Source organism: Urocitellus parryii, chromosome 4 (assembly GCF_045843805.1).
Source record: "Urocitellus parryii isolate mUroPar1 chromosome 4, mUroPar1.hap1, whole genome shotgun sequence".
NCBI classification, from domain to species: Eukaryota; Metazoa; Chordata; class Mammalia; order Rodentia; family Sciuridae; genus Urocitellus; species Urocitellus parryii.
Genome location: NC_135534.1, coordinates 105,352,286 through 105,458,269, shown reverse-complemented (window position 1 = coordinate 105,458,269; position 105,984 = coordinate 105,352,286). Strand labels below are relative to the sequence as shown.

General features: G+C 39.5%; 5 protein-coding genes and 1 long non-coding RNA gene across 6 annotated transcripts; 1 reads left to right on the top strand and 5 right to left on the bottom strand.

The window, feature by feature from the left end:
• Window positions 1-8,194: 8,194 nt before the first annotated feature.
• On the bottom strand, window positions 8,195-16,061 carry Atp5mg (ATP synthase membrane subunit g). Its single transcript, XM_026396372.2, has 3 exons — window positions 15,889-16,061; window positions 9,849-10,009; window positions 8,195-8,395 (listed from the first exon to the last, which is right to left on the bottom strand). Exons 1-3 carry the CDS (start codon window positions 15,938-15,940, stop codon window positions 8,297-8,299), a joined length of 312 nt encoding a protein of 103 aa, XP_026252157.1. The 5' UTR covers window positions 15,941-16,061; the 3' UTR covers window positions 8,195-8,296.
• A 2,676-nt stretch (window positions 16,062-18,737) lies between these two features.
• On the bottom strand, window positions 18,738-52,639 carry Ube4a (ubiquitination factor E4A). Its single transcript, XM_026396315.2, has 20 exons — window positions 52,560-52,639; window positions 47,825-47,986; window positions 43,814-43,987; window positions 43,015-43,127; window positions 41,565-41,717; window positions 40,725-40,884; window positions 39,986-40,188; window positions 39,590-39,781; window positions 38,317-38,650; window positions 37,161-37,281; window positions 35,044-35,348; window positions 33,437-33,569; window positions 32,128-32,315; window positions 29,988-30,088; window positions 29,777-29,890; window positions 28,108-28,282; window positions 26,769-26,949; window positions 26,032-26,179; window positions 23,430-23,587; window positions 18,738-21,708 (listed from the first exon to the last, which is right to left on the bottom strand). Exons 2-20 carry the CDS (start codon window positions 47,943-47,945, stop codon window positions 21,579-21,581), a joined length of 3,204 nt encoding a protein of 1,067 aa, XP_026252100.1. The 5' UTR covers window positions 47,946-47,986; window positions 52,560-52,639; the 3' UTR covers window positions 18,738-21,578.
• Window positions 52,640-57,600: 4,961 nt separating this feature from the next.
• Window positions 57,601-65,998, bottom strand: Cd3g (CD3 gamma subunit of T-cell receptor complex). Its single transcript, XM_026396316.2, has 7 exons — window positions 65,693-65,998; window positions 62,257-62,280; window positions 61,407-61,634; window positions 60,464-60,595; window positions 59,237-59,280; window positions 58,240-58,348; window positions 57,601-57,765 (listed from the first exon to the last, which is right to left on the bottom strand). The coding sequence occupies exons 1-6, from the start codon at window positions 65,745-65,747 to the stop codon at window positions 58,283-58,285; spliced, it is 549 nt and encodes a 182-aa protein (XP_026252101.2). The 5' UTR covers window positions 65,748-65,998; the 3' UTR covers window positions 57,601-57,765; window positions 58,240-58,282.
• A 1,222-nt stretch (window positions 65,999-67,220) lies between these two features.
• On the top strand, window positions 67,221-70,696 carry Cd3d (CD3 delta subunit of T-cell receptor complex). Its single transcript, XM_026396317.2, has 5 exons — window positions 67,221-67,330; window positions 69,331-69,546; window positions 69,955-70,086; window positions 70,345-70,388; window positions 70,562-70,696. The coding sequence occupies exons 1-5, from the start codon at window positions 67,276-67,278 to the stop codon at window positions 70,625-70,627; spliced, it is 513 nt and encodes a 170-aa protein (XP_026252102.2). The 5' UTR covers window positions 67,221-67,275; the 3' UTR covers window positions 70,628-70,696.
• Window positions 70,697-79,671: 8,975 nt separating this feature from the next.
• Window positions 79,672-84,255, bottom strand: Cd3e (CD3 epsilon subunit of T-cell receptor complex). The gene is made up of 6 exons (XM_026396341.2): window positions 84,228-84,255; window positions 83,848-83,865; window positions 82,994-83,224; window positions 82,087-82,254; window positions 81,506-81,552; window positions 79,672-80,529 (listed from the first exon to the last, which is right to left on the bottom strand). Exons 1-6 carry the CDS (start codon window positions 84,253-84,255, stop codon window positions 80,473-80,475), a joined length of 549 nt encoding a protein of 182 aa, XP_026252126.1. The 3' UTR covers window positions 79,672-80,472.
• A 3,654-nt stretch (window positions 84,256-87,909) lies between these two features.
• LOC144254494 (uncharacterized) lies at window positions 87,910-90,941 on the bottom strand. Its single transcript, XR_013343502.1, has 3 exons — window positions 90,856-90,941; window positions 90,639-90,743; window positions 87,910-87,935 (listed from the first exon to the last, which is right to left on the bottom strand). It is a non-coding gene; the product is annotated as an uncharacterized LOC144254494 (long non-coding RNA).
• Between the last annotated feature and the right edge of the window lie 15,043 nt (window positions 90,942-105,984).

The following is a 105,984-nucleotide window of genomic DNA, read 5'->3' as shown; positions in this document are numbered from 1 at the left end:
TTAAAGGAGTTCATGCTGACAGTTTGTATTCTCTTTAACATAGTAGTTACCTAATTTTTTGAAAGACACTGCACACCAATGAAGGTGCATAACAATTTCTTTGAATCTCAAATTTCATAACTTTAAAATTCTTGATTGTTTTCTCTCTCTCTCTCTCTCTCTCTCTCTCTCTCTCTCTCTCTCTCTCTCTCTCTCTCTCGCTTCCCTTCAGTACTGGGGACCAAACCCAGGACCTGGGACATGCTAGGCAAAAACTCTACTATCCCCAGCCCCTTGGTTGTACTGTCTAACTCATGTGCCTTAATCTCTTGAAAAGTTGTGAGAATCAAGAAAATTACATAGAATAGGGCTCAGTTAAAATCTGACTTTAAATTCATGCAGTTGAAAACTACTCCATTCCAAAGCCCCTCCCATTCTATCATTCCTTTTAATTTTTTCTTTGTATTGATCATGCTGCAGTTCCTGGAATTGGAAACATATTTTTCCCTCCAAATTACTCTTTTTTTTTTAAAGAGAGAAAGAGAGAGAGAGAGAGAGAGAGAGAGAGAGAGAGAGAGAATTTTTAAATATTTATTTTTTAGTTTTCGGCGAACACAACATTTTTGTATGTGGTGCTGAGAATCGAACCCGGGCCACACGCATGCCAGGTGAGCACGCTACTGCTTGAGCCACATCCCCATCCCTCCAAATTACTCTGATTCATTAGACCCTAGCATTACCAAGTGATGTCTGATATTTTTTATCATAGGGAGAAAAGGATAAAAGTTGGGGAATATTATCCCCCACTAAGATGTTTAGTAAGTTTGTGTAAGTCATGCTTAAATCTAACTGTATGACTTAAAATTGGTTTAAGATTCCTTTCAACCACCAATGCCAACTTATCTTAGGCTAACAGGACTAGAGTTCAGTTGATCTAATTTAGAACAAATTTTTATCCGTAGATGGGATGGAAAATCTAGGTGAAGATTAAGGTCATGGCCAAGGTACAAGAGGAGGAGGAAGTCTGAGTTAATTATAACCTAGGTTCTGCAGTCTTAATTCCAGGAAGCTGTCCCTTAGCTAGGTGGACAACTTGTTGATTGAGGGATATTCTTAGAGGAACTAGAAGCTACCAGTTCCTGAGTTGTGATATGACTTTCCACAAGTGTCAGTATTGAAAGATTAGAAATTCTAAAAGTATGTCACATGAAAAAAAAAACTTGAGTAAATGTTTGATTATTTTTTTCCCAATAATCATGACTGGCCTGAAAGATTTCCCAAAGGTTATCATTTTCAAGACCAGTTGGGTTAGGCTGTTTTGATGTTTTTGAATATACATTATAATGCATGCATTCTGTTTCATTGTTTATTCCTAGGCTTTAGAAAATATTAATATTAGCTGGGCACAGTGGTGCATACTTATAATCCCAGCTGCTTAGGAGGCTGAGGCAGAAAGATGACAAGTTTGAGGCCAGCCTGGTCAACTTGGTGAGACTCTGTCTCAAAATGAAAATAAAGTCAGTGACACATGCCTCTAATCCCAGTGACCTGGGAGGCTGAGGTAGGAGGATCACAAGTTTAAGGCCAGCCTCAGCAACTTAGTGAGATCCTGTCTCAAAACAAAAAGGACTGGAGATGTAACTCAGTGGTAGAGCACTTATCTAGCATGTGTAAAGCCCTGAGTTCAATCCAGTACCAAATAATAATAATATTACACAATGTATATGTGCATCTAAACATTATATAGTATTCCTTAAATATCTACAATTTTTATGTTTTTGTGTATTGATTAAGGATAAATTTTATTAAATAATACAGCAGGGGAAAAACTGTACAAAAAATAAGGTATATCTTTTAGTAGATAAAAAAGAAAACATACAAACAAAACCAAAAGAATAAGGTCATCATTGCACAAAGCAAAGACTTCATACTCTAGTATAAAAAATGTAAGACAAATAAAAAGCTAAATTTCTTATTGTCTTTCACATGCAAACTTATATGAGCTATCAAGTAGATTGGTAGTAAAGTGTTTGCTTAGCACATGCCAGACCCTGGGTTCAATCCCCAGCACCCCTAAAATAAATAAAAACAATTTAATCTGAAAATTCATAGAGACTGGGTAAATGATCAATGGCTAACTAGGCTTTTAAAATGTTTGAATTAGGCATTAACTTCCTCTCTTTTGCTTTATTCTTGTCTCTACTCAGAACACTCTCTATCAATATATAGCCAATCCATTACTTAAGACCCAGAAAGTCATGGTACCCAAAGCTCTGATACATACAACATGTGAGTCATCGTCTTCTCTCACTAAAGTTGAAATGGAGTGTTTTATACTTGGTTTAGAGTTTGGATGTAAGTTTCCAAATAGAAGCATAAAAGGAAACCATCCCCTTCCTCATTCCTGTCCCCGGTGTAATAACCAACTTACATATCCCAGAGTGGAGAGGATGTGGTTAGAAGTAGGGAATAAGGAATCAAGTCCTGCATTCCAGCCCTCTACCCTTGCCTCACTCACCGCAGGCAAATGGTTCCACTTCATTTTGTTTTGCACTGAAAATGAGGAGGGTAACATTTTGCTTTATTCTTTCTTAAATGAATAGCTTCTGCTAACCTGCAAGATGCCTTGGCTGTACTTGAGATAGGAAAATGAAGGAAACATGCAACTGTGAATGGTGTTTTAAAGTGTGTGGGGGTTTGTTGCTGATTTGTGTTCTTAGGCCTTTCTGCAAATAATTTTGAGAGATTTACTACTCAGTCCTTAGAGGCAACTTCCCTCTGGAATGGTGCTACTGGGCAGCGAGGTCAGATGGTGATGGCAGAGCAAACAAACTCAAGGATCCCAAATCAAGGACCATTTGGCTTCAGTGTTTACCTTTAGTGAGTGGGGGTGAAATGTGGATCCTAGGGGGAAGTGGAAATTAGTCCCATTGTAAGTTGTAGTGTAACTTGGGTATCATATAATATAGCAGCATATTCAAGGTAGATAAAATCATAAGAGGGTTCAAGATAAAGCAGTCATCACTGATTTCACTTTTCCGTTAGTCCTGGGCTTTACACTGATTTCTTTCCACTGCTCTACTGAAGGTCACTAAAATTGGTTCCCTCTCTTCTTCCACCATCACATTATCATTCACTACATCTGAGAACTATATTCATTCGTTTGAGTTCCCAACCCTGTTGAGACCCCAAAATGAGACGACAATGCACTAAACTGAGGTGGAAATGCAGGTTGTCCTTAGGGGATATGGGAGCTATTTTAACAAACAGGTTATAACTCAAAATTATATAACAATGCTTTAGTTGCTTTTGGATTTGATGGCAGTGGAATGCCTTAAAATTTGGAGCTTCTGAAGGTAACCTTTCTTACTTCATGCAAGAAGTTCAAGCCAGTTAGAATATAGATTGCAAGATCCCACTCCAGAGTCTCTGGGGTAAAATTGAGAATTCTCATTTCTAAGATCCCTGGTGATGCTGATGCTGCTCTGGTTCAGGGACCACAGAAACTATTGACCTATGTATATGTTGAAATTACCAAGGATTAAGATGGAGGGAGTATTATAGAGAGCAAACCAGGAGACAAAATTGTCAAGAAAAAGAGTGAGGATGGGAGTGGGGTGTGACCTGGTGATTGGTAGAAAACTACAACTATCAGGACCAGTGAGAATACAGTCTAATTACATGAAACTTTTTTTTTTTTTTAATGGGGACTGGTTAGAAATTATGTAGTTGAAACAATGTTTGGTAACAAAATGAGATTGAGGCCAAAGGCAGCCCATCAAGGGCCCTGCATCGCAGTGTTTTATGTACGGAGGACTTTTGTCTGATGAGTAGGTCTTGTGTACATTTTCTGCTAAGGTATTATCTCAGGTAGAGCTGTTACTGTACTCATCATAAGAGTGATCACAATCATATCAATTCATGTGCTGGGGAAAATTAAAACCACACTAATTAAGAAATAGTAGGAAGTTTCACAAAGCCATATATTATCTTACATAAGATTTCTATTGTCATATATATGTATGTCATACATATGTATATGTCATATGTAAGTATATTGTCACATACATGTATATGTCAAAAATATGCATATAAGGGAGGCTCCCACCACTACAAACAACTATACAACTATAATGCACCAATAAAAGAAGCTGAAAAAAATAGACAGGATGACATCTAAAGAGACAATACATCTTGGGCTGGAGATGTGGCTCAGTGATAGAGCTCTTGCTTAGTATGCACAAGGCCCTGTTTCAATCCTCAGTTCCACAAATGAAAACAACCTCACAAAACTTAAAGCAACTTGGTAGTAGAGCAAAACAGGACTGCAATATGAGAAAAAAATAATATAGGATGAACTGTACACAAAGTAGAGAGGTCAAATAATAGTCATGAGTAAAGAACACAATCAACAGGGGCTCATTATCTGGGCCCCACTTGTGCATCCACCACTTGTTAGTCACAGGGTTCTAGCCACATCATTAATATTTCTGTTGTTCAGTTCCTGACTTGTTAAATGGGTATACCATTTATGCCATGTGCTTCAGAGGAAATTTGACTAAATGAGATAGTGCATATGTCTTAAAAATGTAAAGAGCTATACAATATGAAATACTGAAAAAAACAAAACATATTGGACTAGAAATACAGGCCAAAAGAAAGAATCTGTTATCCAAGAAGAACAATGAGGAGATATATACAACAAAAGATTAAATATGCAATGTGAACAGTTTCACATTAACTTCTGCCCTATCATCTATATTTTTGATGCTGGTGATCAGACCCAGTCTCATGTGTGCTAGGCAAGCACTCTCACACTGAATTATACTCCCCAGGGTTTACTATTAAGTCTTGAAATGATGAAAGCCTCAACAAAAAGCCTTTGCTGTTTATTAACATTTATGTTGTTATTTTTATAGATAGTGGTTTCCTTAGGAATCATATTTCTGGATCATAGTGACTATTTGTAACTATAATCTTCTGTCTCCTCATGCCTACTATTGTAGTTTTATATACTGAGAAAAACACAGGACCATACACTCTTTTTTTTTTTTCTGTGTGTGTGGGGCGGTACCGAGGATTGAATGCAGGGGCACTTGACCCACATCTCCAGCCCTAGTTTGTATTTTACTTACAGATTTAGAGACAGGGTCTCACTGAGTTACTTAGTTCCTTGCTTTTACTAAGGCTGGCTTTGAACTTGCGATCCTCCCGCCTCAGCCTACTGAGCTGCTGAAATTACAGGCATGCACTGTCGCACCCAGGGGACCATACACTCTTACGTGCATCCCATGCTTTTTTTGTTTTTGAGACTATGCTAGGCTGGTCCCAGACTCATGGGCTTGAGTAATCTTCTTGCCTCAGTCTTCTGGGTAGCTAGGACTACAGGTATGCACCACCATGTAGTCCTGACTCACCCCATGCATTTTCTTTCCTAGGGTTAGGTGGAATTGAAATTGCCAGCTCATACTGCACATTTTAATGGCAGTACTTAAGATGTATATCTTAAGATATACACACACACATATTTATTGTATTTATTGTTTGCAGTGCTGAGGACTGAACCTGGGTTTCAGGAACACTAGCAAAGTGCTCTACCACTGAGCTACATCCGCGTCCTTTTATTGAGATGTTTCACTAAATTGCCCAGGCCTCCCAAGTAACTGGGATTACAAATGCATGCTGCCTGCCTGGCTGACTTAATATTTTATTTTTACAATTTTTGGGGCACCAGGGATTGAACACAGGGATGCTCAACCACTGAGCCGCATCCCCAGCCCTTTTTTATATTTTATGAGACAGGGTCTCACTGAATTGCTTAGTGCCTCACTGTTGCTGAGGCTGGCTTTAAACTTGTGATCTTCCTGCCTCAGCCACCCCAGCCACTGGAATTACAAGTGGGGCCACCGCACCAGCAATATTTTTTGTAAAGGTTGTTCTACCTGCCTAGTATACCTTGATCCATTTTTCTTGGCTCTTATTTTCCTGGTTTACTTTAGATACACATCTCCTCTACAACCCCCTTGAACCTTCTTCTCAAATCTGGGTTAGCCTATCCTTCACAGCATATCCTCCACAGCACCAGACTCAACTCTGCAAACAGGTAACAGTCTTATTCATGTTTCTAATATTTATATAGTGCCTGGAATTAGGAGGTGCACACTGAACATCCGAATTAAATAATATTTAAGTTGCCAGTGACAAACACTTGGCACCCACATCCAGTGAACGATTGCTTGAACAGTTCTCCACTAGGAGACAAGGTATGTGGAATTGATAAAGGCAAAAAGAAACAAGCTTGGTGAAGTCAAGTCCACTTTAAGGAGCCCGCTGCTATTTTAACCTCCTAAGAAAATTCTGTACATGCACTATTAGTCACAAGGGAGCTCAGAGGAGCTCTGTAGGGCAAAGGAGGAGGAAGTAGCAGTGAAGTGAATAGTAATGTTTACTTTGAGGACTTTCAGGTGTGAGTATGTGGTTTAAAAAAGTAACATTATATATCATGAATCAACTAGGCCTCTATAGGTTATAAGGAGAGCTAGCGGATTTCACACCTTTTTCTGTTTAATACTTTTGTACTACCAGAAACAGAGAAATACAGATCATCATCATGGTTGTATTTCTGTGATCTTTTGTTCTGCATATTTTAAGTTACTGAATACTTTTTAAAAGGTTAGTTTCAGTTTTGATCACCTGTGTTTATTGCAGAAGCAGTAAGTTGGGCATTACTTTCAGAAGAGTAGAAATCTCTATGGAAACTTTCTTTTTGAATTATTTTTTTAGTTGTAGATGGATCCTCAACACTATTAAAAGATTAATACTATACTGTGAACCACATTGCTTTCACAATAAATATGCAACAACTTTTTAGTTATCATTAGCTGGCACTGCATGTTTTGCTATGGCTGTTAAGAGCAGGAGAGGATTAGAAACATGCCAATGAGCCAACCAAGGACTTTAAGGTTCCCAGGCAAAGGCTATGGTCAGTTATCTACTATATATATCTCCTATATTCTTAATAAAATGGCTCAAGACAGACTGACACCAATTACTTCTATTTATTTCAAGACACAATATACTATTTAGACCCCATAGATGATGCTGTTATAAACTTGTTTAATTATCTGTGGGATCTTTTAAAACAAGTTCTAAAAATCATACAATCAGAAAGATTAACAATACAAGTGAAAATTATACTTAAAAATATAGGTCACGGTTCTTATTTACTCTGAACTTCTGTTAAAGATGTTACAAACATTCATATTCAAAATCACCACCACTGTTATTCTTTTTGGGAAAGTAAATACTTTAGTAGACAAGTATCCCAACATTTATAGACACAACTGTTGTCAAATGGGTCAATGATTACAGCAAAGACAAACAATCCAATTTTTCTCTTTGTTAACGTGTCTTCTTTTAAGACAGGGTCTCATCATGTTATCCAGGTTGGCTTCAAACTCTTGAGCTCAACTGACCCTCCTGCCTCAGGCTCTGAAGTTGCTGGAACTAAAGGTTAGAAACATGCCAATGAGCCAACCAAGGACTTTAAGGTTTAAAGTCCAGCTTTTACCAATATGATTTAACTACATCACTCTGGCACATGGTATTACTATATCTTTTGCTATAGCAAGTTCTAGTTTTCTCAAGACTTTTCCCCTCAAGTTTTCTGGAAAGCTTAAATATAATTTTTTTTTTCTGTTGGTATTGGGGATATAGCCCAGTGGGGCTTTACCACTGAGCTACATCCCCAATTCTTCTTAATTTTGAGACAGGGTCTCACTAAGTTGCTTAGGGCCTTGCTAAGTTACTGAGGCTGGTCTCAAACTTGTGATCCTCCTGCCTCAGCCTCCCAGACTGCTGGGATTAGAGGTGTGTGCCACTGTGCCCAACTTTAAATCAAACTTAATATCAAGAAAAATTGTCCTGGGTATCAGTGGTTCAGACCTGTAATCCTAGTGACTCAGGAGGTTGAGATAGGAGGATTACAAGTTTGAGGTCAGCTTCAGAAATTTAGCAAAATCCTGGTTCAAAAAATAAAAAGGATTGGGAATATAGCTCATTGGTAGGGTGCCTCCTGGGTTCAATGACCAGTACCACTCCCTTGACAAAAAACCCCAAAACCCAAATCCAAAACAAAAACAACCCCCAAAACAACAACAAAAACCTATGACCTTTTATACAGTATTTGACAGAAAAAACACTGATATCTGATACATCTTATTCTGATACATCTTTATTCAGATAGCAATCTGATCATATATGGTCCAAGAAAACTCAAATAATAAATCAAATATAATCAGATGTTAAAGATTGGTCTTCAAACATTATAGCCAACGATGCCACGCTTGCCTATGATCTCTCCGATATAAAACCACATCCACACTTCAGTAGCCACCAAACCATTCAGCACAGCTTCCTGGAAAAAAAAAAAAGGTAGTACAAAAATTTTTTTTTGCAGTTGTAGATGGACAGCATGCCTTTGTTTATTTGTTTATGTGGTGCTAAGGAATGAACCCAGTGCCTCACATGTGCTAGGCAAGCATTCTGCCACTGAGCTACAGCCTCAGCCCAAAAAGTAGTACCAATTTTAAGGTACCTTCTTTTCTTTATATATTTAAGACTATTATTTTCTAGGACTAAGTGACATAGAATATAAGGACACTATTCAAATTAGAGGGCAATTTAGTCAAAGCTAAGAGTTAATAATGTTAACTTTGCTTAACTGCTGAGGACCCCTGAAATTTCAAATTCTGTAAGTTAAGTAGTCCAGAGCTTATAAATTCTTTCAAAGCATTCTTTAAAGACCTGAACTGACTTAACCCTTTCATTATTAGTTTATGAGACACTTTATGGGCCCTAAAACCACCCACATCCTGGAAATAGCTGACACATTTAGATAGGGCATTGATATGAAAGGATGGCTAAAGGAAGGCCAAATCTCTGAAGACATTTCTGCCTGGCTGAAGATAATCTGCTTAAAGATGAAGGACTGTTTTCCCATTTGTATTTCCTTTTTATTCACATATTATTTGGTTTAACTCGAAATATTCAGTACTCAGTTTCACAAATCAACATTTTATTGCCCTAAAAAAAAAAATATATATATATATACACACACACACACACATATGGTTCCAGAAAGCAATGTTTCATACAAGTACAAATATGGACCTTGAAACTGGTTGAAAAAAATACCTTTATATGACAAAATTGAGCCTTTTCCTTTTAATACTTCTAGAAGTGAATTTTCCCCTACAAAATTAGACCAGAGGTTATTAGAATCTTCTGATAAATAACCATATCTTCCAGGATGTAGGTTCTAAAGTCAATAACTATTATTTAGGCTTTTTATACCCTGTGCTCATTTGACTTATGAACGGCAAATTTAAGTAAACATAAAATTTAAGTTCTAATTTTTATGATATTTAATATTCATGTTAATATGATAACCCAGATTTGGTTAGCTTGCTGACTAATATAGTTTAAAAGATATTTTGGCCGAATTGGGGACAATTCCAGGACTAAAGATGAATAAAAAAGTATAAATCAGGAAGTAAGCAATCATTTTAGTATAGGTACCAAAATTGGAAAGGAAGATGTTTTCCAGTTTTAAAAAAACGCTTACTTTTCTGTTATAGTATAAGACTATTAGGAAAACCAAGAAATAAAATAGCCAAATTATTTCTATGTAGATGACAAAATTAGAAAAGTAAATATCTTCCTTGGCAGTCAAAAAAAAAAGAGATTATCTCTCATTATGTTGGATTCAGTCTCATTGAAAACACACATATTAATCAAAACAATCAGAAAAATCCCAAGGGAAGACATTTGCTGTTATGTACATACGTTTTCACTTAGCCCATAGTTACCTTAACTGTAAGCTGTTTGAAGCTACCAGTTTGAGCACTATTGACTATTTTTTTCAGGCTCTGAATAGCTGTAGGGATCTCAGCAGGGGTTGGAGGAACGAGCTCAACCTTGGCATAATGCCAAAATGTGGCCAATCGAGGCTTGGAGTAAGTCACAGCAGCTGGAAAACAAAACAAAACAAAACAAAAAAACCAGGATGAACTCACTAGAGACCGAAAGAAGCAGATGTGTGGGTTGGACACAAATATTTATTCATGCATCACATTCATTCACTGCTTGTACCAAATGTGCACCCGGTGTGAAAAGTCAAAGCTGCTCCCTGGTAACAAGAGGCTTTTAAAGATGCAGAACACCTGTGTCACAGGGAAGTTCAATCAGGCAGGAAACTATAAGCACATTCAATTATGCTGGGATTTCACTAGTGGCCAGCTAGTATGCTACTTCACTTATGAATGGCAAATCTAATTAACTGTAAAGGTATCAGCATTTATATTCAAACAGAAGAAAACAGCAGAAATTTATTCATATTTTATTGGTAGAGAGATCAGAAAATCAAGGGAAGAGGTCCAGAAGGGGAACGGGGGGAGGAAGGACCTACACAGAATGGCACCCTTAAGAACAAGATTAAAATTTATCATAATATTGGTTACAAATCTAGACAGAATTATACCAATTAGTATCCATTTTTGGTATCCTCATCAACATGTGCTGGATTAAATCTTTCTCTAACAAAGGCACAGCTGTTCCCTTTCAAAAACACCACAAATAATAAAAGTAAAACCTACATGTATTGTTAAGAGCAGCCCAAACCAGACTCTATTATTAAGCTCAAATTCTTCAAGGCATTAATATTTCAAGAAGAGAGATTTTTTTTTTTTTAATTTGATACCAGGGATTGAACCCAAGGGCACTTTACCACTGAGCCATATCCCCAGCCCTTTTTATTTTTTATTATGAGACAGGATTTAAGTTGCTTAGGGCCTTGATAAATTGATGAGGCTGGCTTTGAACTGGTGGTCTTCCTGCCTCAGTCTCCTGAGTCATTGGGATTATAGGAGTGCACAACCATGCCTGGCAAGAAAATAGACCCTTAATAAACTGGGAAAATGTGAGACTAGTGACTTCAGCAAGGTGGAGGAAAAAAAAAAAAAAATCAAGCCAGATGTGGGTGGTGCATGCCTATAATTCCAGCAACTTGAGAGGTGAAGTAGAAGGATCACAAGTTCAAGGACAGCCATAGAAACTTAGTGAGATTTTAGCAACTTAGCCAAACCCTGTCTAAAATAAAAAGGGCCTGGGATATAGTTCAACTGTAAAACGCACCTGGGTTCTCAGTATGAATAAATAAAATAATAAAATCATAAGAGGAACATAAAAATAGCAAGAAGTTGGAGGTATAGCTCAAAGAGTACTTGCATGAAGCCCTGGGTTTGAGCCCCAATGAAAAACAAAAACACAAATCCATGAACGTTCATAAAATATCTATCATTATTATTTTTTAATTTATTTTTTTAGTTGTAGTTGGACACAATACCTTAATTTTATTTATTTTTTTAAATGTGGTGCTGAGGATTGAACCCAGGGCCTCGAACATGCTAGGCAAATGCTCTATCAACCCCAGCCCCCAAATGTCTATTATTTAAAGATGGGTTACCCACGGTTGTTGGAGTTTTTTCTATTAAATGCCTGTATTTGAGTATTTTACTATTTTTTCCCCCTTAACTGTAGATGGACACAACACCTTTATTTTATTTTTTTATGTAGTGCCAGGGTTCAAACCCCCAGTGCATGTTAGGCAAGCACTCTACCACTAAGCCACAACCCTGGCCCAGGATATTTTACTATTCTTAGAATCACTATCTCCCTGCTGGATGCAGTGGTACACACCTGTAATGCTAACGGTTTTGGAGGCTGAGGCAGGAGGATCACAAGTTCAAAGCCAGCTTCTGCAACTCAATGAGACCCTGTCTCAAAAAGGCTGGAGATGTAGACAATGCTTAAGCACCCTTGGGTTCAATACTTGGTACCAAAGAGAGGAAAAAAAAAAATAAGAACCACCATCTTACTTATCCTGTGCTTGGGGCCAGGTAGTAACACTAGGTAGACATAAAACACTAAGAGACTGTTCTAAAGAGAACTGCCAATACCTACCAAATGGGACAATTAAAAAGTACATGTCTTATGAAATAGTCAACAAACCATCTTTAAACTTACCTTCAACACAGATATTTGTCCTTTAAAAACGACAACAACAACAAAAAACCCCAAACAAACCTAACTAACTGGGGGCTGGGGATGTAGCTCAGTGGTAGAGTCCTTTGGTTAGTATGATTCCCTGGGTTTGATCCCAGCACTGCAAACCCCTCTCTTCAAAAAGAGGAGTACACTGTACATAAAATACTACTTGAGTTGGTAAATGTTTCTTAGGAGCACAAGTTAATATACAAGGGATGAACAAAACATAAGTAAATGAATGATGGATAGTATAAACCAGATTTCTCAGTGAAGAAAGGGAATTCAGAGATAAGCAAAAAAAGAAATAAGAATAGCTAGGGGCAGTAATGTGTGCCTGTAGTCCCAGCTACTCTGGAGGCTGAGATAGGAGGGCTGCTTGAACCCAAGAGTTCAGAGCAAGGGTAGGCAACAAAGTGAGACCCCTATCTCATATAAGAAAACAAAAAGTAAAAAACACAATAAAGTTGAGAGGTTATGGGGCTGGGGATGTGGCTCAAGCAGTAGCGCGCTCGCCTGGTATGCTTGCGGCCCGGGTTCGATCCTCAGCACCACATACAAACAAAGATGTTGTGTCTGCTGAAAACTAAAAATAAATATTAAAGATTCTCTCTCTCTCTTAAAAAAATAAATAAATCTTCTCTGTTAAAAAAAAAAAAAGTTGAGAGGTTATTTGGGGCTCGTGGCATATAGAGGTAGAGCATCATGTGCTCAGCATGTGTAAAGTCCTGGGTTCAAGCCCTAGCACAAAACAAACAAAACCAAAACTCGTGCTACTGGATTATAGTTGCAAACATACACGTGAACTCATGTTCACCTTAATACATGGGTTGGTATGCATGCCCCATATGGATTTGTATCCGTATCTCTGTCTACTGACATCCCCTAGAAGCTAATAGTCTAGTAGCAGGGAACTCAACACCACATCTTAGTTTCTAAATTCCATTATCAAAAACAAAACAAAACAAAACAAAAAGCTAGTGCTCCTTGGAGAAATGGCCAATACTAAGGCTGAGCAAGAAAAAAAACCAAGATGAGTCTGAAACACCAGATAAATCCTGAGGGTCAAGATCATGAAAGATGAGGAAAGACTGGAAACTTCAGAAAATAAGGGGGCACCATCAAAGGAACAGAAATGCCAACTTAAAACAGTTCTCAATGGCCAATTTGAGCAAAAAATAAAGAATATTGGATAGGCAAAGTGTGAAATAAATGTAATTGAACCAATACAGTAAGTGATTGAGTAAATAAACGAAGAAGAGACAAATCTTTCTTACAGAAGAATTCCATTTAATATTTGCAGATATTCCCCCCTACAGGAAATGGACCATCCAATCACCCTGGTTTCTGGCTGCAAACCCTCCTGCCCCAGGGGTCAGACATAGTTACTTGCTTCTAAACATCAGGTAGGAGTTAGTGCCAGGCATGGGGTAGCACATGCCTATAATTCCAGATACTCAGGAGGCTGAAGCAGGACATGGATCACAAGTTCAAAGCCAGCCTGGACTACTTAGTGAGACCTGCTTCAAATTAAAAAGTAAAAAGGGTTGGGGATGAAGCTCTGGGGAGACAACCCTGGGCTCAATTCCCAGTACTGAAAAACAAACAAAAACCCACTACCACCACAGGAAACCCCAAAGATATAGAAAGGGAAAATAATAACTCTATAGGGGAGGAATATATGAAATGCTACCTAAACCAAGGAATAAAAGCTATTACAAGTGATATAAATATACCTTTCTATAGATTGAGGGTATCTCATCTCTGTGGTATTCTTTTTCAAAATCCATAGTTCCAGACTAATCATGAGAGAAACAGCAGATAAATCCAGATTGAGGGATATTCTTCAGGATACATAGACAGACATCTCAAGACAGTCAAAGTCTTTTGAAAGATGAGGAAAATTGGAAATGTCACAAATCAGAGGAGACTAGGAAGGCATAACAACTAAATGTGATATCCTAAATTAGATCCTGGAATTACGTTTAACACACAGGGCTATTCTATAAAGCAAGATACATTTCCATTTCAACATTCAGAGCCTAGTGAATTCTTCCTTTCTGAGTACTTTTGGAAGAATAAGAAGTTATCTTTCAATTGTTCACAAAAACAGAGGAAAAGGATTTACACAACACACACACACACTCCTTTTTCTTTTGTGATACTGGGGATTGAACCCAGGGCACTCTATCACTGAGTTATATAGGGTTTTTGTAAGTTGCCAAAGCTGGCCTCAAACTTGTGATTCTCCAGCCTCAGCCTCCAAGTTGCTGGGATTACAGGTGTGCACACCATGCCCAGTAGGGATTATATATTTCATAACAAAAATTTATTTTGTTAATACTTTTCCTTTTGAATTTTATCACAGAAACTAGTTCATTTCCCAATATGTGAAAGCCACTAGGAAAAAAATCCATTTGAAATTATTAAAAGTTTTGCCTTATATTATCCACAAAGTCCAAAGATTGAAGAATTTTTCTTTTAATTTACACAAAAGTGCAGAGCTTTTTAAACAGATAATTCAAGGATCTCAGTAACATAAAATCTTCAAATAAAATGGGAAAATGTATAACGTGTCTCACCAATAGACTGTGGGGTTCCAAACTGTAGGAAGAGAGAATCAAGTATATACTATCGGGCACTGCAAGATTTTCATTGACTCATTGTTTGGTGATGAAGTGAAGAGAGAATGAATAAGAAAATCAGACAGCATAATAGGCTTAAAAACATTTGCACGTATTTTTCAGAATTCTGCTTTCTGGCCACAATTCAATTTTGATTAAATTTGAATAAAAACTATTTAGCAATCTGATCTTCAAACCACTTACTACAATATACCACAACTAATGAAGAAACGTCAATTTAGCTCATCTCACTCTAGGAATAAAACGAAGAACTTACAGAAAACAACTGAGGGTTTACCCACAGAACAGACTATTACTCAGGGCTGTGAATATTCGGGATTGTTCTGGTATATAGCGGGCTACAGTGAGGTTCTTCGAACTGAAAAAATTCCATGAATGTTAAGCTATAATAACAAAGATTATATTATTTATACGAAAACCTTTCAATGCTTATTGGGACGGGGACACTCATCCATAAAGTCCAATTTCGCCTACAATTTCCCTTGGGTTAAAGCAGGGAAGAAGGCAAAGGCACCGTTCAAAGCTCATCCCTGCTTCAACATTTCTACTGACTTTTTTTTTTTTTTAAAGAGAGAGTGAGAGAGGAGAGAGAGATAATTTTTAATATTTATTTTTTTTAGTTCTCGGCGGACACAACATTTTTGTTGGTATGTGGTGCTGAGGATCGAACCCGGGCCGCACGCATGCCAGGCGAGCATGGTACCGCTTGAGCCACATCCCCAGCAGCTCTACTGACTTTTCAATACTCTCCAATGAGAACAAGACTACCCGATGAGGTCAAATTTATGTACTTTCTCAAGTTTCTGCCCTTCCCCTTCCTATCTCTAACAGAGCCATCCCCTCTGCCTCCCTGTTCTGGGGGATCTAAAGGGGCGTAATGGCGCCGGCCGGGAGGTACTCAAGGCTTCCTTCCCCCTACCCCTCTTCACTGTCGTGGTTAGAATTCAGCTCCTTCTAGGTGGTAAAAAGAACCCAAGATGCAGAGCAAACGAGATGAGGGTCAGAGGGTCACAATCCTCCCACCCGCTCCCTGCACCGCCAGGCCGTCCCGCCCCGGTTCCTGCAGCTCCCTCAGGTCACCACAGCCCCCTTCTTCCCCTCGGGACCTCTGGGCCTCCCCGTAGCCCGTGTACCCGCCTCGGCAGCTTCACACCGCGCTCACCGTTCACCAGCGCCGGGGCTTTCTCCGCGAGGTTACGCACGAACTGGGCCATGGTTCTAGGGCAGAAGGTCTGATGCCCCAAAGGCCGGCTGAAAGTCACCCCCCGGAAGGACTCGCTGCAGGACCCTGTGCCACTTCCAATGTCAGGCCGCCCTTTTCCGCGCCGGTTCAAGATACTTAGGTGTCCTAGCGCCTTTGAGGAATCTAGTCAGTCAATTTATTTTTTTCAGCCGCGGACAGGAAGTGGATTTGAAAAGACGACACTAGAGGATAAATAGGAAATAATGGGATTCCTCAGAGAAAGAGGCATTTCTCGGGGCAGCCACTCGCGGAGGCCCGGAAGGCCGGCGAGGTGAGGAAGTGCGCATGCGTCCGTGCTTTTTTTTTTTTTTTTTTTTTTTTGGCGCTGACCTTCACAGTTTTGCTTGGGGTGCTCTGGGAGCTTCTCTGAGGTTGTCAAGGCTGGAAGGCATCGTTAAAATGCTCCTATATCTACACTGTTTTAGAGGCAGAGAGTCCAAGGCCAAACAAAAAGTGCAAAAAGTTGGGTGCCGAGCACACTACAAACCAAATCACTAGACTCAGCCCCCCGCTTCTTAACATTTTAGGTGGACACAATATCTTTATTACTATTATTTTTTTATGTGGTGCTAAGGATTGAACCGAGTGCATGCTAGGCGAGCACTCTACCACTGAGCCACAACCCCAGCCCATGGACTCGGCCCCTCTTTAATTGATGTTTTCTAATGTCAATGTCTTGTATCTAGATTGGAATCCAATTTCCTTAGTTCTTAACTAGTCACAAGGAGCAGTGCAGATAGGAGGGACAAAATCCCTTTGATTGAGGGCTCCTTTGTGCCAGGCATTTTTTTTTTTTTTTTTTTTTTGGTGCCTGGGATTGAACTCAGGGGCACTCGACCACCGAGCCACATCCCCAGCCCTATTTTGTATTTTATTTAGAGATAGGGTCTCATTGAATTGCTTGGTGCCTCGCTATTGCTGAGGCTGGCTTTGAACTTGAGATCCTCCTGCCTCAGCCTCCCAAGCCGCTGGGATTACAGGTGTCAGCCACCGCGGCCATATGCCCGGCTTTTCTGAAATTTAAGGAAAGCGTGGGTGTGTTAGGTATTACCTCCCGCAGTCTTGGCTGGGCACTGAATCACGAGCACCACACACCTTGTAGATTCAAACAGCAATTCTTTATTCCCGAACTCACACCGGCCTCTACACAAACACGTTCTGGGGAAATTCAAGTTCTGCCCGCACAATTCACGTCCCAAATGCTTTCTGAATTCCACGAGAACTCAACGGGAACTCAGGCAGCAGGAACGCCCCATTCCCAGCAGGAATAACCTTCAACCTGGAACTTCCCTAAAACCCAGATTGTCTTAAACCTGGAACGCCTTAAACCCAAATTATCCTAAACCGGGATACTTCCTAAAACCTGCAGGATACACCTTAAACCTGGATCCACCCTGGTCCTTGAGCAGGGTCACCTTTCTCAAAGACACATGCAATGTCACAGCAAATTTCCATTTAACATGGGGGTACGCTGGCAAGGAAATTTCGATGCGTCATTCCTACTTGGCAATGGCCCTCAGCAATTACCTTCACCTGGAATGAGATCGATAAATACCTAGGGAGTGCAGCGTTTGAAACGAAGAGGTAGCAGTGTAAACGCCGAGCGGGGGAACATCAGTATTAGATAGGCATGGTGTGGATCTTAGAGATCCTTGAGGGGTGGTTGAAACTACGTAGTTGAGTATGACTGGAAGAAAGGGCTGGAGTTGTAGCTCAGCGGTAGAGTGCTTACCTAGCATGCATGAGGCGCTGGGTTTGATCTTCAGCACCGCATTAAAAAAAAAAAAAAAGAATGAATGCAATAAAGATATCGTGTCCAACTACAACTAAAAAATAAATATATAAAAAAGAAATGATATTTGATGAGATGAACAGAAGTTATCCAGGCGAAACCTGAGCAAAAGTAAAACTCATGAAATGGTTAAGAGATAAAGAAAAGGTTAACTTAGCTATATGAAAATCTTTGACGTTAACTAGCCTTTCAAAAACAGGCTAGAAGCCAGAGTGATTGGGTGAAGAAATATGGCTTTAAGGGAATACAAGTCAGAAAATCAAAGCGGGATGTGGAACTCAAGAAAACAGAACACAGAGGAGGGGAATTCAAAAGATCCCTGAGGCAGGAAAGGAGGTGGAGGAATTAGCCTGGGAACAGTGGGACCTTTCCTACCAATTGGGGTGAAGGGAGAAGAGCTTCAAAGTGGAGACTCTGAAGTCTTATGTTCTCAGGGAAATAGAAAGCAGTGTCATCTGGTAACCGGTAGGGTGAGAGAATTTGAGGAAAGAGGTTTAAGTTAAGGACACACAGGTTTGTCAGGAAATGTTCAAGACCACAAGTTTGTGGTTACACCACTCTAAAAAAAATTGGGTTGGTTTTGATCCAACAGTGGTCTCTTTCTTGGATACTGGGCTGAGAGGAACGGCTGGATTAATCTAGGCTGAGGTCTTGTATGGATGGGTTATAGAACAAAAACGGGTCAATAAAGGAGAACATGGTGGAAAATAATTAAAATGAAAGACCTGAGGTTTAGGCCAGCTAAAGAAAATGGAGCCAAACAGGGGCTAATAGGGAAAAAATTATTTTGAGACTCATCTTCTGAGGTAACTCCAGGGTCCCCCCAGAGGCCTAATGAATTGGGTTAGGTCAGCTAGGTCACAAATTATTTGATAATACCTACCGAAAAACAGTGTAAGTTAGAGTCCTCTAGATTTTTGAGGTATTTCTGAAACTGCCACTAGCTTTTAATACTATAATAAAATGACAACAAAGGTTGTAAGTCAGGTGTTCATTTATTAAATACAAGTTTGAACAAACACCCCCAGGCAAGTATGACAAGAAGTAACCTTCCTGGAATGTTTCAAAATAGTTATGTTGATCAAGTTTTACTTTAGTCAACCATTTTGATGTTTTGCTCTTCATTTTGTTTCTAGGTTCCTTTCCTGTTTTGCTGTTAGAGCATGTACATTATTTCCTTGCATGACAACAGTGCAGCATCAGCCTCTGGCTTGTAAAGGCACCCAGTAGACTTATACCCCGTACAATGACTGCTTAGAAACCAGCATCAAATAAAGTCATGAAGCTTTTGTAGAGTGTGATCCCAAACAGCAACAGGTGCCTTCACCTGCACCATTAAAATACCTCTAATTTCCTTCAGCTTTCACATATTAAAAACTATACTAAAAAAAAAAACCTGCTTGATAAAACCTATTTAAATAATTTTCCATAGTATTAGCTTCTTGGTAAGTTATGAGCAATACCAGAGCTGATTAGAGTCTTCATTTTCCTATCATACTCCAGCAAAGCCAACACAAAACTATGTATGTCACATATCTACTCTTAAAGATTTAGAGCTGCTGCTGAGTTCTGGACAAAGCACCTCCTTACATATCCAAATGCATATATGCACCATGTTGTACCAAGATGATAACTTATTTAATGTCTCAATTTTTTTGACATCCTAAGTTACTTCACAGAAAGAAAGAAGGCACAGAGGACACTTGGTTTCCTTACCAACAGTGTCCTTAAGCTACACACTTTGCTTTTGTGATAAGTTTAAAGATATTCAGCAGCATTAATGGTGCCACAGCCATTCATAAAGAGGTTCAGGAAAAGAGTTTTATATATTACAAAAAAAAAAAAAAAAGCTTGCCAGAAAAGGCGTACAATCTGAAGGCAAAGTACAAAACAGATACTGGAGGCAGCATAGAGGTTGTTAGCTAGAAAGCTTCTGCAAACAGCTGCCTTCTAAGGTTTTGTGCCCATTTTCCTCTTTATTCTACAAAACTGTTTTTTCCTTCTTCTTAAAATGAAAACATCCTATTAGATTGGATTTGGAAGATAATGCAAGTACATATACATAGAAGTTTATTTTATACACAGGTCACTCTCAGAGAAAAAAAATAAAATAAATATGAAATGAAACTGACTTTATAAGTCCTATCAACCCACACCTTAAAAGGCCTGGGGAACACAATGAATTAATCTTACATTCTGGCATTTTGCAGGTGTCCCAGATTTCCTTTTCATTTATAAGTGCAGCAACAGACATCTATTTTCTATCATGGGTGGTAGGCCCAATCTGATTTGAGTTTTCCAGCTGATTATCAAAAACACATCAAGGACTCCTTATAGCAACTTGTGCTAGAATATTATAAAACTACTATCATATTTGGAAGAGGCCGTAGTTAACAATGATGTCCTCTAAAGAAAGCAATGATCCCTATTTCTAAATTGTATCACTTTTCCCTTATGTATCTCTGGGCTTAGATGAATACTAATATAAAGACAATCCATAGGGGAATGTCCCTCACTCGGCATGTTAAGCTACACAATTAAGTAGGGAACTCAGGCCCAACTTGTAAAAGTGGGGTACTTCCACTTACTAACTACTTGGGGCTAAGTGGATACTAAATGGCTTGTGGACAAGGTTTTGCTCAAATTCCTACTTTATTAATTGATGACCCAAGGCTATGTTAGAAGCAGCTCTTAGAGGCCAGGCCACAAGCCCAAACAAACATTAAATATATACATTTTATAGTCTCAGAATTTCACCTGTCTAGAATGAGTATCTGAGTAAACATGGCCACACACTGCATATATCTTACTGTGGAAGAGACAACAGAAAGTGGCACTCAATTTATATTATACCAATATAAAAAAGTACATGGTATGTATGTATGTGTGAGATATACTGTTGATATTAGTGTCTTATATGATGTTTTTCATGTTTACAATATTTGTTGCCTAACTTCTATTCAGGTCTAGTCTTTGTAACAATAGATTTTTATAAGAGAAAAAAGGTCTGACAGTTTATTAATCCCTTCACCCCATAATTTTTTGACTTAAGTGTCTAAAATGCAAGTTTGCCCAATCACTAATCCTCATAAAAAGGCTGCAGGGCTGAAGTTTTGGTGGTGACAACCCCATGAGAGAGTGTGTGTTTGTGGTAATATCTTGAGTTACAAGATAACACAAAATTAAGAGCTATCAACAGAAGTTGCAGAAGATTCCTTTTAAAAAAAAAATCTATCATCTTATTCAAAAGTCAACACAAACATCAAGGTATCTGCTTTTATGTGAAACGTTGTTTTGTAACATCATAGAGCTATAACAAGTATAAGGGCTTAAGTCCAGATCATGAGGACTAGTAAATTTGCAGGATAATGCAGGATTTTCTGGTTATATCAACTGACATTGAAATACGTGACACTGTAGACTTAAAAAGTACTGCTCACTAAAAATGTCTGGGCAGTACTTGGGGAGAAAAATAGTAAAAATGGAGGGAAGTTTTAGCAGTTGAACTAATAAGGTAGGAAAATAGGAATAGAGAAAAAAGGCTGAAAATTAGTGATTTATAATCACTGGTTGATTATAAGAAGTATAATTTCCTGCAAGCCAGGGGAGCACTGACAAATTTTCAGAAATCTTAATTATCATAATTTGAGCAAAAGCAGTTCTCAAATTTAATAAAGAAGATGAAAAAAAAAAAAAAAAGAAAAAAGAAAAGGAGGAAAGAAAGAAAGAAAAAGGAAAGGAACAGAACTAGAAAAAAAGAAACCAATTGTTTATCTACACTCTGGGGTTGGTTTTTGGTTTGCTTAGTTCACAGTATTTATTCAAGTTGCTCCTTTTGCTGTTGTTTCCTCTCTGCAAGCCACCGTTGGATTTTTTCTTTTAGTTCAGTGTTTGGCCGGATCTGGTCCATGGTGAGGGGACTGCGGTTAAAAGGATCTGTTTGGTCACTGGGACAGAGAGAGAGAGAAAGGGGGTTATTTTTATGAGTTCTAGCATCCTAAGCCAAAAATAAAGCATCTTACTTGGACTTTGACTGAAGCTAACCATTCATTGCAACTATGAGTCAAATATTGACCTGGGGATTAGAAAGAGTGAGATGAGAAAAAGAATGATTCAGGAGTTGTCTCTTTTCTTGTTAACAAATTATCTCAACACTGCTTGTTCAGATGACTTTTGATTCCAGTGGCTTAAAAAATGCTATTTTTTTGCATCTGTCACTAGACTTTAGCTTCTCTAAGACAGAGACCCTATACATTCATGTCAATGTAAAACACTATTTGTAGTTTTTTTTTTTTCCTTTTTGGAGATGGGGTCTCACTGTTGCTTAGGTTGGCCTCAAATGATCCTCTTGCCTTAACTTCCCTAACAGTTGGGTCTACAGATGCATACTACCATGCCCAGCTAACTATTTGTAGTTTTAGTGACAGATGCAAAAAATAAAAAACAAAAGATTCATGACATACATTAAGGGCTAATATATCTTCTGTTTATATTCTGAGATAACTACACAATAAAAATTTTCATTGACACTTTAGAAAAGACATACTACCTTATATAGCATCATGCATACAGGGAAAGCTTAATACCTAATACCATGAAGTATAAAATTCATTGTATCATTTTTTTTTCCTTTAGTGGTATTGGGGATTGAACTTAGTAATATTCTGTCTCTGAGATATATCCCCAGTCCTTTTTTCTTAAATCTTATTTTTGAGACAGGGTCTTGCTAAGTTGCTAAGGCTGGCCTTGAAACTTGTGATCTTTTGTCTCAACTTCTTTTTTAGTCAGACACAATATCTTCATTTATTTATTTTTGTGTGGTGCTGAGGATCGAATCCAGAGCCTCACATGTGCTAGGCGAGCGCTCTACCGCTGAGCCACAACCCCAGCACTCAACTTCTTAAGTAGCTGGAATTAAGAGTTGTGTGCCACCGTACCCAGTTACTTTTTGATATTTAAAAACTGCCTTAAATCTCGGTCAACTTACATAACTGTAAAACATGAATAGTCTTTCAATATCCATTTCTATTTAATGCTATACTTAAAAAAGTTAAGGGGTTGACAGGACAATGGAGTATACATGTAGTTCCAGCTACTCAGGAGGCTAAGGCAGGGCAGAACTCCTGCTTGAGGCCAGTTTGGGTGAAATGGTGAGACCCTGTCTCAAAAAGAAAAAAAAAAAAAAAAAAAAAAAGGAGGTGTTTGATAGCAAATAAGCTACCATTTATTTTTATTCTTGTCTTTTCTATAGATATTAGGAGGCAACTATCCAAATATTGCTACCATTTATCTTTATTCCTGTCTTTTCTATAGATTTTAGGAGGCAACTATCCAAATAACAAGTGAACTGGGGAAAATTCATAGCTACCCCATGGGTGGGTCCAAAGAGAGAAACAGAGTTAACTTACATAGTATAAAATCTGAATTAAAGCAAAAAACAAAAACCTTTGTCTTTTATATTTAAAAAAAAATTTTTTTTTAAGTTGTAGCTGAACACAATACCTTTATTTTATTTGTTTATTTTTATGTGGTACTGGAGATCTAACCCAGTGCCTCATGCATTCTAGGCAAGCGCTCTATCATTGAACCACAACCCCGGCCCTGTCTTTTTTACTTTTTATAATTTAAATAAGCTCTGCTTCTGGGGCTGCTTTTGGGAGTGACCTACCTGAGCAAATGTCTGGCAATGGTGGACCTATCCACAGTGACTCTGGAAGACGGCAGCACCACAGGGTCAGACATCAGTGTGCTCATGATAGGATCCAGGAACTCATCACAGGCATCTGCATAGGTCTCTTCTTCTTGTTGTTGGAGGTCTGCAAGAGACTGAGAACACAATACCTGTTAGTTAAAGTATGTTCACAGTACAGCTGAATTCATAATGCTAAAAGGCTATAACTTAATCTTGGTCATTAATAAATCTTGACAGCAATGACAAACCTTAACTTTATTATTTTTAATTATTATTATTTTTGGTACTGAAGATTGAGCCCAAGAGCGCTTTACTACTGAGTCATATCCCTAGCCCTTTTTATTTTTAATTTTGAGATAGGGTCTGGCTAAGTTGCCCATGCTGGCCTCAAAACTTGTAATCCTCCTGCCGTGGTCTCCCGAGTTACTGGGATTATAGATGTGCCACCATGCCCAGTTCTTAGTTTTAAATTCTTAGTTTTAAGGTATGTACCATCATGCCTGGGCTCTTACCTTGACTGTTATTTTTTTAAACCAGCCAAAATAGATATTTCAGAAGCAAATTTAATACTGCACCCCAACTCCGAACTTGCAAGTTGGGTCACCTGCTGGCAGTCATGACTAGAAACAGGTATAAGCATAAGCAGGAAAAGAACTACACCATATACAACATCTTTCTGGCAACAGTTCTATTATAAATGCCATAATCAAAAGGGGATGGGAAGGAGGGTTACTTTTTGAGTTAGTCACGCAGCCTGTGTGTGAAAAACAATTTATGGATTTTGATATAAACAGAAACAGGAATTTAAAAATAGCTGAAACATTTGATCCCTATACCTAAATCCTTAGAGATTCATCTGGCTAAGCTCTAGGCCAAGAATGAAATCTAACTCCATAAAAAAGAAACTCACATCAGTAAGAATATTGATTCTCTTTTCTTTTTCCCTCCCTCCCTTTCTTTTGAGTACTGGGGATTGAATGCAAAGGTGATCTACCACTAAGCTACATTCTCAGCCCTGTTTGAGACAGGGTCTTGCTAAGATGCCTAGACTTGACATCCTTCTGCCTCAGTCTTTGAAGTTACTCAGATTACAAGCATGTGCCACCATACCCAACTCAATAAGAAAGGTTTTTCTATTAGACTTCTGCACCATTTTTCCTTCTTAACCATTTCTGAAGGAGCTGTCATATTCCAACCAAAGGGACTAAGTGAATACAATGCAGTAGTTTAATCTTTAAATGTATGCCTATTTCAGTGTAAGTTACCTACCAACTATATATGTAGAGAACAGAGAAAGATAAAAATCAGTTACTGAAAACTATGCATCTTGAATTTCATCCTAAAATGTTCTTCTGCATTAACATTCTAAATTTTCAAGTCTACTAGTAACTCTGGGAAGTTTTCATAAAAAGCTTCCAAAAATATATATTCTTTTCTTTTAGAAGTTGTTTCTTTAATTTCTATTCTTGTTCTTAGGTGAAAAAAGAGTAATTTTTTTTGGATATATGTCATGTATATATATATATATGTTATATACACATGTTATAAATGTGTGTGTATACACACACACACACACATACGCACACACATATAAAAATATATAAATATATGTTACAGCCAGGCATGGTGGTGCATGCCTATCATCCCAGCAACTTGGGATGCTGAGGCAGGAGGATCTCTAGTTCAAAGCCAGCCTTAGCAACGTCAAAGCGCTAAGCAACTCAGTGAGACATGTCTCTAAATGAAATACACAACAGCGCTGGGATTTGTCTCAGTGGTCAAGTGCCCCCAAGTTTAATCCCAGTACCAAAAAAAAAAAAAAAAAAAAAGTATAATATATATACTATATATTGTTATATAATTTATATATACACACACACTATATATTGTTATATAAAAAATATATACAACAAATGTATATATTTTTGGTATTGGGGATTCAACCCAGGATGGCTTAACCACTAAGCCATATCCCTAACCCATTTTTTTTATTTTTTTGGGGACAGGGCCTCACTAAGTTGCTGAGGCTGGCTTTGAATGTGTGATCCTCCTGCCTCAGCCTACTGAATACATACTGGGCAAAATAAGAAGATGGAAGCTCCGGTTACTGACTGACAAAGAAGAATCACCTATTTCTAGTTTCTCAAGGCAAACTTTTTTCTCCCTGAAATAGGGCAAAATTAAGCACAGTTGAGTTGGCAATGTGATTTTTGCAATCAACATTTTGTTACAGTGCTGAGAACTGAACCTAGGGCTCACACATGCTAGGTAAGTGCTCTATTACTGAGGTAAAACCCCAGTCCCTGTCAAAGTGATCTTTTTTGAGTGTATGTATGGTACTAGAGATTAAACTCAGGGCCTCAAATGATCTAGGCAAGTGCTCTACCATGAAGCCACATCTTCAGTCCTTTTTATTTTATTTTGAGGCAGGGTCTCACTAAATTCCAAGGCTGGCCTGGAACTTGTGATCTTTATGCCTCAGCTTTGTATGTAGCTGGTTTTATAGGTGTTTAGCCCCATGCCAGTGACAATGTGATTTTTATTGAGCATATGAGGAAACAAATTCTCCTCTCCTCACCTTGATTTTCTCTGCCAGATTACTAAAAGCCACAATCATATTCCCAGGCTTATTTATTTTCTTCAGGACTCGAACTGTCTGTGCAAAGAGAGTTGGGGAATAGGAACGTCCATCCTTGGGCACAGTGGCACAGAAATTCTCCTCATCCCTGGAAAGTCAGCATCAGAAAGAAACTGAGCATCAGAGGGTAGGTTGATGGGAAGATAATAGATGGGCATGGAACAATCATGCTCATCACTTATCTTATAATGTACTTTTTTTCTTTTCTTTTTTCTTTTTTTTTGTGGTCCTGGGGATTGAATCCAGGGCCTCATGCTTTCAAGGCAAGCACTCTACCACAGAGCCACATCCCCACCCCTATAATATACATTTTTTAAAAAATGAGCTCTATCACTGAGCCACAACCCCAGCCTCCGTATAATATACTTTTAATGTAGAAAGACTTCTAATTTTCCACATAGGATATCTATCAGGTATTCCATGGTCATAAAGGAATACTATTTCCCAAACAATTGTACAATTAGCAAAGTTTATCTTAGTACAGATCAAGGCAGAATGTTGAAAATCCTCAACAATATCCCATGAATCATATAAAATCTCAGTTAATAATATAAAGATTCCTTCATCAACCAACTAGAAGTAACCATTCCTTTTCCATTTTCATGCAATAGCAACTAGTCCTTCTACTATCAAAACATCAGCATTCCTTCTGCTTGCCCAATTGCAATCTCAGGTACCCAAGATTTAAGTAGATAGTGCAGATATCTGATACAAGCTGCTGGGGTTTGAAGTCAAATTCACTGAAGTCCTTGACTTTTAAGGCACCCATCTTGGGCCCAACCAGGTGCTGCAGGAAGTAGTTCAGCATAGAGATGATGCGCTCAGCCAGAAAAGGATGCACAAAAAGTGATTTGATTTCTGGAAAAAAAGTCAAGAGTTTCTGAAAACTCAATCCATTTAATAATCTTTTACTTATGTCTTGTTTACTCTTTAGAGACCTGTGAGGGCTACTATTTTTTAAATTACATAAGTGATATGTTTTCACTACACAAAGTAGTAGGTAAGCCAAAATCAAAAACAAAAAAGAAAACAAAACTACCACATAGAGATACTGTTATCATTTTGCTAGATATCCTAGTTTACTTGTCCATATTTATACACATAACATACATCTTTAAGAGAATTTATACTATATATTGTATATATAGGATCAAACCCAGTGCCTCACACATGCTAGGCAAGTGCTCTGCCACTGAGCTATAGCCCCAGCCCTCTGTAACCTTTTTCAATAACTATTACAGAGATATCTTACCATTTTAGTAAAGAGAGGTTCCTGTAAATAGGGTACCAACTGGCCACATGTACTTTTATAATTGATTTATCTATTTTTAGTTATAGATGGACACAATCACTTTTGTTTATTTTTAATGTGGTGCTGAGGATCATACCTAATGCATCATGCATGCTAGGAAAGTGCTCTACCACTGAACAACCATTGCCACTTTTACAATTTAAATCAATTAAAATGAAATTAAAAGTTCAACTCCTCAGTCACATTAGCCAAATTTCAAGTGTTCAACAGTCATGTGTGGCTGCTATGTATAGACCTGGGCAGCCCAGAATTATAGATCATTTCCACCATCACAGAAAGTTTTATAGAATAACATTGATTTACACCATTTTCAAAGACTTCATAGTTTTTCAGTTTGTGATTACACCATGAGATATTATTTATTTTGCAGTGCTGGGGATGGACCAGGGGCTTTATACATGCTAGGCAAGCCCTCTATTGCTGAGCTACATCCCCAGCCCTTTTCATTGTTTATTGTGAGGCAGGATCTTGCTCAACTGAGTTGGCCTTAAACTTGTGATTCTTGTGCCCGAGACTCCTGAATAGACGGGATTAGAGGCTACTTTGCCCAGCTGGCATTGATCTTCTTTTTGAAGCTTTCCTAGTGATCTGTTTCCCTCTCAAACATAGAGGATACTATCCCAGAGTGCACATTCTTAGTTTCAAGTGGGCTGATCCCCCAAGTGAAGCAGATCTTGATGACTCCATTTTTTCTGTGTCCTTACCTGATGTTAGGAAGGCAAGTGTACCAATTGTTTCATTGGACATGATGTTATGAAAACGTGCCAACTGCCCAAACATCTGCAGGCCAGCCTCTTTCTCTCGGCGGGCTTCTGGGGTCAGACTATCCCATTCACCTCGGTCCTTCTCAATCTGCTGGATCTTTATCTTGCTCAAATACTAAAGAAACCAGAGGTGGGATATATTAGAGAAGAAAAGTGCAATTGAAGGAACATGACATTTAAGAGGTCTTGTTTAAAATCCACTCTTGGCTGGGAAAACCAGAGATCATATAAGAGATGAGTCTTTATTTGTCAGCAAAGACGGAAGCATAAAAGAACTTTTGATAGCTGGGTGCGGTAATCCTAGTGTCTGTAATCCCTGTGACTCAGGAGCTTGAGGCAGGAGGATTGCAAATTCAAGGCCAGCCTCAGCAACTAAACAAGATCTTAAGCAACTTAATTTACTGAGACCCTGTCTCAAAAAATAAAAAAGGGATGGGGATGTGGCTCAGTGGTAAAACATCTCTGGATTTAATCCCCAGTACCCAAAAACTAAAAGGAAGAAAAATGGCATAATACAAGAAACCCAGGCCCAAACACTAGGCTGCAAGGAAGAAACAATGAATCCTTCCTGAAAGATAAAAAATGTAAAACAAAAACCCCACAAATCAAAACCCATTTACCAAAAATGAAAGCTCTATCAAATATGCAAGAACCATAATTATTTAAAACTCTACCTCTCATCATCCTTACTGTTATAGCAAACAAGTCAAGTTATATAGTCTCATTGAAAAATGCCATCAGCTTCATTCTTTGGCTCTACTGTTCTTCCTTTTCAGGGTCTGTTTATAACAGAACCTATTCTCATTTTCTCAGAAAATCTATTTTAAGAGTGTAAGTTTATGAAAAGAGCAGGAACTTTTCTCATAAACCAAACCAATAAGAGGAGCTCATGACTGTCCAATAGGCTACCCTCAGGATTTACCTATCTCATCTTCCTTTAGGTCACTATTGTAGTTTATAGGGAAGGGAAGTTTTTCTGTCTGGGAACCCAGGTTTTTAGTGGAGTAATGAACAGTTTCATATGGATGGTTGAGGAAAAGATGCACTGCAGGAGCTAAGAGACACTCAGCTGTATCTTACATTTCAAGAAACACGTTTCATAATATAGCCAAGGATTTAGGAGGCAAAACAAACAAACAAACAAAACCCCAAAACACAAACACAAACCAGATAAGTTTTAAGTAGTGATAAAAAAATCTGGATCTTTTAGAACAGAGGACTAAAAATCATTGTCTAATGAACCACTGTTACTGATATCTTTGGATGGAAAAATAGTTGAAACTTACTGACCAAAAACAAGATCTTTTGATTATTTTTTTGGGTGATGCTGGCCTGATGACTTTTGCCAGTGTACCTTGGTTTGGTTTCATCAAACTATGTTTTTAACTCTGCCAAAGTACCCATCCTATGAGGCTTCAATGACCCTTGATCTTTTCTGTGATGGAACAATAACCTAGAAAGCTCCATAATGGTAAACTCATAAATTTTTGTGTTCAAGACTGGATACTCATGGCACAGGATTGTTCTACAATGATTAAAAAGATCAAAAATATGTACTGACAATGATTTGGTGATATAGTAGCAGTTAAATGTTTGGTTTTTTTTTTACCTGTATAGCTTCATCCAAAAGGAAGATGGCATCATTCATTAGCAGGTTAAGAAAGCGGAGGAAAAGTGGAGGGTTCATAGCTTCTAAATTCTTAGAGGCATAGTCAGCCAAATCCTGTAAGTTCCAGCCCAAGAGAAAACTGTGTCAGTAATAATGAATCACATCATTGGGATTCATCTGACGCAACTGATTTCACCAAAAATTCTCTTACCTTAATGCTCTCCCGATACGTATCTGTTCCCCACATGTATCTTAGAATGGGATACATGGGACGGCGGTAATTAAACTTCTGTTCAAATTGATGGGGGTCTCCTAAAGTTAAGCAAGAGCAAGAAATCAGCAAGGGTGGTCTATTTGTGAGTGGCTAGGAGTTTACGCCTATGTGTAGTCACTTTCTTCTATCTTGAACGTGTCAAGGCTACTGACAAAATCTTCTCTAGGAGTTTCAAAAAAACTAGAGTTGGACCAAGTGTTTGCTCATTTGCTTACCAACAAAACAAAAACAACAGGGAAATAGATGTAAAAGATATTTTACTCAACAAGGGTAACAGATGCTTCCTCACCCCAATGTGGAGCATGCAAATGAGGCCTCTGTGCTGACTGTGGTGTTGCTGAAAAGTCATGCGCAGAGTGGGACACTACATAATTCCTGCATTCTTCATAGACAATACCCCAACTGTGCAGCCAATTTGTTCTTGATTATTCTGAAATATCAGGTCAGGAGCTAATTTGAGCCTATACTGCATCTGAAGAACCAAAGTCTGGGTCATATAAATATAATAATGAAGAGTGTAAGATTTGGAGTTCAAAGACCCAAATTTTCGTTTTGATTCTACTAAATGCAAGTCTCCACTCCTTTGGGGAAAAAATAGAAATTGTAATATATTGTAATATATGACAAATCTTTGGTTATATAGTTATATAATGAGATAACCACAATGATTTATTGTGCAGTTCTTTAAGTACGATGAAGATTTACATGTACTATTTCACTGAATCATTGTTTTGACTCATTTTATATCTGGTTGTATTACTTAATAGTTACATGACATGGACAAATAATGTAATCTTTTGATCCAGAGGTGAGCAAGTAACAAAGCCAGAAACCAAACAGGGAAAGGTTACTGAGCACAGTGACTCATGCCTGTTATCTCAGCAACTGGGGAGGCTGAGGCAGGAGGATCACAAGTTCACTGCCAACCTCAGCAAATTGTCAAGACTTCCAGTAACTTAGTGAAACCATGTCTGAAAGTAAACAAAGGACTGGGGTATATCTCAGTGGCAAAGTGCCTCTGGATTCAATTTTCAATATCAAAACAAACAACAATAAAACCCCAAACAAACACAAGTATTGAAAGGTAGCCAGTAAAATATTAATAGTTTCTTTAAATGTTAGTTATATGTATCATTGGATGGCAGGACATTTCCTTGAAACTGGTCTTATACAATTGCTTAACATATCTTACCTACTAGCTGTAAGAGGGTACTGTCGAATCAAACAGAGAAGCTCAGGGAGAGAGAGAAGCGGAATGCTGCTTGCTGGTATTTTGTTTTGTTTTAGTAAAATAATTTATTTATTGTGCTCAGAATCAAACCCAGTGTCTCACACATGCTAGGCAAGTGCTCTACCACTGACTCCAACCCCAGCCCTGCTGGTATTCTTTTTTTTTTTTCTTTCTTTTTGGTACCGGGAACCCAAGGGCATTCAGCCACTGAACCACATCCCTAGCCTATTTTGTATTTTATTTAAAGACAGGGTCCCACTGAGTTGCTTAACATCTTGCCATTGCTGAGGATGGCTTTGAACTTATGATCTTACTGTCTCAGCCTCTGGAGCTACTGGGATTACAGGCGTGCACCAGGGGGCTCTGTGGTATTCTTAATCCAACAATCAGATTTTTAGAAAATTAGATGGTATGGTTAAAATAAAGAATCTCTCAAACATTATAGTCTCATTACAGTATTTTACCATCTTGGGACAGACACAAATAAGGAGTTAGGTTTTAATCAGATAGCCTAATTTGAATATAATTTGACTAGTAATATATGGTTGAAAAGAGTATATAGGATTTTTTTTTGGGGTGAGATGGACTTATCACTTATTAGTTACATGACATGGACAAATAATGTAATCTTTTAATCATTCATGTCTTCATGTGAAAAATGAGGATAATAAAGTCAAATGGTAACACATTAGTAATATAAAATAGCATTTAGCACCAAGCCTGGCACACAGAAGATATTTGGTAAATGATGGCTTTAAATTTATCTGATGTTCAATAAATGATCAAGCTATGGAACTCCACTGGTATCAACTCTGTAGTTCCCACCTGGCTGCATGATTGCTTTACCTGTAAACTCAATGTCCACAAAAACCTTGATTAGAGCTTCTGCAAGTTGGGGTGCATGTGGAAAGTTGCAGAACACACGCTTCCGGTGGAACACACTGGATACCAAGGGATTTGGGGTCTGATCCAGGTGGGGCATCACTGCTTCCAACACCTCAGCTAGTTTAGCCCTTAAGTGAGGATTCTTCATTCTGCAAAATAGGGCAGAAAGCAAGATGAGTATATAAACTTAACTCCCAAAGTTATTACTCTGTTCTCTCCACAAGAGGTGCCAATGCATGCTATACTCTCATTATAGGGGAGAAAAAAAAAAAAAAAGAGGCACTTCTACAGTTTTAAGTTTGTCAATATTGGGTGATTCAGGGTACACCACTTTTTTTTTTTTTTTTGTGGTGCCAGGGATTGAACCCAGGGACTTGTACATGGGACGCAAGCACTCAACCAACTGAGCTATATCCCCAGCCCACCATTTAACTTTTGAGATGACTGTTTAACAAGTATGAGGGTGAGTACTTAAGTTTCTATTTAATACTTAGCCACTCAACTTTCTTGTCTACAATAAGGCATTATTTAAAAAGTACTATTCTCTGACAGTTTCATCTTGGATAAACTTGCCTTGCCAGGCCTTCTAAGGGTAAAGATTAGGTTTTACTTATATTATCTACAATGCTGTAATGTTTTCCTAATCAATACTTTTTGGTTTATGACTAATTAGGTTTGCTCAGTACAGTGACGGACTGGATTCTACCTACTTTTCATTGATGTGCCTAGGGGAATTATGGGTCATTCTCTTTATTATGAAGCAATGTGCACTTCTGTACACATATCAGAAAATGAAGAAAGGAATCCTAGAAGTCATAGTATCTTCCTTTGGGAAAGAGAGCTGGAGGTTATGAGTGGGAAGACTAGAGATCAGAAATAACATTGAACTAAGTTTACTGCTCATCCAACTCCGAACAGCAAGAACAAACTTATGTATCATACAATTAGTAGAGGAACATTAGCACCTGACTGCCACTGGTAAGGTTTCTGGCAGTACGGTAACTATTTTAACCAGGGACTAGCAGTGGAATTCCCATCAGGTACCTTAAATGCAGGTTCAAATTCTCTGTGGGCAAAGTCCTTTGCTTATTGTGCCTCTCAACAGTGGGATTTCTGGCTACCCATAAGGATGCTCAGGTGGTTCATTAATGTTAACATAACTTCTGAAGGCAACCCCTTATGATTCAGGCTTGTTTATTTCTTGATTTAGAAGTCTTCTGAATGTTTTGCAGCTCTAAACAGTGACAGAGCCAAGCTTTCAGCACTTCACCTTTCTATGCTCCCAGTGAAAATGGTGATAAAGTGAAGGACATGCTCCAAGGAATCTGCTGATGTCTCCAAGATGTCATCGGCAAAGCGGCGGAGAAAAATGAGGAAATCACCGAGGTTATCTGCAAAAAATTCTGAAAAAAAATATTCACTAGAATTAGCCAAATATCTGTCTGCTGGTATTAAGTAACATTTATATTCCTCTCTTTCACGTTCCTTAATGAAGGGTTTTAAAAAAAAAAATCTAAGGTCTTATTGGTCTTAGGATCTTCTTTAAATGTATGTCATTTTAAATTTTTATCCAAGTAAATATATGAACAGTAGTATACAAAATATTATTAACATATTAACATGTGTTAACAGTACCAGGTTACAAGATTAATACAAGGTTAACCATAATTTAATTAATTCTTCAGGTATCTGAAGAATTGCTTATCAAGACTTTTACATTAGGTAACTATGGCAGCCAGCCTCTAGGATGATCCTCCAATGATCCTCATTTCCTGGTATTCATGCCCTTACACAGTCCCTTCCCACATTCTTCTAGAGTAGAAGCTTCACCCTGCAGTATCCAGTAGAAGTGATGGTATATCATTTCTAAGATTAGGTTATAAAAGCTTTTAGTTTTCACCGTGGTCACTCACTCTGGGGGAAACCAGTTACCTCATCATGAATGGTACTAAAGAGAGATGTGTGGGGCCTGGAGAAGAGGCTGTTGGCCAAATGTGCAAGAAAATGAGGTCAGTCAACAGCCACATGATGGGGGCTTGTAAGTAGATCCTCCAGCTGTAGTTGGATCCTCAAATTCCTATGGCTCTGAATGACAGCTTGGATGCAATCTCAGGGGGTACTCTTGAGCCAGAACCATGCAGCCTAGTGTGCCTGAATTCCTTACCCATGGTAAATGAAATAATATTTGTTGTTTTAAGCTGATATGTTTTGGGGTAATTTGTGATACAGCAATATTTGTCCAATACAGTGATCAAGATAATTTAACCTGATTTGATGCATGTCTGCTAACCCCTCACTGACATATAAATACAATCTCCCTTCTGGGTTAACTGATAGAAGAATTTTTTTTTCTTTCTAAAAAGAGTACAGGAGAGTTAGAAATTTGTAAGTTGAATGACAAACCATATAAATGACAGAAACTAACAGCTATGAGAATCCTGGCTTCATTTAATCTTTTTTTTTTTTGGTATTGGGAATTGAACCCAGGGGTGCTTTATCACTGAGCTCCATCCTCAATCCTATTTTTTATTTTGAGACAGGGTCTCACTAAGTTACTGAGACTGGCCTTGAACTTGCAATCCTCCTGTCTCAGCTTTCTGAGTTGCTGGGATTACAGGCATGCATGTGCTACTGTGCCCGGCTTCGTTTTAATCTTTTGAAGACTGTTTTCTGATATGCACAGCAGTAGGGTCATAAGGCCAGAGAACATACTGTTAGTAACTTCATACTTTGATCAGTAGATATTTATAAGTTTGAGTTGTTTCTCCAAAAACAAATGATAACTAAGGAAAGGTATCTTGAGGACTAAACTTCCAAAGTGACCCAGTTAAACTTAGATGGCTAAAAATAGGAAGTTCCCAAGGGAGAACTGCTTACCTGGCACATAAGCCAAAGAGCTGTAGCCATCTGGCAAAGGAAAAGTTAGCTCTATTGGCTGTGAGCCCTCATTGCCTATGGCCAGTTGAACCAGCAGAACAGCCATGGACACCTGCAAATTTAGGCAGTTTTGTAGCATCTGTGGCTCAGTCATGGCAGTCTTGGTTGAAAGATAGATGGTCATCAGTCGTTCAAACTGTTCACGGAGGTTGTCAGCAGCAGGGCTAGAACTCTGCTGAGCATCCCTCCAGGCAACCTGTAGCCGATGCAGATTTTGGTTGATTTTTACCATCTGATCATGCAACCTGCCCCCAAGAAAGCAGAAGAGACTGGGTCAGGAAGGCTCATAGGGAGATAGACTAGTTTAGATCATTCTAGAAAAATAAATTCTCATTTATTTATTCTAGCATTCCCTTTAAAGATGTAGGGAGACGCAGTCTTAATGACACAGAAGGCACTCACAAGTTACTGACAGGACAGAGGCAAGGTGCAACGCACTGGGGAAATGTTACCAAGTATTCAACACAATTGAAGCTAATTACAAATAGTTAGCAGCCTTCAACTGAAGTGCACAATTCAAACAGCTGCAACTTAGGAGAGCAGGGTATAAAGTGAGATATTATGTAAAATAAAAATTATTAGGCAAAGTACAAGAAGCCCAGCAGGATAGTTTTACACAACAAAAGTGCAACGATAGTGCTTTGAGGGATTATGAGGATGTCTTACAGTTAGTCTTCAGCTCTCTGTTTAAAATAAAATTAAACCGTTCTTCATGAACTTCACCCAAATATTCTCTACTGAAAGGAAGACCTATAATTTAAAGCTAAGGATAACTGATTCTATGTGTATAATCCAAAACTATTTCCTTTGATCCTATAGGTAATGTCTAAGGCCAGCAAAGAAACTAGATGACATTCATTTTTGTTTGAATCTAGACAGTTAAGTAGATTAAGCACATGCTGAACATTGTCTTATTTAAAATGTCTTATTAGAGAATTACAAGGTTTCTTTGCCCAAACCTCAAAGAAGTTAAAAACGCTTTATTAGAGAGTTTTCTATATCCACCATTTTTCGGTAATTTGCTGGTTTTTGAAAAATGCCTTTTATTAATTTAAGTATCCTGAGAAGGCATTAAAAACTGCTATTCCTTATACCACTTCCAAGATCAAGTTGCTACCTCCCACCCTTATTTATACTGAAAGTCACACTTAGTTAAAAAGGGGGAAAAATTATAGTGACGTAAGGCTAGTCAGAACTAGATCCCTTTGGAAAATTTTAAACTACAGTTCTCAAACCTTCACATTTCTAGAATCTTCTTTTTTTTTTTTTTTTTTTTTTTTTTTAAAGAGAGAGTGAGAGTGAGAGAGAGAGAGAGAGAGAGAATTTTTAATATTTATTTTTTTTTTTTTTTAGTTCTCGGCAGACACAACATCTTTGTTGGTATGTGGTGCTGAGGATCGAACCCGGGCCGCACGCATGCCAGGCGAGCGCGCTACCGCTTGAGCCACATCCCCAGCCCCTAGAATCTTCTTTATCTTAGATACATAGATGGTCTCACTGGAATCCTTTATTAACATTTTCTTAATTTTTGCCAATTCTGTTTCTTGGCTTTTTCATCAGAAGTAGTAAGTAGCAAAATTTTCAAGAGTAGAAAATGAAACAGAAAATAAAAATAATTCCATTTCCTAAATGACAACAGGAAGACAATGATCTAAAATTTTGAAAATGTAGAAAAAAAAATAGTGTATCTTTAATTTAAAAAAGTTAACAGGTCAAAAATCGAAAATAAATTTACCTGGACAAAGCTGATTCATGTAAACAAAAATAAATTCAAATAATTCTCTTTTGCTGCTAGATTTTCTAATGCTAGCCTTGAGAATTAAACTCTCTCTCTCTTTTTTTAAAGAATTTAACCTTTATTTTACTTATTAGTTTGTATGTTGTTCTGAGGCTTGAACCCAGTGCCTCACCTGTGCTAAGCAAGTACTCTACCACTAAGCTCCAGTTCCAGCCCCTAGAATAATTCTCTTAAGACTCACTTTCAACCTTCTGGTTTTAGACACAACTAAATAGTTCATTCCCAAATAGTTCTTTTCTAGTGACAGCAAAAGAATTACCTGTGAAATCCCAAGTACAAGGTATACTCTGTCAGTGCAAGGTTCTCTGTTACAAGGTTGTAGTTCTGGGGAAACTTTGGCTCCTGCACAGCTGGGATCAAACAGGTTTCTTTGTCCAAACCTCAAAGAAGTTAAAAGCAATGGTAAATGGCTTGCCACAGACATGAATCTTGGTCTCAAATCTCCCCTTATTCTTGTTCAGCTTCCATACTATACCAGTGACAACTTCTTAAAACAAATCTCATCACATTACTTTCTCTAAAAATATCTTGTCTACAGAAATAGTTAAACCTCTTGCTTAATCAATGAAATCACCAAAAATTAAAAATAATTTTCGTACTGTAATTTTTCCAAGTGATAGGCAATGGACCAATTGTATTTATTTTATGCTTTTCTATATTTAATATTATTTGCTTTTGAGAAGTATCATTTTTATAATTGCAAGAATCACAAAACTGGAAGAAATATATCAAAATTAAGAAGGGATTTGTTCTGCATGGCAGAATCATGAGTCCTTTATTTTCTTTTTTTCATTTCTCTGAATTGCTCAAGTTTTTCCAATCCGGCCTTAACCTTCTTTTTCCTCAGACCCATTTTCTCCACTTCCAGCCACCCACTTCTCATCCTCCTCTGCTCTAAGATACCTGGAACGTCTCATCATTCCTTACTCATGACTTTCCACAGCTTTTACTTCTATGCTTGCTATTCCCTTTGTATAGACTCTTGCTCCTTTGCCTGGTAAAACCCAACTTATCTTTCAAGCTCAGCTATGAAGACCTCTGACTCCTGCAGAATTGATTACTCACTCTTTCTGGGTTCTCAGAGCTTAGTTCTATGGCACATTAAAATTACCTGACTTTTTCTGGAGCCTCTGAGTTCAAAGAGGATAGCAGCTGTATTTTATTCATTTTTGTAAAGGATGAATGAATGAATACTGAAGGCTACCATATCCAGAGAGGTTTCACTAAAGCACAACATTTAAAAGCTAAATTGTTGATTTTAGAAAACTGCTTTTAAAAAAATTAAACCTTTTTTACACCTTGTTTTTTTTTTTTTTTTTTTTGAGAAAGAGCTACTTTATAAAAAAGGATAAGGGAATGAATGCCTTAGAAATTACACGCACACACACAGTTCTGAGAAGGCCAGTTGCCCCTACCTCTCATGTGTACATTTTTTATTTTTCGTTCTTCATCATTCAACTCCTTCAGAGCACAGTAAGTAGGATTAAAGGTGAGCAGCCGAGAGGACTTGGGTTTGCAAAATGGCTGGCATAGCTTCAGGAGAGCAGCACCCAGATTCAGAAAGAAGGCATCCGAGGCATACATCTGGAAGAAGATTTCTGGCATCTGATTGGCCCAAATCTTGGTGCGGCCTGCATTTGCATGCAAACAGTTTCCCAGCCAGGATAAGATACAGTGTTTGGTTTCTGGAGAGAGCTGGAGTAAGTTCTTCAGCATCTGGTAGATCTTTTCATGGAACTGAGCCATGAACTGTTTGACCAGAAAACACAACCACAGAATATTCCAATTTCACATTTAATTATTTTCTTACTCTCAAACCTTAGCAACTGGCAGTTTCCAAAAATATGCTAATCCTAATCTTTCCCCTAATTCTCCTTGAGCCCCATTCCCTGATTTTAATTTTTAAAAATGTTTCTGGGTATTTAGGAGAAATTTTCTGATCAGCTGCCAAATTGCACACAGCATTACTTAGTTTCATAGCAGTATTTGCTAAACTTTTTCAGCAAAGCACTAGATTATAGTTTTGGCTTTGCTTGTCATATGGCCCTTCAGGCAGTTATTCAACTTTACCATGGTAGCATAAAATCAAGCCACAAACAATACATATATGAATGGACGTGGCCGTGTCCAATAAAATGTTATTTAAAAAAAAAAAAAACAGGTGACAGATTGGGTTTGACCACTGCTATAGTTTGCCAACATCTGTTTTACAAAGCTGTGAAGATTAAATGGTGAATGGGAGACTTAAACTATTCCCACTTCAACCATTAAAATGTCTCATGTTGGCCAGATCTCTACTATAATTTATGTCAAGAGGCCCAATAAGAAAGGGCATAGGTCGAGGAAAAGAAAGGGGGATGGAGAAAGGGAGTTATATAAGCTGAGGTTCAGTCAAGATTTTAGGAGCTAAGTGGTAAGAAATAGTTCGGTGACAAGAGCAAGAGTTGAGGGGAAGTGGAAGTGCTACCACATAGGGCAAGAGTCACAACAGCTTATTCTCACCCTAAATGGTTTTACTCCTGCTCTTAGCCCATGCTAAAAGAGGGTAATTTCTTCACATCATTATGGAGAAAGTCATCCATACCAATTTGCTTTCCTAAAGAGGCTCAAGCAGCCTTATGTATATGTGGTTCTTGAGGACACTAATCTAAGACCAGGGGGCTAGGATATCCCAGGAAACAGTTCGACCTGATGGATGTTGGCCTCCTGTACTTTGATCTCCTGAGGACTGGACCGAGATGGATTCAAGAAGTAGCCATGATTTTCTACCACACCCGGAGTCTTTAATAAGCAGGAGATATTCAGAATGACTCCCAGCAAGGTCTTCTGGTACATCTGCCCATTGCTAGGGTCCTTAGGTTGAATGTACTCTACAAAAACCTGTAGGAGAAGATAAGTACTATTTGTCTGCATGGTAAGATAAAGACAATAAAGTGAGAGGGTCTCAAAGAGTTTTGTCTATACAACCACCAAACCAATTTTCTCTTATTCTATAAATAATAATATAGAGTCCTCAGGACAAGGAAGCATCAAGTATTAATTAAATCTCCAATACAATGAATACATACCATCTTTCAGACCTACCTTTGCCATATCCTTTTGCCTAGTGAAATAGAGAAGAATATCTAGATATGCATACAACAGGATCTGGCACAGCTCCAGATCTTTTATTCGGCCCAATAAAATATCAAACACTGGAATCATGACTTCAGGAAATGTTCGAACTTCCTCATCTAGTATCAAGGCTTCAATGACCTCTTCTAGAAATTCAGTTACATCTTCAAAATCTAACAGAAGACATGAAAGAGAAAGGAGGCCATTGGAATTTTTATATGATTTACACGCTGGTACTCTTTCTCTCCTTCTTTGAGGTGCTGGGAACTAAACCCAGGGCTTTGCACATGCTTGGCAAAACTAAACCATATCCCTATCTTCACAAACTGGCTCTTTTTTTCTTTTATTTTTATACTGTGGATTGAACCCACGACCACTGAGCTACATTCTCAGCCCATTTACTTTTATTTTTGAGAAAGGGTCTTGATAAGTTGCTGAGGCTGACCTTGAATTTAAGAGCTTCTTGCTTCAGCTACCCAAGTTGCTGGGATTACAGGCCTGTGTTACCACATCGGCTACACAATGGCTCTTTACTCTTCTCAAACTCTTTGATAATTCTATTGTTATCAAATCCAAAGATCAAAGTGTGAGGTCTCTTCCTTAATTTATACCAGAACCATAATGGTGCTGAGGCTTTCTAATGAAATTAGACAAATTTTAAATTTGGAAATCAAAATGTAGAAGCTCAAAGATCTTCTTATATACTCACGGGCTCCTTGGATGGCTTCCAACATCAAATCTACCAATTGTTCATGGATGTTTTGGTCAACATAGATCTCTGGGGTGAGGAGAACTGTTCGGGTATTTGACACAGTGAGGTTCCTGCACTGTACTGCAAAGGGTAGCAGGTTCTCTGGAACTTTGGTAATCTGCAAACATAAGGAAGAAAGGGAAGAGTAGAGCTTTAGGACCTGGAAAAAGGGTAGATATAAATAGAATGGAAAAGACACCGTGTCCCAAAACAATATTGGTCTCTTATGGATGTCTGCAAATTCATGACAGACTTGTTCTTTGGCTTAAAAATCACCTACCTATTAAAATTCCAATCTGGAAGTGTCAAGTTCCTATTCTAATGCTTACACCTCAATGGAAATGAATTTATCACTTTATTTATTTATTTATTTTTTTTAGAGAGAGAGAGAGAGAGAGAGAGAGAGGGAGGGAGGGAGAGACAGAGAATTTTTTAATATTTATTTATTTTTTTTAGTTTTCGGCGGACACAACATCTTTGTTTGTATGTGGTGCTGAGGATCGAACCCGGGCCGCATGCATGCCAGGCGAGCGCACTACCACTTGAGCCACATCCCCAGCCCATTTATTTTTATTTTTTAAGGGTGTGATATGTAAAGAAGTTTGTAGAGAGAATGGGAGGTATTGGTTAACTGGGGAAAGAGATGAACTCCAATCCACAGAAAGGAGATTAAATTAGAAGACAAAGATACTATAATGTATATAAATCAATATGAAAGACACTGATTCAACTCTGACTTATATGCTAAAATCATACCCAAGAGGATAATAAAGCATTAAATAGGAATTATTCTTTTACCTCTTCCTTGGCTCTTTGGAAGCAGGAATAAAGGTAACAAAAAATGTGCCTCTCTCCTGCATCTCGATCAGCAGACAGATTTAATGTTGTAGAAGAAGTCATGTTAATCAAGTGGTTTCCTGGATCTTGAAGTAATAAGCGAGCAAAGATGGCCTGTTAAGAAAGATAAACGAATTAAATAAATTCAAAGTTAATCTTAGAACATAAAGAGGTAAAATAATTTTGACAATAGGTTATTACAAGAATCACAAGGTTTAGAGTGAAAAGGAAAAAAGGACCCAATATCTTATTACTTTAGAAATGTTAGAAAATAATCATATATATAAAGTTATTCTAAATAAAGCCTAAAGTGTTTGGCATAGAACCAGTATAGAACAGGCATTAAAAGACTATTTGTTGGATGGTATTAAGAATCAGTGATTAAACTTACATGTGAAATCTATTACTCTATGTGATTTCTGGCTTCACTCAAAGATACTCAAAATGTGTAAAGTTAAACTGCAAGTTGTTAAGTGTCTTTCCAATCAAACTTTTATCTCTTTAATATTAATCAGTTATTTGAAAGGTACAATGCACTTGCCATGGCTTGGATTCCCCCAAAGATTTATATGTTAAAGACTTGGTCCCTAGGTTAGTGCTGTTGGGAGATGGTGGAACCTTTTAGGAAGTGGAGCCTACTGAGAGGTCCTTAGATCATTGCCCTGCATGTTGAATGGGACTGTCATATCCTAGTCTCTTTCTCTTTGCTCAAAGGTCCATAATAAAAGCAGTTTTGCTTTACCACAGGCTCCCACCATAATGTACTGCCTTATCACAGGCCCAAAACAAGGGGGCCAATGGATCATGGACAGGAATCTTCAAACGGGTAAAATAAACTTTCTCTTTATAAGTTACTTCTCTTTGTATTACATCAGAGTGATGGAAAGCTAACAGCATTCTGGATTTTGCTAGGATATAAAGAAGAAAGAGGGCTATAGATACTGCACAGTGGTAGAGCACTTGCCTATCATGGGTAAGGCCATGGATTGGATCCTTAGCATCTCAAAACCACCCCCACCAAAACACAACAAAACAACAAGAACAAAAAACCCTAAGAAGATAGAGATGAGTTTTGTACTAACGAACTGAACAGTCTGACAGGTGAGATCAGACAGGTGCCTAAAAAAACACAACATGAAACAGAAAGTGACAATTCTCATTAAGATACATGGATAGATTAGGAGGATGTAACTCCTATTTGGCAAGCTTTGTAAATAAAATGGCATTTTAACTGTTTGTAAATAATGGGGTATATTTGGATATGTGGCCATAGTAGTAAGAAGATTCCAAAGAAACCAAAAACAACATGAGAGATGGAGGTAAGCAATGTCACAGTTAGAGAATGGTGAGTACAATTTGACAGTATGTTAATTTTTACTGAGGGCACCTGTTAAGAACATAAGAATGGTACCTGCTCAATGTTGCTCATATCAAGCCAGTCTTGATCTTCCAGTTCTACCGCCATTTCTTCCAAATACACACAACGGCTGGGGATGCCATTCCCACTTTTCAAGCTAGGATCACCTGGGAAGTAGTTTTAATCTGATAGGTTAAGGACACTGGGGCAATGTTCCTGGTCTTATACAGATCACTATTTTTTTTGGGGGGGGGGAGGATGTCTTTTTTTGAAACAGGACCTTGCTTTGGTGCAAAGAATGGCCTTGAATTCCTGGGACCTTAGGTGCATGTAATTATACCCAGTTCCAGATAGTTAATCTTGATAGCCTTTCTCTTAAATCCAGGTTTGATCCAGGTAATACCACAGTGATCTTGATACACAAAGCAGTATCTAAAGATTTAAATCCTCCCTCCCTAGCTACAGAGCACCAGTTTTGTTATAAACCTATTGTCATGACATTTAAAGAGTAAATCCCAGACATTGTACTAACTTTGGGGTTTAACTACAGATATAGGACAGTGGGAAATCACTGTCTAATGTCCCTGAGGGTTCCATGTGAGAAGAAAATGGGTTTGATTACTATTTCCATTTTCCTCTAAAGGTAGTTAATGCAAGTAGTTACATGGCCTAATCATTATAAAAAAGGGAACAAAAATTATATCTGTCTAAATACTGCTTTTAGGTCATACCAAAAGCTTTATAGAAATATAAACACCATGCTCCAGGGAGTACTGTGAAATAATTTAACCACTAGATGATATAGCTGGAAAGACAGAAGAATGAACAGATTGGCCATAAGTCTATAACTCACTGTTATCCAGAGTAATGAGGAAGATCCTTTGGATCATGTGATTGATGTTGAGTTGCTCACATATCTCTTGCTGTGACCGGAATGAGCGGCTGATCTCAGCCACAGAGTAATCAAATTCATCCAGGCTCTCTGACACACTATTATCCGAATCATCTGGGCTAGCTGGGAGTTCATCTGTCAGAACATGTAAGCTGTTAAACATCCATCTCCCTTTCTTTTAGAGAGAACCAAGGCTACTACCAAAATAATGAAGAATAGGATAATTTCAGATGTGAAACAAGTCAATCATCTAATTAGTGAATATCTCAAGTCAGGCAAGTTAAGTGCAGGATTCTGAAATCCCTGGCTATAAATCTTACCATATTTTTCAAAGCAAAAGTTTTATTACTTCTACCCATAATTGTACTCCACACTGCCAGAAAAAAAAAAAAAAAAAAAAAAAAACAACCCAGCTTTACTTTCCATATAAAATCCTAGTGAAGAAAGAATTACCTAATAGATTAAAGTGCCTATAATTATTTTAAATGTCTGGCTTTTTCCAGGAGACACATTTGTTTTAATAACTCAAAACTGTACAGGAGGAGCTGGGGTTGTGCCTCAGTGGTAGAACGCTTGCCTAGCATGTGTAAGGCACTGGGTTCGAGCCTCAGCACCATATTAAAAATAAATAAAATAAAGGTATTATGTCCATCTATAACTAAAAAACAAAACAAACAAACACAAAAAACCGCACAAAATGGTACAGGAAAATATAGTATAGAAAGTCTCCTCTGAAACACTTCCCTACAGTCAAACCACTCAACTTAGCTGTGTTCCAGACTCTTTTATTTTTCTCTTTTTGTGTTCATTACTGTGGTTTTTCTTTTTTCTAAAAAATGGGATCACATAATACATAATGCTCTTTAGCTAGCCTTTTAACATGTCTTCCCCACCCCCACTGAGGCAGGATCTCCCTATGTTGCCCAGATTGGTCTTGAACTTGAGATCCTTCTGCCTCAGCCTCTCAGTAGCTAAGATTTTACAGGGATGTGTCACTGTGCCCAGCTCTCATTCCTTTCAGTAGCTGCACTATATTGCATTTATTTTACATGCACTGTAACTAATGTAGCTGCTGAAACTCTAGGTTTATTCATTGCCTGATTTGGTTGTTTCCAAATTTTTTATAATTTCAAATAATACTGCACTTAATGTAACTCTTTGTTCACTTGTATATTTCTATATGATAAATTCATAGAAGCAGAACTGCTGGCTCAAAGGACTTGAACACGTTTTTTTTTTTTTGCAGTGTAAGGGATCAAACCCAGGGTCTCACCCATGCTAAGTAAGCACTTTATCAATTGAGCTACATCTCTAGCCTGAGCCTGGCCACTTAAAAAGTTTAACATATACAAGTAAATTGCCCTCAAAGATGCACTGATTTATATGCCTACCCACTAGTATATGAGGGAATGTCTGGGGCTGGGAAAGTAGCTCAGTGGTAAGAGCCCCTGAGCTTCACTTCCCAGCACTGGGGGAAAAAAAAAAAAAAAAACCGAGAATATCTGTTCGAATCTCATAAATTTCTTTTTTATTTTCTTTCTTCCTTTTCTTCTTCTTCTCCCCGCCCCCCCCAACCCCCCAGTGCTAGGGATTGAACCTGAGGGCTCTATCACTGAGCTACACAGCCAGCCTTTTTCATTTTTTATTTTTAGATAAGGTCTTGCTAAGTTGCCCAGACTGACCTAGAACTTGCAATCCTCTTGCCCAGTTTCCTGAGTTGCTGAGATTATAGGCATGAGCCACTGTGCCCATTAAATCTTCATAAATTTCACAGGTAAAAAAATGACCTAATTCAAGCCACATGCGGTGGTATATGCCTATAATCCCAACAACTCAGGAGGCTGAAACAAGAGTATCACAAGTTTGAGGCCAGTCTCAGCAACTTAGCAAGGCCTTAAGAAACTTAGATTCTGTCTCAAAATAACAAAATAAAAAGAACTGGGGATGTACCTCAGTGGTTAAGTACCCCTGGCTTAAATCCCCAGTACCAAAAAATAAAATAAAATAAAAATGTCATAATTGTTGTTTTAGTAGGCTCAGCTGGGCATGGTGGGCACACATATGGCTCATGCCTATAATCCTAGAAATTTGTGAGGCTGAGATAGGAGGAGGGAGGAATTTAAATTTGAGATTGGCCTGGGCAACTTAGTAAGATCCTGTCTCAAAACAAAACAAAACAGCATTAAAAAGTGAGACTGGTGCACACCTGTAATCCCAGTAACTCAAAGAGGCTTAGGCAGGAGGATCACAAGTTCAAAGTCAGCCTCAGCAACTTAGTGAGGCCCTAAGTAACTTAGTGAGACCCTGTCTCAAAATAAAAACTAAAAAAGCCTGGGGATATTGCTCAGGGTTCAATTCCCTGTACTAAAAAAAAAAAAAAAAAAAGTGAGATTGGATTTTTTCATCATTTGATTATTGTATATAATATATAAGTTGTTTGTTACAGCTTTTTTTTTTTTTTCCTCCCTGGTTTCACTTTTTCCTTATTGACTGAGTCCCTTAAATTTGTTTATAAAGACCACCTCTTAGAATGCACTCATGTTGAATGATTATAACAGTCAGTACTATAAAAGCCAGATGAACTCATATTTCTTTTCTCTTGATAGGATGGGTATTCTGAAAGTCCAGACAAAACTCTCAGAACTAAGAGTTGCTTCAGTATTTTGAGTTCTGAGTTTAGTAAAAGCGAACTTCAATTTTGGAGGTCAAAGGTTTTGGCAAAGTACTAACTGGTGGTGGCAAACAGTTTGGACCTAGTGGCACAATAAAATCAGCGTAAACAAACTAAAATGATGAGTTGCCAAAATAGTAACAGAAGGGCATGTGCCTCTGCCTCATTCCCACGGTTTGCCATTTGCAATGCTCTCCACTCGCCAGCCTTACGTCTATTTACTGCTGGTTAAGAAGTTAGCATTGCACTTGTTTCTTGCTTCAACTATCACTCTGTCTACTAGAGATCTGTCTTGCCTTTACCTCCTTTTTCTTCAACCCTAATCACAAAGCAAGGACAACTCTGCTATGCATCTGACATTTTTAAAAAATAAAAAAAGGCAAAATATAAACATTCTCCTTTTCTCAAAAGAGAAACACTATTATTCTTTTTGGACAGAGGAGAAAGGACAAATTTGTAGTTTAAAGATTGTGAATGTCCTCAAGACACTATTATATTTAAGAGATACCATAGTAATTATTTTAGTCTATGTCTCCTCATAGGAGAAGGAAATGAACTTGACCTTAAATTTGATTTAAAATGAGGTAAGCCATTTTTCTGGTGAGAGATTATTCTGATTTTGTTTCAAAACAGTCTGTTTTAACAGTACTAAGCTACAAAAGAGAGGCAGAAGAACAGAAGAAGTACTTTGCTGGGCTGGGGATGTGGCTCAAGCGGTAGCGCGCTCGCCTGGCATGCGTGCGGCCCGGGTTCGATCCTCAGCACCACATACCAACAAAGATGTTGTGTCCGCCGAGAACTAAAAAATAAATATTTAAAAAAAAAAAAAAAAAAAAAGAAGTACTTTGCTTGAGAAAGCCTCTTAAGTACCAGGTAAAATGCTTTCATAAATTTTCCTTTTATATCTGCTGTCTACAGCTGCTTGTGACTTGTTTTCATACCAACCACCTTGGTTTCCTATGTTAAAAAAAATTTATTTAAAAAACTTTTACTAGGCTCTTTTTTTTAATGAAGCAGCTTGACAGCTTTAGGATACAACTGGCATCTGTTCCTGTGTAACCAACAGTTATCTGATTTCTTTCTAAAAAAGAAGGAAAGGGGAAGGGAAGGCCTCCCAAACAAAAAATCAACAGCAAAAAAACAACAACAACAACAACAAAAAACTTCTGTCCTAAATAGACAGACAAAAACAAAAACAACTTCTGCCCCAAACTTAAATTCTAATTATAAATTAAGTGTAAAAATTTGGGAAGACTCCATTCTAGGTCATCTCATCCGCTGCTACTGACTCCTTCACTTACCAGATTGCTGCTTCAGCTGCTCTTTTTGGATTGCTGCAAACTGCTTGGCATCAGCCAGGGAGCCAAAAAGAGCAGCAAAGGGATTACTTGAGATGTTGTTGTTATTCTCCTGGTCTGTCATTTCACTTTAAGGTATCCTCCATCCAGACCTAGGGGGAGGGGCTATGCAAAGAACAGGTATTAGACTCAGAAGGGCAGACAACATAACAGCTATAACTTACTATTTCCTCCCCACCGCCACCCCCCCATTTAAAAAATACAATTAAAAAGGCATTGGCTCAAGATTTGTCAATTCCCATTTCAAAACTCAAGATGTTTCTGGCAAGATGGTTACAAACCCGTCAATTGAACATGATGGTCTGATCTGGGGACAGCTAAAACCACAAAGTCTAAAAAAATGTTCAGCTGGAATGCATTTATCTGTCCACATGTTTCTATCTGCTATACCTTTAAGAAAATAGGTTAAACAGAATTATTGAAGTGGTAGAGACTTAGAAATAATGAGACCTATGGATTTCTAGTAAGTCTCTATGCTGGCAGACAAGTTTTCATTCACCATGGGAGGACAAGGTGGAACCCGCTCAGACTTGTATGACTTAAGGTTGAAGCTGGGAATTCCTTAGCTACAAACTCTGGGATTTGGAATGGCAAATCAGGATTGGAACTAGATGAGTCTTTAATATATATTAAGGAATTGCTCTCTCTTAGTGGGCCTAAAACTGATATTTATTCAATTAAAATCTAAAGAGTCTTTGCTTAATTTTATTTCTACATTTCACTGTTTATCTGATTTTTTACAATACCATAGAAATAAAAATTTCAACTGTCAGGTGTACTGTGGAATATGAAATTGTTAGATACCTCAAAGGTGTTTAGAGGGGCTGACTTAGCCTGCATTTGTACTCTTCTGGTTACATATCCTCATTCGAGATCAAGTGGACTCAGTGGTTCAATGGGATGTACAGAGCTCTCTGAAAGGCTTTTCCCCATAAAAATACAACACTGAAAAGGGTGGGAAGAGACATAGGGCATGAATATTCTGCTTATAAGGATGTTGCTACAAGGACAGAGCCTTAGAAAGAATGTGGGCAGGGGTATAGGAAAAAAAAAAAAAAGAACGTTTGATCTACTCTTAGTTTATTGAGGAGAGACTCCTTATAGAATCATATTAACAAAAGCTAATGCAAATCATAAAGTTACCCTTAATTACTAGAGGAAAAGAGTTTATAACATTTCTGAACAATTCCTCACATCTTTCTGCTATTTTTCTGCATAAGAGCTAATGGTTAATTAGCTGTTATAACAGGCAGAATGTCTAGCCTCCTTGCAGTATGATGTAGGACCCTACTGCCTCAAGGAATTGAAATGTCAGCTACTGCTCTCTATGTATTTTATTTTTTGCCATGTATATTTAAATTAATTAATTATTTTTTGTGCTATTGGGGATTAAACCTAGGGGCCCTCTCCCACTGAGCTACATCCCCAGTTCTTTTTACTTTGAGACAGGACTTGCTAAGTTGCCTGGACTGGCCTTGAATTTGTGATCCTCCTGCTTCATTCTCCTGAGTTGCTGGGATTAAAGATGTGCACCACTACATCCGATTTACCATGCATATTTTATTTGAGGTAAATATGAAAAAGGATGCCTATTTAGTGTTGGAATTAACAATAGTCCTCAAGATGGCTTTCCCCTATGTAACCACTGCATAAGCTTAATTATCACTTCTAATTTAAGTGGAGGTACCATAAATTGTCTCACTGTTAGTTGGCTAATATCAGAGATACCGTGCATTCCAAGGTAAGGTAGTAAGTAGCAAAAAGTGAAGTAAGCTTCTGGTTTTTTTTTTTGGTCTCCAAAACAATGTCCCGTTTTTTCAACATGATACCCTCAAAATTTTCTCTGGATATTCATTCCACTCAGTTCATGGGTTCCAAATGGGTTGTGTATAGGATGTGTATAGGAGTCTGGTCTTCTTAAAGAATATGGCCAAAGTGACTGATCTAAGAGTTGGCATAACACCTTATCAAGGCCTGTGTCAGTGAGCACCAGCTTCAGGCCTTTAACTGAACCTATAGAAAAGGGAACTCTTTCTTTCCTGTTTGGTTGCTAGACTTGTAAGATAAAACTTAGAGTTGCCATCTTTACAATATCTAAAAAGGCTAATCTTACTAAATGAACAAAGAGAAAAACAGTTGAGAGATGGAAAGAGAAAGTTTTCCACACTTTTCAGTTATAAAATTCAATAAATTCCTCTAAATTGCATAAGCCAGTTTGAACATTAAAAAAAAAGAAAAAACAAAACAAAACAAAACAAAAAAACCCGCTGAAGAGTCCAGATCATTGCAAAGAAGATGCACCATCATGCAGAAAGGAATCTGAAAGCCAGGAATATAGAACATATGGCACAGGCTCTCAAGACCACACACAGAAATAGAGCATTTATCACCATAAATGGCATTATGTCCTTCTTTCTCAACACTTCTCTGCCCCATTATATAGAACTTTTCCATTACAACTTTATCTATATTTTTTCCTGAGAGTTTCAACTTTCTATATTGTATCCCTAAGCAGATTTTCTGCTGTACTAAACTGTAAACTCTTGGAGTACAGGTTCATATATGATTAATTTTTCTTCATGTTGGAATTATACTTCACAATCACAAAACCCTAAGTAGATATTTATTGAATGACTCAATCTGACATGTAATTATTCCTGAACCCCTTGTCATCAATAGCATTACTCATGATCCTACTTCAAGGATAATGGCTTTACTACTTGTCTTGGGAATGCAGTGGAAGGCAAGTTACAGACCAGGCACTGTGGCTCTTTTGTTTCTAAAGATGTGTAGAATTAAGAATGAAAATATATCTGTTATCTCAAATGTCTGTTGAAAACAAAAAAGGTTTATGCCTACCTCTCTGTGCAACTTACTTCCTCCCTTCCTCTTTCTTTCTTTTGGTGGTGGTGGGGTGGTGGTAGCTGGGGATTTAACCCAGAGGCACTTCACCACTGAGTTACATCCCCCAGCTCTTGTTATTTTTATTTGGCAACAGGATCTCACTAAATTGCTTAGGGCCTCATTAAGTTGCTGAGGCTGGCCTTGAACTTGCACTCCTCCTCTCTCAGCATCCTAAGTTGGTGGGATTACAAGTGTGTGCCACGGCACCTGGATAAGCTCATCTTTTTCATATGTACTTAATATCTATGCAAACTCTTCATAGAAAAAAGGCTAAACTGCATTAACTGCTTACAGGAAAAAGGAGGACTGATCGCTTGAGGAGAACCTTTGTGGAGATACTGGCTTAGATTTATTCAATGAACTTACAAAGTAAATAAGAGTACCTAGATATCACCCACTCCAAAAGAAAGGTCTTTTAAAATGGAACCTTGATATTTTGTTTTAGTATTCAATAATGCCCTATTTTAATCCTCTTATTTTCAATTTCCATACAGAGATACAACACTACCCTGTTGTCAGTCTTTGGCATGGTACAACTAATAATCTTCAGAAGCTTTTGAATTTGATTTTGAATATTTCTGAATAAGTCCTCCTTGAAAACAAATTTTACAATGTATACCCACTGAAAGGGTCTACATCTATATATATATATCTACCTCTGGTTCTACAGAATTCTTTCACCCTCCCCAGAATCAAGTTTGTTTATAAGTAGTGCTAATAATCCTTTAATGGCCACTGTCAGCTCTTGTGAGCACCAAAATGTTTTAAAACCCGAGTTGACACTATTTTTAAACAGAAATATTTGAAACACTTTGTAAAACTTGAATTGTTAAAATCAAGGCTTGTGAGCGTAGGTGTAACTCAGAGGTACAGTGTTTGCCTAGCAAGTGTGAGACCTGGGTTCAATCCTCAACACCACAAAATACACACATACATACATAAACAAACAAATCACACTCTTTTTAAGTCAATCCTGTAAAGTCTCGGTTCTTACAAAGAATAAACAATACATCAAATAAAAATAGGTATAAAAAATGCTACCAGTGTAACATATTCTACCCAATAATACTTTCAGGTGATGCTAATGTAGCAACAAATCCTTTCAACACATCTGTATGCAAGCTAGAAAGACCTTATCAAGTAAGAACTGTGGTACCCAAACAGTTAATGATGGTGAAGCTAAAGACATTTCTGCTTTGGACGTAAAAAACTGATCCCAAAGGGAATACCCATTAAACATTAGCTCCTGAGCTGTGATCAATTTTAGGACTGTCCTCTGAACCCAAGAAAACATGAAGCAGAGTGCCAGGAGCCCATCACTTGCCTTAAGAACTGTCAATATCTTGCCATAAGTACTCAACTGGTTTGATCACTATGTCTGGTGCTTAATTTAACCCTCTTGGCATATGGCTATCTATTGTTTATTCTATATTTTATCCCTCCGTATTCCATAAGGGATTCACTGGGAGGAGGGAGACCCACCCTCAGGGAGCATGTTTTAGAGAAAGGAAATCAAAAGATATACAAGGACAATATTCTGGCCTTTTCCAGGAGCGGTGTTGCAAAGGGGGACAGAAATGTGCTGAGAAATTAGAAGTTGGAGCAATGTAAGGGTTTCCGATTCGGGGTCAAAGTTCACGAAGGGGAGAGGGTCTCTGGTTAGAAATGCACAGGAGAAGGAATTTGGAAGAGGCCTGTGCTGGCATTCGACTGGGAGAAAAGCTGCCACTGAAGACTCAACGGTCCCCTACCCTCAAGCTAATTTCTCTCTTACCAGAGCCTGAAGGGCCAGCAGCGACGACACGACAGTCTCAGGGGCCAAAGGGTTCCCACTTCCGACTCAGCATGGCAACCGGAGCTGACATCATCACTAAGCGCCTGGGCGTGTGTACTCTCACCTCCGCGCCGGAAGCGGGATGCGTCCGCCCTTTCAGACAAATGGCACGCAAACACCCGCACTGCGCACGCGCTAGCTTGTTCGAAGCCTGCTGTGGCGGGGCGGAAGTGGCGGAAAATGGCCCTGGGATCGTGTTGGGATTGGAGGTGGGGTCTGTTGGGCGAAGTGGTTTGGAAGTTAGTGGTATATGAGGGTGGTCTTTGGAAATCGTAGCATCTAGCGCAGATATAACTTTGTGATCTCTGGTTCTGGTCGTAAACTCTGTAGGGATTTTCCCACTGGTACCATACCTTTCCGAAGCAGCTTCTGTAACTTTTCGTAGATTATTATTTGTGAAGCAGTAAAAATGACAGCAATAACAACTAAGATTTGAGCATGTGTAGGTGCCAGATAATGTGCGATTTTTTAAAAAATTGGATTTTACAGTGCCAACAGCATACAATCCACAGGTTCGTTTTGAAATATGCAAGAGTAATGGGAGCTGCATAGTTTTAAAAATAGAAGCACTGTGCAAAAAAAGACAATTCATAGAATGAGAAAAATTTTGTAAGCCATATATGTGATAAAGGATTAATATCAAGAATATATAAAGAACTCCTACAATACATTGACAAAATACCAAACAATCTAATTCACAGATGGTTGAAACACTTGATTAGATATTGCTACAAAGAAGATACTCAACATCAGTAGTCATTGGGGAAATGATGATCAAAACTGTAATAAGATACTGCTGCTTCACTACTACTATTGATGGGTTTTATCAAAAAAATAGAAGACAGATGTTGGTGAAGATGTTAAGTTGGAAGCTTATGCAATTCCGATGGGGATGGAAAAAAAATGCACCACTTGGAAAACAGTTTGATGGTTTCTCAAAAAGTTAAACATAGTATTATCATATGACCCAGCAATTCCACTTCAAAACCTATGCTCAAAAGAATTGAAAGCAGGGACTTAACTGGCACTTGGACACCCGTGTTCATACTAGCATTATTCATAATAACCAAAAGAGAAAAAAAAAAAAAACCCTGAATGTCTACCTACAAATAAATGATGGACAAAATATATAAATACTGCAGACTATCATTTGACCTTTAAAAGGAATAAATGCATGCCACCACATGGATGGACTTTGAAAACATCATGCTATGTGAAATTAGCCATATATGACAATTCTATATGATTCAACTTACATGTAGTACCCATAATAGACAAAGTCATAGAGTTAGTAGAATAAAGATTACCAAGGGATGGTGGAGAAAGGAGTGGGTAATTGTTTTCTAATGAATACAGGATTTTTGTTCAGGATGATGAAAAAGTTCTGGAAACGTATATTGGTGATAGCTGGTGAAGGTATTTAATGTCATTGAATAGTACACTTAAGACTTGTTAAAATGATAAGTTTTATATTATGCATATTTTAACCACATACACACAAAAAGCATTATGCAGTCTTTAGAATGCCTACACTGTTCTGGTTCCTTGAGATAACATAGTGAAATAAAAAACCCAGGTTTTTTTTTTCCTTCCTGAAACTTATAATCCTTTGAGAGTGGAGTTGTAACATAGTATTTAACTGGGGATGTTGCAGTAGTAGAGCCCTTGTCTAATGTACACAAGACTTTGGGTTCAATCACCAACACTGCAAAATAAAATAAATTAATGGGTGCAAGATAGATTATTCAATAAATATTTCTGGAATATCTAGGCAGCCATCTATCTGGCTTAAAAGTGGGTGCTATGGGACATGCCTGTAATCTAGCTACTAGGATTGCAAGTTCTAGGCTAGCCTCGTCAATTTTGTGAGACTGCATCAAAATTAAAAATAAAAAAGAGCTGGGGATTGCTGGTCGTGGTAGCACACGCATGTAATCCCAGCAGCTCAGGAGGTTGAGGAAGGGGGATCATGAGTTCAAAGCTTCAGCAATCTAGTGAGGTCCTCAGTAACTCAGCGAGACCCTGTCTGGCACAGTTCAAATATTTTAACAATATATGATGTGTGAAGTAACAAGCACTTTTGTTTATTGTTATTGATAGTGTATATTAGTATAACCTCTATGAGGTACACTTTGTCAACATTTAATAAAACTACAATGCAAATGCATGATGGTTCAACAATTTCATTTATTTGTTCTTGTTATAAATAATCTTTAAGCTTGTTCAAAATGACATTTATCATTAGAGCTAAAACAATAAAACACTAAAAATTATAAAAATAAGGCAGGAGAAAAATCTTAGTGATCATGGATTTGGCAAAAATTTCTTAGAGATGACATCACAAATATAATCATTAGAGCTGGGGTCTAGCTCAGTGGTAGAGTGCTTGCCCAGCTGGCACAAGGTCCTGGATTCAATCCTCAGTACCTGGGGTCAGGGAGCGTGGAAATGCAACATAGCTAGGTGCAGTGACACACGCCAGTAATCTCAGTTTCTTGGGTCTTTGAAGCAGGAAGATTGCAAGTTCAAGGTCGGTCTACGAAATTTAGACCCTTTAAAAAGGGGGATGGGGAAGGCTGAGGGGTATAATTCAGAGTGTTGGCTTGTACCAATAAGTGTGAGGCCTTGAATTTGATACCATGGAGGTAAGTGAAAAGTACTGGATTTGGTGGTACACTCCTGTAGTCCCAGATACTTGGAAGACTGAAAAGGAAGATTGTAAAATTTCCTGGGCAATTTTGACAGACTCCCATCTCAAAAATTTTTAAAAAGTGCTGGGGATGTAGCTCAGTGGTAGAGTCCCTGGGTTCAATTTCCAGTACCAAAAAAAAAAAAAAAAAAAGTGGAAAAAACTGCAGAAAATATTTCCAAATTATGTATTTGATAAAGAATTTGTATTAAAAATATGTAAAGAACTTTTTCAACTGAATGGTAAGAAGATAAACAAACCAATTAAAAATGGGCAAAAGATCTGAACAGACATTTCACTAAAGACATATGAACAGCTAATAAATTCATGAATAGATGTTCATTAGCCATTAAGGAAATGCATATTAAGACTATGTTATTGCTGAGTGTGGTGGTGCATGCCTGTAATTCCAGCGGCTCAGGAGGCTGAGGCAGGAGGATGGCAAGTTCAAAGCCAGCCTCAGCAAAAGTGAGCTGCTAAGCAACTCAGGGAGACCTGTCTCTAAATAAAATACAAAACACGGCTGGGGATGTGGCTCAGTGGTTTACTACCCCTGAGTTCAATCCCTGGTACCTACCCCCAAAGGCTATGTTATTATTTTATATCCACTAAAATAACTATTTTAAAATGCACAGTGATATGGGCTGGGGTCATGGCTCAGTGGTAGAGCACTTGCCTAGCATGTGTGAGGCAGAGGGTTCAATTCTGAGTACCACATATAAATAAATAAAGATCCATTGACAATTAAAAATATTTTTAAAAAATGGACAGTGATAAATATTGGTGAGGATACAGAAAAACGTGGCCCTCATACATTGTTGATGGGAATGTAAGATAGTTTGGCCAGTTTGGGAAAAAAATTGGCAGTTTCTTAAAATGTTAATCGTGAATTTGACATGTAATCTAGAAATTCTTCACTTCTAGTTATCTAATCCAGAAAATTGAAAACATATTTACACAAAGAATTGCTTGAGAATGTTCATATTAGCATTATTTATAGTAGGCAAAAATGGAAACAACCCAAATGTCCATTTATTGGTGAATGGATAAACAAAATGTGGAGTATCCATAAAATGAATTTCAGCAACAATGAAACAAAATTCTGAAACATGTTACAACATGGATGAACCCTGAAAAAATACTAAAGGATATAAAGATTCATGCTGTCTGATTCCATTTATATGAAATGTTCAGAAAAGGCAAGCCTAAGAGACAGAAAAGCTGGGTGTGGTGGTGCACATTGCAATCTCAGCAACTCAGGAGGCTGAGAAAAGAGGATGGCAAGTTTGAGGCCAGCCTCAGCAATTTAAGTGAGGCCTAAGCAACTTATTGAGATCTTGTCTCAAAATAATAAACAAAAATGGCTTGGGGTGTTCAGTGGTTAAGCGCCCCTGGGTTCAGTACCTGGTAACAAACAAACAAAAAACAAGACAAAACAAAACAAAAATCAGAAAAGATTTGTGGTTACCTGGGGCTGAGGGTGAGAACAGAGAGATGGCAAAACAGCACATCTTAAGAGAATGATGTTATAAGGAAATGTTCTAAGACTGAATTATGGTAATGGTGAAGGGTAAATTTGCTAAAAATTCTGAGAACAGGTGAATCACTTAAAAATAGGTGAATTTTGTGGCACACAAATTTCAATTCAATGCAATTATTTTAAAATGACAGTAATATGTTAGCCATTGTAGCACTGTTTTAAGAGAAAGATTAGAACCAACTTAAATGTCCATCAATAAATGACTAAAATCAATCTATACAATGTGTCTGCATTTTATAGTTATTTTTATTTGGAATATATAATCTTCAGGTTTTATTAGGGGAAGTGAAATATATCTAGTATGGTATCATCTATGTGAAAAATAGGGGAAGGGAAAAATGTGTATTTGAGAATTTTCTCTTTAATGCCCAGAAGATACACACACACACACACACACACACACACACACACACCCCTTTGGGAAGCTATATAAGAAACTGGTTTACCTATGGAGAAGGCAACTGGTAGATAGGAATGCAAGTGAACACTGCATGTTTGAGCCACATGAACTATGACCTATACAAAAACAGTAAAAATTAAAACTTTAAAAAAAAAAATCTGTTCTAATAGAGGGGTTATTTTTTACTTTCAATTTACATTTTTACCAATAGGTGGCACTCTTGAAACACCACATTGTACTTATTTTTACCCCCCTACCCCCCCCCCCCACCCGGTTTGAACCCAGGGCCTCACAGAGTTCATACATGCTAGACAGATAAACAAGTGCTCATTATTGAACCATATCTCCAGCCTTGACTTTTATTTTGAGAAAAACCCAAATTTGCTCTGGTGGCCCCTCCTCTTGGTTTGTCATCTCTACAATCCTGGAGTTTAGAATTAGGGCTCAAAATCTCTCTGCTGAGAGCTCTCCAAAATGTATTGCTTTGATTCTGAGAACTCAGTAGAAGGGAGAACACCTGGATTAAAAAAAAAGAAAAATTGCAATTAGTTGGGAAATCAAATAACGCTTTCAGTAAGCCCCAAATAATAATGGGGCTACTACTGGCATCTGCACAGGACAACCCAAAGAATCAACTAGCCCAAAATGCTAATAGGATGTGGAGAGACACTAATAAGGTTAATATTTAGCATCTCTGTGGCTTGAGGCCCTGCTCTAAGAGGATTTAGCTACACACAGCATTCATATTTTCTTAGGTCAAGGTAACCAGTACTGATCCCAGTATTTGTAGATAAGGGACTCCACAGTCAACTGCTTCTCATGCATCTCTCTCTCTCTCTCTCTCTCTCTCTCTCTCTCTCTCTCTCTCTCTCTCTCTCACACACACACACACACACACACACACACACACACACACACATCTTTGTAGCTGCTTGGGGAAGAGAGTTATACTTGGCTGCAGTTGGGGGAGAGGAGATGTAAAGGCACTTACTCTGAACTGGTGTTGAAGAACCACCTACTCTTGAGTCCTGAGGTCACTTCTTCCTTTGGTGGTTTCCTTGAAGACGGCTGTACTGGTCATCTTCCCGATCCTTGAGAGGCTGAAGAGGACAGCAAAGTAGTAAACCTATCTTTCCTACCCACTCTTAATTAATATGGTGCATATTGATTGAATTATTTTTCCTTCCTCTTCTCTCCTCCTCCTCCTCCTCCTCTTCTTTTGGTATCGGGGATTTAATCCAGGGGTGCTCAACCACTGAGCCACATCTCCAGCATTTTTATTTTTTTAATTTTTTTTTCTCCAGCATTTTTAATTTAAATTTTTTTTAAAGACAGCCTTTGAGTTGCTTCATGTCTTTCTAAGTTGCGGAGGCTGGCTTTGAACTTGAAATCCTTTTGCCTCAGTCTCCTGAGCTGCTGGGATTACAGGTGTGTGCCATTGTGCCTGGCTTGTCTGTTTTCTTCCTTTCTTTCTTTCTTTCTTTCCCTTCCTTCCTTCCTTTCCTTTTTTCTGGTTTGAATCCAGTGGTGCTCTATCTCTGAGCTACATCCCATCCCTTTTTGTTTTTTTATTTTGAAATACAGTTTTGCTAAATTGCTGAGGCTGGCCTCAAACTGGGATCCTCAGCCTCCCAAGTCTCTGGGATTACAGGTGGGTGTCACCATGCCTGGTTAACTGAATGCTTTTTATGTGCAAGGATATGGAGTGGGTGCTTTATGTTCCTAGGGGCCAAAAGAAGATGAGGAGAGGGAGGCTCTGTGTATAGCTTCTTTATGTGTCCCTCTCAGTATATTCTTCAACTTTTCCTCAGTCTCTTTCAGTCCTTCTCTTTATTTTTCCCATTCTGCTCAAAAGGACAATCATCTTATTATTTGCTATGCTGTAAGTGGTTCATTCTCTGTATAGTAGTTTCTAAATGATTTGCTTCTCTCCCCAAATTTCCTCCCAACTAATGATGGCATTGTGTCTTTCATTCCTTATCCCTTACCTGGTAAAGCTGGTCATTGGGTAACAGAGTCTGCTTGTCTGAAGCTGCACAAAAAATAAAATATACATACATAAGAATGATAAATTGACATTGGTATTTTGATAAAATTTTCAATCTCATATTATTTTTTTTATTTCTTGGAAGGATAAAAACAAAAGGCATATTTGTGTTTAGTATTAAAAATATGGTCCATTTGGGCATGGCAGTGCATGGCTAAAATCCCAGTGGCTTAGGAGACAGGCAGGAAGATCATGAGTTCAAAGTCAGCCTCAGCAACTTAGCAAGGCCCTTAGTAACTCAGGGAGACTCTGTCTCTAAATATAAAAAAGGGCTGGGATGTGGCTCCATGGTTAAGTGCCCCTGAACAAAAAAAAAAAAAAAAAAAAAAAAAAAGACCATATTCACTCAATGGAATACTAAATAGTATAAGAATCAACAATATACAAGAACATGGATAAATCTCATAAGTGTATTTTTGAGTGAGAGAAGCCATGCACAAGAATTCTTATTGCATGAGTTCATTTGCCTAAAGAACAACCACAATGAAATAGGATACATTGATCTCTGTTGTTAGAAGTCAGGATAGTAGTGGGGTAGTGGGATGGGTAGTGGTTGAAAATGATCCTAAGAGGAGCTTCTATGATGTTGGTGATATTTTCTTTCTTTCTTTATATATTTTTTTAAAATTTTAGTTGTTGATGGACCTTTATTTTACTCATTTATTGGTATATGGTACTGAGAATCAAACCCAGTGTCTCACACATGCTAGGCAAGCACTCTACCACTGAGCCACAACCCCAGGCCAATACTTTCTTTCTTAAACTGGGTGCTGGATGCATGGATGTTTTGTTGAATGTTTTCAGCTGTAAGCTTGTGATTCACTTTTCTATATGTAAGTTTTACTTCAGTAAAGAGTTTTCAAAAAACACAGAGAACAAATCAGAGGAGGTTGGGTCTTGGGACAGGTAAATATACTGGGGTAACACCAAATGTCTCTTTCCTGCCTTACCCAAGTCTGCACATTAGCAACATGTGCCAGCATGGTCTCTGTTATTGGGTCTATTTTGGTAGGAAGGAAAGGTAAGTTCTCGGGTGGTTCCACATCTCAGGTAAGAACATTTTTTTACCTCCTCATTTTGTTTTTGTGGCGCAGGGGATCTAATCCAGGGACTTATGCATGCTAGCCAGGTGCTCTACCACTAGGCCATACCCTCAGCCCTCTTTTACCTCTTGACTGGCGAACTCCGTCCTGTCCAGCAATAAAGTAGACTCCAACAGCAAGGAAGAAAATGCTGATGATTTCAGCGAAGATGAAGCCAGATACGGTGGCTGCATTTAGCTCAATGCAGTTCTGACACACTGGGGGAAACCAGGCACAGTGAGGCATGAGCCTCCCATAGGGTGTGAGTGTTGTTCTTCCTGGATCTTTTTCTCCTGCCTACCAGCAACAACACTTCTGTCTGGGGCTGCAGGCTTCTCCCTCTGTTAGAGGTATGGTTAGGGAAGATCCTTGGACCAAGAACTCAGTGCTTCTCAATGTTCCTCACTGAGAAGTCCTAGGGAAGCCCAGGAACTATGTGGAATAGAAGAAAACCCAGGTCCTGTTCTCCCCACCCCTGTATCCCTCTCTTCACTGCTGCTCACCTTGTAATCTTCCTTACATTCCCACTCCTCCACCCAACTCAGTTTACCAGTGTTGCTAAACTTCTCCAATTCATGGGGCCCAACCAAAAGTAAGCCAGCGTTTACAGGACTAATTATGCTTTTTCAAAAAGATGAGAAAACTGTCTTATTAAAAAAGCAGCGCCTGTAATCCCAGTGGCTTGGGAGGCTGAGACAGCAGGATTGCAAGTTCAAAGCCAGCCCCTCAAAAAGCGAGGTGCTAAAAGTAACTCAGAGAGACCCTGTCTCTAAATGAAATACAAAATAGGGCTGGGGATGTGGCTCAGTGGTGGAGTGCCCCTGAGTTCAATCCCCAGTACCTACCTCCCAGCAAAAAAAAAAAAAAAAAAAAAAAAAAAAAAAAAGAAGCAAACTGAGATGAAGAGAAATGGCTATTACTGTAGTCACTGTTCAGTATCTATTTCTACCTTCATCCTAGACAGTAATCTCACCAGAAGAGTAAGCACCACTTAATTTCACAACAAACAAACCAAAGGGGATTACATACTTCTATAATAAACTTGGAATGGCCTTGAAATGGACTCTGATCCTCCACACCAATATATCCCTTGAGGGTCTTTGGCATTACTTCCTATATTGAATGTTTTTTCACTTGTATTTTGGACAAGTGTATTTGGAGAATCTTTAAACCATTGTATGTATTTGTCGGTCAAGTTACAAGTCAGAAGTACTGAACCATCTTCTCGATCGTCATTCACTTTTATCAGATGTTCTTCTGAAAAGGAAAAGCCCGATATTCTGTTAAGGGTCTTGCCTCTGAAATTCCCTCTACCTCAGGGTACCAGGAGAAGACCTTTAGTGTAGTAATAAAGTTGTGCCTCAAACTTCAATGTGTAGTCCTAGTGAGGAGAGATTCTGCATTATAAACATACTCCTAGGTGTTGCCAATGCTAATGGCTCACAGGTCACAGTTACATGTGACCTGTCTATTTACCAGGTTCCTCTTTCTCCTGCAAGGACCAGACATTGCTTATCTATAGGAAAGCTGCCCAGAACAGGTTGCAGCAGGGCTGATTTTGTTGATAATGGAGATAGCAGCTATCTATCACCCTTCACCTCATCCTTTCTAAAACTGTTTCCTTCTGAGGGACTTTTTATTTTCAGTATTGGGCATTAAATCCAGGTGTGCTTTACCACTGAGCCACATCCCTTTTTATTTTTTATTTTGAGACAGGGTCTCACTAATTGCTAAGGGTCTTGCTAAGTTGCTGAAGCTGGTCTGGAACTTGTAATACTCCAAGGAGTTGAGTTTAGAGGTGTGCACTACTTCTGTAGCAAGTCACATTTCTATGAATTTCCTCAGAGATTAGGGACAGAAAGAAGTCTTTTTTTCCTACCTTTCTTTGACTGGGCCACAGCACCTGTAGACAACAGAGAGAGGATCAGGTGGGCATGGAGTTATTGTGACGCCCTGAAGTATTCTCATGGTCATTTGAGGTCAAGATCAAGAGGGATTCTAACCCATGGGAATGACAGAATCTGTTCCCACATTCCTGGATGTAGCCTAAATTACTGAATTGAAGTCAACATTATAATGAAGAATTTGTTTGGTTTTTGTCCCAGCTTCCTGGATGGGAGTTTCTAGCCCTTGGAATTCATGAGTGATGCAGTGCATCTGCTATTCTTGGTACCCACTTGGGCTGTACTTGAGCTCATGCTAAGGCAATGACTCAGGATGGGCCTGGTCAAGACCAACCATATGGGGCTTTGAAGTCACTGCTGCCAATCCTGGGAGGGGAGTGGCTGAGATGGAATTCAGTTAACTGGCCAATGATTCAATCAACTGTAACACTGTGGTGGCACCTCCATAATAATGTAATGGAGCTTCATGGTTGCTGGGAAGGTGATGGGTTCTGATTCCCCAGGGAGAGGCCATAGACACTTTGTGTTCAGAACTCCCCAAGGCCTTGCCCTCTCTGTTTCTTTCAAATATATATATATATATATATATATATATATATATATATATATTTTTTTTTTTTTTTTTTTTTTGCTGTAACAGTAAGTAAAATACTTTCCTGAGTTCTGTGAGTCATTCTAGTACATGTTCAAACATGAGGAGTCATGGGAACTCTCTGGATATACAGCTAGTTTGTCAGTTAGTGAGGTCTGGGGACTCCTGCATTTGTGGGAATACCTTTGCAGTAAGGGCAATTTTGTTGGCGGCTGTGCTCTTGTGAGATCTGCCATTAACTCTGGGGGGTTAGCATCCAAATTGTATTGCAGTATATGTAAAGGTATTGACTATACAGCCCAGAATGTTCTATTCTGTTAGCAACTAAAACCCTATCAAAGGGTAAGTGTGGCCAAAGCCTTTGAAGTTGACTTATTTCTAAAATCTTGGCAATCTTTTTCTTATAGAAACCCTAAAAAGTGAGTTTATTATAGAAACCCTGAAAAATGAGTCCCAGGAAATTGAGCTATTCAATTAGCCCTCAAATCTCTCTCCATAACAGGTTGCATGGTAGAGTAGTACAGAGAAATAGCTCTGGAATTAATTCAATTTGATTTAATTCAAACATTTACCGAGCATTATGATGACCTAACATGATTAAGTATTGTGAAGTAAAAGGGTGGTGATGTCAAGAACCAGTTGCTCTTCTAAAGAATTTAAGATGAAGTGGAAAAAATAAGCATATGTAATTAATGTAATGGAACTCGTAACTTATCTTTTAGTACTAATATGAATGCATTTGAAAAGAAATAGAAGCTGTTGTGAGAAATTTGGCTGAACCCTGAAGAATGAAACTGTAAGAATTCATTAGACAGAGAAAGACATTTTGGATAGAAAAAAAACAGGTGAGTGAAGATATAGATTTGGTAAAGGACAAGAGAAGCAGTGTGGCTGGAGTTAGAATGTATGATGAAGAGAGCTGGTCAGGAGTCAAAGTATGATAGAAATTGCTGGAAGGAGTCAACTGTCTTAGAATTTTGTGCAGGGCTGAACTGCTTATGAATAGTCTCCAACACAATGCCTACACATAGTAGGAGCTTCGTATTGTTGGACAAATGCCTGAATGCATTTAAAGGAGTAAATGCAGAAGAAAGGCATAACAGTTAAACAGATTTCTCAGCAGCTCTTCTCCCTAAGAATTGATCACCAAAGAGTCCCTTGCTTCAAACTCAGATTCCAAAGGAAGGAAATGGAACTATTGCTGATGTTTGTTACATCTGAGTGTTGCTTCCTTTCAGAACTTGAGAGCTCCCATAGCAAAATTTCTGGATTGATTGTTAAGAGAACTGAGCCCAGAGGGTTGGAGGCCTTGTTCCAGAGTACACACACAGCTCATTGGTGTCTGAGCTGGACCCAGAGCTCACATTTCTATTGCTTGATCCAAAGCTCTTTTCACTATATGCAGCTAGCTCCCTCCAGCTCCAGGGCTGCCCTGTAACCTGTGTTACCTCTTTATCCCTTTTCTCTCAGAAATAATCCCACACTCTCCCTGTCTTCTTAAGTTTCCCACTTGGCTATCATCAGCTCAGTTTCAGCGGGTGATATTGCCTTCCACTTAGTTTTTTTGAGAACACAGGTCCTGTTAGCCTTTTCTCCAGCTTCTTTCTCTTTACAAGTCTCCCAATGGCCAAGCCATCTGTATTTCCTTTCTGCTAGTCCCAGCAGGTAACATTGCCTTACCCTCTGTGCCCTTGACTCCCTTCCTAGCTCTGTACTTCCGACATCAACAAATGTGCTCAAGTTTCTCTTACCCTCAAAAATATTTCTTCTTAGACTGTACTTTTACCTCTGCCTCCTGCTCCATCTCTCCTGCCTTTCATTCGGTTTCTTTCAAGAGTAGCCTATACTCACTGCCCTTTATCACCTGCCTTCGTCCATTAGGTTTTCACTCACACTATTCCACCAAAACTGTTCTTATGTAATTACTCATGAATTTTATTTTGCCAGATCCCACAAACCTAAATTTTAAATATGTTCTTATGTGGTTGGACTCTCGCTAACATTTCATACTCTTGGTAATTCTCTCCTCTGGAAGCTGTCTATTCCATGCTTTGTACTCTTCTGATTATTTCAGGTCCTTGACCATTCTTTCATTGCTTTCTTGAGTTTTTTTTTTTCTCCCGTCTAATTATCCCATAAGAGTTGGTGTCTTACAGTTCCATCCTGACATATCACATGGTACTTGTGCAATATCAATAACTGTAGTGGTTTTGGCTTCCCTCCATGTGTTCAGACTCCAGATGACCATTGGATATTTTAAACTGGACATTCATTAAGGCAACCCTGATTGCACCTTATGCTCAGTATGGCAACATTGAAATTTAACTCTCTAATTACACCATAAGCTCTTTAGAGCAGAAACTTTTTATTTATCTTTTTATCCTTCTGCACTATCTGCCCATTTGGATCTTACCCATTCTTGTGGACCAGTTGGCCAACTGACCAAGTGAGTGAGTGAGTGAATGCTTCACAGGTCTACTGCTAAGCCCATCTCTGAATCAGAGAACACGTACCTTTCCCTTTCAGTTTTCTTGCCTGTGCCCTTTTGGGCTACATTCAAGCCTAAGATGGCGGCAGCAGGGTCTTCTCAGTTAAGCCCTCTATTTTGATTTCTCAGAGATAAGAACCCCTTTGAGACATTACTTCTCTCTAGTTGAGAACAGTAAGAAGTTTCATTTTGCCTTTCCTTCTTTATTCAAAGAATAAAGATGACTGCTGAGGTAGGTTCAAGGTTAGGATTCCAGCAGCCCTGTCTTTCTGGTGATGGCCTCTACCAGTGAGCCCTTCCCCAGGTTGCCAGACCCCCTAGCAGCTCTTACCTTGAAGAAGAATGGTAGCCAGGATGAAGCGAGTCAGACCCTTCCCCTGCTCCATGTCAGTTTCTACTCTTCTTGGCAGAAGTGTGGAGCAAGCCTTAGCAGCCAGCCAGCCTGAGCAGCAACTGATTTGGCTCCGCCCAGCACCTAGGGCCCCTGCACAAAGGCAAGAACCCAGCGCCTCCACCCTCTGCTTCAAGTGTGGGCAGCAGGGGCTTTCTCAGGGTTGCAGGTCCAGATAGATGCCTCTTGTTTTTCTGTTAAGGAGTACAGAGGAGGTGGTAAGGAGGGAGAGGGAGAGAGAACTGAATTTCCACTCAGAGACTTGGCTTGCCCTGAGAACCCCTTTGGATGCTAGGTTGCGGGTATGATCCTGACCTCTTTTCTTCATGAGAGAGATAAACATCCTGTTTCCTGTTGTTGCTAGGATTGCAGCCAGTTGTCACTTGATGCTGTAACTAATGACTTTAGGCAAGATTCTCAGGTGCTTGGAGCTGGAACTCCATGTGCAAAAGCTGACTAGGCCTTTATTCAGGAATTTTTTGTCACTATTTTTTTAAGATCATCAAAGTGGTGCCTGCCTGGAAGAGAGTAGATGGGAGAATTTCAACAGGACTGCCAGCACATTTCCAGGGATAAGGCCTGGATTGAGTTTCCAGAATCTGAGGTCCCTGTCTCCCTCATCCAGTCAATCAGTGACCAACAGAAATTCACAGAGCTCTGTTATGTGCCTGTCACAAAATCCCAGCAGTGAGCAGGACAGACATGGCTCAGTCCTATTGTAGAAGTATGGAGTTTCAGATCCCTACGGGTCACAAGGGGAAAAAGTACATTGTCTCCTGGGAAGGCTTAATTTTGCCAGGGAGTTGATTATATTGTTATTAATGACTTCCTCTTATGGAGCACATCTGATATGGCAGACACTATACAAACACCTTTTTTCAAATCCTTATAATGATACTGAGAATGAGGCTCTGGAGAATTCCATGCCTGGCTCTTGTAGTGGAGCTGGGATTCAAGTCTCTGGCTGGCAATGCTCTGAAGTCCAATTTCCCAGTGGCTAGAAGCTGTTCCATCTGGTGTCTCAGTCTGCCCAGGGAAGGGTCCTGAGAAATACCAGAAATGGGAGGAACCTAGCTGATAGGATTGTGCAATGGGGGTCATACCTTCTCTCAAGGGGCTATGAGAGGTGGCAGTTTTTAACTAGTAAGTAAATTTGTAGTTAGGTTGTCAACAGGGACTGTGAAGTTCTCATTTTTCACCAATGACTCAGGAAAGGCTGTCCTAAATCTCCATTCACCTCCTAGAAGTCCAGGCAACCTTCTCCATATTCTCTACTTTGACTTCCGTCCCAACCCCAAGCTCCCTGCTCAGAGAAAGAACAATTTGCAACTGCTTCCTTCCTACCCCACCCCTGACCTACTCCTTTCATCAAAGGCAGAGAGCAGAGAGGCAGACATCTTACAGCTCCTCCCCCACTCTTTACTTTTTCCGCATACCCATGAATCATTTGGGGGAAGGTATCTTTCACTCTGGCTGGTAGTTCCTTGACCTGGCCCTATCTGCTGGGTGAATTCTACCAAAAAATGGAACTCAGCAGGTTTCTGTCCCATCTGATACTGTCTGCCATTCTCCATCAAGGTAAGTAAGGCTTCTCCAAGCAGGTGGCGGAAGGTCCCTGCAAAGGACATTACTACTGGGAGAGAGGTCCACTGGAAAGTGCTTCTCAATGTTGTTCCATTGAGAACAACACCCTAGGTGTCAGGAGGGCAAGGTTGAGAGGTAGAAAAGAGGTGCTTAGCTTCAACTTATTCTAGCCAGGGCACGTGTTGGCCCTGAATGTCTCTCTTTAAAGAGCTTAGGCCAGAGATCTATAGGAAATTGATCAGTATGTGTGTGCCTTAGTGGAACTATGTGCACTCCTTCCAGTATTTTCAGGGCTCTTATTCATTTGTCCATCATTATGTGACCATCTGGAGTCATGTTCCAGGACTCAGGGGAATGCTTTAAGAGAAAAATTAATTTTAGGTTGTGAAAGCAAAAGGGCAGATTGGTGTGTGGAGATCATTACATGGTCAATAGTATACCAATACACCCCTGTTTGTTATGGTTTGGGGGATTGAACCCAGAGGTGATCTAACAGAGCTACACCCACAGCCCTTTTTTTATTTTTATTTTTATTTATCTTAAGAGAGGATCCTGTTAAATTGTAGAGGCTGACCTTGAACTTGCTGTCCTTCTGTCTCAGTCTCCTAGCAGCTGGGATTACTGGTGTGCTTCACTGCACCCAGCTCTTGTCTTAGGTTGTTTTTAAAACAGAATCACAGCTGCTTAGGAAGGTGAAGTAGGAGAATTCCTTGAAGTAGGAGAATTTCAAAACCAGCCTTGGCAACATACTGAGACACTGTCTCAAAAAAGAGAAAAGAAAAAGAAAAAAAGTAAACTGAAATGGAGCTGGGGATGTAGCTTAGTGACAGAGCACTAGACTAGCATGTGTGAGGCCCTGGGTTTAATCTCCAGTACCACAAAACAAAAGAAAATAAAACAAGAGAACTCTGAAAATTCCATGTCCCAGAATCCTCTTACTCTCAGGAAAATTGGGTTAAATAGTCATCCTAATTCACAGCAACCCTGGAACACCCAGCAATTCTGCTAGAAACAATTCCAAAGACATGGCTCTAGGAAGTAAAGTACTTGAAATACATATGTCTCCCTGAGTGTGCACACATATACTCCTGATTTGCTTCAGATGCAGGAGAAATAACTATTTTTTAAGAATGTTTTTATATCCAAATCCCTGAATATGAAGCTCAGGGAGAACATAAGTTTCACTTTTCCCTGGGATGAGTATTAGAGATTCCAGAGCCCTTGTGGAGATGCTCTCAGGCTGTCAAAGAAATTCAGTGGCTCTAGAAAGAATCTGGCTCACCTCTGGCCTTAAACTCCCCACAAGATTTGTGTGTGAAGCCTCAATAATAAATTTGATAAATATTTTTTTTCTGTCCTTCTTCTCATAAGCAAGTGTGAAACAACTGAAAATCTTTACATGGGATTTGCTCTCGTAAATCTGGATCGTTGGGCTGGTGGTTTATAGCAGCAACTCCCCACTCCAGCCATCATCTAAAGCCTGGGGAAGGCTTGAGGAGTGAGTGCCCCATTCCTCTGGTGGATATTGGGGAAGAGACAAGGGGGAGGAAAGAGGATGAGTCATTGAAGTGGTAGTGTTATAGGGGATTGATTGGGGAGTAGAATTAGAAGACTTCTAGTAGAATAATTGCAGACCTCTCCAACCTGGGAACATTCTTGAGCCTTTCCAAGTTTCCTGGGAACTGCAGCAGTCTATTCTCCCCTCCTTCTTCTAATCAGTGGTCTGAATGCATTTTCAGGAAGGTTCTTGGATCAACCCAGCTTCACAGCTTCTTCTTTTGCCCCAAGTCCCTCAGGGCCTGCTCTCTACTTCTACTACGGCTTCATAACCTTCCTGATCTGCAGTTCACTTCCTGAACTCTTTCTCTTATCACTTCTGCCTCTCTCATTAGAAACCATGACTATCCTGTACTCCCAAAGTGATCCTCAGCAGAATAGGGGTCTTGTGTAGACCAAACAGCTCTCTCTGATTATGGTATTTTTCTTTCTCTTAGTGAGCCCCTCGAGTGTGAGCCCCTCTGTGTTGGAAATTGAGGACAAGGTGCTTTTGCAATGCGATTCCAATGTCATATGGCTAGAAGGCACAGTGGGAACAGAGTTAGCAGTCAATAAAAATCTGGACTTGGGAAAACGCATCCTGGACCCACGAGGAACGTATATGTGTAAAGGGAATGACACGAAGAAGTCCACTGTGCAAATATATTATCGAAGTATGTGCCTCCTGGACCCATTGGATTGGAATGGCGGGCCTCTGAAATGAAACAATCTGTTCTCTAAATAAACTGGGGTTACTCTTGTAATGTCATGAATCAAATCTGGAGGTCTTCAGAGAGGGAGGGAGAGCTTGACCCAGCAAGGCAGAGTGGTAGGGGCCTTGTTACCACAGGCTTGGTTGGCAGAGGGATTTAGCCCATTACCTAGTTTAAGGTTCCATCAAGCTGAGATTACTTCTGGGGTCTCTTCGGGAATTCCTTGGGATAGGGGAGAGATGGATATAGCAAGGCCATCAGTAGGATCTTAATGAAGTTTGGGTCTTAGTATGAGAGATCCTAGGGATGCCACAGGAGGCAGATATGGTTCCCTGATCTTGGAAACTCTCTACTCCTCCTCTTCCCCAGTGTGCCAGAACTGTGTGGAGCTGCACCCAGGCACCCTGGCTGGCATCATCGTTGCTGACATTATTGCCACTCTGCTCCTTGCTTTGGGAGTCTACTGCTTTACAGGCCATGAGACTGGAAGGCTCTCTGGAGGTTAGTAGAGAATATGAATCAACAAACTCATGCTCCTTCTGAAGAATGGGGCTGATGGTAGATTTGGTCTCATCTGGGGGTCATTCTTGCCATGTTCTACCACTGGATATTGAAAAAACTTGTGCACCCATATTGCTCATGTAGACTTTTGAGGGTGTGGGAGGGTATGACCAGCTGCAGACCCCTCTGTAGCTTTCATGGGTATCATTATCCCTTCCCCCCTCACCCCTAATGATACTCCTTCCCTTGTTCTTCTAGCTGTGGACACTCAAACTCTACTGAGGAACGAGCAGCTCTATCAGGTGAGCCCTGAGAGGAGGGAGACAAGATCAGAAGGAGGAGTGAGTGGGAATGGAGAAGCTGACACTATGTGTCATGTGCATTTGTGGAGCATTCTAGAAGCCATCATTGAGGGTGTCTGGAGAGGGCAGAAGAGCTTTGATCCTGTCTCACTGTCGACCTTTTCACCTCTTAGCCTCTCCGAGATCATGATGATGGTCAGTACAGCCGTCTTGGAGGAAACTGGGCTTCGAACAAGTGACCCTGAGACCCAGTGGCTTCTAGAAGCATCACTATCAACTGTGCCTTCTCTCTTTGCTCAGCCAATAAAGATGTCCCCTTTAACCCAGCAGGTGCCTGCACTTTTTAAGGCACTGGGGCAGGGGATGGGAGTTGTCCTGACTTGGCTGGGATTTGGCCCTCCCTGCCTTCCTTCATCTTTTCCCTTCCTCTGTCACTCATGGACACTGTGAGGGGCCATCTCCCACCCTGGAACCCATCTTGTTTCTAGTCCAGTGGGCTTCCAGGGTGAAGGGGTCTGTCCTACTATCCTCCTCTGCCACTTGTTGACTCCAGTCCCTTATCACAAGCCTGTCACACTTTTAGCTGCCTCACCACGGATGAGGGCTGGCTGGTGTGTTTGGGAGCCAGTCACAAAGAAGTTTCCATGATGTCACAAGTGGGGGTGGCAAAGACATCAAGGGACTCATTTTTCTCCAAAACTCACAGAGTGTTGTGTGTGACAAAGTCCCAGTGCTACTAAGGGTCTGACCTTGGCGTTAGGACCCTGTTGAGTAGTGGCCAGAACTGTGAGGAGGTCTCAGCCTAGGTTCCTTCAGTCCCCCTTTTCCCAGCATACCTATCTTTCCTTCCTCAAGACCTGTCTTTACTTGCAGACATTCATTTCATAGGAGACAGAATAAAGTTTCAATGTACACATGCTTCATTCACAGGCATGCTTTTTTCCTAGTTTTTAAATTCCAACAACTATAATTCTCTCTAGATCCTCCTTTCCCATTGAACTACTCTACTGTGGGCATCCCTTTCTCGGCCTGTATTTCCCCTACACTTTGGATCCTTTTCATGCCCTGCATGCTTCCTTATACCTTGCATTCCTCAAATTTGCTTATATCCCACATCTACCAGTTCTCAACACTGGCTACATGTTGGAATCTCTGAGGGAGTTAAAAAAATATGGATGCCTGGATGCCACCTTCTAAATTTACAGATTTGGGTTGCAGATGGGCCCTAGGACTTAAAAAATTAAGTTGGGGTTGTGGCTTAGTGGTAGAGCACTTGCCTAGCATGTGTGAGGCATTGGGTTCCATCCTCAGCATCACATAAAAAGAAATACATATAAAAAAAGAAATACATAAAATAAAGGTACTAAAAATTTTTAATTGCTACATAATAATTGTAAAATTTGGGGGATATTGCACGATGTTTCAATGCATGTATACAGTGCGTGCTGATCAGATGAGGGTAACTGGTTTACTTATTGCCTCAAACATTTGTCGTTTCTTTGTGTTATGAATATTCAAAATCCTATTAGCTATTTTAAAATATATAATTAAGTATTTGTCAACTCTAGTTATCCTACTATGCTATAGGACATTAGAAATGATTCCTCCTATCCAACTGCACCCATTAACCATTCTTGTTCCATACCTGCCCCCACTGCCACATGGGCCCCAGGGTTTTAAAGCTACCTACAGTGATTCTGATGTGAAACTGAGGTTTAGAAACACTTACTACCCTCCATCTGAGCTTTTTGGAAAATTGTGTCCCTTCTGGGCTTTCTCTTTCTCTCCTCTTTCTCCTCTCTCTCTTTTTGTGTGTGTCCCTCTCTCTTTCTTTTAAACAACAGGAACAAGAATAAATTGTCCATGGGGCTGTGGCTGTGGCTCAGTGGTATCGCACTTGCTTGGCATGTGTGAGGCACTGGGTTCAATTCTCAGCACCACATATAAATAAATAAAATAAAGGTAATCAGCAACTAAAAAATAAAAAAGAATAAATTGTCCATACTTCAAATATGAAATGCATTTTTTTGTGTGTGTGCTGGGTATTCAACCCAGGGCCTCATATATGGTAAGAATGAGCTCTACCACTGATCAATTTTGCAAGTTTTCAAGTACATATGTATGTACTTGCGAAATATCAACAATCAAGATAATGAAAAATATTCGTCACCCTGAAGAGATCCTTCTCTTCATTTCTCTTTCCCCAGGCACCACTGATCTGCTTTCAGTCACCGTAGTTTTCATTTTCCTAGAGTTTTATATAACTGAAATAGTATATGTACCCTTTTTGTCTGGCTTCTTACACTCAGCATAATTATTTAGAGAACCATGCATTGTGTTGCATAGTTCATTCCTTTTTATTGTTCAAGGGTACTCACTGTATGGATATATCACAGTTTGTTTATCTTTGTACCTATTGATGTTTTTTTAGTTGTTTATTGGTTTAGGCTATGCAAATAAAGCTGCTATGAACTCTCAGATGCTAGTCAATATGCAAAATATATGCTTTTTTTGTGTAAATGATGGGGTTATTCTTTTTCTTTTTGGTACCAAGACTGAACTCAGGGGTACTCGACCACTTAGTCACATTCCCAGCTCTTTTTGTATTTTATTTAGAGACAGGGTCTAACTGAATTGCTTAGCACCTCACTTTTGGTGAGGATGGCTTTAGTGAGGATGGCTTTGAACTCACGATCCTCCTGCCTCAGCCTCCTGAGCAGCTGGGATTACAGGGGTGTACCACCCCGCCCAGCAGGACATTCTTTTTTAAAGAAAGTTGTTTTGACTGCTCTAGATTCTCAGCTCTTGCATTTGAATTGGCTTTTCAATTACTACAAAAATGCCTATCTGGATTTTGATCAGGATTGCATTGAATTTACAAATTGATTTGGGGAAAGTCAACATCCTAACAATATTGAGTCTTCTAATCCATATTCATGTTTTTTGTCAAGATTTATTCCTATTTTATATTTTTCATGCTGTTGTATGTGGTATTTTAAAAATTTCAATTTCTAATTGTTCATTGCTAGAGTTTAGAACTAAATTGATTTTTGTGTATTGATCTTGAACCTTGAAAACTTGCAAAGCTCACTCATTAATTCTAGTCGCTTTTCCTGTGGATTCTTTTCCAATGTCCTTGTCATCTGTTAATAAAGATGGTCGAACTTTTCCCTTTGTGACTGCATGTGATTTATGTCTGTGTCTTAGCTTACTGGGTTGGCTACACACTCCAGTAACATTGCAACAATGGTGGAGAGGAAGACATCCTTGCCTTGTTGACCAACTTAGTGGAAAGCAGTGTCCTTCATCATTAAGCATATTAGCTTAAGGTTTTTCTGAGATATCCTTTAACAGACTGAGGAAGTTTTTTTTTTTTCTCTCTTTCTACTTTGCTGAGAATTTTTATCAAAAATAGATGTGAGGAGGGGCTGGGGTTGTGGCTCAGTGGTAGGATGCTCACCTGGCACATGTGAGGCCCTGGGTTCAATCCTCAGTACCACATAAAAATAAATAAAGGTATTGTGTCCAACAACAACTAAAAAATAAATATTTTAATAAAAAACAAACAAACAAACAAAAAACCACAAATGGGATATTGTCAAGTGTGTGTAATGCGGCCATAGGGATAATTATATGATTTTACTTTTTTTAGTCTGTTCATATGATAAATTAAATCAATCTTGCTTTCCTGAAAAAGTTCTTCTTGGTCATTATGTATTAATCTTGCTTATAATATTGAATTAAATTTGCTAAAGTTGTGATAAGAAATTTTGTTAAGCTCCTGGGACCAGCAGGGTACAGTGGCAAGTGTCTGTAATCCCAGCAATTCAGGAGGATGAGGTAGGATGATAGTGAGTTCAAGGCTAGGCTCAGCAATTTAGCAAAGCCCTAGGAAATTTAATGAGACTCTGTATCAGAATACAAATTAAAAAGGGCTGGGACTGGGCAGCTCGGTGATAAGAGTGCCATAGAGTCAGTCCCTGGTATTGTGGGGCGGCGAGGGAGGGAAGATTTGGGATTGCCTGGTGGTTTCCTCTTGCCAGCTCCTCTCTCCTGCTCGAAGACTGTATATACTGCCTGGGCCAAAGGCAGCAGAGCTGAGCCTCTGAGAGAAAGAGAGCTGATTTCCTGGTGTAAGCATTTTGATGAGGAGATAAGGCAGCTTTCCCATTTTGGTAATGGAGAATGTTCACCACATTTGCATTTGCTTCACGTCTTGGATACAGATTGCACCAAGATAATGTGAAAATTGGTGAAGATCAAGAGGGAAAATGCAAACTTCACCTATAGCCAAATTGACAGCATATTTTTTCAGAATTAAGACTCAACACTGGGTTCCTTCTTAGTTAATCCATGAAAGCCCACTTGGAAGCTGCAGCAGGGGAGCACAGCCATCTGCACACTTGGACACGAAAGATTATCTTCCATTAAAGAGGTCTCCCTTTTCAGCCAAACCATCGAAAGTGGTGAGAAGGGATCCTTTCCACTTGAACTCATCCAGATGAATCAAGCTAGTCCTTTGGAGCAAGAAAAGGAGCTGCACCAGGATAGCTAGGTCACCATCTTCTGCCCACACCACTACTGAGCACCGCCCTCCAGGACTACCACTGCCTGCAGGTTATGCCCTATATGATGGCACCTGGAGTCGGAGCTCTGATCCTTCCCAGGTGCCACTCATAGAGCAGTATGAATTGATGTGTGGCTGTGTCTACCCAGATGATGTAACTCCTTTAATGTGCACCAAAACTCTTTTATGGGCTAGTGCTGACCCAGACCATCCCGTTCCCAGATCAAGGGCAGGGATTGCACGTCCTTCTTTGGTCATCCTGGTAAGTCTAGTTTTCATGAAACAGTGATCAGCTTAACTCAAATGCTGCTGACTGGCAAAGAAAAAAACATGGAAGGAGGATCTATATTCAAGAGGGATTTTGGTCTGTGGTTTTCTTATGTCTTTGGTTTAGATCTCAGGGTATATTAGGGTTCTCCAAAGAACAAGCAACCACATATATTCATCTCTTATTGGTTCTGTTTCCCTGGAGAAGTTGGATGATGTATTTGTAGAGTCTGGCATGTCCACAATCTGCAGTGTATGCTGGCAGGCTGGAGATCCAGAAAAGAGTTGATGGCCTAGCTGTCCAAAGAGAGACTAGAGGCAGAATCCGCTCTTCTTTAGAGGACCTCAGTCTGTTTTCTCCAAAGGCTTTTGACCAATTGGATGAGGTCCATTTATATTGTGGAGGGCCATTCTGCTTTAGTCAAAATTTGCTGATTAGAATTGTCATAGCAACATCCAGATATGTATTTTTTTCTTTTTTTCCTCTACTTCTTTTTATTGGTGCATTATTATACATCCTGATGGGATTTGTTGTAACGTATTTGAACGTGCATACAATATACAATATAACAACATAATTTGGCCAGTGTCACTCTCTAGCACTTACCCCTCCCTCCCCATCTTCCACTTTCTCTACTGATCTCCCTTTGATTTTCATTAGCTCCACCCCATCTTTCTTTTTCTTTTTTCTCTCTAGCTTCCACATATGAGGAAACATGTAACTCTTAACCTTCTGAATTTGACTTATTTCACTTAACATAATGATCTCTAGTTCATTTGTTTGCCTGCAAATGACACAATTTCATTTTTTCTTTATTGCTGAATAAAACTCCATTGTGTGTATATCTTCCATTTTCTTTATCCATTCATTCATTGATGAACATCTAGGCTGGTTCCGTAGTTGGCTATAGTGAATTGTGCTGCTATAAACATGGGTATGCATTGATCACCGTAATATGATGACTTTAATTCTTCAGGATAAATACTGAGAAGTGGTATAGCTGGATCCTATGGTAGAGAAATTTTTGAGGAACCCCCATATGATTTCCTTAGTAGTTGAACAAATTTACAATCTCAACAATGTAAAAGTCTTCCTTTTTTTTCCACACCCTCTCCAGCACTTATTATTATTTGTATTCTTCTTTTTTTAATATATATTTTTTAGTTGTTGATGGACCTTTATTTACTTATATGCGATGCTGAGAACTGAACCCAGTGCCCCACACATGCTAGGCAAGCACTCTACCACTGAACCACAACCCCGACCCTTATTATTTGTAATCTTGATGGCTGCCACTCTGACTGGTGTGAGATGAAATCTCAGTGTAGTTTTGATTTGCATTTCCTTAATTGCTAATGATGTTGAACATTTTTTCATAAATTTGTTGGCCATTTGTATTTCTTCTTTTGAGAAACTATTTAATTCATTTATTAATTGAGTTATTTGATGTTGGGGCTAAAGTTTTTTGAATTCTTTATATATTCTAGATATTAATCCTCTGTCAGAAGAGTAGCTAGCAAAGATGTTCTGCCATTCTGCAGGTTTTCTCTTCACATTCTTAATTGTTTCCTATGCTGGGCAGAAACTTTTTAATTTGATGCCTTCTTATTTATTGACACTTGGCATTATTCCCTGAGGTTTGGGGATCCTATTGAGAAAGTTATTGCCTACACTCAAGTATATTTGGTCAAATATCTGGGCACTGTGGCCTGCCCAAGTTGACATATAAAATCAACTAGACTAATCAATACAAGTAAGTCTGGTTTCCATAGGATAAGTCTTCAATTTTCTGCATGAGTTTGCATAGAATTGGTATTATTTTTTCCTTAAAGTTTTGATAGATTTCTCTAGATAACCATTTGGACTGGGGATTTTCTTTTTGAAAAGGTTTTTAACTACAAATTCAATTTATTTAATAAATAAAGTGCTATTCAGGATATCTATTTCATCTTCAATGAGCTTTCTCAAGGAGTGTATCCTTTCCATCTAAGTTGTTTAATTTATTGGCATAAAATTGTTCATAACTGTATGGCCTGGATGTCGTATCACCCCCTCCCCCTGCAATTTGTTGAAGTCCTGAGCACTGGGGTGATAGTGTTAGGAGGTGGGGCCTTTGGAAGGTGAGCAGGTCAGGAACATGATTATTGGCCTTATGGAAGAAACTCTAGAGAGATCACTTGCTTCTTCTGCCATGTGGGCACACAGTTTTTCCTAACCTCCCTTGAATTATGAGGTCATAGCAGTTATTTCTAGTGCTATGTGAGACCCTTCCTCTAATTCTTTCAAGTGGTTCTTGGACCTCTTGCAGTTTCCTCTCTGGCGTATATTGATCACTATTCAGCTGAAGACTGCAGGGCTCCTCTTCAGATCTCTGGTGTCCTTATTAAGAATTTTCTTCTCTTACACTCTCTCCTGCAAACTCTCCTCAAAGACTCCTTGGCCTCACATCTTCCTTGCCTGCCCTCAGGGAGATCTCTGGGCTCTCCTTAGGTTCTTCCTCCTTGAGCCACACAGATGGAAATTATTTCTAGATCATAAACCGGAGAAATCCTAGGATTCACCGTGCTTCCCATTTCTCAGGAATCATTGTCCACAGTTGCCTGTTGTCTGATGTCTTTAAAATTGTTTTAACTTTTTTTTTTTGTCTCATGTTTTAATTGTTTAGGCAGAAGGGTAAATTCAATTCTTGTTACTCCATCTTGGCCAGTGTCAGAAATTGATCTTCTCTCTTTTAAATCTTTCCTTTATTCTCCATTACCCCTCTCCACTGTGCCCACTTTTACTGTAATCCTACTGCAATCTGTTCTTCTAAAAAGTATAACCCTCCTACTTTCTGCATCCCTGGCATCCTGCTTATCTTCCTCACCTTTATCCTGTTTCTGCCCCAAGTAGGAAGCCTGCTCTCTATTTTAACTCCACATTCAACCTGTCCATCTATTTTTCCAAGGACATTTGACAGGATGGAGAGCAGTTCTTAGATTGCAATCAGTAGGGTAGATGTTGAGACCATTGTAGTTGGATAACCCTGGCTACTGATTCCAGCCCTGCCCTTCACTAACTGTGACTTGAGCAAAAGACCTAACTTCTCTGAGCCTCACTATCCTCATTTGTAAAGCAAGAGCAACACATCTATCTTGTGGAGTCATTCTAAAGATTAAATCAGATAACAACTGTGAAGGGCCAAGCACAGTTTCTGGAGCATAGTAAATGCTCAATAAGTGTGAGCTGTTATTATTGTCTTTATCATGCTGAGCTATGTCTTCCCTTGACTGTGCATAATCAAATATACCTGGGACAACACCTACCATCCCTGGGCCAGCCTACTGATCAACAGTTAGTGATGGGCAAAATCACTGAGGCTCTGAGCTTAAGTGCTGATGCTTACAGGGAAAGAAATGACCCTTCAACAGGGGCCAACAATCAGAATCTGTAGCCATAGCCCAATCTGAGCATGTGCAGGATGCTCACACTTTTGTGCTATTCACAAAAGGTAATTTTAGCTGTGGTCACACTTGTAATTAGCTCTTTGGTCAAGGGAGATTTCAGAGTGCAGAGAGAGCATGCTGGTTTGAGCTGGACTAGCACAGTTTGCTCATGCTCTGGCTTCCTCTCTCAGCAAGCTGAGTGTGAGCCAGGGGAGACTGAGAATGAAGCCTTCCCACACTGGCCTGCCCCCCCCCCCACTGCTGCACCCCCCCCATCCCAGTGCAGCCCACATCCTGTGCCGCTTACCCGCAGTGCTTCTAGCTGCAGGCAGCTGCCTCTAGAGCAGGAGGGAGGGGTACCTCCTTCCTCCACTGCCCCCAGCCCAGCTCAGCAGCTCTTCCTGGCAGCTTGCAGAAACCTGTGTCCCATCCCCAAGGCCCCCCTTATACCTCGGCACTGTTCATTTCTGTTACCTTGATCTACCTTTTTATGGGCTTTTTTTTTTGGTACGGGGGATTTAACCCAGGGGCGCCTAACCACTGAGCCACATCCCCAGTCTTTTTAAATATTTTATTTAGACACAGGGTCTCACTGAGTTGCTTAGGGCCTCGCTAAGTTGCCGAGGCTGACTTTGAACTCATGATCTTCCTGCCTCAGCCTCCCGAGCTGCTGGGATTACTTCTATCTTGCCCATTTTATGACCTGATTTCTCCATGAGGGACCCATCAGTCACTCTCTGCTACCTTTGGCGTTTTCCTCCAAGAGGAATTAAACTTTCTGTATCTGCACCTCCCCATCCCTGCCTCCATTTCCCTCTTTAAAGAGAGCTTCAGATAATACCTCTACCAGCTGGAAAAACAGGTAGTACTTGCAGTACTAAATGGAATATTAAATATGAGTACTAAATGGAACCAAAGGTGAGGAACACCTGAGTTATCTTGTGAAGCAAGGTAGCCTCTGAGGACATGCCAGAAAAGAGGGACAGCAATTCTTTCAGCTAAACACACTTTATTTGTTTTCTCTGTCAGTGGAGAGGAGCTTACATGCATTCATTGAGTTGCGAATGACCATCCAGTAGCCTGCAGTAAGAACCAGGGAAGGGGGCTCAGGGCTAACTCTGGGCCAGGATCTGTGAATGGGACAGGGCCTCTGCCAACATTTACCCAGTCCCCCACAAAGAAGGCTGCAGAGAGAGAGAGAGAGAGAGAGAGAGAGAGAGAGAGAGAGAGAGAGCTGGGAAAATGGAAAGTTAAATGAAATTGTTAGTAATGAGGGAACATTTTTTTTTTTTTTGGTACTGGGAATTGAACCCAGAGGCACTTAAATACTGAGCCACATCCCCGCCCTTTTATATATTTTATTTAAAGACAAGGTCTCACTGAGTTGTTTAGGGCCTCACTAAGTTGCTGAGGCTGCTCCGAACTTGAGATCCTCCTGCCTCAGCCTCCCAAGCCACTGTGATTACAGAATGAGGGACAATTTATATGCAGAGAAAGGAGGGATTTGAAGGCAGAAATATTTGTGTGGGGGAAGGGAAGAATTGGCCAGGAGTGAATCACAGAAATAAATATCCTGACAGGCAGGCTGGGTGTAAGGGGCTGAATAGCCATGATGTTTCAAAGGACAATGAAGCAGAAAAATCCTAGAACTGGGCGGCAGGTAGAGATGGCAGGAAGGAGCGAGCCAAAGAAAATTCTGCAGGATGTTGTGAGTTCACTGTGAGACTGAAGAACAATTCTCTTGTAGGGTCCAAAACTTGTCCAGGGAACAAGGAATTGCAGGGTGCCTAGGGAGAGGCAGACGTAGGCGATCCTCCAGAGCTGTCAGATTCCTCTCTGATTCAGGCCAGAATACAGGTCCCGCTGGCCTTTCCGGATGGGCTGGGGGTAGAACAGAGAGGGGTGGCTAGAAGGGTGGAGGAAGTAGCTCGTGGGGGAGAATGGCTCTGGAGATCTAGCTGTAGTGCAGTGGAAAGATGCTGGGCTTGGAGTCAGGAGGCACCTGGGAATTCCAAGTTGGTCCTTACAGGTAGTAGACTTGCATGGATTCTGTACTTCTGTGAGCCTCAACTTTCCTATTTTAAAAATGGGAGTCTAAAGACTCACCTCTCAGGTGTGTGTGTGTGTGTGTGTGTGTGTGAGAGAGAGAGAGAGAGAGAGAGAGAGAGAGAGAGAGAGAGAGAGAGAAATACTGGGTTTTGAACCTAGGCCCTTTCTTATGCTAGGCAAGTGCTCAGGGCTTTTGTCAGGATTAAATTAAGTCACTCATTGGAAAGTAAATATCACATGCTTAAATATTTGTAGAGTGGGTCCAGGTGTGACAATAAAAATATGTGATAACTATTAGTGCACACCCACCAACCAATGAGAACAATTCTGGTGGTGCTCCCCTAGGCCAGGCATTAGCTGCTTAGTCACCAGATCAAGAGGCAGAGGGATGGGCTGTGATGTCTGAGAGTGTATGTGTGGGTGCCATGGCGGGAGGCTTGGGGCTACTTACCAATGAAGCATTATCATATTTTAATAACTGTTTGACTACATTAGTATATGCTAGTGCAACATCAGTCCTGAATTTATCATATTAGACCTCACATATGTGATGTTTCCACTGCTATATCCCAGCCAGTGAATGAATCAGAGAGAGGGGTATATTCCCACCCTCGGGCCACACAACCTCTTAGCCTGTTCTGCCATGAAAGAGGCAGAAGTGGTCCCATGGTGAGTTTTCCTAGGAACCCTGAGTGAGGGCTTTCAAAGTATCTGGCAGGTGAGAGAGGGACAGTCCTACCTGTTCCCTCCCCCCTAGAAGGGCATGCTCCTCCTCCCCACCTCTCCCTGTCCACTCCATCCCTGTTACCTCATAGTCCGGGTTGGGAACAGGTGGTGGTCTCTCCTTCTTTTGTCCTGCAGAGGAGGGAAGGGAGAAGTATTCATTTCCAGGGGGGAACCCCAATGTTGCAGTGCTGAGTGCCCCAGTGAGACCCAGCTCAAGGTTGACAGTCCCCTTTGTCTCTCCTTCACATCTCCCATTTTCCATCCCAGTGCCCTTTTCATTTTCTTTCTTCAATCCCATCCCTAAGGACCCCCACACTGTTCTTCTCATTTTGTGACTTTCCTTAGCCCAAGTCCTCCCATCATTTCTTTCCATGGGGGAACAGAAAGGAAAAGGCAGGAACACCCCGATGTCTCTCTTCTCACAGCCTGAGGGTGGGATCTGATTACTGCAGAGCACTGATAAGCATTTGAGGAAGCCCTTCATTTTCCTAAGTGTGGTCACACTTTTCTAGGGTGGGAAGGAGAGGAGTGGTCTTGGAGAAGGAGACCTTGGTAGAACAGTAAATGTTCTAAGGAAGCAGTTTCAACTTTCCTGGGGACTTGCCCACCCTGTCCCAGGCTGGACGCCACCTTGATGGGAATGTTCTCTGACACAGCTCTTACCCCTGGGCCTGCCACCAGCGCCTGCTCCACGTGTCACAGGTTTGGACTTGGCCTTTCTATTCTTGCTCCAGTAATAAACCAGCATCAGCAAGCCCAGAGTGACAATGATGTCGACTACGATGACTGTGGCCACAGCCGTCAGATCCACCTCTACGCAGTTCTCACACACTACCCGGACCAGGGGCAGAGAGAAGAGAAATGACAGAGAAGGGAAGATATCAGGGCACTGGAGAAGAGGGAGGAACAGATGAAGGCGATTTTCCCCTCAATACTCACACACTTGCCACAGGCCCTTCCCTTCAATATGTTTATAACAACGATAACAATTAGCAAGCTATAGTCCAACGGTCTTGGGTTCAAGTCCTAGCTTCATTACTCACTAGTTATGGGAATTGTGCAATGTATTTTTGACTCACAAAATCTCTGTTTCTTCATCTACGAAATGGTAATAAAGTAGTACTTAACTCATATGGCTTTTGAGAAGAATACATGGAAAAAAAAATCCCTGGCAAGTTCAGTGCTTGAAATTTTATAAGCACTCGATAAATGTTAGCTCTCCTTGTGATTTCATTATTATACTCTAGTTTAGACAGTTTAAAAACAGTGGCTTTGGCTTCCTTTGCAAGTCCCTCTAAAGAATGTATCTCTGGATAAAGCATCAGATAAACTCATATTGTAATTCTGGGTATGACACAATCCAAATGACCCAAGCCTGTCTCTTGGGAAGTTGCTATTTTAGACCAAGAGCTAACTGAGATTATCCAGACAGCCCCATATTGGTTTTTAATCTGTTCTAGAAAATACTGATGCTGTGTGGCCTTGGACACTCCCAGGGTTGAGTATAGAAGGAAGCCCTGGGACATCAGAGGACTGTGAGTTGGGTTGGAGAAGTCATGGAGAATGTTACCTCTAGCTCTCAGGTACAGATAATTCCGTGTACTTTTATCTTTTTGTTCTGAGGGTGTGTAGCAGGCGTAATAACCACTGTCATCCATTTCTGAAAAATTCTTCAGTAACAGTTGTTCGTCATTTTCGCCTTCTAGTTTTTTTTCATTTCTTTCCCAATTTATTGTGCCCTGCAGAATTTTTTGAGGGCACGTCAGAATCACATCAGTTCCTGAGATGGAGACTTTGTATTCTGAGGAATGAGAGAAAAGAGAAAGGAAATTGGAGGGAGAAACCAGAAAAATTCCCCAAAGGTCAAACTAATGACAAAAGAATCAATAAAATGTAAGAATTCACATCCTGGTTTTACCTGCTACTGGCTAGAGAGTGTGTGAGGAAGGGATCACCCTCTGAAAGTTGGCTTCAGTTATAGGCAGGAACATTGGAACTTGGGGAGGGAAGGATGGAAGTAAAGAAAACCCCACATAGGTCCCTATTTGAAACTTTTCTAAAATGGGAATTGGGCACATAATGTTGAGGGGCCCTCAGTTCTTTGGTTTTTTGTTTGTATACATAATATACTCATGCAATTTGTGTCTTCATACATGTACTTTGGATAGTAATGATCATCACATTCCACCATCATTAATTACCCCATGTCCCCTCCCTTCCCCTCCCACCCCTCTGCCCTTTCTAGAGTTCGTCTATTCCTCCCATGCTCCGGCTCTCTATCCCACTATGAATCAAAGAAAACATCCAGCATTTGGTTTTTGGGGGGGCCCTCAGTTTTTGAGGTTAATCTTTCTCGATTACTTTCTTTACAATCCACCAATTTGCATCTTTAGACAAAGCATAATTAAAGGGCCATAAACTCACGTATCTGTGTTAGGTCATCTGCAAATAGAAAAAAAGAAAGATTAGAAAGAAAAAGTCCTGGTTTAAATTTTTTTTTTTTTTGTACTGGCACTTGAACCCAGGGGTGTTCTCAGTGAGCCACACTCCAAGTCCTTTTCATTTTTTACTCTGAGACAGGGTCTCCCTAAGTTGCTAAGACTGGTTTTGAATTTGTGATCCTCCTGCCTCAGCCTCCTGAATTACAGGCGTGTTCCATCATGCCCAGCTTAAGTTTAAATTTGAGGTAAAATTTTTCTAATGGGTCTAAACACTTTCCCTATCAGTCCCCAGAGAGGGGAGCCCCAGTCTTGAAAATGATGTGTGCACTTAGCCTCTGAGATACACTTATTGACATGACTCACGTACAGCAAATTGCAAGCGTGGCAGCATGTGCTCTTAGGCCCAGGACTGCAACTCAGAAAGTCTAAAAATCTTCAGGTTTATCTTCTTGCATTAGCTAGATTATCTTTCAGATAAATATCAAAGGATCTTCTCAGAGATAAAAAAATCTTTCACATGTTTGGGTCATTGATTCTTGGCCTTACCTATGTCTCTTTATTCAGGAATTCCCTCCCACACACACTTTTTTTTTTTTTTTTTGCAGTACTGAGGATGGAACCCAGGGCCTTGCTCATGTTAGTCAAGTGCTCTATCATTGAGCTGCAGCCCCAACCCCAGAAATTCTTTCCTTTTTTTTTTTTGTACTGGGAATTAAACCCAGGGTGCTTAACCATGGAGCCACATCCCCAGCCCTTTTTTATATTTTACTTAGAGATAGGGGCTTGTTGAGTCACTTAGGATCTTGCTAAGTTACTGAAGCTGGCATTGAACTCATGATCTTCCTGTCTCAGCCTCCAGAGCCACTGGGATTATAAGGATGTGCCTCTGTGCCCAGCTAGAAATTCTTTCTTATAACCAACAAAGTCTTTTGTAATAGAAATCAAATACCTTTCTTTTTATTCCATGTACTTTTCTCTGTTATTGCCTTTAAATGATGTGAATCACTCTACACATTTTAAGGAAATTATTCTCCCAATAAAAAGTGGCTTTATATTATCTCAGAGACACTGTGGTACTGGATAAAGAGCACTGGACTCTGAGACATAAATCTTGTGTCTGTATCTCGGATCTGCCCTACTCTATGTGTGCAATGGAAAGTCATTTAACATCTCTGAACCTCAGTTTCTTCATCAGGGAAATCTCCATTTGTAAGAATTAAATGGATTCTGGGGTCTGAGGTTGTAGCTCAGTGGTAGAGCACTTGCCTGGCACATATAAGACACTGGGTTTGATCCTTAGCACCACATAAAAATAAACAAATAAAATGAATGTATTGTGTCCATCTACAACTAAAAAAAATTTTAAAAAACTTAAAAAAAAAGAAAAATATTAGTTTCTTTTCTCCTTTCTTTCTTGGGGTCCTGATACCATAGAGAACAGAATTGAGCTTTGACTCTGCCACCCAGATAGTCATTTGGCTGAGACTGTACACAACATAAACAAATCCTTCTCCATCTGGTGATAAATTGGAAGTTGAATATAATGCCAATAGATGGTATTATTTTGATTTAATAATTTTTCAGCACTAATTTTTTTAGAAATATTATGTGAATCAGAAATCACAAATAAGTTAAAAGTAAATAGACAATATGCTTGGCTTGGTAGGTTTGTTTGAAAAACAAATGTAAAAAAAATTGCTTACAACCCTTATTCGCACAAATTCAGTAGCAGAGCTTAGATTTACATGTGCTCATACAAGGGTCTAGATGTGTCTGTGTCTACAAATAGGTATGTTCACAAAGATTGTAAACACATGCATGGTATTTCATAATGGTTAAGAAAATGAACTTCAGTATCTTATAGATTTACACTTATGCCTTATGATTGGGCTTTCTATCCATTTTCTAAGTCTTTGTTTTCTTATCTGTAGAGTAGGAATGTTAGAAGAACTGAATGAGGAAATCTGGGTAAGATATTTAAGGCAATATCTAGAACACACATATCTAATAAAACTTTAATGCTTATTATCTAGATTCAGTGTGCTTTCTATATAATAATAGCTAAAATTCACATACTGCCTTCTATAGGTCAGGTAATTCAAAAGAATTACTCTTTCAACACTTATAATAACATAAAATGGGTATCATTATTATTTCCATTTTATACATGATGATGTACAAAGAGAAGTTAACTGTACAGACATATAGCAACTAGGGTGTTGGACCAGGATTCAAACATGGCCATCCAGCTTCAGAGTTAGACCTTTAACCTCACACTGTATGCCCTTCTCTCTTCTGCCTAAAGTCTCTCTCTTCTTCAAAATACCAGTTCATCCTTTAAAACTCAGCTCAAGAATTGCCACCCCCAGGGAGCCTTCTTCAATTACATTCTGCAGAGTTGACCATTCCTCTCTTTATACTTCATTTTACTCTGTATCTACCCATATCATGGCATACAACACACTTTAATATAATTTTTTTGGTCTTCCATATAAGACATGTGGATCCCCGAGGAGAAGGAATTAGCAAAGCATTTATATTTTTGTTCATTTACTCATTCAAAAAATATTCACTGAGCACCTTCTGTGGACTAGACATTGGACCAGGTAAACAAACTCATGGATAAATTTTTGTACAAAAATCCATGGATGCTCCAACCCACGCCCAGATGTGTGTTTTTCTGTAGCAGTAAGTTCAGGGACGGATATATACATGCATAGCTATTATAGTCCAGCATGACAGCTAGCAACAAAGACAGGCATATCTCATACAGATCCCATCGAAAGGTGATTATATTTTTCCTGCTACTGGTTCTGGCTCTTACTGTTTACTACTGAGGGTGTTCTCTATGACCATGTTGTTTCACATTTGAAAACAGGTTGTACAGAAGAAAAATGCCCTTACCATTTTCTTCCTCAGCTGAAAAAGAAATGATAAGAAACCATGAGTGACATTCCTATCAGCAACTAAGATAAGCCCTGACCTCAAGGGTTAGGACTCTTCCCTCAATTGCCAGAAAGCAAAGGATCTTCAAGTCTCTCAGCTATGTATCACAAGCTGTCTTGGATCTTACTTCTACCTTAAATACCTAATGACCATTTGTAAAAATGACTGCCAAGGACACCACAAGTCAGGCAGCCCAGTGGAAAGTAGACTGGCACAATTTCTGCTTTTGAACACAGTAGCTGTTCCCTCAGTTTGGAGGAGCTATTGAACAGACTTTTCCAGTATTGGGACACTATGGACTCTATTGCTGTGGTTGAGAAAGTAAGTCCAGGCCCGGTACACTTGTATGCATGTGCACACAAAGACACACCTGGCACACACATTCAGAGTATTCAGATGTGATTCTGAATGTGCAGCAAAATGCTGCCCTGAGATTGATCCAGGCAACCATGGGCATGCATTCTGGCCAGCCACACATTCTTTACAAAATCGCACATCAAATAGGAGAGGCTAGCAAAAGAAAACTGTGGGTATTTTCAACTTATTTTAACAGTCTCAATTCTTTTTTGGAATCAAGACTGGCTTCTTACGATAATCTCTGATTCCCTATTCTGGGCTAGCTTCATCAGCAAAAGGCAAAAGAGAATAGTAGAAAACCCTTTCACTGGTCTCTGAGGAAGCTCTGTGGGAGGCCAAGAGGAAGCTCTCCACTCACAAATACAGTTGGTTTCTGAGAATATGATGTTAGATGATTTTGTCATTATATGAATGTCGTAGAGTGTCACACAAACCTTGATGGTACAGCTATTATACATTTTAGGTTATAAAGTGTAGCTTATTGCTTGTAGGCTACAAACCAGTATAGCATGTTACTCTACTGAATACTATAGGCAGCTACAACACAGTGGTATTTGTGTATCTAAACACATCTAAACAGAAAGTGTATAGTAAAAATACTAGGTGATAGGGAATTTTCAGAGTCATTACAATCTTATGGGGCCTCTATTGTATATACTGTTAGTTGTTGACTGAAACATTGTTTGTCAGCAGACAATTGTACTAAGAATCCTGGATTGATTTCATAGTGAAGAGAGCATATCTTACCTTCCTGCCCCCAAGCACCAACTGGAAAATAAATAGTTACAAAAATGAGTTAGAAAATATTGTGAGTGCATGCAATTCCAAATAATGGAATTATATTAATGACCATCTAAAGTTCTTTCCAGCCACTGTATGATCTCAGTGGCGTCTACACTTTAGAAAAGTGCCTTTTACTGCTGGGGATTGATCCAGTCAATTTGGGAAGAAAGAGAAAGGAACCGTCCAGCATTAAACATGACAACACAATATTCAACAAACAGAAGTTAGAATAAGTTGAGGCTGCTTTTTGTCTGACAAGAGAAATAGCAAAAGAATTTTGCAACTAAGCCTCCATTTTGATACTGGTCTCTGACTGTGGGAAAAAAAAATGAGCTTTTGTTTGGCTACAAACGTCGGGATTCTTGTTCCATTTCTGGCTTCTGCTTGTTGGATGGCTCAGTTTTTCCATTTGTTTTCTGCTAGAGACAAGTGGAAATATTTGAAACCCCAGTCACTCATAACCTAGAGCCTATGCATTGAAGAGCCTGATCACATTTCCTCTGGACTCTCCCAAATCCCGTCACTTAACCATGACTTAGATTCATTACAGTGACCAGTTTCCCTGGCACTGCCTGAGAGTTTTCTGTTCACCAATAGCCTCTACGTTGGGTGAGATACTCTTTAATCCCCAGAGAATAACGGGTACTTAGTTAGATAGGTTGCCTTTGCTAAAAAGTACTGACTTTTCACTTGGGCCTATGGGTAACTAAAAGTTACCTTCATTTAGTATCCAGTATTTTTTTTTTTTGTTGTTGTTGTTGTTTTTTGTTTTTTGGCACCAGGGACTGAACTCAGGGGCACTCGACCACTGAGCTACATCCCTAACCCTATTTTGTATTTTATTTAGGGTCTCACTGAATTGCTTAGTGCCTTGTTTTGCTGAGGCTGACTTTGAACTTGTGATCCTCCTACCTCAGCCTCGTGAGCTGCTAGGATTACAGGCATGTGCCACTGTGCCCAGCTCCAGTTTTATTTATTAACTTTTGTGTTAGAATCCTGCTCAATTTTGCACATAGGTATGTTAATCATTTAAGGAGTGTTCATCTCAAGCTGGCATTCTCTCCCCTTCAAGAGTGAAGACACCAAAATAAAGGTAAGTAAGGTATTTTTAAGATTTTCAGGGACATTCAACTGCTGGCTTTTAAAAAGCTCCTGTTCCAGACTCCCTGGAGCAATGAGTAGAAGTCTCCAGTCATTCTCCTAGACATTCCAGGAATAGTGAAAAATTGAAGGCAGATAATTTCCTGATGAGACTGTCCCCCTACCCTGAAGCAAGAGCAATCATCTCCTGGGAGCTGAATTGTCCCCACCCCTATCCAGGATCATGGTCTGATAAACATCCTGTGAAGCAAAGGGAGATTGTCTCTTCAAGAGACAAGGACTTCTCTGGAGCCACCTTGTAGAACCAGAACTGAGATAATAATCAACCAGGACACAGTTTAACCAAGATTATTTAATTCTGCATACTACTTGTCCACTGCCTCAGTTTTTCTTCTGTTTAAACCTAACACTCATGTATCCCAAAGACAGGACTGGGAAGCTTGATCCCATTTGCCTCCCCAATATGGCCATATTGATTACAGTTCCTTTTCTACTTTTCATCATTACTTTTTCCATTTGTTTTTTGGGGCAGGTGGCCAGATCTGATTTGTTGGGACCCCCAGAGTTGGGCCTATGGCCCAGCAGTCCGGTAACAAGAACATTTTGGGCACATTCTCATAATGCCCACATTCTCAGTCTCCACTCCAGGCCTCTTGAAATAGAAGTTGCATTTTAACAGGGTTCCCAGGTGATTTTTGTGTTCAACCTTAAGAAAACAACCCAAGATGAAGCAGGAAGTGAAGATACTATGGCTGTGGCTCTGAGTTAGGAGCCCCAGCTGAGACAGTATTTCCTAGGCTTTCGAAATAAAACTATCAGGAGCCATTTTGCCTCATACAATGCGGCCATTCTGAGCACAGGCCTTGTGGACAGATAGTCCTGATTTCTTGGATCAGCTTCTGCAATTACTAACAGTATGGTTTTAAATGTTATTTAACTTCTTTGAGTATTAATTTCTTCATAAAATAGAGGGTATAACATCTTTCCTCCAAGGTGGAGGTAAGGATTAAATCAGTTAATGCGTATAATGGAGTTTTCTTTGTATGGTACAGACACTCAATAAATGGCAACTTTTTTTGTATTATTTATCTCATGAGATATGCAAATGCTCTCGGTTATTTATCAATTCATGTCCTGCCTTGTTTCAAAACAGACTAAACTAATTCAAAGCTCTTGGGCATCCAAAAAGGACTGAAAATTGTGAGGTGTTTGTTTCAAAGGTACTAAATTTGTTCTACTATGTGCAGAGTTTGGGTTTCACTGTCTGATTTCCCCAAAACAAAGGCTGGGGCTTAGCTCTTCTAATGTCTTGTGTTAGTTCTTAAGGGCTTAGTAAGAACTGGGGTGGGCTTCTTCTTGCTGGCAGAGAGACCTTTTTGCTCTCAACTGATATGATCTTGTCAACTGCTTCTCCCTGGCTATTCCCTGAATGATGCCCTAGGCACCTGCACATTTCTTTTCGATGGCACAGTCCCTTACATCTTCTGGTAAATGAGGCTCTTTGGTATGACTGGGCTGCACGAGTAAGTCTCTGAGGCTTCCAGTGGACTGGAGAAACACCACCCTTCTTTATTCTAATCTACTTACCTGATAGGAGGCAGAGTCCCAGAACTCCCCAGAGAGTGCTTGACTGCATCCTTCTCTCACTGGACACTCACTCTACTGAGACGGTGAAGAGTCAGCTTATTACTTCTGAAAAGGAAACCAGAGGATGTCTTCAAAACATCTGCTGGATATAAGGGCCCTAGAGTCATTGTTCTCAATGCCGGGATGAAAAAGGGAGGCACTATATGAGGAGACTCACCATTTTCTGAAGCAAGCACCTGAGGCTGAGAGGGGAGGCGGGCTTCTGAACACCACACAGGAAGTGCAGAGGGGCCTCTGGGTCTGTGGTTCTACGTCACTTGGAAATGTTGGAGGCAGAGGCCTCCACCTGGACTGGCCAAGGAAAGCTGGGCCTCATAGACTTCTCCTAAGGTTGAGCAAGAGGACTTGAGACAAATCCTGAAGGAGCTGTGAGAAACCCTGCCATTTAGTTGCCTGGGCCACGTGTGGAGTACCTCCACCTTCAGGGTGCCTTTCTCAGATATCCGCCCCACCCACCCACCAACTGTTACAGGAAGCGAGAGAAGCACCGAACATTTGCTTTCTTTGTGGTGTCCCTGGCATGGAGTTGCAGGATGGAGCCATCCATTATAACAAGAGCTTTTGGCTTGAAAATACGTGTTGGTGTGAAATCATGATAAACCCTGTTTCCTTGTGTTACCTTTACAACAATAAAACATAATACTCAATATTAGAAAGAGTAAAGAGTAGCAGCCTCAAAATCTGCTTGTCTAAGTGTGAGTTGTTTACTATATCCTGGCACTATGCTCAGGGCTTTACTGATACATCTCATTTAATCCTCAAAATGACCCTCCAGCTGGGTGCAGTGGCACACATCTGTAACCCCAGTGATTTGGGAGGCTGAAACAGGAGTATTGCAAGTTTGAGTCTAGCCTGGGAAACTTAGCAAGACCTTCAGAACTTAGTGAGAACTTGTCTCAAACCAAAAAGGGCTGAGGATGTACTCAGTGATAAAGTGCCCATGCATTCAATCCCTAACACCAAGAACAAAAACAAAAACCCTCCAAGGAAGGTATTATTATTATTATTATTATTATTATTATTAGGCACTGGAGACTGAACTCAGGGGCACTCAACCACTGAGTCACATCCCCAGCCCTATTTTTGTATTTTATTTAGAGACAGGGTCTCACTGAGTTGCTTAGCACCTTACCATTGCTGAGGCTGGCTTTGAACTTGTGAGGCTCCTGCCTCAGCCTCCTAAGTGGCTGGGATTACAAGCATGTGACACCATGCCCAGCAGTAGGTATTATTTTTATTCCCATTTCAAACTTGAAGGAACCTAGTCTCAAGCAGATCATCTAACTTGTTGCAGATTACAGAGCTAGGACACTAGAAAACATTTTGGCAAAATTCACTTGGTAAATATTTAGTGCCTTCTGTGCTGTTGTTTTGTGCTTGGTGATGGTAAGACAGCAGGAATGAGATCTGTAGTCCTTGTGGACGAAGAAAGTAAGGTGATCAGGAATCAGATCACTTCAGGAGAATGATACTAAGAAAGAGGACACACTAGTGCTGTGGGGGTGACAGGGGGCACCCAAGAGGGTCTGGGGGAGGAGGTCTCTCTGAGCAGGTGACATATAAGCTGAAATTTGAGGATGAACAGGAATGAACCAGGTCGAGAGGAGGACAGGCAAATGTCCAGAGGAGCATCATGTCTGAAGCCAGGAGATGAGGAAGAGAAAAGGCGAGTCCAGAACAGGATGGCTTCTCAGGCTGGGAGGACCTTTTAAAACTGTCCTGGGTTTGGGTGAGGAGCACACCATCCAGTCTTTGGATGGGAACTGTTTGTTCCCAGAGATGGATGCAAAGGGGGGCGAAGCAGCTGCTTCTCCTGAGTTTGGTACCTGACAAGGCTCACCTGTGAGTTCTCACGGCACAATGATCCCAGCGTATGGGGGAGGGGACAGTCCTAAAGGGGAGCCTGGGTGGTGCCACACCATCTCCCCCTGATTCACTCCTGCATTGTTCAGAGCCATTTGCTCCTATAATAATTTTACTCCATCCATAAACAGCCCTTCAAGGATCCTGGTTGATCTCTATGCTGGAGAAGCTTATAAAAGCAGTTAGTGGGACAAGCTACAGTTGTACTCCCATAGCTGTTCGGGCGGTGGCGGGGCGGGGGTCTCCATCTGATCCTTGTTACCTCCTTTCTTTGTTATCCAGTTTGGATGATTCCCAGCCCCCAGCTGGCACCTCCGCTGACCTAAGGTAAGACCTGGAGGCGTCTAAGCCCCTGGTCCCCACAGGCTTTCAAGCTGTGGCTGCTGATTGCCCACTTACTGTCAACATTGTAGACGTGTTCCAGAGAGCCCTTGGGTGCTGTCTATTTCCCCTGATCCCTGTGGCCCTGCCTCCTGATGATAAGGAGAGATGCACTCTATTGAGAGGGTAAAAAAAATTTTTTTCTACAGGTCTCTTAAAGTTATTAGGAATTTTGCTGTTTGCTGTGGTGCAAGCATCTGCCTCTGGAAACCGTGGCCTTTAGAAACTTGAGCCTAGAGTTATGGGAGGGGAAGTATAAATGTCCTAAGTGGGTCACCGGGAGTAATGGCGAGCATGGGTGCTTCTACTTCTGACCCTCGATCCTGGACACATGTATTCTACCTCCTGCAGACACACTACCTTACAACAGTCATTAGTTTAAGATGGATAGTTCAGGATAATATATTCTAAAGGATAGTGCCCAATCCTGGAAGGGTGTTATTGAGTTGATACCTTAGTTATGTCTTCAAAAGGCTACTCTACTGATCTATTGGGTTGGCAGCTTCAGTGCAGCATGGCACCAGAGGATCCCATGTCATATGTCCACAGACACCTTGTTGGAAGTGGGTCCCTTGTTCTGTTTTGATGTATGCAAGATCTGGTAATGTTGGATCAGGCAGCATGTGAACTCTTGGATTGTAGAGCTAGCTGAGGCACTGCAGGCAAGAAAGTCAAACCCATACCCAGATTATGTCAAATGAATTGATGTGTCCCATCAAATGAATTGAGACTTTTCCAGGTTTACTTTGGAAAGATCCATTATAATCCACTTACCAAGAAGCGACTGGTTATTTTCCTCCAGGATGATGCCAAATCAGGGACTCAGCATTGGATACAGTTGTAACAGTGGCAGTAGGTAGGTCAGATTTGGCCAGCCCACACTGCCATCCTCAGGCATAACCTACACCACTGCCACCATGGTGACTACATTCTTATTCCCATGGTTCCAGTGTTGAGATGGCTCTGGACAGAGGCTAGTTGACATTAACTTGCCAAATTATTTTCTTTTACTTCCTGTTGTAGGTATTTTCCATGATAGATGTTTTCTGGTGGATTCTAACATGTGACACAAAGACCTTCACACTTCATAATATGTCCCTTTCCCAGACTTCTCTGTTATTTGCTCCAGGCTCCTGACTGATAAATTAAGTCATTCACCACAACCCATGAATCTATATATTCTAACATTAGGCTACTTCTCTTTCCAAATAAAGTGGATGACCAGGTGAGATGCTAGATACTCTGACCTTTGGGAGAAATTCCCCTTACTGCTGTCTTCAAGGCCATCCCTGGGTGGGCGCTGCGGGCCTATAGCATTCTGTTTTTGGCTTGCATCCACACACTGAGCTGATCTGTTGGCAAAGCTTAGGCTTTATTCTCTGTTGTCAGCTGGTGCAGCCCACCACATAGGCGGAGCCAAGGGTGAAGCAGTGGTGCAGCACAGGCGTCAGGACCAGCTACTCCAGTGCTACAGCTTCTACCCTCATTCATGCTTGATCTGGGTTGTATTCACTCCATCTTATCACTCCGCCCATCTGACCTTATGACTTGATGGGTCTGACAGTGCCCAGTTAATAATAGGCAGTTCTGGATTAATGATTAGTCCATGTCCCATAGCCACTCAGCTTCTACCAGTATATGGACCCTGCTAGGTCCTCTGGCAGGGGAGGACACTGTGGGATCACTACTATATTTTATACACATGCCATTGTGTTGAAGTGACCTATGGGGATCTGGCCTTTAGTTTTGTTGATGGGTCCTGGTGTAAGAATTGACTCAGTTCTGGACACTCAAAAGGAAACTGTGACTTCCCACTGGGGAAACTCACCTCAGCCATCTGTTTGTCCATTCTTGGATTCTTTTGGGAATGTCATTATACTAAAAAATCACTTGTTTTTTTATCTGAAATCAAACATATATTTAACTATATTAAATACTCAAATATTTTATACAAATTAAATACATATATATGTTTGTTTATTTTTGTTTTTCTAGTCCTGGGATTGAATCTGTGGCCTCAGGCATACTAGGCAAGTGTCCTACCACACACCACCATCCATGGCCTAAATTTTTATTTGCTAAATCTGACACACTGACTTTAGGATTACCATAACCTATCAGCTATTTCCATAGATCCTTGTGAATCAGGCCTCGTGGCTGGCAGTTAGACAATTTGGCCATCTTTCTATGGAAGTTAGTGCTGCCACCTGGCCTCTTCTCCTTGGGACCCTATCATTCCCGTTGCAAACTAGGGAACTAGGCCTAGGAGAGCATCTGGCCTACAGAACATGGCCAATGTTGAGCCTTTTAACAATACTAGTGCCCTCTCACTGGAATGCACTTGGCAAATTCCCTAGGTAACCCCCTGAGGGACAAAGTCGGATGGTGGGTTTTCTGGTCTTATGCAGAGGATTCATCCTAGCATGGACTGTTCTCTGAGCCTCTTTAGTACTTGGTCCACAATTTGCTGTAGCAATTCTGACTCTCTGCTTCATTTACTATGGGCCACCACTGTAACCAAACTTCCCAAGAGCCTAACTAGCAGCTATTAGATCAGCCTCCCAGTCGCATCCTGGTTCATAAAAGTGGCCCACAGTAATAAAGCCTCCTCTACCCAGCTTTACATTCTTCCCAACTTGATCTGCGTGCCACTCACAGGCAGAAGCTCCCAGTTCTTGCCACTACATGTCATCCAGGTCTGGCAAGTGCTCTGGCACGTTAATCTCTCTCTTCTAGCAGGTCCAGCACTTCCTCAGTAGAGTCATCTTGAGATTTAACTCTAGTGACTGATCTGGTGGCCAAGAGAGGAGTGAGGGTAGATCATAAGGAGGGCTAATGGTGTCTTACAAATCAGCTACTTATATGTGGCCTCTGAATAAATGAGCTAATTCTGCAGGGCTAAAGGTTCAGGGGAATCAGGAGGATCAAGGATTTTCATCATATTTGACCAGTCTCAGGGTCCTTGTTCTTCCTTATTATGCCTCTGACTTTGGCATAAGCAACTTTTCTAGGCTGAGATTTGAATCTCTCCTCTGAAATTCTACTTTTACAATTAAGACCTGTGTAGGGCTGGATGTGGTGGCACATGGCTGTGATCCCAGCAGCTTATGAGGCCGAGGCAGGGGGATCAAAAGTTTAAAGTCAATCTGAGCAACTTAGCAAGACCCTGTCTCAAAATGAAAAAAATAGAAAGGGCTGGGGTTTTGGCTCAGTGGTTAAGTACCTCTGGGTTCAATCCCTGGTACAAAACAAACCAACAACAAACCTGTATGGGGGCTCAGTCTGCCTTCTGACTGTAGAAGATGAGGTCTTCTTTACATGCTGCTGAGGAAGGAGGGCCTTGAACTCTTAAGTAATTTAGTGATTAATTGATCTGAACCTGTTATTTCCTCCTCTTCCTCTCTTTCGTCAACCCCTTCTTCTTCTCTTTCTTGTTCTCCTTTGGCATTTTCAGCCCTTTGCATTTCCATTTAAAGTTAGAAACAGCTTGTCACATTCCAATAATTAAAACAGTTGTCAAGATTTGGTTTTTGGAAATTTTATTCATATTACATTGAATCTGAAAATAAGTTTGGGGGAAATTGACATGTTCATAGTATTGTGTCCTCAGTTCCATGGACATGGTACCTAGAACCTTCATTTATTTAGAAGTCTTTCATGTCTTTAATGTTTTATAGCTTTCTGTGTAGAGCTTTTGAATCCCTTTTGTTAGAATAAGGCCTAGGCATATTATGTTTTTGATGATATTATAAATGATATTTAAAATTTTTTCATATCCTATTTGATAAAAGTTGTATAGAAATAAATTGAAGTTCTGCATACTGCGAGTAAAGATTTCTGGTTATGGTCAGCCATGGGAGAACATTGCACCAATTGCCCAAGGCAAAAGTAAAGTAGTAGCTATGCTTACTCAAAAGATTGACATAGGTGAGGAATTTTTGTAGCTCAAGTTAGTTTTTGCAGATCTGCTGGCTTGCCTTGTTGGTCTGGGTAGCAGTTAGATGCACATTTGCTTAAGTTTCTGAGGGATCTTTTTCTTTGGCTCCTTCATATACTGGGCCAAAGTAACTGTGGTTCCACGACAGGCCATCTATGACATTGAGGCTGGAAGCTTGGAGACTGGATAAGGCTTATGTGAGTTCTGGTGACAGCAAGAAAAAAATAGCCTCCAGAGATATCCTTGTGGGTTCCAGTTGTCCTTTCTCTTTCCCAGTTCATGTCCATCTTCTTGGTCACTGCTCAGCACCAGTTGCAGAAGAAGCAGCCAAATAGACACTATTTTATCAGTTCCCAATTGTATAAGGTCAAACCTCTAAAATAAATCCTTTATTCTATATCATCCCTTTGGCTTTTCTCCTCTGATTGTTTTAATCAGCTTTTTGGCTGCTGTGACCAAAACAGATGACTAGAAAATTTTAAAGAAAAAAAGTTTATTTTGGGGCTCATGGGTTCAAAGTTCTCATTCCATAGATAGCCACTCCATTGCTCTGAGCTCAAGGTGAGGCAGAACATCATGGCAGGAGAGTATGGCAGAGGGAAGCAGCTCAGAACATCACACCAGGAAGCAGAGACAGAGAGCTCCACTCAATAAGGACCAAATATATACCACAAAGGCATTTCCTCAGGCATCCACCTCCACCAATCACACCCCCTACCTACAGTTACCATCCAGGGGATCAACGCACTGGTTAAGCTAAGACTCTCATAACCCCATCATTTTGCCTCTAAACCTTCTTGCATTATCCGACACATGAGCTTTTTAGGGATACCTCATATCCAAACCATAACAATGATCAAATCTCTCTCTAATATGTTGACCTTAAATATAGCAACTTTGCTAAATTCATCTACTAATTTTCAGTTTACCTCTAAATGATGTTGGATTTCCTATATACAGAATCATGTCATCTGAGAAACTTTCCAGTCTAATTTTTTTTTCTTGCCTATACCACATGTTGAATAACATGATTAGAGTAGGAATTCCTGTCGCATTTCAGATCTTATTTCATCATTAGATATGACGTTTGATGTAGGTTTTCCCCTATTCTTTTTGTAGAAATATCTTTAGGATATCGAGAAAGTCACTTCTAGGGATGAGAATGTGGCTCAGTGATAGAGTACTTGCCTAGCATGCACAGGTTCCTGGATTTGATCCCTAGTGTGCATACATACACATGTTCCATTCTCTTTCTGGTTTGCAAAGAGTTTAATCACATACAGTTGTCAACTTTATTACATGCCATTTTGCTATAAGGTAATCAATGATATTTCTACTTTATTCTATGAATTGGTAAAGTATATTGCTTGATTTTCTAATGTTAAACTAACCTTATATTCCTGAAATAAATCCTATAAATAAATTCTATGTACTACTATGTTTTGTTTTTAATATTTCTTTTAATATTTTTCATGCACATTCATGTGTGATACTAGCCTGTAATTTTCCTTTTCTTGAATATCCTTGTTTAGTTTTGGTATCAAGTTTGCACTAGATTCATAAAATTAGTGGGGAAATGCTCTTTCTTAAAGGATGGAAAGGTTTTATGAGGTTGTTGCTTGCACTAATTAATTGAATTACTGGAAAGGGTATGTGGGCCCTTGGATTTCTCCATGTGAAGATCACTTCCTAATATGGACTGTCCCTGACTTATTATAGTTATGATTTTTTGAATTTAGGATAATATGAAAGCAATACATATTCAGTAGCAACCATATTCAAATTAAAAACAATTTTTTTTTTTGTACTGGGGATTGAACCCAGGTGGGCTTTACTACTGAGCTAAGTCTCCAGTCCTTCTTTTTTTATTTTGAGACAAGGTCTCCATAATTTGTTAGGGCCTTGCTAAATTGCTGAGGCTGGCTTTGAATATGTAATCATCCTACCTCAGCCTCCCAAGTCCCTGGGATTATAACCACATTCCAGGGCACTTGGTTCAAATTTAAAATTTTGATCTCTTCCTGAGCCAGTGAAATGAGTACCAGCCCCACTGACAACTGCACAGTGTACTGTGTTACTGGTGGTTTTTGGATAGTGTGATATTCAACACTTTATCATAAAACAGGCTTTGTGTAGAAATTTTGTCTAATTTCAGGCTAACGCAAATCTTCTGAGCATGTTTAAGGCAGGCTAGGCTCACCCCGGTGCTTGGTGGGTTAGGTGTATTAAATGTATTTTTGACTAGAGATATTTCAATTCAAAATGGGGTTGTCAGGACATACATTAAAGAACATCTGTATATGCATTTGGACTGTTCTGAGTATATTCTGTGAATTTTTAATTTTAATTTTATTTTATTTTTGGTGCCAGGACAGTTTACCACTGAACTATATCTCAAGTCCTTTTTATTTTTTCTTTTGAGATGGGGTCTTTCTACGTCGTTGAGGGTCTCACTCAATTGTTGAGGCTGGCCTCAAACTTGTAACACCCCTGAATCACTGGGATTAGACAAATGTAACATTCCATGAATTTTAGAATGCTTGTTTTACTTGTTCATTTAAAATATATTCTCATTTCCACTGATTTGTTCTTGACCCTTGGGATATTTCAAAGTGTATTGCTGAAATTAGCATAAGAATGGAATTTAATAGAGCAGAATAACTCAGCAATTTTGCAAGGCCCCAAATAGGTCCTAACACATATAACCAATTGATTTTCTTTTTTTTTTTCCTAAAGAGAGAGTGAGAGAGGAGAGAGAGAGAGAGAGAGAGAGAATTTTTAATATTTATTTATTTGTTCTCGGCGGACACAACATCTTCGTTGGTATGCGGCGCCGAGGATCGCACGCATGGCAGGCGAGCGCGCTACCGCTTGAGCCACATCCCCAGCCCCCAATTGATTTTCAATGAAGGTGCTAGGATAGTACAATGTGGGAAAAGATAGTCTTTTCAACACATAGTCTTGGAAAAACTAGATAGATATTGTAAGGAAAAAATATGAACTTCAATCCTTATCGCAAATCATGTATAAAAATTCACCTGAGGGCTGAGGTTGTGGCTCAGTGGTAGAGTGCTTGCCTAGCATGTGTGAGGCACTGGGTTCAATTTACAGCACTGCATATAAATAAATAATAAAATAAAGGTCCATCAACCACTAAAAAATATTTTTTTAAAAAATTAACTTGAGATGAGCCAGATCTAAATGTAAAAGCTTAAACTATGAGAAGAAAAGAGATGATGACATCATTATGACTTTGGAGTAGGCAAAGATCTTAGGACACAAAGATAGGAATCATAAAAGGAAAAAAAGAGAATAAATTAGACTTTGCTAGAATTAAAAAAAAAACTTTTGCTTTTTGAAAGATTTAAGACAATGAAAAGGTAAGCCTAAGACTAGAAAAGATTCACAATTCATATATCTGACAAAAACTTGTATCCTAAATATATAAAAAGTCTTACCATTAATAATAAGCCAAATAACCCAATTAAAAATTGGGCAAAGGACCCATACCTGAAATCCCAACAACTCAGAAGTCTGAGGCAAGAGGATGGCATGTTCAAGACCAGCCTGGACAACCTAGCAAGACTGTCTCAAAATAAAAATAAAAAGGGCTGGGGATGAAGTTCAGTGGTAGAGCAGGTGCCTAACATGTGCGAGGACCTGGGTTCAATCCCTGGTATTGAAAAAGACAAAGAAAATTGGACAAAGGATATAAATAGACATTTCACAAAGGAAGACACATAAATAGTCAACAAGCATATAAGAATATTTTCAATATGATTATATTAAGGGAAATGCAAATTCAAATTACAATGAGATACCACTATTTATCCACTTGAATGCCTAAAATTTAGGATGACTGACAACAATAAGTGTTGGAAAGGGTGTGGAGTGACTGGAACTCTGGTACGTTGCTGGTGGGAGTGTGCAATGCTACTCGATGCAACAATGGGAAAACTGTGTCAGTTCTTACACAGCGAATATGCTTTATTTTGACAGCAATTGTATACCTTTGCATTTACCCAAGAGAAATAAAAATGTGTATCCAGAAAAAGATCCACACATTATTGTTCATGGCTGCTTTTATCATAATGGCCCAAACCTGAAAATAACCCAACAACAGATGAATAAATAAACAAATCACAGCATGTTCACATAACAGAATATGATAAGCAATGAAAAGGAGCAAAACTTTGATATGTGCAACAACATAGGCAAATCTCCAAAACTTATTTTAGGCAAAAGAAGCCAGATGCAAGAGCATGTGCTATGTAATTCCATTTATATGGAATCCTAGAATGGCAAAATTTAATGTATAGCTCTAGAAAGGAGATTATGTATGGCCTGAGGTGGAAGATTGATTGCAAAGAGCCTGGAGGGAATTTTAGGGGTAATAGAAATGTTATGTAATTTAATTGGGGTGGTGGTTATTACATGAGCATTTGTGAAAACTCCTGTGAACTGTATGGTTGAAATGGGTGCATTTTATTGTATGTAGATCATGCTTTAAAAAAGAAATTCAGCCAAGTGCAGTGGCTCATGCCTGTAATCCCAGTGACTTGAGACACTGAAACAGGAGGATCGTGAATTCAAAGCCAGCCTCAGCAACTTAGTGAGGCCCTGAGCAATTCAGCAGGACCCTGTCTCTAATAAAATAAAAAAAATGGCTGGGGAATGTAACCAAAAAAAAAAAAAAAAAAAAAAGAAAAGAAAAGAAAAAGAAAAAAGAAATGCACACATACATACCACACAGTAAAATGACTATAAGCAGGGTTAGAGTAAAAGAAAATAGAGTGAACAAAGAGAAGAGGAGCAGGATTGGTTTTTGGTTTTTGGGTTTTCTAAGCCTTCAGCAAATCGATTTTTAAAAAGCCATAACACTGAGCCACATCCCCAGTCCTTTTTATTTTTCATTTTGAGGCAGGATCTTGCTAATGCTTAGGGCTGAGACTGGCTTTGAACTTGCAATTCTCCTGGCTTCAGCCTCCTGAGCTAAGTGAATAGCTGAGATTCTCACCTGGGAATCATTACAGGCATGTGCCACTGTGTCTGGCCTTATATTTCTTTACTAAAGAATACTGACATAATGAGAGGCAAGAAAGGAGGCAGAGTCAGAATGCAGACAACTCTTTTGAGAAGTTTTGCAGTGAAGGAGAGCAGAAAGTGAGGCTTTGGTTTGTTTGGAAGTGATGTGATTTCATGGGAATTATTTTTAAAATAATACATAAAACTAAGCATGAATCCATTATGTGTCTCTTATATAATTATAAAACCAAAAGGAATTTACAAGTTAAATTTAAGTAAAATTTTAGGACCAATTCAATTTAACAATGTAACATGGAGTTTCTCAGTAGAATTTTTGCCATATAAATTATGAGTGCATAATTTATAGAAAAATCTATAGCAAAATGCTTACAAAGATGGCCCATGAATATAAATAGAGCAATTCAAATTTTCTTTCTATATTTTTCTACATATTTGAAATTTTTCTATAATGAATATGTATAACTTATATAACCAGCTAAAGACTAGTGTTTTCAAAGAAAAGGATAATTGATACTAATTTTCAAATAGGTATGCATCTAATTTGTATGTATTTTTAATATCAGCATGCAGACATACTCATCTTACTTCCCTTATCTTTCATAGTTCTGTACCCAGGTCTCTCCTTAATTTGGGGTCATTTCCTCTCCAGCACCAAATAGTTCCCAGTCAGTTGGGATGGCACAGCCTGGAATAATAAGTGGCTATCCAAAAGGGGCATTTGACTTCTCCACTGAATTGTCCCTTTCTATAACAACTATCTTATAAGGTATCTTTTAATGTTTTGAAAGGAAATCATAGAAAATAAAATCCACCTATACACATAGTTTCTATTCTGGTCCAGATGATGCACTAAATAGAGAAAAATATAAAGAAAAGAAGACATAATAAAATAAATCCTTTGGCAAGACTATCTTAGAAGACAATAAAAGGGTCAGGTGCTCATATGTGTATGTGTAATCAATGTGAATGCTCCGCTTCAAATAAATGCACAATGCTGGGTTAAGCAGGCGACCCAAATACCACAGGGGGTCTAGAGATGTAATTTTCCAAAATGATCAACAACTATTGATGAAGTTCTGAACGAATCATCTTCCTTCAAATTGTATGGGAGTTGCATTCCTGGAAAATAGAATGTATATTAAAACCATTTATGAGCTCCATGCATGTCACATGGCTATTTGAATGTCATGGAGGAGAATTCTTTGTTTTGTTGAACTGCTCAAGTGCATTGCTCTGGCTGCCCTAGCATCCCATGCAAATAATCCCTCACATTTCCAAAACACCTTTTAGTGAATAGCTGAGATTCTCACCTGGGAATCAAAACTCTCAAGCCTTCCTCCTTCCTGGTTCACTGGACCCAGCCTCCAGTTTCTTCCTAAAATGAACACAAGGATGAAGCAACTGACAGGGAAATCAGCAATATAGACATGTGTATTTTTTTTTGTACTGAGGATTTAACCCAGAGGCACTTAACCACTGAGCCACATCCTAGCCCTTTTTTTGTTTCATTTTGAGACAGGGTCTCTCCAAGTTGCTTAGGGCCTTGCTGAGTTGCTAAGGCTGGCTTTGAACTTTAGATCCTTCTGCTTCTGCCTCCCCAGTGGCTGGGATTATAGGTGTGTGCCACCATCTCAGTTAGGCATATGTATTCTTTTAAAAAATTTGTTCTAATTAGTTATACATGAAAGCAGAATGCATTTCGGTTCATTGTATACCAATGGAGCACAGCTTTTCATTTCTCTGGTAGTATATGATGTAGAGTTGCACCATATGTGCAGTCATACATGTACCTAGGATAATGATGTCTGTCTCATTCCACCATCTTTCCTACCCTCCCCTCCTCTCCCTCTGCTTTGTCCAATCAAAGTTCCTCCATTCTTCCCAGCCCCTCCCCCTCCATTATGTATCAGTATCCACTTATCAGGGAAAACATTCAGCCTTTGCTTTTGGGGATTGGCTTACTTCACTTAGCATGATATTCTCCAGCTCCACCCATTTACTTGCAAACGCCATAATCTTACTCTCTTTTAAGGCTAATATTCCATTATATATACATATATATATATATATATATATATATATGTATATATATCATGGTTTCTTTATCCATTCATCTATTGAAGGGCATCTAGGTTGGTTGCACAGTTTAGCTATTGAATTGAACTGCTGTAAACATTGATTGGCTGTGTCCCTTCAGTATGCTAGGATAATGATGTCTGTTTTTAAGTCCTTTGGGTATAGACTGGGGAGTGGGATAGCTGGATCAAATGGTGGTTCCATTTCAAGTTTTTTAAAGGAATCTCCATATTGCTTTCCATAGTCGTTACACCAATTTGCAGTCCCACCAGGAATGTATGAGTGTATGAGTGTACCTTTTCCCCCACATCCTCTAGACACATGTATTCTTGTTGTGTTGCTGTGAGATGTAGGAGAATTTAGTAGATGAGCGAGTTTTTCTTCTTAGAAGTAGCTGGTAAATGAAGTAGGAATGAAAGAATAACAGCATTCTGCAACATCTGATGAATGAGTGGTCTAGGCACTGAGCATCAAAGGTTGCTAACATCACAAAGAACACATTGGTATGTACAAAAATATCACACTACATTACCCGCCCCCCCAGTAGGAAAAACACAACACCATCTGAGGTAGTCATGCTTTGGAAAAGCTCAACTAGAATGTGATTGGGCCTCAGTCTAGTTTACATCAGTGGTTCTCAAGGTGTGGTCAGTATCACACAGAAACTTGTTAGAAATGCAAATTTTAGGGATTCACCTCAGACAAGAATCAGAAACTCTGAGGGTGGGGCCCCACAACCTGTTTTAGCAAACATAAGGTGATTCTAACACTCACTATTGATTGAGAACTGTTCAGTGCCAATACACTGCCAATTGATAGAAAATATGGAGGAACATATGACAATTGGATAAAACCAACCAACCAACCATGACAATTTGGATAAAACAAACCAACATACTTAAGAAATTCTATCAGACAATGACTTAGTTTCTTTAAATAAATATAAATTGCAAGAAAATAAAAGAGATGAAGGGGGAACTCATAAACTAAAGATAGAAGAAATATATCAACCTACTGCACATTTTAGACCTTATTTAGATCCTAATTCAAATGAGTAGGTTAAAAATATTTTATAACATTTATGAGCTATAATAGGCCTTCAGTATTCTTAGGTTTGGCATCTACAGATTTAACCAGCTGCTGATTGAAAATATTTAAAAGAAAAATTTCATCTGTACTGAACTTGTACAGACTTTTTTTTCTTGTTATTATTCCCTAAGCAATACAACTACTTACATAGCATTTACATTGTATTATGTATTATAAATAATCTAGAGATGATTTAAAGAATATAAGAGGATGTATATGCAAATATTTTGCCATTTTATATAAGGAATTTGAGCACCCATGAATTTTGGTCTTGGAAATAATCTCCCATAGATACTGAGGGCTATAATTGGTAATTTTGGCACTGATTTGGTTTAGTAAATGCTAAATCTTTTTTTTTTTTTGTACTAGCAATTACAGGAGCACTTTACTACCGATCTATATCCACAGCCCTTTTTATGTTTTATTTTGAGTCAGGGTCTCACTGAGTTGTTTAGGGCCTTGCTAAATTGCTAAGGCTGGCCTTGAACTTGCAATCCTCTTGCCTCAGTCTCCCAAGCTTCTGGGACTACACGTTTGCACCACCACACCTGGCCCAAAGTTTATATTTTAACAGAAGTTATATTTATGGGCAAAATGATATGACATCCTCAATTTGTTTAAAAATAATGCTGGACAGGTGGATAAAGTTATAAATGGAAATTAGAGGTTGATGATAATTAGGAGTAGGTGATAGGCACATGGGTTTTATTATACTATTTTGTCTACTTTTGTGTTTGTTTGGAATTTCTCCATTTACTACATGTATGCTAAAATATTTTTTGCTTTGATTCTGTGGGGCCCACATTAAACCCTCGTTTTTCTATTTATTTTCTAGCCAAAGTGAGCTGAGTTGGTTGGGTCAATTGCTTCATCTTTGTCATTCTCATTTTCTTC

Excerpts from the sequence above, each read along its gene's own strand:
- Cd3g (XM_026396316.2), bottom strand. The coding sequence starts at position 65,747 with ATGGAGCAGGGGAAGGGTCTGACTCGCTTCATCCTGGCTACCATTCTT. Across the intron at positions 62,281-65,692 it reads GGCTACCATTCTTCTTCAAG|GTGCTGTGGCCCAGTCAAAG; the intron begins GTAAGAGCTGCT and ends TGTTGTCTACAG. Across the intron at positions 61,635-62,256 it reads TGTGGCCCAGTCAAAGAAAG|AAGAACATCTGATAAAAGTG; the intron begins GTAGGAAAAAAA and ends TTTCCTTTTCAG.
- Cd3d (XM_026396317.2), top strand. The coding sequence starts at position 67,276 with ATGGAACTCAGCAGGTTTCTGTCCCATCTGATACTGTCTGCCATTCTC. Across the intron at positions 70,087-70,344 it reads GACTGGAAGGCTCTCTGGAG|CTGTGGACACTCAAACTCTA; the intron begins GTTAGTAGAGAA and ends TTGTTCTTCTAG. Across the intron at positions 70,389-70,561 it reads GGAACGAGCAGCTCTATCAG|CCTCTCCGAGATCATGATGA; the intron begins GTGAGCCCTGAG and ends TTCACCTCTTAG.
- Atp5mg (XM_026396372.2), bottom strand. The coding sequence starts at position 15,940 with ATGGCCCAGTTCGTGCGTAACCTCGCGGAGAAAGCCCCGGCGCTGGTG. Across the intron at positions 10,010-15,888 it reads AGCCCCGGCGCTGGTGAACG|CTGCTGTGACTTACTCCAAG; the intron begins GTGAGCGCGGTG and ends TTTGTTTTCCAG. Across the intron at positions 8,396-9,848 it reads TCAAACAGCTTACAGTTAAG|GAAGCTGTGCTGAATGGTTT; the intron begins GTAACTATGGGC and ends TTTTTTTTCCAG.
- Cd3e (XM_026396341.2), bottom strand. The coding sequence starts at position 84,255 with ATGCTGCCACGCTTGCAATTTGCTGTAC. Across the intron at positions 82,255-82,993 it reads TCTGTACCTGAGAGCTAGAG|TGTGTGAGAACTGCGTAGAG; the intron begins GTAACATTCTCC and ends TGGTCCGGGTAG. Across the intron at positions 81,553-82,086 it reads CGCTGGTGGCAGGCCCAGGG|GACAAAAGAAGGAGAGACCA; the intron begins GTAAGAGCTGTG and ends CCTCCTCTGCAG.
- Ube4a (XM_026396315.2), bottom strand. The coding sequence starts at position 47,945 with ATGACAGACCAGGAGAATAACAACAACATCTCAAGTAATCCCTTTGCT. Across the intron at positions 40,885-41,564 it reads TCCAAAGAGCCAAGGAAGAG|ATTACCAAAGTTCCAGAGAA; the intron begins GTAAAAGAATAA and ends TTATGTTTGCAG. Across the intron at positions 33,570-35,043 it reads CTCTTTGGCTTATGTGCCAG|AATTTTTTGCAGATAACCTC; the intron begins GTAAGCAGTTCT and ends ATTTTTTTTCAG.